The following is a 144,179-nucleotide window of genomic DNA, read 5'->3' on the forward strand; positions in this document are numbered from 1 at the left end:
CTAACAGTATGGGAGTCCCAATCAATGTATGGAAAATTAAAATCCCCTACCACCACAGCTTAATGTTTCCTGCAGTTGCCTGCTATCTCTCTGCAGATTTGCTCTTCCAATTCTCGTTGACTATTGGGTGGTCTGTAATACAATCCCACTAATGTGGCCATACCTTTCCTGTTTCTCAGCTCCACCCACAAGGACTCAGTAGACAAGCCCTCTAATCTGTCCTGCCTGAGCACTGCTGTAATATTTTCCCTAACAAGCAATGCTACTCCCCCCCCTTTCATTCCTCTGCCTCGATCACATCTGAAACATCGGAACCCTGGAATATTAAGCTGCCAGTCCTGCCCCTCCTGTAGCCAAGTTTCACTAATTGCTACAACATCATAATTCCACATGTCAATCCATGCCCTCAACTCATCCACCTTCCCCGCAATACTCCTAGCATTGAAATATATACACCTCAGAAGATTTTTACCACCACTCACAACCTTTCTATCAGCGGATTTGCTTAAACTTTCAATATCATTTATTTTCACCCCAGCCACACTGTCAGCTCTGGCACTCTGGTTCCCATCCCCCTGCAAATCTAGTTTAAAGCCCCCCCAATAGCATTAACAAACCTCCCTGAAAGGATATTGGTCCCCCTGTGGTTCAAGTGTAACCTGTCTCTCTTGTACAGGTCCCACCTGCCCCAAAAGAGGTCCCAATGATCCTGAAATCTGAAACCCTGCCCCCTACACCAGTTCCTCAGCCACTTGTTCCTCCTCCAGAGCATCCTATTCTTACCCTCACTGGCACCTAGCACAGGTAACAATCCTGAGATTACCACCCTTGAGGTCCTGCTTTTCAACTTGAAATGCCAAGATAGTTTGGGAGGATGTTTCCTATAGGACCAAAGGGCACAGCCTTAGAATAGAGGGATGTCCAGTTAGAACAGAGATGAGGAGGAATTTCTTTAGCCAGAGGGTGGTGAATCTGTTGAATTCATTGCCACAGATGGCTGTGGAGTCCAAGACATTGGTTATATTTAAAATAGAGCTTAATAGCTTCTTGTTTAGTAAAGGTGGCAAAGATTACGGAAGGAAGGAATGGAATTGAGAGGGATAATAATTGAGCCATGATGGAATGGCAGAACAATCTCAATGGGCCGAATGGCCTAATTCTGCTCCTATGTCTTATGGTCTTATGCCCTTCAACTGAGAGGCTTACTTGGCTATTTTATTGTTGGCCACATGTGGGATGGGTCTGAAGCCAGATAACAGTCGGATCAGATCGAGCAATGGATTTGTTTCTGTGAAGAGCATTAGTGAAGCAGATGGGTTTTTACACCAATCGCATAGATTTTCTCTTCATCACTCATGATTAATTATTGTCCCTTCAAATTCCAGATTATTAACTGAATGTAAATTTCACAGTGAGATTTCAGTTCATGTCTTTGGACTAGAAGCCAAGTAATTTAACCAGTGCATCTCCACACACCAGGAGAGTTTAAGGCTGGATTGACCGACCGGTGTTTGATTGGTAAGGGGGTTGAGGGCTACAGGGAGAAGGCAGGAGAACAGGGTGAAATGTTCAGCCATGATTAAATATCAGAGTAGGCTCGATGGGCCAAATGGTTTAATTCTGCTCCTATACAGAGCATAAAACATATAACATTACAGCACAATACAGGCCCTTTGGCCCTCAAAGTTGTGCCAACCTATTAACCTACTGTAAGATCAATCTAACCCTTCCTTCCTGCACAGCCCTCTATTTTTCTATCATCCATGTGCCTATTTAGGAGTTTCCTTAATGCCCCAAATGTATCTGCCTCTACCACTACCCTTTGCAGTGCATTCCACGCAGCTACCACTCTCTGCGTAAAAAAAAATCTCCAAAACTGTATCCCCCATTCCTTCCTACAATCACCTTGAAAGGATGTCTCTCATATTAGCGGTTGCTGCCCTGGGTAAAGTCTCTGGCTCTCTACTCTGTCTATGCTTCTATTCATCTTGTACACCTCTGTCAAATCACTCTCATCCTCTTTTGCTCCGAAGAGAAAAGCCCTAGCCAGCTCAACCTATTATTCATAAGACATGCTCTCTAACCCAGGCAACTTCCTGTTAAATTTCTTCTTCAAAGCTTCCACACTCTTCCCATAATGAGGTGACCAGAACTGAACTCAATAAGTGTGGTCTAATCAGGATTTTATAGAGCTGCAACATTACCTCATGGATCATGAACTCAATCCCCCAACTAATGAAGGCCAATACACCATACGCCTTCTTAACAATCCTATCAACTTGTAGTCTAATGAGCTCCAAAAGCTGGCATCAGCACTAATGACAATGAAACAAAGGCATGGCTGTAAAAATGCATCAGATTTACTTAAGTCCTTCACAGATACGCGATGCTATTCCAGCTTGGGGAATAAAATCCAGTGGTGTTCAAATCCAGCACCGTCTGTAAGGAGTCTCTGTACACCCTTCCCATGGAATGTGTGGGTTTTCCCCGGCTGCTTGGGTTTCTTCCTGTTATGCTTTATAACATCAAAACATTAATCTAATTCTAAGGAAGACACAGGAGTCCAAAATGCAGGTCTAACTTTGAGCTTACTTTAAGTGAGGCATGCACATATCACAAACACAAGAAAATCTGCAGATGCTGGAAATTCAAGCAACACACACAAAATGCTGGTAGAACACAGCAGGCCAGCATCTATAGGAAGAGGTACAGTCGATGTTTCGGGCCGAGACCCTTCGTCAAGACTAACTGAAAGAAGAGATAGTAAGAGAGAAACACACACAAAATTCTTCTTTCAGTTAGTCCTGACGAAAGGTCTCGGACCAAAACATCGACTGTACCTCTTCCTATAGATGCTGCCTGGCCTGCTGTGTTCTACCAGCACTTTGTGTGTGTTGAGCACACATATCACATCGTAGCGTGATGATGTATACAATTCATGTATTTATACATATAAGTATAATGAATTACTTAAACAAACAAGAATGCTTAATCAAGCAATCTATATATATACAAGATTACTCAAACATTACTTAAATACACAACATCCCCCACAAACTAAAGACGTACTGAATAGGTTCGTTACTCAGGTTGGAGTTAATCAGAGCAGTCGGGGTTGTGGCTCAAAGGGCTGGAAGGGCCCACTCCACGATGTGTCACTGAATGAATGAATGAATAAATAAATAGATAGATAGATGGAAATCTGTGTGGCCTTCCAAGTGCATCCACACACAAGATTGTAGTTCACTGACGTGTCAATCCAAGGCCTCCTCTACTGTTGTGATGAGGCCACACTCAGGTTGGAGGAGCAACAGCTTATATTCCGTCTGGGTGGCCTCCAACCTGTTGGCATGAACGTCGATTTCTCTAACTTCCGGAAATTGCCCTGCCCCTTTCACCATTCCCCCATTCCTGTTTCCCTCTCTCACCTCATCTCTTTACCTGTCCATTACCTTCCCCTGGTGCCCCTCCTCCTTCCCTTTCTTCCATGGTCTTCTGTCCTCTCCTATCAGACTCCTACTCCTTCAGCCCTTTATCTCATTCACCACTCAACTTCCCACCTCCTTACCTCATCCCCTCCCTCTCACCCGATTTCACCTATCACCTACCATCTTGTATTTCTTTCTCCCCTCCTCCCCACCTTCTGCCTCTGACTTCTCCCTTTTCTTTCCAGTCCTGTTGAAATGTCGACTAGTTACTCTTTTCGATGGATGCTGCTTGGCCTGCTGAGTTCCTCCGATATTGTGTGTGTGTTGCGCAAGAATGTAGCTGTTCTCGTTGTGTTCTGGCATGGTCTGGCAAGGTATGACAGGGTGATTACAGGGGGACAATAAGTTACCCACATCCAATGAATGAATGGATTTTAAAATAATGATGGATGATTCCTTCAGAGAGACATTCCCTTTCATTCAGTGTATATATTGAACTATCCACACATTCATTACAGTGTCCTCAAAAGCCACACAGAGCATAGATCAATTCGACACATCAATACTTTGTGGACTAATCACTGGGCTCTCATGAGCCCAGGAAGGAGTGAGGATGCATTGATTAATCATCAGTTGGATCTGGAAGCCAAATTTATCAACATTTGGCAAATCTTCAGGCAGGGTCAATGCCCTGCAATTGAGAAAATCTAAGATAAAATGCATATCATTGTTTGAAGTGTTGAAGAAGATCCTGTATTCATTTCTGCTGTAATGAGGCCAGCTTCACCAAAATTATTATTAAACCTACTTATCTCACCTTACTTTTAACTAACACCATTTGGTCTTTTATTTTTATGTTTGCATTTTATCCCATCGTAAAACACCTTGAACTACTTTGTGTGAAACTGCTGCAGGATCCTATAACATGTTGTATTGTGTCTGGTTTCTCTTGGCATTTACTGTATTTATCATCTTGAACTTATTGGTCTTTTATCATGTATTTTTGATATATTTTTGTGTTAACTCTCTGGTCCTGTGTTGCTACAAAGAACCCCTCTGTTTCTGGGAAGAGATCTCCAGCTCTGAGTCAGATGTTCAGCATTTCCTTGTCCACATCTAGTCTGTTCAGATTGTGGGGGGTCTTCCATGGAGGGTCATGCTCTTCCATTGGTTAACTTTTCCTTCTGTAGTTAAAATTTATTCATTTGTCTGGGTTGTGCTTTCTTTAAGTTTAGCGGTGTGTACTTATCAGAATTGCACATGCTCACACAGAGTGCAGAATCCTGCTTTTATTGACGAAAATATACCCTTAGAAGTTTTATCTGACAGTTGTGGAAATTTTTAATGTCTTTTATTCCTCTTCCTGCTTCTGTCCTAGGTAGTGTTGATCTAAGTGCATTCGAGTATACGTAGTGTTTTCTAAAATTTGTCATGTCAGTTCTTATTTTTCTTTGTAAATTTTTCCAGATCAGTTTTGGACCAAGATATTATACCAGAAGAATGTATTAATGTGGGTAGAGCGAAAATGTTTACTGCCTGGTTTATATTTTCACTATTGAGCTCCATTTAGAAGATTTTGGTTAAGCTTTGAAGTAAATTCTGTCTGAAGTTTCCTTTTGACAGAATAAAATGCTTTTTGGTAGTCAATATAACAACATGAAAGATCTCTGCTTTTCCGCTGGGCTTGATTTAGAATCACGGAATCTATTATCAGTTTTTCTTTACATCCTTTCATACCCTTATGGCATCCTTTCTGTTCTTCTGTAAGTGTATTGTGGTTACCTAAGTGAGTGGTGACTAGTTGCGAGATGCATAATGTTACAATTATGATTATTATCATCTACAGTTAAGTTCACTCTTTTTTCCTACAACCTGGTGGCCAGCCTGATCAATCCACTAATACTTAGCTTTCAATTTTTTTTTATTGTGCTCCAGTTCCTTTTACCAAGATATTTTCTTCTTTATCTATATATTCTTCTCAATCTGATTCTCTCTATGATTTATGACATTTTCTGAAAATATATCAAATTATTAAAGTTTGCACTGCGCATTTATAAAAGAGTAAAGATAAGATTTGCTTTATTTGTCATATGTACATTGAAATATCAAAACATACAATGAAAAGCGTTATGAAATACAAAGTGTTATGTTAACTGCGTGATGCCCTGCTGTCCTACGTCCGTCATTTCCACCAACAACCAACACAGTCCGAGGATGTAGTGGGGGGGGGGAAGGGCAGCCTGTACGTGACGTCATGCTTCCAGCACCAACATACCTTTCAGAATAGAGTTCAAAACCCTTTCAGCCAATACATCCGTCATCCTTTCTGTGTTTCTCTGCCTTACGTTGAACACCACAGGTGCATTGTTCCTGGATCTGCCACTTCCTCCGTGAGCAGGCTTTCAAAAGGTAATTCTGAAGCACAGTTCTATTCTTGGACTTTTCTGGGCTATGATGACATTCATCATTTAGATCTTCTTAAAGATTTCATTGTAGCTGTTACTGGGAAACCATCAACTAGTCAGAGATTAAAGATGAACTTTATTTGTCACATGTGCATCGAAACATACAGTGAAGTACTTTGCTAATGACCAACACAGTCCGAGGATGTGCTGAGGGCTGCTTGCAAGTGGCATCATACTTCTGGTGGATGCCCACACCGACTAACCTGTACATCCTTGGAATGTGGAGGAAGCAGGAGTGGTCACAGGCAGAATGAACAAATTCCTTTCAGAATTGAACCCTAATCGTAAAGCGTTGCGCTAACCTCTAGGCTAGCACGCCACACGCTGCTATTCCCAGCAAAGAGATGCTACGACAGCTCAGGCCATTCCAGAGTCAGAGTTCAATTCTGGTGCCGTCTGTAAGGAGTTTGTACGTTCTTCCCGTGACAGCGTGGGTTCCCTCCGGATGCTCCGGTTTCCTCCCACAGTCCAAAGACAGACTGGTTGGGAGATTAATTGGTCGTTGTAAATTGTCCCGTGATTAGGCCAGGGTTAAATAGGTGGGTTGCTGGGCAGTGTGGCTTGTTGAGCCGGTAGGTCCTGTTCCACACTGTATCCCTAAATAAATTAAAAATAAATAAATAAAAAATACTAGCACTTACATTATATCAATATGACATCAATTTCTCTGTGACAGGTCCCAAAGTTACATTTTATTTTGAAAAATATTGTTTATTCATAACACATACAGTAAATACTGGTGTTGCAGGACATTAATTAGATCATTAATTCAGTACTTTCTCGTATGCATCAATACCACTAACCTTTCCTCGTTACACAATGCACGGCAAGGTATTTGATAGACTGAAGGAAATTCACTTTAGGCAGAAAATGGTGTTGGGTGGACTGATGGGACTGAAGGCTGATAAATCCCCAGGGCCTGGTGGGTCTCCATCCCTGGGTACTTAAGGAGGTGGCTCTAGAAATCGTGGACGCATTGGTAATAATTTTCCAATGTTCTATAGATTCAGGATCAGTTCCTGAGGATTGGAGGGTAGCTAATGTTATCCCACTTTTTACGAAAGGAGGGAGAGAGAAAACAGGGAATTATAGACCAGTTAGCCTGACATCAGTGGTGGGGAAGATACTGGAGTCAATTATGATGAAATAGCGGCATATTTGGATAGCAGTAACAGGATCGGACCGAGTCAGCATGGATTTACGAAGGGGAAATCCTGCTTGACTAATCTTCTGGAATTTTTTGAGGATGTAACTATGAAAATGGACAAGGGAGAGCCAGTAGATGTAGTGTACCTGGACTTTCAGAAAGCCTTTGATAAGGTCCCACATAGGAGGTTAGTGGACAAAATTAGAGCACATGGTATTGGGTGTAGGGAACTGATATGGATAGAAAATTGGTTGGCAGACAGGAAACAAAGAGTAGGGATTAACGGGTCCCTTTCAGAACGGCAGGCAGTGACTAGTGGGGTACTGCAAGGCTTGGTGCTGGAACCACAGCTATTTACAATATACGTTAATGATTTAGATGAAGGGATTAAAAGTAACATTAGCAAATTTGCAGATGACAGTGTGGCAGTGTGAAATGTGAGGAGGATGTTATGAGAATGCAGGGTGACTTGGACAAACTGGATGAGTGGGCAGATGCAGTTTAATGTGGATAAATGTGAGGTTATCCACTTTGGTGGTGAGAACAGGAAGGCAGATTACTATCTAAATGGTGTCAAGTTAGGAAAAGGGGAAGTACAACGAGATCTAGGTGTCCTTGTTCATCAGTCACTGAAATTAAGCATGCAGGTACAGCAGGCAGTGAAGAAAGCTAATGGCATGCTGGCCTTCATAACAAGGGGAATTGAGTATAAGAGCAAAGAGGTCCTTCTGCAGTTGTACAGAGACCTGGTGAGATCACACCTGGAGTATTGTGTACAGTTTTGGTCTCCAAATTTGAGGAAGGACATTCTTGCTATGGAGGGAGTGCAGCGTATGTTCACGAGGTTAATTCTAGGGATGGCAGGACTGTCATATGTTGAAAGATTGGAGCAACTGGGCTTGTATACACTGGAATTTAGAAGGATGAGAGGGGATCTGATTGAAACATATAAGATTATTAAGGGATTGGACACGCTAGAGGCAGGAAACATGTTCCTGATGTTGGGGGAGTCCAAAACCAGAGGCCACAGTTTAAGAATAAGGGGTAGACAATTTATACTTTATACTTCATTGTCGCCAAACAATTGATACTAGAACGTACAATCATCACAGCGATATTTGATTCTGCGCTTCCAGCTCCCTGGATTACAAATCGATAGGAAATATTAAAAATTTAAATTATAAATCATAAATAGAAAATAGAAAAATGGAAAGTAAGGTAGTGCAAAAAAACCGAGAGGCAGGTCCAGATATTTGGAGGGTACGGCCCAGATCTGGGTCAGGATCCGTTCAGCAGTTTTATCACAGTTGGAAAGAAGCTGTTTCCAAATCTGGCCGATTTAGAACAGAGTTGAGGAAAAACTTTTTCACCCAGAGAGTTGTGGATCTGTGGAATACTCTACCTCAGAAGGCAGTGGAGGCCAATTCTCTGGATGCTTTCAAGGAAGAGTTAGATAGAGCTCTTAAAGATAGTGGAGTCAAGGGATATGGGGATAAGGCAGGAACGGGGTACTGATTGTGGATGATCAGCCATGAACACAGTGAATGGCGGTGCTGGCTTGAAGGGCCGAATGGGCTACTCCTGCACCTATTGTCTATTGTCTATTGTCTGTTATACAGGGACCAGTCGAGCAGTGAGTCTCAGATATGGACAGGAATCATGAGGGCATAAACCCACCCCTCTAGTTCACTGGGGTGGTAAATCCATGTGAGTTCAGAGGTCGGGTGCTAAAGGTCAAACAACATCAGTGTGAGTCCAGTAGTCAAGACCCAAGGGTCAAACCCATGACTGGTGAGTCCTGGGGGTCAAAAAACAGTTGTCGGCAAAGTTCAGGGCACGGAGGTGGAAGCCTGAAGGTCGAAGACATGAGGGCCTGGGTCATCGGGCCAGAGGTCTATGCGAGTCCAGTAGGTCAAACATGTAATCAGTAGGACCTCAGTCGGAGTCTGAAGTTGGAGCCCAGTGTCAGTGAGGCTGAGAGTCCAGGACCAAGGGTTGGAGGATCCCAGAGACAACGTGTGTGTGTGTGCGTGTGTGTGTGTGTGCGTGTGCGTGTGTGCATGTGCGTGTGTGCGTGTGTGTGTGTGTGCGTGTGTGCGTGTGTGTGCGTGTGTGTGTGTGTGTGTGTGTGTGTGTGTGTGTGTGTGTGTGCGCGTGTGTGTGTGTGCGTGTGTGTGTGTGTGCGTGTGTGCGTGTGTGTGTGTGTGTGTGTGTGTGTGTGTGTCAGGGTGGGTTGCTGGGAGAGTAATTAGTTTTGCTGTTTTGTCGTTTTAGTGTTGTGTTGCTGATGATGTCTGTTGCTCTGCTGAACTTGGTGGGCACGGGCACGCTATGTTGGCGCTGGAATGAGTGGCAATACTTGCAGCCTGCCCCCACTGTAGTGTATCTAATAATTCAGTAATATTTTAAATATATTGTTTGATTAAGCATTCTTTGTTTATATAATTCACCATGGCTTATATGTAGGAAGTACATGAATGGCATACATCATACGAGAGCGCCTTATGAAAGAAAATGAATTTAAAATCAAGTCCATGAGTCTCACTAGACTCCCATTTTTTCCCTTTGATTAGTTTTTGGAGTTTCAAAGGTAACAGCCAGCATATCCTGACGAAGGGTCTCGGCCTGAAACGTCGGCTGTTTATTTCTCTCTATAGATAATGCCTGATCTGCTGAGTTCCTCCAGCATTTTGTGTGCATTGCTTTAGATTTCCAGAATCTACAGAATCTCTTGTGTTTATGAAATGCACACTGTTGTACAAATGCAGGGAGAGGGGAAGTCAGGAGTGAGGTTGGCAAACGAAAGAGTGAAGGGCTCTTAGAAGGTTGGGGCTGGATGTTGCGGTTTAATGCCATCTTAGGCTGTTTTTCTATGTGACCTTCCCAACAAGTATCTGCTTCCAGTGAAGCAAGCTGACCATCTCTGCATCACTCACCTCTTGAAAATGAGTGAGTGTGTGGGGTCCATTGGCTCATGCCTTTCTGGATCTGTCCCCACAGAAGGTACTATTAATTTGCCGGTTTGAAACAATGCGCATTTGACAGGCACAAGGGAAAATACTGGTTTAATGTCGCATCTGTTTCCACGCCGGATCAGATGGTAGTTGAGAAGCAGGTGGGTATTATACGTGACAGTCATTCAAACAGGATTGTACTCGGCTCTCTTTCACAGCACAGGCAGAGGGAACTGAACTGGCTACTCTCTGGTGGCCCCTGCTAACATTTGGGCTTTGCTGTCTATTACAGCGTGACGGACTGAGTGTTTGTCTCTGGTGTGCTCAGGGACTTTCAGTGCCTTGAATTGTCACTTGGCTCATTGACGCTGATGTCAGCGGAATTTGGTGTGCCAGGAACGAGGAGCATTCCATACCCTGAGCGCTGCTCATAACTCCGTCTATCCACGTTGGTTGTTTCCTCTTCAATGTCTTTGCTTAACAAAATCGATGTCAAAGTAAATTTATTATCAATGCACGTGTATTGGTTTGTAGGGCTGTTCGCCAAGCCTGGAGGCTAGATCGCAAACATTTTGTCACCAGTCGAGGTGACGTCATCGGTGTGCAATTGAATACTGTTTCTGCCTCGTACTCGCATTTATATCAGCACAACCAACACTCAGTTGCACACTGATGACATCGCCTTGACTGGTGATGTCACGTTTGCGACCTAGCCTTCCGGCTCGGCGAACATCCTCGTGAACAAGCAGCCAAGCCAAGCTGCCAATCCTCTCTTTCATTTCAAATATGTCAGCATACGCTACCCTGAGATTTGGGCATTCACAGGAAAATGAAGAAATACAATAGAATTTATAAAAAGCTACATAAAGAAAGGCTGATAAGCAACCAATGTGAAAAAGAAGACAAACTGTGCAAATAATAATAAAAAAAGAAAATAAATAATACTGAGAACATGAGTTGTAGAGTCCTAGAAAGTGAGTCCATAGGTTGTGGAATCAGTTCAGTGTTGAGGTGAGTAAAGTTATCCATGCTGGTTCAGGAGCCTGATGGTTGAGGAGTAATAACTGTTCCTGAACCTGGTGGTGTGGGACCTGGGGCTCCTGTGCCTCCTACCCATTGTAGAGGCAAGAAGAGAGCATGGCCTGGATGGTGGTGGGTGCGGGGGAGTCATTGGTGATGGATGTTGCTTTCCTGCATAAGCACTCCACATGGATGTACTCAATGGTGGTGGTGGGGTGGGGGGGTCTTTGCCTGTGATGGACTGGGCCGTATCCACCACTTTTTGAAGACTTTTCCGGTCCTGAGCATTGGTGTTTCCATACCAGACTGTGATCCAACCACTCAGATACTCTCCACTGTGCACTGTGCAACAATACTGTCTCTATAGAAGTTTGTCAAAGTTTTAGACGACATACTGAATCTCTGCGAACTTCTAAGAAAGCAGAAGTGCTGTTGTGCCTACTTTGTGACGGCATTTACATGCTGGTCTCAGGACAATTCCTCAGTTGTGGAAAGAGCACATGGCATTAAAGTTACTGACCCTCTCCACCTTTGATCTCCTAATGTGAGGACTGGTTCTGGGCCTTCGGCTTCTTCCTCCTCTAGTCGATAATCAGCCCTTTGGTTTTGCTGACGTCGACAGAGAGGTTATTGTTATGGCTTCTCTCCAACTCGCGTTTCAATTGAACCCAGTTTTCCAGAGGAGAGAGTTCTTGACTTCCATCCCACTTTGAGAGAAGAAATGACTCCTGCTCTACTATTAGACTACTCCCACTTACTCCAGAGTCTGAGGTCCTCATCCAGGGTCCCAACTTGTCGTCATCGAGACCCGGAGGTCGATTGGAAATCCAGGAGCCAAGGATCGAAGGCCAAAGATGTCAGTCCACTAGGGAAGTCAAAAGCTCAATGTCCACGATTCACAAGTCTGCTGGAGGCTGGAGGCCCTCACTTGGGCTGTCCTCGGATTAGAGGGCTGTCTGTGTGTGTGCATGTCTGAATGGGTAGTCAAGAGGGAGGAAAGGGGCTTGGGTAGCACAATAGCATAGCAGTTAGCTTCACGGTACCAGTGACCCAGGTTCAGTTCCCATTGCTGCCTGTAAGGGGTTTGGGTACATTCTCCCTGTGACAGCGTAGATTTCCTCCGGGTGCTCCAGTTTCCTCCCACAGTCCAAAAGTGTACTGCTTGGTAGGTTAATTGGTTATTGTAAATTGTCCTGTGATTAGGCTAGGATTAAATCAGGAGATTTCTGGGTGTAGTGGATGAAGTTCGGAAGGGCTGTTCTATGTTGCATCTCAAGAAATAAATAAATTGGTTTGCTGTTATTGGTTTCATGTTCTGCTGAGCTGAGCATTGAGGGCAGGCTATGTTGGTGCAGGAATGTCTGATGTGGGCTACCCTCAGTGTATGCTTAGGTTGCTTTGGTTGTTTATGCAAATGACACATGCTTCAATGTACCTGTGATAAATAAATTTGAATCTAAATTATTACAACTCTTCCATACCCCAACAGAACAAATAGTCCTTCTTTCTATTTCTTCCAACCTCATGGACCAATACTATTAAGCAAAGGATCTGTGGACCCTAGGTTGGGAGCTCCTGGTCTAAATAAACTAAATAAATTTCAAAGGTTACAGGGAGGAGGCCAGGAACTGGGGTTGAGGAGGAAAAAAAAAAGGATCAGCCATGATTGAATGGTGAAGCAGACTGGATGGGACAGATGGTCTAATTCTGCTCCTATGTCTTATGGTTTTATGGTCTTAAACATCCTTTGGTCTTCAGGAGAATACCAGTCTCATCATTGTGATTAAACACTTCAATTCAATTTATGCAGTTTAAAAAAGACCTATTTATTTTCTAATAAAACACAGTTCACTATGAAGTCAGAGGAGTCTCAATGAACAAAACCGAATTTAATTTTTTGGAAAATAGCTAGTTGATTTTATGACAACAGCTGATTCTTTAATTAGATTCTGCTCTTCACGGACAGGAATTTTCTGTAGGAAGATCTGAATAAAATTGAAGTAATAACTGGTGTCTTAGGGACATCCCCACCACCCAGGACATGTTATCTTCTCGCTGCTGCCATCAGGAAGAAGGTACAGGAGCCTCAGTACTCACATCACCAGGTTCAGGAACAATTATTATCCCTCAACAGGAGATTAGTGTGGAAACTTAAAGCACATAGTATTGGGGGTAAGGTATTGGTGTGGGTGGAGAATTGGTTAGCAGACAGGAAGCAAAGAGTGGGAATAAACGGGACCTTTTCAGAATGGCAGGCGGTGACTAGTGGGGTACCGCAAGGCTCAGTGCTGGGACCCCAGTTGTTTACAATATATATTAATGACTTGGATGAGGGAATTAAATGCAGCATCTCCAAGTTTGCGGATGACACGAAGCTGGGTGGCAGTGTTAGCAGTGAGGAGGATGCTAAGAGGATGCAGGGTGACTTGGATAGGTTGGGTGAGTGGGCAAACTCATGGCAGATGCAATTTAATGTGGATAAATGTGAAGTTATCCACTTTGGTGGCAAAAATAGGAAAACAGATTATTATCTGAATGGTGACCGATTAGGAAAAGGGGAGGTGCAACGAGACCTGGGTGTCATTATACACCAGTCATTGAAAGTGGGCACGTAGGTACAGCAGGCGGTGAAAAAGGTGAATGGTATGCTGGCATTTATAGCGAGAGGATTCGAGTACAGGAGCAGGGAGGTACTACTGCAGTTGTACAAGGCCTTGGTGAGACCACACCTAGAGTATTGTGTGCAGTTTTGGTCCCCTAATCTGAGGAAAGACATCTTTGCCATAGAGGGAGTACAAAGAAGGTTCACCAGATTGATTCCTGGGATGGCAGGACTTTCATATGAAGAAAGACTGGATGAACTGGGCTTGTACTCGTTGGAATTTAGAAGATTGAGGGGGGATCTGATTGAAACGTATAAAATCCTAAAGGGATTGGACAGGCTAGATGCAGGAAGATTGTTCCTGATGTTGGGGAAGTCCAGAACGAGGGGTCACATTTTGAGGATAGAGGGGAAGCCTTTTAGGACCGAGATTAGGAAAAGCTTCTTCACACAGAGAGTGGTGAATCTGTGGAATTCTCTGCCACAGGAAACTGTTGAGGCCAGTTCATTGGCTATGTTTAAGAGGGAGTTAGATATGGCCCTTGTGGCTACAGGGGTCAGGGGGTATGGAAGGAAGGCTGGGGCGGGGTTCTGAGTTGGATGATCAGCCATGATCATAATAAATGGCGGTGCAGGCTCGAAGGGCCGAATGGCCTACTCCTGCACCTATTTTCTATGTTTCTATGTTTCTATGTTAACCATCAGGCTTCTGAACCAATGTGACCAGTGTGAGTGACTTCTCTCCACCTGAGTTCTAGATGTTTCCCTTTCATAGGCTTATGGGTGAAAGGTGAAATGTTTAAGGGGAACCCGAGCGGGGAGCTTCTTTACTCAGAGGCTATTGCGAGTGTCAAATGAGCTACCAGCAGAAAAGGGTATGCAGGTTCAATTTCAACATTTTAGAGAAGTTTGCATAAGTACGCAGAAGGGAGGGGTAAGGAGGGCTATTGTCCGCGTGTTGGTTGATGGGACTAGGCAGAGTAACAGGAGTCCCAGTCTCAGGATGTTGGATGAGACTTCCAGAGCACTATGCACAGAAACAATCCCTTAAGTATGGATTTGATAGGCTGAAGGGTCTCTTTCTGTGCTTTATGACCCTGTCTTATCCCATACACTGAGACCAGAACTCCTGGTCAGTGGGAAACATCTTCCCTGAACCCAAACCTCCATCCCTCACCCAGCACATCCACTAATTCTTACTCTGTCTAGAAAAACTTCAGGATCCTTTGTGAAGACCCTTTCTCTGTGCAGACCTTCTCTCTCTGCCGTTGGATTGATGTCTTGAAGGAAAGAGCCCTTTCTGCACTTAGAGCTCCTGGATTCTAACTTCTGGTAATTGTTCCCCCCCCCCACCTTCTTCACCATTCCCCATTCCTGTTTCCCTCTCACACCTTATCCCCTTACCTGCCCATCACCTCCCTCTGGTGCTCCTCCCCTTCCCCTTTCTTCCACGACCTTCTGTCCTCTCCTATCAGATTCCCTCTTCTCCAGCCCTTTATCTCCTTCACCAATAAACTTCCCAGCTCTTTACATCACTCCAATCTCCCTCTCTCCCAGTTTCACCTATCACCTGCCACCTTGTACTTCCTCCCCTCCCCCCCACCTTCTTACACTGACTTTTCCCCTTCCTTTCCAGTCCTGATGAAGAGTCTTGGCTGGAAACATTGGCTGTTTACTCTTTACCATAGAGGCTGTCTGGCTTGCTGAGATCCTTCAGCATTTGGTGTGTGTTGCTTTCCTCACTGATGTTGGGTGGGACTAGAACTAGAGGTCATGGGTTAAGGGTGAAAGGGGAGATGGGACACATGAGGGAGAACTTCTTCACTCAGAGAGGGGTGAGAGTGTGGAATGAGCTCCCAGCAGAAGTGACAGATGAAGGTTCAATTTCAACATTTAAGAGAAATTTGGATAGCACGTGGAGGGTATGGAGAGCTATGGTCTGAGTGCAGGTTGATGGGACTAGTAGACTAACAGATTGACATGGACAGAATGGCTCATCGGGCCTGTTTCTGTGTTACAGTGCCCTATGACTCCATGAATTTAATGATGGAGTCATACAGCACGGAAGATGGTTCAACTCATCTAATCCAACCACGGTGCCCACTTAAGTTTTCGATTAGATTAGATTTGATTATGAGGACACGCAGCCCTCTTTTATTGTCATTTAGTAATGCATGCATTAAGAAATGATACAATGTTTTTCCAGAATGATATCACAGAAACACATAACAAACGGACTTAAAAACTGACAAAAACCACATAATTATAACATATAGTTACAACAGTGCAAAGCAATACCGTAATTTGATAAGAACAGACCATGGCATGGTAAAAGTCTCAAAGTCTTTCGAAAATCCCATCATCTCACGCAGACGGTGAAACTCCAGCGCCGCCAACTTGCCGATGCAGCATCCTGGAAGCATCCGACCACAGTCCGACTCTGAGTCCGTCCGAAAACTCCGAGCCTCCGACCAGCTCTCCGACACTGAGCACTGAGCACCATCTCTGCCAAGCACTTTGAGCCTGGCCCCGGCCGTCAAGCAACAGGCAAAGCTGAGGATTTGGGGCCTTCGTCTCTGGAGATTCTCGATCGCACAGTAGCAGCGGCTGCGAAGCAGGCATTTCAGAAGTTTCTCCAGATGTTCCTCTGCGCTTCTCACGGCTGTCTCTATCAAATCAGGATTGTGCACAGCACCCTAGTTAACACGTAATCGATATCATTCAGAGCGGCCACGCGTGCTGCGTCGTGCCACCGTCTTCTCCTCCCTGACCTGCCACATTTGCCCACGTTTGCCCCATATTCCCCTAAACACTTCCTATCCACGTGCCTCTCCAGCACTGTTCCCTCTAAGCTCCACGGGTGCGTGGCTACACAGTGACTGGTGCTCCCGCAGACTTGTTGCCACGCAACTGGAACTTTCTTATATATAATGTTCATATCGTTCTGAAATTGTTAATATAATTGTGAAATACCCTGTAATTAATTGTGTTCATGAATATAATCCATAATTTTTCTAAATAATAAACATGCCACAACCTTTACTTTGAAACATTTTTGTGTTTCAATGTATTTACATTCAGTGTTTCAAGTTACAAATTGTAGCTCATTTGTAATAGACTGTCGGCCCGCTGAGTGCTGACACCGTAATATGTATATTACAAACAGAACACTTAAAGTGCCACAAAGTTTTCTGGCCGTGTAAAAATTTCCTGCTCAGAACAGCTGTAAAAAAATTAGAGGGAACTTTGCCCTCCAAGCTTTTAAATGTTATTACTAGACCTGCTTCAACCTGTTCAATCTATATACTGACCACCTCTAAGAGAAAAATTTGCCCCTTAGGTTCTTACTAAGTCTCTCCCCTCTCTTCTTAAACCTGCACCTTTCAGTTCTTGATTGCCCAACCTTGGGCAAAGCTCTGTATGCATTGACCCGACCTATAACCCTCATGATTTTATACTTGTCTAACTTGGGCACTAGCCCACCAGCGAGGGCAACTTCAAATGCTAGTACCTCAAGAAGGCTGCATCCAATCACTAAGGACCCTCACTATCCAGGACATGGCTCCTTCTCATTACTCCCATCATGGAGGAGGTGCAGCAGGCATTCCCAGCCTGGGGTCTACATTTAATGGTTTTGGTCCATGGAACCTGGGGTCCACATTTAAAGGTTTTGGTCCATGGACATCTTGTTTAATGGCATAAACAAAGCTGGGAACTCCTGAGGTATAGGAACCTGAAGACACACACTCAAAATCTAAAGAATAGCTTCTTCCCTTCCACCATCAGATTTCCAAATGGCTCGTTAATCAATAAACACCTCACTATTTTCTCTCTTTTTTTGCATGATTTATTCATTATTGCTGTTTTTTAAAATTTGTCTTCTTGTAACTTATAGTGATTTTGTATGGATTGCACGGTACAGCTGCGGCAAAACAACAAATTTCATGACATGTCGGTGATAGTAAACTTGATTCTGATTCTGATTCAGAATACCACCTGTCAGTATCCTATACACTTTAATAAATAATATCCTGGGTCACTAGGCTGAGGAACCCACTAATTCTAACTGTTCTAATCTTCCCACATACTGAGAAACAGTTTATTGACACCATGGATAAGGAATTATCCAGCTGGCCTCTGAGAAAGAGAGATAAGTTTCCCCCCCCAGTGGAACTAACAAACATTGGTATGTTTATGAGACAGGAGGCTGTCAGAAAGAAAGTTAATCATGACAAATAGTTGTTAGGGGGATAAATGGTCACCTTGGGTGAGGTCTTGTAGTTTTCCCATTACCCAGCATCAATATCAGGTGGTGAAACTCATAATCGCAGGTCGAGCTTATTAATGAAATTGCATCAGAGCCTGTTTAATCCATCGGAGAGCTACACGATTTCTCATACACTGAGCATCCTCAGGCCTGGGGGCATGACACAGAACACAAAGATCTCCAGTTATTGTTCATCTGAACACAGGACAAAGGAGACCGATAGCTGAAATTGAATTTATGTGAGAAATTTGTGTGTTTTAAATGTAAAGTGCCCCCAGATTTCCTCTGGATCGTTGAGGCATCAAGGATTTCTTCACAAAGGCAGCATCCATCATTAAGGACCCCCATCACCCAGGACATGTCCTCTTCTCATTGCTACCATCAGGGAGGAGGTACAGGAGCCTGGAGACATACTGTACGCTCAACTTTTTAGGAACAGTTTTTTCCCCGCTGCCATCAAGATTTCTGTATGGACATTGAATCCTTGTACAGTACCTCACTATTTTTTTATCTTTATTTTTTAAAATCTTTTTCACTACATATTTCATTTATATATATATCCATGTTACTGTGCGAAATGTTTATGGGACTATTGTCAACTGAGTGTGGAAAAGGGCAGGGACGGGGAATCATAGTTGGGAAAAGGAAAAGGGAGAGGGGATGGAGCAGGAAACACCAGAGAGACATTCTGTAATGATCTATAGACCAATCATTTGGAATCAAATGACCTTGCCTGGTGTCTCAGGGCTGGGTGTGTCTGCATGCACAACACCCTCCTCCCCTGGCTCTGCTTCTCTGCCACCTGTCCCACACCCCTAAGACCATAAGACACAGGAGCAGAATTTGGCCATTCAGTCCATCGAGTTTCCATCATGGCTGATCCCAAATCCCACTCAACCCCATACACCTGCCTTCTCGCCATATCCTTCAATGCCCTGACCAATCAGGAAACAATCAACTTCTCTCTTAATAGACTAGGCCTCCACTGCAGTCTGTGGCAGAGCATTCCACAGATTCCCTACTCTCTGGCTAAAAAAATTCCCCTGCTTACCTCTGTTCTATAAGGTCACCCCTCAATATGGAGACTGTGCCCTCTAGTTCTGGATACCCCCACCATAGAAACACCCTCCTGACATCCAACCTATCTAGTCCTTTCAATATTCGGTAGGTTTCAATCAGATCCCACTGCACCCTTCTGAATTCCAGTGAGTACAGACCCAAAGCTGCCAAATGCTCCTCAGATGTTAACCCCTTCATTCCCAGAATCATCCTCGTGGACTCTCTCCAATGACAGCACATCCTTTCTGAGATATGGGGCCCACAACTGTTGACAATACTCCAAATGTGGCCTGACTAGTGTCTTATAAAGGTTAAACATGATCTGCTTGCTTTTATATTCTATCCCCCTTGAAATAAATGCCAACATTGCATTTGCCTTCTTTACCACAGACTCAACCTGTAAATTAACCTTCTGGGGGTTTTGCACAAGGACTCCCAAGTCCCTCAGCACCTCTGAAGTTTGAACCTTCTCCCCATTTAGCTAATAGTCTGCACTATTGTTCCTTCTACCAAAATGCATGATCATACATTTCCCAACACAGTTTTCCATCCCTCTCGTGGCACTCCATCCTCACTACAGGAAGGATGCGGAAACCATAAAAAGGCTGCAGAGGAGACTTACAAGGATGTTGCCTGGATTGGGGAGCATGCCTTATGAGAATAGGTTGAGTGAACTCAGCCTTTTCTCCTTGGAGTGACGGAGGATGAGAGGTGACCTGATAGAGGTGTGTAAGATGATGAGAGGTATTGATCATGTGAATAGTCAGAGGCTTTTTCCCAGGGCTGAACTGGTTGCCATAAGAGGATACAGGTTTAAGGTGCTGGGGAGCAGGTACAGAGGAGATGTCAGGGGTAATTTTTTACACAGAGAGTGGTGAGTGCGTGAAATGGGATGCCGGCGACAGTGGTGGAGGTGGATACGATAGTGTCTTTTAAGAGACTTTCGGATAGGTACATGGAGCTTAGAAAAATGGAGTGCTATGCCTAGTAATTTCTAAGGTAGGGAAATGTTCGGCACAACTTTGTGGGCCGAAGGGCCTGTATTGTGCTGTAGGTTTTCTATGTTTCTATTCCCAACAATCTTTGCTTCCACCACATTTACAAACGTGCTCTCCACTCCATGTTGACAAATACAGTACTGTGTAAGTCTTTAAGCACCCTAGTGCGCTCGCTCGCTCTCTCTCTCTCTCTACTGTACATATTTCTTATTGTGATTCATTGATTTTTTTTCATTATGAATTGCAATATACTGCTGCCATTAAACAACAAATATATATGAAAGCTGACTCTGATTCTAAGGCTATGAACTCCACTCGGTATTCTAGTGATGTGGGTGGGCACAGAGGCTCGATAGGAACCTGAGGGGCAGCTTTTTTACACAGTATATGGAATGAGCTGCCAGAAGGAAGTGGCAGAGGTGGGTGCTATTGCAACGTTTAAAAGACATTTGGACCAGTACAGCGATGGGAAATGTTAGAGAAAGGCCTTTTTTATGCTATGGGCCAGTACCACCAAATAAGGGGCTGTGGACCCTAGGCTGGGAACCCTTAGTTTAGGGGATATGGGCTAAACTAGGACTATCTCAGTTAGATGTCTTTTTCTGCGTGACAGACCCTTCTGGCCTAACAAGCCCGCGCTGCCCAATTATACCCAGGTGACCAATTAACCTATCAACCGGTACGGCTTTGGACTGTGGGATGAAACAGGAGCACCCGGAGGAAACCCACGCGGTCACGGGGAGAACGTGCAAACACCTTACAGGTAGCGGCTGGAATCAAACCCAGTCACTAGTACGGTAATTGTGTTACACTAACCGCTACACTGCCATGCTGCCCCAACATCCGAGAGTTAGCAGCGGAAATATTGGAGGTGAGGTCTACATGTCAATGTCTCAGGTTTGGATTTTACAGTCTGAATTCCCTCTGAAGTCTGGTCAGAATTCTTTCTATTTATTATCAAGATCTAACATGGAACTGGCCCTGCCGGCCAGTCGAGACACGCAACCAAGAAATCCCCCGATTTTAATTCTAGCCTAATTCCGGGACAATTTACAATGACCAATTTACCTACCTATCATTACATCTTTGGACTGTGCGAGGAAACCAGAGCACCCAGAGGAAACAACGGAAGAACATACAAACTGCTTACAGGCAGCAGCCGGAATTGAACCCATGTCACTTCTACTGTAAAATGCTGTGCTAACCATTACACCCCCCCACCCCCCCGGGATTTTCCTCCTTTTGTTGTTCAAAACTCAAAATCTCCTGTGTGGAGATGCCAGGGATTGAACCCGGGACCTCATACATGCAAAGCATGCACTCTTCCACTGAGCTACATCCCCCAAAGGCTCTAATTCCATGCTGGGTTACGTCTGTAGGTGGTGGATGATGTCTGTCCACTGAGGCTGTGAAAGAGTCAAATGTTTTGTTCAATAATAGGGGAAAGAATTTTTTAAAAATTCTGTGGTTGTAATGAAAGCACCATATTTGTCGCCCTTCAGCCTCTTTCGCAGCAATTAATCAGTCGCAGAAGCTGGAAAGAACATCACTTACTCCAGCCAATCTCAGATCTATTGTCTGAGTCACTGAGCAGTGATCTGTCTTATGATTGAAAGGTTTAATTTACTAGAGCCACTGACACGGTAACATAATTAAACAGTTAGCGTCAAGATGTAGTATTTGTCAAATTTAGAATCCTCACCTCAGAAATCTGAAGAGAATTTCTAGAGAAGATTTACAAGAATGTTGCCGGGATTCGAGGACCTGAGTTAAAAGATTGAGCAAGCTATGAATTTATTCCCTGGAATGTAGAAGGTTGAGCGGAGATTTGATAGAGGATATCATAAGCATGAGAAAGTCTGCAGATGTTGGAAACCCAAAGCAACTCACACAAAAGGACGGAGGAACTCAGCAGGTCAGGCAGTATATATGGAAAAGAGCAAACAGTTGATGCTTTGGGCCAACTGAGAAGGACAAGGGAAGGTACCAGAATAAAAATGTTGGGGGAGGCCAGTTGGAAGGTGAGAGGTAAAGGAAGAAGGGTGGGGAAAAGTCAAGGGCTAGAGAAGAAGGAATCGGATAAGAGAGGGGAGTGGACTCTAGGAGAAAGGGAAGGAGGAGGGGACCCAGGGGGAGGTGATAGGCAGGTAAGAAGAGGTAAGAGGTCAGAGTGTAAAGAGCAGAGACTAAAGAGCAAAGTTCCAGAGATCAGGGCAACAAAGAGTTTACTGTGGGAAGCAGAGGAGCAGCTTCAGGATTGTTTCGAGTCTGTGGACTGAGCCGTGTTCAAGGACATGGAACCATGAGGCAGCAAGTGGGAATAAAATGATCCTTTTCTGGATGGCTGCCAGTGACTAGTGGTGTTCCATGGGGATTGGTGTTGGGACCACTTCTTTTTATGCTGTATGTCAACGATTTAAATGATGGAATAGATGGCTTTGTTGCCAAGTTTGCAGATGATACGAAGGTTGGTGGAGGGACAGGTAGTGTTGAGAAAACAGGTAGGACGCAGAAAGATTAGACAGATTAGGAGAATAGGCAAGAAAGTGCCAAACGAAATACAATGTTGGAAAATACACTTTGGTAGTAGAAATAAATGTGCAGACTATTTTAAAAATGGGGAGAAAATCCAAAAATCTGAGATGCAAAGGGACTTGGGAGACCTTGTGTTGAACACCCTAATGATTAACTTGCAGGTTGAGTCGGTGGTGAGGAAGGCAAATGCAATATTAGCGTGATTTTAGGAGGTCTAGAATACAAGAGCAAGGATGTGATGCTGAGTCTTTATAAGGCACTAGTGAGGCCTCACCTTGAGTATTGTGAACAGTTTTGGGCCCCTCATCTTAGAAAAGATGTGCTGGCATTGGAGAGGGTCCAGACGAGTTTCACGAGGATGATTCCAGGAATGAAAGGGTTATCATATGAGGAATGTTTGATGGCTTTGGGACTGTACTCGCTGGAAATCAGAAGAATGAAGGGGATCTTATTGAAACCTTTCAAATGTTGAAAGGCCTAGACAGAGTTGATGTGGAAGTGATGTTTCCCATGGTGAGGGAGTCCAGGACAAAAGGGCACAGCCTCAGCATAGAGGGGTGTCCATTTAAATCAGAGATGCAGAAAAATTTCTTTAGCCAGAGTGGTGAATTTGTGGATTTGATTACCACAGGCAGTTGTGGAGGTCAGGTCATTGGGTGTATTTAAGGCAGAGCTTGATAGATTCTTGATTGACACGGCATCAAAGGTTATGGAGAGAAGGCTTGGGAGTGGGGCTGAGGAGGAGGAGAAAAGATCAGCCATGATTGAATGGTGGAGCAGACTCGATGGACCAAATAGTCTATATTGGTGGATCTGAATGGACACATCATGATTGTCACAGGCTTTATAATAATAGCCATAGATGTGTGTGTCCTCACAAAATCTACATATTCTTCCCAACCAAAAGCCCTAGATGAATCATCCTTGTGAACCTCCAAATCTCTGTCTCGGTGTCTCTTCCTCTCTTTCTCTGTCTCTTTCTCTCACTCACTTGCTCTTCCTCTCTCTTCCAATCTCTCTCTCTCTGTTTCTCTTTCACTCCCTCTCTGACTGTCTCTTTCTCTCTCTGCCTCTCTCCCTCTCCCAGTTTCTCTCTCTCACCCATCTGCTCTCCCTACCCCTCTGGCTCAATCTCTATCTCTCTCTGTCTCACTCACTTGCTCTCTCCCTCTCTCTCACACACACACATACACACTCTTTCTCTCTCACACACACACTCTCACTCTCTCCCCCCTCTCCCACTCTCTCTCTCAACGAGTAATTTGAAAGCTGTGTAAGAACGGAGATCGCACCTTGAGAAAGAAAGCTGGATAATTGCTCGGCTCATCAATCTGGGACAGATTGCTTTTGGAGCTGAGTGCGACGTTGGGGTCAGGACGAAAGCTGCACTCAGAAACGTTTGCCTGGTCTCGCCTTGCAGACTGGAAGGGTAGGCAGCTGCTGTGCCTCCTCCTCCTCCCCTGGGAAGCCGGACAGAATGACTACTGATCTACGTTCATTATCAAATGCAACTGGGAAACTAGCAGTGCATTACCCCTTGTAGAAAGAAACAGAGGGCTGGCAGAACAAAAAGAGTTCACCGTGTCCTCTGGCTGTGAGCACGGACAAAGTAAAATGCTTATGGCTCTGCATAATTTGAGGATGTGGAAATGATCAAGAGGATACTGGAGCTACAAGGATTAATCAATGAGGACAGATCCAATGGAGGTTAGGAGGCTGAAGGGTGATCTTAAAGGTACATAAAATAATTATGTAGATTATGTAGAAGTCCCTACAAAGGACAATGAGAACAGCTGAGAGGATCATAGGGGTCTCTCTACTGTCCTTCGGGAAAAGTCACCAGGAGTGCTACATACGCAGGCCCCTAGTCTCCATCCATCCAGCCTCCTCTTTGACTTTCTACCATCAGGCAGAAGACTCCGATGCATAAAAAGAAGGATGGTCAGAATGAAGAACAGTTTATTCTCCCAGGCTGTTAGGCTTCTGAACTCCATGCTGCATCGTATTCGAAGTGTCACTGGTTAATCTGTTCTGTATCTTACACTATTTAATATTAATGCACTTTATTTGTTATTTATCTGTAGATTTTATCCGTACCTTCATATGCGATCGTGTGCTAGGTGCACTACTGTGTTTGGAGAAACATTGTCTCGTTTCTGCATACATAATATGGTTATATACATTCTATACATGAATATAGTTAAATAACAATGAACTTGACTTGATAAGGGCAGATATTATGGAGTTTACAATTAGTTTTATTTATTTAGAGATTCAACATAGGGTACTGACGAACTTTTACCGCTGTACCATTGAAAGCATACTCACCAACTGCATCTCAGTGTGGTATGGCAATTGTTCCGTATCGGACCGCAAAGCACTCCAGTGTGTGGTGAAAACTGCCCAGCAGATTATCGGCACCTAAATGCCCACCATTGAGCACATCTACCATAAACGCTGCCTGGGCAGAGAGAAAAGCATTATCAAGGATGCATCTCACCCTAACCATGGACTTTTTACTCTCCTCCCATCCAGTAGGCGCTACAGGAGCCTCTGCTCCCACACCAGCAGGCACAGGAAGAGCTTCTTCCCTGAAGCTGTGACCCTGCTGAACCTCACATCACAGTGCTAAGCAGTATTGCATCCGTATTGGACTGTCTCAGTACTTCTATATTTGTATGCTGTCGCACTTACTTTTTATTCGCAGTTATTTTGTAAATAATACTATTCTTTTGCACTTCTGGTTAGATTCTAATTGCATTTCATTGGCTTTGTATCTGTACTTGGCACAGTTGAATCTAATCTAATCTAAACACAGTAACAGGTCCTCCGGCCCAACGAGACCCCACTGCCCAATTAGACCCGTGTGGCCAATTATAATACTAGCCATTACATCTTTGTATATGGTCCGGAAACCAGAGTACACGAACTCTGGTAGAGTAGTGGTTAGCACAACACTTTACAGTACAGGCCGTCTGGGTTCAATTCTACTGCTGCCCATGAGGAGTTTGTACATTCTCTCTGTGACAGCGTGTGTTTCCACTGGGTGCTCTGCTTTTTGTTATACCGCTCCCCCTCCCCTCCCATTATCACTGATATATGTTGTGAAAGTCATTTTGCAACAACAGAGAAAAATGATCATAAATCACACAAGTAAATAAATAATGAGGTACAGCTCATGGACCGTTCAGAAATCAGATGGCAGAGGGAAAGAAGCAGTTCCCAAAATGGTGAGTGTGTGTCTTCAGGCTGCTGTACCTCCTCCCTGATGGTAGCAGTGAGAAGAAGATATATCCCAGATGGTGAGGGTCCTTTAATGATGGATGTTGGCTTCTTGAGACACTGCCTTTTGAAGATATCCTCAGTGCAGGGGAGGGTTGTGCCTGTGTTATAATTGGCTGAGTCTAAAATCCTCTGCAGCCCTTTTTTGATCCTGCACATTATAATCTCCATTCCGTTCCCTGATGTAACCAGTCAGAATGTCTTTGGTAACATCCCAAATCTCTTCAAACTCCTAATAAAGTTTAGCCACTGTCGAGCCTTATTTGTGATTGTTTCAATCTGTTGGGACCTAGATAGATCCTCCAAGGTGCTGACACCCAGGAACTTGAAGCTACTCACCCTTTCCATTGCTGATCCCTCAATAATTTGGATGTGTACGTGGATGGCATGAGTATAGAGGGCTGTGGTCCAATGAAGGTCAACAGGACCAGCCGGAATAATAGTTCGGCATGGACTAGATGGGCCAAAGGGCCTTTTTCTGTGCTGTAGTGTTCTATGGCTCTCTGACACTAATGAGGACTGGTGTGTGTTCGCCCAACTTCCCTTTCCTGAAGTTCAAAATCAATCCTTTGTTCTTGTTGACATTGAGTGTGAGCTTGTTGTTGCAATACCACTCAACCAGCAGATCTACCTCACTCCTGTACGCCTTCCTTGTGATCATCTGAGATTTGGCCAACAACAGAGGTGTCTTTGACAAATTTGTAGATGGGGTTTGAGATGTGCCTAGCAACACAGTTTAGAGTGCAGAGAGCTGTGGGCTAAGAGAGGAGGAGATGTTATTTCTGATCCACTCTGACTGTGGTCTTCTGCTGAGAAAGTTAAGGATTCAGGTGAAGAGGAGATACAGTGGTCCAGATTTTGAAACTTGCTGATTAGTACTGAGGGGTTGCTCGTGTTGAATGCTGAGCTATATTCAATAAACAGCAACCTGACATACTGTAGGCATTCTTACTGCCCAAGTGTTCCAAAGTTGAGCAGAGAGCCAGTGAGATTGTGTCGGCTGCGACGGGAGAGAGCAGAAGGGAGAATGTCTGGAGCTGGTGTGGTCTTTGATTATGCTGACTGCTTTACTGAGGCAGCAAGAAGTGTAGGCAGAGTCCACAGAGGGGAAACTGGAACTAGGGGACATAGCTTCAGGATTCAGGGGGGTAGATTTAGGATGGAGATGAGGAGGAACTGCTTTTCCCAGAGGGTGGTGAATCTGTGGAACTCTCTGCCCAATGAAGCAGTGGAAGCCATCTCAGTAAATATATTTAGGACAAGGTTGGATAGATTTTTCCATAGTAGGGAAATTAAGGGTTATGGGGAACGGGCAGGTAGGTGGAGATGAGTCCATGGCCAGATCAGCCATGATCTTATTGAATGGCGGAGCAGGCTTGACAGGCCGATGGCTTCCTCCTCCTACTTCTTATGTTCTTCTGGTTGCTGCGATGTGCTTTGCTGTGCCTACACTCTCTGTAGTTCCTTGTGGTCACGTACAGAACAGTTATCAGAAGGGATAGAGTTATCCCCTCTGGTTCTGGCTAACTTCATTCACCCTCACTCACCCTAACACTGATCCCACAACCAATGGACTCACCTTCAGAGACTCTTCATCTCATGTTTTTGATATTTATTGCTTGCTTGCTTATTTATTTATTTATTCTTTTTATATTTACACAGTTTGCTGTCTTTTGTACAAGGGGTGATTGACAAGTTCGTGGCCTAAGGTAGAAGGAGTCAATTTTAGAAAACCTAGCACGTTTATTTTTCAACATAGTCCCCTCCTACATTTACTCATTTAGCCCAGCGGTTGTGGAGGATACGGATCTTGGACCTCCAGAAAGTGGTCCACAGCAGGGGTGTTTGATAAGTTTGTGGCCTAAGGTAGGAGGAGATGAGTTATTAACTTCAAACTTTCTGCATAATCACTCAAAGAGTTGAACTGCATGTGCATGTAACGAGAGCTGTATATCTCATCTCCTTCTACCTTAGGCCATGAACTTATCAATCGCCCATCTGTGGGCACTTTCTGGAGGTCTAGGATCCGTATGCTCCACAAACACTGGACTAAGTGTGTACGTGTAGGAGGGGACTATGTTGAAAAATAAATGTGGTAGGTTTTCTAAAACTGACTCCTTCTACCTTAGGCCACAAACTTATCAATCACCCCTCGTACATTGGTTGTTTGTCTGTCCTTGTTGTTTCTGGTGTTTTGTTGATTCTATTGTGTTCGTTTGTATTTACTGTGAATGCCCGCAAGAAAATGAATCTCAGGATAGTACATGGTGACATATATTTCCTTTGAACTTTGAACTTTGAAGTCTTTATGCATCCACGCAGAATGCTTTCTATGGTGAGAATTGGTAAGAGTCAATGGGGACATTGAATTTCTTTAGCCTCCTGAGGAATTAGAGGTGTTGGTGATGTCGACATGGTTGGAGGCTATTGTTGACCTAGGAACTTGAAGCTCTCAACCTCTCCACATCAACATCACTGATGCAGACAGGAGCATGTGCCCCGTCTGCTATTCCCCCTAATCTGCACGGGTGCATGGCCGCGCAGTAACTGAAGTGCTCCCACGCACACGGCCTTTGTTTCCCCACAGCTGCAAATGGATGCAGTGAGAGAACGTGAAAGATTTTCTTTGTTATACTGTGTTTCATTATACCCTTTAATTAGTAAATAGAATCAAAAGTACGTGACTTTTCCCATTTTCATTCTGAATATTCATAGTATGTATATTACAAAAAAGCCATTTAAAGTGCCACGTAGTTTTCAGGCCATGTAAAAATTTCCTGCTCAGATCAATGGTTGGTCCGCACAGCTGTAAAAAGAAATTAGAGGGAATGTTGGCCTCTAAGGGAACACCTCCCCTCCCCACCCCCACCTTTCTGAAGTCAATGACCAGCCCTTTTGTTTAGTTGCCATCGATGGAAATGTTGCCATGTCACCATGACACTAAGCTGCCTATCTTCTTCCTCTGCTCTGATTCGTCATTATCTGTCATGTGCCCTGTTGGCCTCTGCGGCTTGCACTGGGCTTCTAGGTTTCTCAAGCACCTGCACTCTACTAATTGTGTCTTAACTAGAGCCGTCAAGCCCTGGTGCCTTCCTTTTAATCTTGTCAAGTTCATTGTGACTGGCACGGGTTTCCTGCATTCTGTGATTATTTAAAGCGGACTTTTGTTTACTGCTGTAGTGGAGTCCCTGAGTGTTTGTGGAGAATGATTTGTCTCAAGGTGTCACTCAGTTGTGCATCCCATTCTCTGTTGCTATTCCTCCTCCTGTCCTCTGTCTCCTCCTCAAGAGTCTGCCTTTCCTCCGCTCCTGGATCTAATTGTTGCCAGTGCTCACCATGACAGGGTCTGCCATTCCTCAGCTCCTGGGTTCAGTCACGCCAGCAGTCCACTACAGTGGTATCATCTGTAAACTTTCAGCAGGAGTTGGACTCAAATCTGGCCACACAGTCATGAGTGTACAGGGAGTACAGTAGGGGATGAGAATTCATCTTTGTGGAGCATCAGAGTTAATAAAAATCATGGCAGAGGTGTTGCTGTTTACCAGGGTGGTGAATCTGTGGAATTCATGGCTGTGGAGACTAAGTCTTTGGGTATTTAGAGAATCATGGTCTGATCAGGGACAGAGAGCATGGCTTTGTAAAGGGCAGATTGTGTCTAACAGGCCTGATAGAGTTCTTTGAGGAGGTGACCAGGCATATGGATGAGGATAGTGCAGTAGATGTGATTTATATGGATTTTAGTAAGGCATTTGACAAGGTTCCACACGGTAGGCTTATTCAGAAAGTCAGAAGGCATGGGATCCAGGGAAGTTTGGCCAGGTGGATTCAGAATTGGCTTGCCTGCAGAAGGCAGAGGGTGGTGGTGGAGGGAGTACATTCAGATTGGAGGATTGTGACTAGTGGTGTCCCACAAGGATCTGTTCTGGGACCTCTACTTTTCGTGATTTTTATTAACAACCTGGATGTGGGGGTAGAAGGGTGGGTTGGCAAGTTTGCAGACGACACAAAGGTTGGTGGTGTTGTAGATAGTGTAGAGGATTGTCAAAGATTGCAGAGAGACATTGATAGGATACAGAAGTGGGCTGAGAAGTGGCAGATGGAGTTCAACCCAGAGAAGTGTGAGGTGGTACACTTTGGAAGGACAAACTCCAAGGCAGAGTACAAAGTAAATGGCAGGATACTTGGTAGTGTGGAGGAGCAGAGGGATCTCGGGGTACGTGTCCACAGATCCCTGAAAGTTGCCTCACAGGTGGATAGGGTAGTTAAGAAAGCTTATGGGGTATTAGCTTTCATAAGTCAAGGGATAGAATTTAAGAGTTGCGATGTAATGATGCAGCTCTATAAAACTCTGGTTAGGCCACACTTGGAGTACTGTGTCCAGTTCTGGTCACCTCAGTATAGGAAGGATGTGGAAGCACTGGAAAGGGTACAGAGGAGATTTACCAGGATGCTGCCTGGTTTAGAGAGTATGCATTATGATCAGAGATTAAGGGAGCTAGGGCTTTACTCTTTGGAGGGAAGGAGGATGAGAGGAGACGTGATAGAGGTGTACAAGATAATAAGAGGAATAGATAGAGTGGATAGCCAGTGCCTCTTCCCCAGGGCACCACTGCTCAATACAAGAGGACATGGCTTTAAGGTAAGGGGTGGGAAGTTCAAGGGGGATATTAGAGGAAGGTTTTTTACTCAGAGAGTGGTTGGTGCGTGGAATGCACTGCCTGAGTCAGTGGTGGAGGCAGATGCACTAGTGAAGTTTAAGAGACTACTAGATAGGTATATGGAGGAATCTAAGGTGGGGGCTTATATGGGAGGCAGGGTTTGAGGGTCGGCACAACATTGTGGGCCGAAGGGCCTGTACTGTGCTGTACTATTCTATGTTCTATGTTCTATGTATATTTAAAGTAGAGATTGAGGGGTTCTTGATTAGCAAGGATGTCAAAGGTTATGGAGAGAAGGTAGGAGAATGGGTTTGAGAGGGATAATAAATCAGCAGTGATGGAATGGTTCAGCAGGATCAATGGGCCAAATGGCCTAATTCTGCTTCTTTGCATTGTGGTCTTATGGTCTTATCCTTACTGATTGCAGCCTATAGGTCAGGAAGTCAAGGATCCAGCTTTAGAGGGAGGCATTGACTCCCAAGGTTTGGGATTTGGTGATGAGTTTGCTGGGAATAATAGTACTGAAGGCAGAGCTGAAAAGTAATGTAGTGCCATGGTAGCTTAGCAGTTAGCGCGATGCTATTGCAGCTCAGAGTTCAGAGTTCAGAGTTCAGTTCTGGTGTCGTCTGTCAGGAGTCTATACATCCTCCCTGTGGTATGTGGGGGGTTTCCTCTTGGTGCTCCGGTTTCCTCCTACATTCCAACGACGCACCAGTTGGTCAGTGAATCGGATATTGTAAATTGTCCTGTGATTAGGCTAGGGTTAAATCGGGAGATTGCTGGGCAGTGCAGCTCAAAGGGCTGAAAGGTCCTGTTTCACACTGTGTCCCAATAAATAAATTAGAATGCAATGGACAAGTTCAAGTTCAGGTTTATTGACTGTATATCTGACTGTGCATTTATACAACCAAATAAAACAACACTCCCCTGGACAATAGCGCACCCACAATGCATCTATCACACACAGCACATAAAACAAAATACTACCACAGATAAGTTAGTAAAATGCAGGTGAAGTGTGCAGCACAGGTAAACAGTAAGCAATAAACTGCTCACTAACCTAGTGAGGAGACCTCGGTAGTGGCAGTGTATTCATTAGTCTCACAGCCTGAGGGAAGAAGCTGTTATCCAGTCTGACAGACCTAGTCCTGATGCTTCTGTATCTCATTCCTGGCAATAGTGGGTCAAAGAGGTAGTGGGACGGGTGGTGGGAATTCTCAACAATGCTTCGAGCTCTTCGTATACAACGCACTTGGTAAATGTCACAAGGGAGAGGATGGAAACCCCAGTAATTGTCTCGGCGGTTTTTGCTGCACTGAGGGTGTAAATATTCTGTAAACTCCATTGCACCAGATTGCTTCTTTATCTTCGAGATAGAAATGTGCTGAGGATCTTGTTTATGTTGTTGCTCAGCACGTTGACTGTCACTGAACTCCCTACCTGTGGTTGGAAACATCTGCTATTGCTTCCTTTCACCACTTCGCCTCGACTGCACACGCTGTCAGAAGGAGCTCACCGCTCAAAAGAATGAAGCCACTCGTCTCCGAGAGCCCCTCCACTTTAAGCTGCTCTTATCTCAGAAGCTGCAATATGAGATTGGACTGCAGCCAGAACCACTTCCTCAAAAACCAGCAGCAGATCGAGAGTGTTTATGGTTGACTGACTCGATTATATGTCAAATCTCTCAACTTTGACTTTCACCCCTGTTTTTCCTTGAAAGGTCTCTTCCTTGGGTGCAGCACCAAGAAGCAAATCATGGCCATTTAATTATTTTACACCTGCACGGACCAACCATTGCTCTAAGCAGGAAATTTTTACACGGCCTGAAAACTGTGCAGCACCTTAAATGTTTTTTGTATAATATGCATACTCTGAATATTAGAATGAAAATTGAAAAATCACATACTTTCGATTTTATAAATGGAAGTGTGTAATAAAATATAGTACAACAAAGAAAATCCTTCATGTTTCATAAACTTTTAAATTTAGACAGCGTCAGAGTTCAGCAGGCTGGCAGTTTATTAACAATGAGCTACAGACTTCCATTCTGTGTTTATCGTTACAATTTTTAACAGTGTTATAACTTGAAACGCGGACAATGTAAATATGTTGAAGCTCTAAAATGTTAAGTAAAGGTTGTTGTACATTTATTATTTAGAAAATTTATGGATTAGATTCATTAATATAATTAATTGCAGGGTCTTTCACAATTATTTTAATATAGCTTTCAAAATTATATTAACATAATTTTGGGCAAAACAGTGGTGTGGTGGTTAGCACAATGCCTTACAACACAGGTGACCTGGGTTCAATTCCTGCCACTGCCTCCAAGGAGTTTGTACATTCTCCCTGTGATGTTGTGGGTTTCCTCTGGGTGCTCCAGTTTCCTCCTACAGTCCAAAGATTTCCTGGTTAACACACACAAAATGCTGGAGGAACTCTGCAAACCAGGCAGCATTTATGGAGACGTTTCGGGCCGAGACCTTTTGGCAGGCAGGTTAATTGGTCATTGTAAATTGTAAATTGTCTCGTGATTTGGCTAGGATTAAATTGGGGCACGGCTCAAAGGGCCGGAAGGGTCTATTCTGCACTGTAGCTCAAAAAAATTTTTTGATATTATTAACATTATATAAAAGAAAATTCCAGATGCGTGGAAACAAAGTCTATATGCGTGGGAGCATTTATTATGTGCCCTGTGCAACTTAGTGGAAACAGTGGCCATTATTATGTTATCCATTTAGCTGATGCTCCATTTATCTGCCTGTTGAAGGGTCCCAACTGGAAATATTAACTCTTTATTCCTTCCATAGGTGCTGTGTGATCTGAATTTCCAGCATCTGCAGAATTGCTTGTGTTAACCCATTTATCTGATCTGTCCATTGTTCAGTTTAACTGTCTCATAGTTTAGAATGGTATCGCAAAAACAACCTTGCACTCAGTGTTGACAAGACCGAGGAATTGATTGTGGACTTCAGGAACGAGAAGTCAGGAGAACACACAACAGGTCTTACTAAGGAGTTAATGGTGGAAACAGAGAGCAGCTGAAGCTCCTTGGCTTCGACATACTTTGATAGGCAAACTCAAAGGTCTAAAGTTGGATAAGTCACCCGAACCAGATGGACAATATCCCAGAATCCCAAGAGAGGTGGCAGAAGAAATAACAGTTGCATTGGTCATGATCTTTCAACAATCACTTGATTCTGACACAGTCCTGGAGGAATCGAAGATTGCAAATGTCACACCACTCCTTAAGGAGGGAGGAAGGCAAAAGAAAGGAAATCATAGGCCAGTTGGCCTAACCTCAGTGGTTGGGAAAGTGTTGGAGTCTGTTATTAAGGATGAGGTTTCGGGGTACTTGGAGACTGTTGATAAAATAAATTAAATTCAGCATGGTTTCTGTAAAGGGAAATCTTGCCTGACAAATCTGTTAGAGTTCTTCGAGGGAGTAATAAGCAGAGTGGACAAAGGAGAGGCAGTGGATGTCATTTACTTGGATATTCAGAAGGCGTTTGATAAGTTGCCACACATGAGGCTGCTTAACAAGATAAAATCTTGTGGTGTTACAGGAAATACACTGGCATGGATAGAGAAATGGCTGACAGGCTGGAGGCAGTGAGTGGGAAAAAAGGGAGCCTTTTCTGGTTGGCTGCCAGTGACCAGTGGTGTTCCTCAGGGGTCAGTATTGGGAATGTTACTTTTCACACTGTTGGTCAATAATCTGGATAATGGAACTGATGGCTTTGTGGCAAAGTTTGTGGATGATATGAAGGTAGGTGGAGGGGTAGACAGAGCTGAGGAAACAATGTGATTGCAGCAGGACTTTGACAAATTGGAAGAATAGGGCAAGAATGGAGGAAAGGAGGAATTTTTTTAGACAGAGGGTGGTGAATCTGTGGAATGCTCTGCCACAGACTGCACTGGAGGCCAAGTCCATGGGTATATTTAAGGCGGAGATTGATCGTTTCCTGATCAGTCAAGGCGTCAAAGGATATGGCGAGAAGGCAGGCGTATGGGGTTGAGTGGGACCTGAGATCAGCCATGGTGGAATAGCGAAGCAACATTGATGGGCTGAATGGCCAAATTCTGCTCCTATGTCTTATAGTCTTATTGTCTAAGACTCGCTAGTGGCTCTACTTCAGTAGATGTTTGAGGAGATTTGGTATGTCACCAAAGATTCTTACAAATTTCTATGGATTTACTGTGGAGAGCATCCTAACTGATTGCATCCCAGCATGGAATGGAAGCTCTAATGTGTAGGATTTCAAAAGGCTGCAGAGAGTTGTAGTCTTGGCCAGCTCTATCATGGTCACATCTCTCCCTACCATTGAGATCATCTTCAAGGGCCAATGCCTCAAGCAGGTGGCATCCACCATTAAAGACCCTCACCATCTGGGACATGCCCTCTTCTCATTACTACCATCAGGGAGGAGGTACAGGAGCCTGAAGGATCACACTCAGTGAATCAGGAATAGCATCTTCCCCTCTGCCATCTGATTTCTGAATGATCCCTGAACCCTACCACATTATTACTTTTAGTTTTGAATGATTTATTTACTTATGTATTTGAGAATAATTTTAGTCTGCTCTCTACTGCTGCCACAAATCACCATACCATCTAAGGCTGTGATAGAAAACCTAATTCTGACTCAGATTCTGATTTTGTTGTCATGTATCAAGTTCAAGTTTAATTGTCATTCAATCATATAAGAATATCCATGAATGCAGCCAAACAAAATGTGTTCCTCCAAGACCAAGATGCAACACGCAGTACCAACAATCATACACAGCAAAAGGCACTTATAGTGTCATGGTCTGGTCCGTGAAGTCTGCATTCCGGTTCACGGTCCGGTCCATCGACCCTTGCTCCAGGTTTTCCTGTCTACCCTGTTTCTGTTCCTGTTGAGCACTAATTGAGGCAGCTGATGCTCGTTGGGGCTGGCTGCATAAATACCTCCAGAGACCAGGGCGTGGCTGCTGGGTTGTCTTGTCCTTACTCCTTGTATCCCTTCCCCTGTCTTCTGTTTTCTCGCCTTGCATTGCCTGAAGCCTTGCCTTGTCTTGCTGGTAACTCTCGCCTCGTCTCGCCTGAAGTCTTGTCTTGAAGCTACCCTGTACCTAGCTCCCTTCCTGTCCCTTGCCTCTGCCAGGTAAGTCAGGCCATCTTGCCATTACCCTGTGGTTGGTTCTGTCCCTTGCCTCTGCTGGGTAAGTCAGGCTGTCTTGCCGTTACCCTACGGTTGGTTCTGTCCCTTCCTATCCCTTGCCTCCGCCGGGTAAGTCAGGCCGTCTTGCCGTTACCCTGCGGTTGGTTCTTTCCCTTCCTGTCCCTTGCCTCCGTCGGGTAAGCCAGGCCGTCTTGCCGTTACCTGCAGTTGGTTCTGTCCCTTCCTGTCCTTTGCCTCTGTCGGGTAAGCCAGGCTGTATTGCCGTTACCCTGTGGTTGGTCCTGCCCCTTTGTTGGGTGGAGTACCGCGCCCTGCCCAGGAGGAGCTTCAAGACCCCAAGCCTTGAGCCTTGCCCCAAGCCAAGCTTCAAGACCCCAGCCTGCAGCCAAGCTCAAGAACCCAAGCCTCGAGGATCCCGCAGCCAAGCACAAGACTCAAGAACCCAAGCTTTGAGGATCCCGCAGCCAAGCTCAAGACTCAGGAACCCAAGCCTCGAGGATCCCAAGCCAAGCTCAAGACCCAAGACCCCAAGCCTCGAGGATCCCAAGCCAAGCTCAAGACCCAAGACCCCAAGCCTCGAGGATCCCAAGCCAAGCTCAAGACCCAAGACCCCAGCCTCAAGCCTCAAGAGCTAAGACCCCAGCCTGTCTCCAAGCTCAGGCCTCTAGACCCCAGCCACGTCCTGTCCTGAAGCCATGTCATGTCCTTGCCTGGTTCTGGGGTCCGAGCCTGAGCCTGAGGCAAGACCCAGGTTCTGGGTCCTTGTCCAGTCTCGGGCTCGGAGTCCAAGCCTTGTCTCCTAGTCCATGGTTCCTAGTCCTGGTCCCGCTTTCCATAGCCCAAGTCTGCGTTCTTGTCCCTGCTCCTAAACTGAAACCTGTCACGTCCCTACTCTAGTCAAGTCCTGTTCCTTGTACTTCAGTGTCTGTGTCTTGCATTTGGGTCCGTTCCCAGCACCCCCATGTGACATATAGGACCTATAAGATATCATTAAAATACAGTTGCACACAAAAAAATATAGTCCAAGTCCCTGCAGTTTGCAGTCAAACACAATACATTTTGTCTTCTGCTGAGTGAACACTGGAGAGCAGAACCAACTCCAGTATGGATGCCATACCACACCACCTCCAGCTCTCCGGTAGTGTGCACCGGCTCCTACGCCTCTCTCCAGCTCTCCGGTAGTGTGCACCGGCTCCTACGCCTCTCTCCAGCTCTCTGGTAGTGTGCACCGGCTCCTATGCCTCTCTCCAGCTCTCCGGTAGTGTGCACCGGCTCCTACGCCTCTCTCCAGCTCTCCGGTAGTGTGCACCGGCTCCAACGCCTCCCTCCAGCTCTCCGGTAGTGTGCACCGGCTCCTACGCCTCTCTCCAGCTCTCCGGTAGTGTGCACCGGCTCCTACGCCTCTCTCCAGCTCTCCGGTAGTGTGCACCGGCTCCTACGCCTCTCTCCAGCTCTCCGGTAGTGTGCACCGGCTCCTACGCCTCTCTCCAGTTCTCCGGTAGTGTGCACCGGCTCCAACGCCTCCCTCCAGCTCTCCGGTAGTGTGCACCGGCTCCAACGCCTCCCTCCAGCTCTCCGGTAGTGTGCACCGGCTCCTACGCCTCTCTCCAGCTCTCCGGTAGTGTGCACCGGCTCCCACGCCTCTCTCCAGCTCTCCGGTAGTGTGCACCGGCTCCTAAGCCTCTCTCCAGCTCTCTGGTAGTGTGCACCGGCTCCTACGCCTCTCTCCAGCTCTCCGGTAGTGTTCACCGGCTCCTACGCCTCTCTCCAGCTCTCCGGTAGTGTGCACTGGCTCCTACGCCTCCCTCCAGCTCTCCGGTAGTGTGCACCGGCTCCTACGCCTCCCTCCAGCTCTCCGGCAGTGTGCACCGGCTCCTACGCCTCTCTCCAGCACTCCGGTAGTGTGCACCGGCTCCTACACCTCTCTCCAGCTCTCCGGCAGTGTGCACCGGCTCCTACGCCTCCCTCCAGCTCTCCGGTAGTGTGCACCGGCTCCTACGCCTCTCTCCAGCTCTCCGGTAGTGTGCACCGGCTCCTACGCCTCCCTCCAGCTCTCCGGTAGTGTGCACCGGCTCCTACGCCTCCCTCCAGCTCTCCGGTAGTGTGCACCGGCTCCTACGCCTCTCTCCAGCTCTCCGGTAGTGTGCACCGGCTCCTACGCCTCCCTCCAGCTCTCCGGCAGTGTGCACCGGCTCCTACGCCTCTCTCCAGCACTCCGGTAGTGTGCACCGGCTCCTACGCCTCTCTCCAGCTCTCCGGCAGTGTGCACCGGCTCCTACGCCTCCCTCCAGCTCTCCGGTAGTGTGCACCGGCTCCTACGCCTCTCTCCAGCTCTCCAGTAGTGTGCACCGGCTCCTACGCCTCCCTCCAGCTCTCCGGTAGTGTGCACCGGCTTCTACGCCTCCCTCCAGCTCTCCGGTAGTGTGCACCGGCTCCTACGCCTCTCTCCAGCTCTCCGGTAGTGTGCACCGGCTCCTACGCCTCCCTCCAGCTCTCCGGTAGTGTGCACCGGCTCCTAAGCCTCTCTCCAGCTCTCTGGTAGTGTGCACCGGCTCCTACGCCTCTCTCCAGCTCTCCGGTAGTGTGCACCGGCTCCTACGCCTCCCTCCAGCTCTCCGGTAGTGTGCACCGGCTCCTACGCCTCCCTCCAGCTCTCCGGTAGTGTGCACCGGCTCCTACGCCTCCCTCCAGCTCTCCGGTAGTGTGCACCGGCTCCTAAGCCTCTCTCCAGCTCTCTGGTAGTGTGCACCGGCTCCTACGCCTCTCTCCAGCTCTCCGGTAGTGTGCACCGGCTCCTACGCCTCCCTCCAGGAGGGCAGCAAACAGGCACTCACTACGACCGAGGGCACACAACGCTTGCTACGACCGAGGGCACACAGCACACACTACGACCGAGGGCACACAGCACTCGCTACGACCGAGGGCACACAGCGCTCGCTACGACCGAGGGCACATAGCGCTCGCTACGACCGAGGGCACACAGCGCTCGCTACGACCGAGGGCACACAGCTCCCCACCGCTTATGTATGAAGTTGCAAAGACATTCCTTGCTGATGTGAAGCTCAAAGAGCAAACAGTGCTCACAGTAATAACAAATACAAACATAAATATAACGACAACAGTGCAAAAGAACAGAATGGTGCAAAGAATATAGTGCAAATCCAAAGTAGTGCAAGAAGAAATGAGATCATGGCAATAACAGAATTAATTTCAGTTGTAGATCTGGGTTAAATTTTAACTTTTATGAGCAGTTTGTGTAAGTACATGGGATGGGAGGGGTATGGTGGGCTATAGTCCAGGTGTTGGTCGATGGGACGAGGCTGAATAACGGCTCAACATGGATCAGATGGGCCGAATGGCCTATTTCTGTGCTATTGTGCTCTATAGAGGTAGATTTAAGTGTCCAACACTTGCCAAAACAATTGGGAAGGGAATCAGAATCAGAATCACGTTTAATATCACCGGCACGTGTCATGAAATTTATTGTTTTGCAGTAGCAGTACATTGCAATACATAATAATAAAAAAACTGTAAATTACAATAGTAAATATATATATATTTCCTGAAATGTTGAGTGTGTGCCTTCAGGCTCCTGTGCATCCTCCTTGATTGTAGCAATGAGAAGAGGGCATGTCTTGGATGACAGGGGGGTCCTTAATAATGGACGCCACATTTTTGGGGCATTGCTCCTTGAAGATGTCCTCGGTGCTGGGGAGACTAGTGTCTATGATGGAGGTGGCAGCATCCATCATCTTTGTAGTGGCAAGTTTCTTGAGAGTCGTAGTGCACTTATCCAGTCAAACAGAAAGTGTTACATCGCACCCCTGACTTGTGCAGTTGATGGATCCTGTAATGAGGCAGATGGAGACGATTGAAAAGAAAAAGCAATTCACCTCCTTCCCTTTCTCCCAGATTATTAACCTCAATATCTTTCTCTGCTGTGCTGAAGTTTTCACACCAGATGAAGTCATAGGCGTTGATTTGGCAGCAGCTGTTTCACTTTAACACCCTTGCACCCAGAGTGTGGGCAGTTTCATGTAAATTAATGGCACTGGGAAGACTTGTGAAGCTGATTAGCTCCTTCTGGCACCAAAGTACATCAGTTCTAGGAATATACAATCATTAGCCACGATGTTCTCGAGGCAACAGTGAACACAAAGATGTAATGTCTCTATCAGAAAATCATTATATGCTTTTTAATTAAAATATTTAGAAAAATTACATGAAGCCAGACATTAAACTTAATCACATTGATGTGTGTTGTTAACCAGTGTGGAGAATCTGTGTGTACGGCTTAGATATATTACCTCAAAAATCACCTCTGCCATCCTAGAGAATTTGAACCTGATGGTCTTAAGACCATAACATATAGGAGCAGAATTAGGCCATTTGGCCCATTGCGTCCGCTCTGCCATTTCATCGCGGCTGATCCAATTTTCCTCTCAGCCCCAAGCTCCTGCTTTCTCCCTGTATTCCTTCATGCCCTGACCACTCAAGAATCTATCAACCTCTGCCTTAAATATACATAAACACTTGGACTCCACAGTTGCCTGTGGCAAAGAATTCCACAAATTCACCACTGTCTGGCCAAAGAAATTCCTCCTGGTCTCCGTTCTAAAGGGACACCCCTCTATTCTGAATTCTAGTGAATACAGGACCAAAGGCATCAAATGCTCTTCATATAACAATCTGTCCCTACCTGGAATCATTTTCATGAACCTCCTTTGAACACTCTCTCGTCTCAGCACATCCTTTCTAACATAAGGGACCTGAAACTGCTCACAGTAGTCAAACTGAGACCTTACCAGTGCTTTATAAAATCTCATAGGATCAAAATCATTATCATGTTTAGCAGCAGCAGTACAGTGCAACACATGAAATATACTATAAATTACAATAAGAATATACTGTATAGCATACACTCTGGGCACTTCATTAGAAATCTCCTGCACCTAATAAGTGGCCACTGAGTGTATGTTCATGGTCTCCTGCTGTTGTAGCCCATCTACTTCAAGGTTCAACGTGCATTCAGAGATGCTCTTCTGCACACCACTATTATAATGTGTGATTACTTGAATTACTGTCACATTCCTGTCAACTTGAACTAGTTTGGCCATTCTCCTCTGACCTCTCTTATTAACAAGGCATTTTCATTCACAGGATCGCTGGTCACAGGGTGTTTTTTTGTTCCTTGCACCATTCCTGAAAGCTCTAGAGACCATTGTGCGTGAAAATCCCTGGAGACCACCAGTTTCTGAGATACTCAAATCACCCTGCCTGGCACCAATAATCATTCCATGGTCAAAGTCATTTAGATCACATTTCTTCCCCATTTGGATGTTTGGTCTGAATAACTGAACCTCTTGACCATGTCTGCATGCTTTAATATGTTGAGTTGCTGCCACATGATTGGCTGATTAACGAGCAGGTGTACAGGGGTGCCTAGTAAGGTGGCCTCTGAGTGGATATAGCATATATTAATGTAGTATGCAGAGACCCAGTGGGTTGAAAGGGTCCTTCTCTGCGTAAGAAAATTTGAAACAATCAAAGGAAATTCAAATCAGAATGCTTTGTGAATGCAGTGAGGGAGGTAGATTTAAAAAGTACAGTCCCGATGAAGGGTCTCTGCCTGAAACGTTGACTCTCTATTCCTCTCCATAGGTGCTGTCTGACCTGCTGAGTTCTTTCAGAATTTTGTGTGTGTGTGTGTACTGCAGACAGTAAATCCCATTAAGGGAGTCCAAGGAGACTGCAGAAGTTGGAATAAAGAATGATATGTTGCATGTAGAGGCTGATTGGGTGAGAGGATGAAAGATTAGGATGAGAAGTGCTTTATCGCAGTTCTGCCTGACTGGAAAGTGAGTGAGAGCAGATGTACTTATGGAGGTTCATAGGATATCAGCCCAAAATCCTATATAGTGTATATAGGTATAGCAAGAGTTTGACCCAAAACATCAACAATTCCTTTCCTCTCACAGATGCTGCTTGGCACACTGAGTTCTATCAGCAGATTGCTTGTTATTTATCAAAGGACCTCTTCTTCAGAGAGATCTTTTGGACTGAAATATTAAAACGTGCTTTTGCTTAGTTACAATATTACTACCTAATTTCAATACAATTATTTTTATTAACTAAATTAAAGCCTCATCATGGAGTATTACCCACTGAGTTTTCAGGAGTTAATTTAAAATCCCGTTGCCATGGCAATTCAGCATCACACAGAAATTGAATTATTCCTTTTTATCGCACGTTACTGAAAGCAGGATAGGATTAAGTTGAAGATTACTGTGCATATTTATCCCATCTTAAATGACTAATTGCAGAGCAGAAAACAGTTCTTTGGGAAAAAATATTACTCCAGGCAACGTTACAACATGTGTCTTAAATGTTTTTCTTGTGATTGCAAGACCTTGTTGGATTCTGGTAATATAAAATACTGTAAGTGTGGGTCATTGATTCGTTGGTGAGACTACCAGTGGGGGAGCTGATTCTTGCGGTGGCTGGAGAATGATGCCAGAGTCTTAGACCTTAGGCAAGGTTTAATCAATACATTTTGGGGATTGGACTCTAGTTCATGGTATACTGTATGTATTTCTGGTTACTACTTTTTTATTGCTATTTGGTGCAATTGTGATCAGGCGTACTGGCACTGCGGTCTGCAGTCAACAAACAACACAGCGCTAAACTGAATTGAACTGAACCAAATTGGACATTCCTAGACTGTTTTAATGTAGGTTGATGTGATATATTCTGTCTTTCTCACTCGTTTTTTTCCTGTTTGCATGATTTGTCCTTTTTTTGTTTGTGTTGGGTATTTGATGTGAAATACCCGTGGTTTAACTGTATTTTACTAATACAATTATGCTGTTGGGTATTTTATTATCTGCAGATTTTCTCAAGATGCAATGTGTTTCTTTAATTATATTATACAATCGAGTAATTCAGTGGATTGATAGGTTAGGCTTGTTAAATTAGCCAATAGGAATTGTCTTGTTAACTTTTGGTCAATAAGATGCCCTGAAACATTCTGGAGGGATCGGGGGTAGCCATTTTCTAGAGAGTTTTGGAAGAAGGAGAAGGAGAAAGATGATGAATAGAGACAGATGGAAAACAAAAGTGAAAAACATGGTGAAACGTTGACGTGAGCTCACTAGGAAGGGCAGATACTGCTGCTGGAAAATCTTCACGCAGTATTTGTTCTCACGGAGAACATACAGATAACTTTTAATTAACTAGTTATCACACCACCTTGGGGAATGTTCAACACCTTGTCCTTGGATATTGCATGGATATTTATGTTTTGCTTGGATTGTGTTTTCAGGCAGAATTGTTTGGTACTGTGAGGAAACTAAGTGAAGTAAACTGGATTGATGAGATCCAACTAGAATGTGCACACTGTAGACATATATATTTAATGGGTCCTTTTCCTTTATTTGCTTAAAATATTTTGTCAATGTAATTTCCATCCGAGTTTATACTGGTGTGAGTTAACTTATTGTTTCCTGGTGAACAGCACGTTTGCATGGGTGTATCTGTGTTCATACAAGTCATACCCTCATTTTCCATTAAAGGAACGTTCAGCCTGTTCTGTTTGCACTTACACGAATCATGTTTACCCTAAAGGTGTTTAGTTATTGGGAATGGTCTTTTCATTGTTATACCCCATGCATGGTAGAGTTATGTTGCATGTATTTATAGCTAACTCATTTCAAGCCGACAGTGAGAGGGTTATGGAAGTTTTCTTGAAGGGGTTCCAAGGTGTTTCTTTGTTTCGTGGCTGTTTTTGGGAAGACGAACCTCAGAGTTGTATTCTGTATACATACTTTGATAATAAATGTACTTTGAGTCTTTGATTTGTGCCATCGTAATTATACATGCTGTTTGTGACCTTCGGTTCTGCATTTTACACCTTGGCCCCAGAGGAACGCTGGTTCATTGAGCTACATGCATCTGTATGATACATTCAATAGTACAACACCTTCCAATCCAACATTACCAAGGATACTCTGACACACGTCATACTTTTACCTCTACAGATCATGTCTCTGTGTAGCACCACAGAATGTTTCCCAGTTTGAAGTTGGTTTATAGATACAAACAGGCTGAGGTTAAAAAGGTTTTTCTGAAGCAGGAAACAAAAATAATTCATTACCCCCAACCCTGTAACCTAGAAGATCAGAGAGAGCAAATCAACAGTAATATCATATAACACAGAACAACACAGCACAGGAACAGGGCCATCCGCCCACAAGGATGTACGGAAACGCAAATCAAAAACACCCAAATGTTAATGCTTCCTACCTACTCCATGTCTATATCCCTCCCTCTACTTACTCCATGTCCATATCCCTCCCTATACCTACACCATGTCCCTATCTCTCCCTCTACCTACACCGTGTCCATATCCGTCCTACATCATGTCCCTATCCCCCTTTCTACTTACTCCATGTCCATATCCCTCCCTCTACCTACACCGTGTCCAAATCCATCCTACACCATGTCTATATCCCTCCCTCTACCTACTCCATGTCCATATCCCTCCCTCTACCTACTCCATGTCCATATCCCTCCCTCTACTTACTCCATGTCCATATCCCTCCCTATACCTACTCCATGTCCATATCCCTCCCTCTACTTACTCCATGTCCATATCCCTCCCTATACCTACTCCATGTCCATATCCCTCCCTCTACCTACACCATGTCCATATCCCTCCCTCTACCTACACCATGTCTATATCCCTCCCTCTCCCTACATCATGTCCCTATCCCTCCCTCTACCTACTCCATGTCCATATCCCTCCCTCTATTTACTCCATGTCCATCCCTCCCTCTACCTACACCATGTCCCTATCCCTCCCTCTACCTACACCGTGTCCATATCCGTCCTACACAATGTCTATATCCCTCCCTCTACCTACTCCATGTCCATATCCCTCCCTCTACCTACACCATGTCCCTATCCCTCCCTCTACCTACTCCATGTCCATATCCCTCCCTCTACCTACTCCATGTCCATATCCCTCCCTCTACTTACTCCATGTCCCTATCCCTCCCTCTACCTACTCCATGTCCATATCCCTCCCTCTACCTACTCCATGTCCATATCCCTCCCTCTACTTACTCCATGTCCATATCCCTCCCTATACCTACTCCATGTCCATATCCCTCCCTATACCTACTCCATGTCCCTATCCCTCCCTCTACTTACTCCATGTCCATATCCCTCCCTCTACCTACACCATGTCCATATCCCTCCCTCTACCTACATCATGTCCCTATCCCTCCCTCTACCTACTCCATGTCCATATCCCTTCCTCTACTTACTCCATGTCCATATCCCTCCCTCTACCTACACCATGTCCATATCCCTCCCTCTACCTACACCGTGTCCATATCCGTCCTACACCATGTCCCTATCCCCCTTTCTACTTACTCCATGTCCATATCCCTCCCTCTACCTACACCGTGTCCATATCCATCCTACACCATGTCTATATCCCTCCCTCTACCTACTCCATGTCCATATCCCTCCCTCTACCTACACCATGTCCCTATCCCTCCCTCTACCTACTCCATGTCCATATCCCTCCCTCTACCTACTCCATGTCCATATCCCTCCCTCTACTTACTCCATGTCCATATCCCTCCCTATACCTACTCCATGACCATATCCCTCCCTCTACCTACTCCATGTCCATATCCCTCCCTCTACCTACACCATGTCCATATCCATCCTACACCATGTCTATATCCCTCCCTATACTTACTCCATGTCCATATCCCTCCCTCTACTTACTCCATGTCCATATCCCTCCCTATACCTACTCCATGTCCATATCCCTCCCTCTACTTACTCCATGTCCATATCCCTCCCTCTACCTACACCATGTCCATATCCCTCCCTCTACCTACACCGTGTCCATATCCATCCTACACCATGTCTATATCCCTCCCTCTACCTACATCATGTCCCTATCCCTCCCTCTACCTACTCCATATCCATATCCCTCCCTCTACCTACTCCATGTCCATATCCCTCCCTCTACCTACTCCATGTCCATATCCCTCCCTCTACTTACTCCATGTCCATATCCCTCCCTCTACCTACTCCATGTCCATATCCCTCCCTCTACCTACTCCATGTCCATATCCCTCCCTCTACCTACTCCATGTCCATATCCCTCCCTCTACCTACACCATGTCCATATATCCATCCTACACCATGTCTATATCCCTCCCTATACTTACTCCATGTCCATATCCCTCCCTCTACTTACTCCATGTCCATATCCCTCCCTATACCTACTCCATGTCCATATCCCTCCCTCTACTTACTCCATGTCCATATCCCTCCCTCTACCTACACCATGTCCATATCCCTCCCTCTACTTACTCCATGTCCATATCCCTCCCTCTACCTACACCATGTCCATATCCCTCCCTCTACCTACACCGTGTCCATATCCATCCTACACCATGTCTATATCCCTCCCTCTACCTACATCATGTCCCTATCCCTCCCTCTACCTACTCCATATCCATATCCCTCCCTCTACCTACTCCATGTCCATATCCCTCCCTCTACCTACTCCATGTCCATATCCCTCCCTCTACTTACTCCATGTCCATATCCCTCCCTATACCTACTCCATGTCCATATCCCTCCCTCTACTTACTCCATGTCCATATCCCTCCCTCTACCTACACCGTGTCCATATCCATCCTACACCATGTCTATATCCCTCCCTCTACCTACTCCATGTCCATATCCCTCCCTCTACCTACACCATGTCCCTATCCCTCCCTCTACCTACTCCATGTCCATATCCCTCCCTCTACCTACTCCATGTCCATATCCCTCCCTCTACCTACTCCATGTCCATATCCCTCCCTCTACTTACTCCATGTCCATATCCCTCCCTCTACTTACTCCATGTCCATATCCCTCCCTATACCTACTCCATGTCCATATCCCTCCCTCTACTTACTCCATGTCCATATCCCTCCCTCTACCTACACCATGTCCATATCCCTCCCTCTACCTACACCATGTCCATATCCATCCTACACCATGTCTATATCCCTCCCTCTACCTACATCATGTCCCTATCCCTCCCTCTACCTACTCCATATCCATATCCCTCCCTCTACTTACTCCCTGTCCCTATCCCTCCCTCTACCTACACCATGTCCCTATCCCTCCCTCAACCTACTCCATGTCTATATCCCTCCCTCTACTTACTCCATATCCATATCCCTCCCTATACCTACACCATGTCCATATCCCTCCCTCTACCTACACCATGTCCATATCCATCCTACACCATGTCTATATCCCTCCCTCTACCTACATCATGTCCCTATCCCTCCCTCTACCTACTCCATATCCATATCCCTCCCTCTACTTACTCCCTGTCCCTATCCCTCCCTCTACCTACACCATGTCCCTATCCCTCCCTCAACCTACTCCATGTCTATATCCCTCCCTCTACTTACTCCATGTCCATATCCCTCCCTATACCTACTCCATGTCCATATCCCTCCCTAAACCTACTCCATGTCCATATCCCTCCCTCTACTTACTCCATGTCCATATCCATCCTACACCATGTCTATATCCCTCCCTATACTTACTCCATGTCCATATCCCTCCCTATACCTACTCCATGTCCATATCCCTCCCTCTACCTACTCCATGTCCATATCCCTCCCTCTACTTACTCCATGTCCATATCCCTCCCTCCACCTACACTATGTCCATATCCCTCCCTCTACCTACACCGTGTCCATATCCATCCTACACCATGTCTATATCCCTCCCTCTACCTACATCATGTCCCTATCCCTCCCTCTACCTACTCCATATCCATATCCCTCCCTCTACTTACTCCCTGTCCCTATCCCTCCCTCTACCTACACCATGTCCCTATCCCTCCCTCAACCTACTCCATGTCTATATCCCTCCCTCTACTTACTCCATGTCCATATCCCTCCCTATACCTACTCCATGTCCATATCCTTCCCTCTACTTACTCCATGTCCATATCCCTCCCTATACCTACTCCATGTCCATATCTCTCCCTCTACTTACTCCATGTCCATATCCCTCCCTCTACCTACACCATGTCCATATCCCTCCCTCTACCTACACCATGTACATATCCATCCTACACCATAGCTATATCCCTCCCTCTACCTACATCATGTCCCTATCCCTCCATCTACCTACTCCATGTCCATATCCCTCCCTCTACCTACACCATGTCCATATCCCTCCCTCTACCTACACCATGTCCATATCCATCCTACACCATATCTATATCCCTCCCTCTACCTACATCATGTCCCTATCCCTCCCTCTACCTACTCCATGTCCATATCCCTCCCTCTACCTACATCATGTCCCTATCCCTCCCTCTACCTACTCCATGTCCATATCCCTCCCTCTACATACATCATGTCCCTATCCCTCCCTCTACCTACTCCATGTCCATATTCCTCCCTCTACCTACACCATGTCCATTTTCCTCCCTCTACCTACAATGTGTCCATATCCATCCTACTCCATGTCCCTATCCCTCCCTCTACTTACTCCATGTCCATATCCCTACCTATACCTACTCCATGTCCATATCCCTACCCATACCTACTCCATGTCCATATCCCTCCATGCCCATATACCTATTGGATAGGTACATACATTGCCTATCCAAGCGTCTGGTAAAAGCCTCTAATATATTTGCCTCTACCAGCAGACCAGGCAGCGCATTCCAGGCATCTACCACTCTTTGAGTGAAGAACTTACCCCTCACATCCCATTTGAACCTACCCCCTCTCACCTTTAATGCATACCCTTTTGTATTAGACATTTCAACCCTGGGAAATAGATACTCCCTTTCTACTTCATCTATACCTCTCCTAATCTTGTAAACCTCTATCAGATCTCCCCTCAGCCTCCAGTGCTCCAGAGAAAACACAAGTTTATCCAGCTTCTCATGATAGCGCATGCCTTCTAAACCAGGCAGCACCCTGGTAAATCACTTCTGCACCACCTCCAAAGCATTTAAACTCCTTAAAGATTCTCTCCAAGTTACCTACCACCTTGATTTGGAAATCCACCTCAATTCCTTCTTGATAGCTTGATCAAAAGTGTGGAACTCCCTGCACAGCAGCTCTGCAGAATTACAGTACAAGTGGAGGTGTCAACACGTTTGGATATAGCCCGGCTGCTGGGAGAGGAAGAGAGACGAACGTGAATCAACAGTTCACTTATTTTAATGACAACTGTTGCAGAATTTAAAGGCAAAGAAAACAATAAATGCTGTACCAACAGGGCCATAAACTAAAACTCTCAAACTGAAACTTAAATGCCAACGCTCCAACTGGAAACAACAACTAAATCAATACCGCTCCTTTTCAAAGTCAATCAAAATGGTACTGCTCTTTCCTGGACAAGGACAAGAGTGAGCAGGAAGCAGAAAAACTGCTGTGCTTTCGGTCAAGTCTCGACAGGACTGGGACGTAAAGAAGGGAGGTAAGTACCACCATAATGAAACTAGTTAGATGGAATGTGCATACTCACGAGTGCGATTGCCGGACCTATTTCACAGCCCACCCGCGTGTGTGCATAGGGTTGGTTTCAGTATCTCAGAAACTTCGGATTTCCTGTAGTTTTCACACACAAGTCTCCACAGCAGGGGTTCCGAACCTTTTTAATGCTATGAACCAATGCCATTAAGCAGGAGGTCCATGGACCCCAGGTTAGGAACCCCTGCTCTAGAGGTTACAGGGAATGGTGCGAAAGATATAAAAAACATCCAGTGAGCAGCAGCTCTGTGGGCAAAAATACCTTGTTAATGAGAGAAGTCAGAGGAGAATGGCCAGAGTAGTTCAAGGTGACAAGAAGATGTCAATAACTCAAATAACTACGTGCTACAATAGTGGTGTGAATACGCAACATGTCAAACCTTGAAGTGGAGGGGCCACAGCAGCAGAAGACCACGAACATACACTCAGCGGCTGCTTTATTAGGTGCAGGAGGTACCGAATGAAGCGGCCACTGAGTCTGTCAGTGATAATAAATGTGATTCTGCATGGAGTGATCTGTCTTATATGTCACACAAGTAAAAGCTTCTCATTGCATTGCAGTCCGCATGACAAAAATAAAGGATTACCAATACCAGTGCTACATAAATGCAAGTTATTGCTGTTGACTTAGTGGTTGAGTTTTCCAGACTTATATTAGTAGGCTCTGTGTGTGAAAAGGTTCCTTAACGTTGTTATAGCCACGGAGGTGGTAGTGAGGATAAGCTCCCACAAACTATGAAATGCTCCCAATGGTGTGCTTCTTAAATAGCCTCTGGCAATCAATCACAAGCAAGAGAAAATCTGCAGATGCTGGAAATCCGAGCAACACCCACAAAATGCTGGAGGAACTCTGCAGGCCAGTTTCGGGCCGAAATGTCAACTGTACTCTTTTCCATAAATGCTGCCTGGCCTGCTGGGTTCCTCCAGCATTTTATGTGTGTTGCTCTGACAACCAATTCCAGTTCCTGGCCTTCACCTGTACTTTAGCTACTGAGCCTGGAAGAACCATTTCTACTGACAGGAGAAGGGGCAAAGGCGGGTTACTGGCACCTTAAAACCAGTCGCTTTGGGCAGATGGGGGCTCATCAGCCGTGGTTGGCAGCCCTTCTAGGAGAAGGAAAACTCTGATCTCAAACCTCTGCTCCCTTAGCTATACTCACTCATGGGGAAGGCTTCGGGAGTAAACTCCGAGGAAGATTCTGGAGCTGGAGTCCCTAAAGCAGTCCTCTGTTGAGTTCAATGCTGATTGGTAACTCCTGGTACTAAACCGTTTCGGTCTCTGCCATTCCATTGGATTCATCGGCTGTGTGGAGAGGGGAAGTTGGCTACATTGCAACAGCTTGCTCTCCATATTGCATTGCCCTGGCTTGCGTATCACATAATCAGCTGGGATGCAACATCCATGGTTGATCCTGATCACCAGAGGGTGCCACAGTGTGTGAAATCAAAGACAAAGTCAAAGTTGAGTTTATTGTCACATGCACAAGTTTCAGGTGCAATGAAAAACATGTCTTCCACCTTCCTTCCCAGTCCTGATGAAGGATGTCAACCCAAAACATCAACTGGTTACACCCCTCCATAGATGCTGCCTGACTTGCTGAACTCCTCTAGCAACTTGTGTGTGTTGTAACAGCATCACAGACACAAAGCATCAGTAACTGTAAATTCCTCGGCATTGTCACATCAGAAAACCCGTCCTGTGACTTGCACGTGTACATCATCACCAGGAAAACAGGAGAGCACCTCTACTTTCTTTCAGTTTGCATTGACTTGGCATGCCATCTAAAACTTTGACAAACTTCTCAAGGTGCACAGTGGAGAGAATCCCTGACTGGTTGGATCATGGCCTGGTATGGAAACGCCGATGACCAGGAACTGTAAGGTCTACAGGAAGTGGTGGGTACAGCCCAGTCCATCAGAGGCAAAGCCCTCACCACCATTGAGCACATTTACATGGAGTAATACCACAAGGAAGCAGCATCTGTCATCAAAGACCCCCAGTGTCCTGGCCATATTCTCTTCTCGTTTCTACCATTGGGTAGGAGATACAAAAGTCTTTGGTCCCACACCACCAAGTTCAAGAACGGTTGTAAGAACATAAGAATGTAAGAAATAGGAACAGGAATAGACCATCTGGCCAGTCAAGCCTGCTCCGCCGGATCATGGCTGATCTGGCCATGGACTCATCTCCACCTCCTTGCCTTTTCTCCATAATCCTTAATTCCCTTTCTATGCAAAAATCTATCTGACCTCATCTGAAATATATCTGAGGTAGCCTCCACTACTTCACTGGGCAGAGGATTCCACAGATTCACCACCCTCTGGGAAAAGTAGTTCCTCCTCATCTCCTTCCTAAATCTACTCCCCTGAATCTTGAGCCTATGTGCCCGAGAACTAGTCTCCACCTACCAGTGGAATCAACTTTCCTGCCTTTATCTCATCTATCCCTTTCACCATGTCATATGTTTCTATAAGATCTCTTTGCATTCTTCTGAATTCCAGTGAGTATAGTCCCAGACAACTCAATCTCTCCTCATAGTCTACACCCCTGATCTCTGGAATCAGCCTGGTGAACCTCCTCTGCACCACCTCCAAAGCCAGTACATCCTTTCTAAAGTAAGGAGACGAGAACTTCATGCAGTACTCCAAGTGCGGCCTCACCAGTACCCTGTACTGTTGCAGCATAACCTCCCTGCTCTTAAATTCAGTCCCTGTAGTAACGAAGGACAACATCCCATTTGCCTTCTTCATAGCTTGCAGCACCTGCAAACCAACCTTTTGTGATCCATGCACAAGCACTGCCAAATCCCTCTGCACAGCAGCATGCTGCAAATTTTTACTATTTAAATAATAATCTGCTCTTTTATTTTTCCTTCCAAAGTGGATGATCTCGCATTTACCAACATTGTATTCCATCTGCCAGGCCCTTGCTCACTCACTTAACCTGTCTACATCCCTCTGCAGACTCTCCGTATCTTCTGCATAATTTGGTTTTCCATCAGCAAACTTAGATACACTACACTCGGTCCCCTCTTCCAGATTGTTAATGTATACCGTGAACAGTTGTGGGCCCAGCACCGACCCCTCCAGCACACTGCTCACCACTGATTGCCAACCAGAGTAACACCCATGTATACCAACTCTCTGCTTTCTATTGATCTATTAACCAATCCTCCATCCATGCTAGTACATCACCCCCAACTCTATACATCCTTATCTTATGGATTAGTCTTTTATGTGGCACCTTATTGAACGCCTTCTGGAAATCCAAGTAAATAATGTCCATCTGTTCCCACCTATCCATTGCGCTCGTTATATCCTCAAAGAGCTCCAGTAAGTTTGTCAAACAGGACCTGCCTTTGCTGAATCCATGTTGCGTCTGCCTGATGGATCCATTCCTTTCCAGATGGTTATTACCATTAACCATCAGGTGTCTGAACCGGAGTGGATAACTTCACTCAGTCTAACTCTGAACTGATTCCACAACCTATGGACCTACTTTCAAGGACCTTATAACTCACGTTCTCAGTATTGTTTGTTTATTTATTTATTTATTTGTATTTGCAGTTTGTCTTTTGAACATCAGTTGTTTGTTAGTCTTTGTTTTGTATAGATTTTCATGATTTCTATAGTTTTTTTTAGGTTCCTGTATAGGCCTGCAAGAATAGACAGGAAAATAAACATTTACAATTTCTTAGGTGCTGCGGTAGTGTATTGGATAGCGTGACGCTATTACAACTTGGGATTCCGGAGTTCGGACTTCAATTCCGGCACTGGAGTCCTAAATTCCGGTAAGGAGTCTCTGTATGCCCTCCCTGTGAAATGTGTGAGTTTTCTCCGAATGCTCCGGTTTCTTCCCACAGTCCAGAGTCACAACAGGTAGGTTAATTAGTCACTGTAAATTACCCCATGAATAGGTTAGAGTTAAATCAGGGTTTGTCTGGGGTTGCTGGGCACTGTGGCTCAAAGGGCCAGATGGATCTATTCCACATTGTAGATTTAAATAAAATTCTTAAAAGAAAATGAATCTCAAGGTAGTATATGGTGATGTATACGTAATTTGATAATAAATTTACTTTGACTTTAATTAGGCCTGACCACTGTTTTAACAATGAAATTATTTGGCCTAATCTCAAATAATAACAAGGCAGCCTACAGAGAAGAAGTCATCACCCTGACACAGTGGTGTCAAGAGAACAACCCCTCCCTCAATGTCGCAATAACAAAGTAGCTGGTTGTGGTCTAGAGGAGGAATGGAGACAGGCTGACCCCTATTGACATCAATGGATCTGGGGTTGAGAGGGTGAACAGCTTGAAGTTCCTCAGGATAAACATCACCGAGGATCTTACGTGGTCTGTACATATGGGCTGTGTGGTGAGGAAAGCACAAGAGCGCCTCTTTCACCTCAGACGGTTGAAAAAGTTTGATAAGGGCCCCCACATCCTAAGAACTTTCTACAGGGGCACAATTGAGAGCATCCTGATTGGCTGCATCACTGCCTGGTACGGGAACTGTACCTCCCTCAATCGCAGGGCTTCGCAGAGACTGGTGCGGACAGCCTAATGCATCTGTAACATAGGAATATAGAAACATAGAAAACATACAGCACAATACAGACACTTTGGCCCACAAAGCTGTGCCAAACATGTCCCTACCTTAGAACTACCTAGGCTTTACCCATAGCCCTCTATTTTTCTAAGCTCCATGTATCCATCCAGGAATCTCTTAAAAGACCCTATCGTTTCCACCTCCACCACCACCGCCAGCAGCCCATTCCATGCACTCACCACTCTCTGCTTGAAAAACTTACCCCTGACATCTCCTCTGTACCTACTTCCAAGAACTTTAAAATTATGCCCTTTCGTGCTAGCCACTTCAGCCCTGGGGAAAAGCCTCTCACTATCCACATGATCAATGCCTCTCATTATCTTGTACACCTCTATCAGGCACGTCTCATCCTCTGTCGCTCCAAGGAGAAAAGGTTGAGTTCACTCAACCTATTCTCATAAGGCATGCGTCCCAATCCAGGCAACGTCCTTGTAAATCTCCCCTTCACTCTCTCTATGGTTTCCACGTCCTCCCTATAGTGAGGTGCCCAGAATTGAGCACAGTACTCCAAGTGGGGTCTGACCAGGGTCCTATGTAGCTGCAACATTACCTCTTGGCTCTTAAACTCAATCCCACGATTGATGAAGGCCAATGCACCGTATGCCTTCTTAACCACAGAGTCAACCTGCGTAGCAGCTTTGAGTGTCCTATGGACTCGGACCCCAAGATCCCTCTGATCCTACACACTGTCAAGAGTCTTACCATTAATGCTATATTCTGCCATCATATTTGACCTACCAAAATGAACCACCTCACACTTATCTTGGTTGAACTCCATCTGCCACTTCTCAGCCCAGTTTTGCATCGTATCAATGTCCCACTGTAACCTCTGACAGCCCTCCACACTTTCCACAACACCCCCAACCTTTGTGTCATCAGCAAATTTACTAACCCATCCCTCCTCTTCCTCATCCAGGTCATTTATAAAAATCACAAAGAGTAGGGGTCCCAGAACAGATCCCTGAGGCACACCACTGGTCACCGGCCTCCATGCAGAATATGACCCGTCTACAACCACTCTTTGCCTTCTGTGGGCAAGCCAGTTCCGGATCCACAAAGCAATGTACTCTTGGATTCCATGCCTCCTTACTTTCTCAATAAGCCTTGCATGGGGTACCTTATCAAATACCTTGCTAAAATCCATATACGTCACATCTACAGCTCTACCTTTATCAATGTGCTTTAGTCACATCCTCAAAAAATTCATTCAGACTCGTAAGGCATGACCTGCCTTTGACAAAGCCATGCTGACTATTCCTAATCATATTATGCCTCTCCAAATGTTCATAAATCCTGCCTCTCAGTATCTTCTCCAGCAACTTACCAACCACTGAAGTAAGATTCACTGGTCTATAATTTCCTGGGCTATCCCTACTCCCTTTCTCGAATAAGGGAACAACATCCGCAACCCTCCAATCTTCCGGAACCTCTCCTGTCCACATCGATGATGCAAAGATCATCACCAGAGGCTCAGCAATCTCCTCCCTCACTTCTCACAGTAGCCTGGGATACGTCCCATTCAGTCCCGGTGACTTATCCAACTTGATGCTTTCCAAAAGCTCCAGCACATCCTCTTTCTTAATATCAACATTCTCAAGCTTTTCAGTCCACTGCAAGTCATCCCTACAATCGCCAAGATCCTTTTCCGTAGTGAATACTGAAGCAAAGTATTAATTAAGTACCTCTGCTATTTCCTCCGGTTTCATACACACTTTTCCACTGCGACATTTGATTGGTTCTATTCTCTCATGTCTTATCTTCGTGCTCTTCACATACTTACAGAATGTCTTGGGGTTTTCCTTAATCCTGTCCACCAAGGCCTTCTCATGGCCCCTTCTGGCTCGCCTAATTTCCTTTTTAAGCTCCTTCCTGCTAGCCCTATAATCTTCTAGATTCATATCAATACCTAGTTTTTTGAACCTTTCGTAAGCTCTTCTTTTCTTCTTGATTAGATTTACAACTGCCTTTGTGTACCATGGATCTTGTACCCTACCATTCTTTCCATGTCTCATTGGAACGTACCTACTCAGAACCCCACACAAATATCCCCTGAACATTTGCCACATTTCTTCGGTACGTTTCCCTGAGAACATCTGTTTCCAATTTATGCTTCCACGTTCCTGCCTGATAGCTTCATTGTTCCTCTTACTCCAATTAAACGTTTCCCTAACTTGTCTGTTCCTATCCCCCTCCAATGCCATAGTAAAAGAGATAGAATTGTGATCATTATCTTCAAAACGCTCTCCCACTGAGAGACCTGACACCTGACCAGGTTCATTTCCCAATACCAGATCAAGTACAGCCTCTCCTCTGTAGATATGAACTTCCCACTATTTGGGACATTTACAGCAACAGGTGTGTAAAAAGGGCCTGATGATCATTGGGGTCCCGAGTCACCCCAACCACAAACTGCTCCAACCACTATCATCCGGGAAACGGTAGCGCAGCATAAAAGTCAGGACCAACATGCTCCGGGACAGCTTTTTCCACCAGGCCATCAGACTGATTCACACTGACACAATTGTATTTCTATGCTATATTGACTGTCCTGTTGTACATACTATTTATTATAAATTACTATAAATTGCATATTGCACATTTAGACATTTAGACGTAACATAAAGATTTTTACTCCTCATGTACATGAAGGATTGAAGTAACAAAGTCAATTCAATTGAATTCAAACCTGAATCAACCTACAATCAGTTTCAGAATCAGAATGACCTCATAACCAGTATGTGAAACGTTCCCGCTGCTGTCTGTAAGGAGCTTGAACGTCCTCCCCATGACCCCATGGGTTTCCTCTGGGTGCTCTGTTTCCTCCTGCAGACCAAAGATGTACCGGTTCATAGGTAATTAAGCATTGTAAATTGTCTCAAGATTAGGCTAGGGTTACATCAGAGATGTCTGGGAGGCACAACTTGAAGGGCTGGCAGGGCCTAATCTGCATTGCATCTCAATCAATCAATCAATCAAGACAAACATACATACCAAAATTGATTGTGGTTCGATGCCAAGCATAAATCACAGGGCAGTCCATAACAACAACATAATAGCAACCAACAACTTACAAGACAATAGTGCAAGCAGCCAGAACAATCTAGAATTATCAGAATGGTTGTACGTACAAGCAGACTCAGTAATTATCAGCAGAACAAGGAGAGCAAAGGAAATGTGTTCAGCTTAAAAGGACCATTGGTTTGGGTTTGGGGCACGGTAAGGGGGAAAACAGGATGGGAACTAAGACAGAAGACATCGAGATGTTTAGGGCCACCTTTAATCAGACTGGTGGAGGTGTTGTGGTCACTAAGAGAAGGGGTGAAGTCTCATTTCTCCTAAGTCGAGGGCCTCCCTGTGAGCAGCTGGATTTATGACCGAGATAGACTCAGTCAGAAACAAATGAGTGGTAATTTGTGACCCTGTCTGACCTCTGATCGACCAACCTTGTCTGCATAGCTCTAATCTCTCAAAACGTTCATGATTCGTAATGGGTAAGCATCAATTTAGTAAATTGCAATACACTGGAAGTTAATAAATTGTGCTGTTTCTGAGGAATGCTTAAATATTTATATTAACGTGTATTCTTGTGATTTCAATAGAAAGACAGACAGGGAGTGATTTAAAATGTGGCTTGGCTTACTATCAAATATTTTACCCTATGCTTCAAAGTCACAATCTAGAGCACCAAGGGGTTGCTTTGTACAAGACTATCAACATGTTTGGATACCCCCAGCCAGGTCATGCTCTCTTCTTGCTGCTGCCATCGGGAAGATACAGGAGACTCAGGACTCACACCACCAAGTTCAGGAACAGTTATTACCCCTCAGCCATCAAACTCCTGAACCAGCGTGGACTTTGACAATAAATTTACTTTCAACTTTGAACTTTTTAGGTTACTGAAAGGACTGCCACTAAACTGCGATATAGAAGGTAAAAAAAATAGTAGGGTTGTATTACGGTGATGAATGTGTAATAGAGAGAGCAAGTTATTTACCTTTATCAATCCTCTCAAGATCTTTTTACCATAGATTAAATGAACCTTTCAGTTGTCTATGACTATATCATCCTCTGGACCGTAGGAGACTTACACGAGTGAGGGGCTTCAGAGGAAAATGTATTTACACCCAGACACTTACAGTCTAGTACACAATCTTATTGGAGCCTTACAACCTACTGAGTTTCTCCAGCATTTTGTAAGTGTGGCACCAGATTTCCAGCATCTGCAGCGTTAGTGTATGCTCTGGAGTTAAGGTATATAGCAAATATACCTTAAGGTATATAGCCAGTCTGCAGATCTGAACATGGATTGCAGATTGAATTTAAAATGCAGCTCTGAACAATGATCTTCCTGGCGCTGCAGACTGAGGTTATTTGCAAATCAGGAAACACCCATTTACTTGATATGTCTGCATATGCATGAATGCAGCCAAGAGATAGTGGTAATTAACATTCACTCGAGGGTGTCCGGAGTGTTGGTGTGAAGTTTTAGATGTTTGAAAATTATATGAAACTTAGATAAAGCATTGCCAACCCAAAGTGTTGAAGTTAACGATATCGGTGTAACCATTGAAACTGTATTGCGATACCACTCTCTGCCCCTTTATTTGGGGGGGAGAGAGAGAGAGTCTGTGGTATGTAGAATTGTCGGGTGAATGATTAGTTTTTGTTCTACTGCAAGTCATGGTTTTTCTTGAGAGCTTTGGACTTTCAACTTTACTTGCTTGGTGGCTGGAGGATGCTGATACTTTTTGCTGAACTTAGTTGGGGGGGGACAGAGTTGTTGCTCGGCTGCTGCTTGTGTGTGGGAGAGGAGTGTGGAGGGCTTTGGGGTTCTAATGTTTTTACTTTCTCTCTGTCTCCCTTTCCACACGTGCTGCCTGCATGGCTAAGGATTACTCAGTTCAGCCCACTGTCCCTACTGGGGCATAGGCTGCCCGCAGCTCGCCAGACTCCTCTGGCCAGTCTTTCAAGTTATCCCTAGGTGGAGCCCATCTTCAAAAGTCCGTCCTCCCCCAGGGATGAGGTTGTTGAAGCTTCTGCTGGTGTTTGTGTAGGTCTGTTTTTTTTCAGGATGGGGTTGCTTGTCCCGTGCCTAACCCTTGTCCTTTTGAAGCCAGGCTTGGGACCGTCCATGGCGCAGTTACGGGGATTCCCACAATTTTTCTAATTTCACCTCAAATCCTCAAGCACGCTTACCAGACTATGAATGGGGTAACATAGTTTTTTCTAGCACCAGTTAATAAAAAAGGAAATCTCAGTAATAAAAAGCTTTGATCAAGGCATTGGCAACCCTGACCTTAATGAGATTGAGCTCTGCTAATTACGAGGTGCAAAAGCATTTCTTTAATACTTTGAAGGAAAGGCATTCTGTAGAATATGACTCGCTGACCACTGATAAAGAAACTGGAATTCTATGTAATAAAAAGCACAATTTAATTTCCTGAATCACTACTATCCACTGTTCTTTCCAAAGCATTTGCTTCTGGCTCTATTGCTACTTGGTGAATTTTAATATACTTAAAATGCAAAACAGGATGCTACACCCCGGCAATAATTCTCTGTAATTTCATCTAGATGGTTTATAATAGCATTTACAGTCCTGTGCAAGTCTTAGGCACATATACTGTATCTAGGATGCCGGAGACTTCTGCACAGTACTGTAGTAATTTTACGTATTGCACTGTACTGCTGCTGCCAAAAAAAAACAAATTCCATGACATATGTGAGTGATGACAAAACCTAGTTCTGATATGGGTCTCTATTGTGGACTGAGAGTGGGAAGAGGGCAGGGAGGGGGTGGAATCATGGTTGGGAAAAGGGGAAGGGAGAGTGGAGGGAGAGGGAAGCACCAGAGAGACATTCTGTAATGATCAATAACCCAATTGTTTGGGATCAACTGACCTTGCCTGGTGTCTCAAGGATGGCTCCCTTTATTTCCACTCCTACCCTCATGCCAAGCAGCCACTGCTTTATCCATACAACACACAAAAATTACACTCATGTCCTGCCAAAGAGTTTTGGCCCAAAACATTGACCGTACTCTCTTCTTAGATGCTGCCTGGCCTGCTGAGTTCCTCCAGCATTTTGTGTGTGTTCCACTGCTTTATCCATGCTAGAATCTTTCCTGTAATACCATGGACTTGTAGCTTGTTACAGCGTCATGTTTAGTACCTTATAAAAAACCTTCTGAAAATCCACGTACACAACATCAACTGATTCTCCTTTGTCCATCCTGCTTTTTATTTCTTCAAAGCATTCCAACAGCTTTGTTAGGCAAGATTTTCCCTTGTGGAAACTGTGTTCATTATGGCCTATTTTATCATGTTTCTCCAAGTACCCTGAGATTTCATCCTTCATAATCGTCTCCAACTCCAACATCTTCCAACCACTGAGATCACACTAACTGGCCTATAGATCATAAGATGCAGAATTAGACCATTCAGCACATCGATTCTGCTCTGAAATTCCATCACGGCTGATCTCGGATCCCACTCAACCCCATACATCTGCCTTCTCACCATATCCTTTGATGCCCTGACCGATCAGGAAATGATTAACTTCTGCCTTAAGTATACCCATGGACTTGGCCTCCATCACAGTCTATGGCAGAGCATTCCACAGATTCACACCCTCTGACTAAAAAAAACTCCCTGTGGAACACCACTTGTCACCGGCAGCCAGCCAGAAAAGGGTCCCTTCGTCCCACTCTTTGCCTCCTGCCAAGCAGCCACTGCTTTATCCATGCTAGAATCTTCCCTGTAATACCACGGGCTTGTAGATTGTTAAGCAGTCTCATGTGGCACCTTGTCAAAGGCCTTCTGAAAATCCAAATAAACAATTTTATGTGATTCTCCTTTGTCTATCCTGCTTGTTATTTCTTCAAATTCCAGCAGAACTGTCAGACAAGATTTTCCCTTGAGGAAACCATGCTGACTATGGATTATTTTATCATGTGCCTCCAAGTACCCTGAGACCTCACCTTTAATAATTGACTCCGACATCTTCCCAACCACTGAGGTCGGACATTCCAGCCATTGTTGCTCTGCTGCCATCCCTCCCAGTGTTCTTTTCCAATCAAATCTTGCCAAATCCTCTCTCGTGCCTCAGTAATTCCCTTTGTAATACTGATACATCTGACTTTAGCTTCTCCTTCTCAAATTCCAGGTTAAATTTGATCATATTATGATCACTTTCCCTAAGTGTTCTTTTACTTTAAGCTCTCTAATCAATTCTGGTTCACTGAACAACACCCAATCCAAAATTGCTGTTCCTCTAGTGGGCTCAACCATGAGCTGCTCTAAAAAGCCACCTCATAGGCACTCTAGAAATTCCCCCTCCTGGAATCCAGCACTAACATGATTTTCCCAATCTACCTGCATATTTAAGTCCCCCATGACATTGTAACATTGCCCTCTTGGCATGCATTTTCCATCTCCCATTGTAATTTGTAGGCCACATCCTTACTACTGTTTGTGGGTCTGTATACAACTGCCATCAGGGTCTTTTTACCCTTGCAGTTCCTTAGTTCTATCCACAATGATTCAATACCTTCTGATCCTACGTCACTTCTTTCTAATGATTTTATTTCATTTTTTACCAATAGAACAATGTCACTCCCTTTGCCTTCTTTCCTGCCCTTTTGATACAATGTGTATCCTTGGACATTAAGCTCCCAGCTACAATTTTTTTTCAACCATGATTCAGTGATGCCCACATCATACCTGCCAATCTACAACTGTGCTGCAAATTCATCTACCTTATTCCATATACTGCACGCATTCAGATACAACACTTTCAGTCCTGTATTCACCCTTTTTGATTTTGTCGCACCATGCTCAAACTTTTAATCCCTAACTTTGTCTGAGGTCTTACCAACATCTGCCTCCACAATCTCTCCACTGTTCTGGTACGCTGGTTCCCATCTCCCTGCAACTCTAGATAAACCCCACTGTGCAGCATTAACAAACCTTCCCGCTAGGATATTAGTCCCCCTCCAGTTCACTCCCATCTTCCCTGGAAGAGAGCCCAATGATCCAAAAATTGAATGTCCTCCCTCCTACACTAACTCCTTAGCCATGTATTAAATTGTATAATCTTCCTAGTTCTGGCCTCACTAGCACATGACACAGGTAGCAATCCTCAGATCACAACCCTGGAGGTCCTGCTCTTTAACCTAGCACCTAATTCCCTGAACTCCCTTATCACTCATCCTACCCATGACATTGGTACCTTCATGGATCACAACTTCTGGCTGTTTGCCCTCCCACTTAAGAATGCTGAGGACTCAAATGGTGAGATATCAGGGACCCTGGCACCCAGGAGGCAATATACTTCTGGTCGCCTCACTACAGGAAGGATGTGGAAGCCATAGAAAGGGTGCAGAGAAGATTTACAAAGATGTTGCCTGGATTGGGGAGCATGCCTTATGAGAATAGGTTGAGTGAACTTGGCCTTTTCTCCTTGGAGTGACAGAGGATGAGAGGTGACCTGATAGAGGTGTACAAGATGATGAGAGGCATTGATCATGTGGATAGTCAGAAGGTTTTTCCCAGAGCTGAAATGGCTGCCACAAGAGGACACAGATTTAAGGTGCTAGGGAGTAGGTACAGAGGAGATGTTAGGAGATAAGTTTTTTACTCAGAGTGGTGAGAGCGTGGAATGGGCTGCTGGCAACGGTGGTGGAGGCGGATATGATAGGATCTTTTAAGAGACATTTAGATAGGTACATGGAGCTTAGAAAAATAGATGGCTATGGGTAAGCCTAGTAATTTCTAAGGTAGGGACATGTTTGGCACAGCATTGTGGGCCGAAGGGCCTGTATTGTGCTGTAGGTTTTCTGTGTTTCTGTGTTTCTATGAATCTTGTTCTTACCCACAGACCTCCTATCTGTTCCCCTAACTAATGAATCCTCTTTCACCACAGTGTACCTCTGTTCTCCCCTTCCCTTCTGACTCTCAAGGGCAGACTCAGTGACAGAGACTTGACCACTGTGACTTTCCTCTGTTAGGTCATTCATCCCCAACGGTATCCAGAGTGTTGTTGAGGGTGCTGGCCACAGGAGTACTCTGCACTGGCTCCTTACCCTTCCTGACTGTCACCCAGTTTCCTGTGTCCTGCACCTTGGGTGTAACTACCTCTCTATATGCCTTTTCTATCACCCCCTCAGCCGCCCGAATGATCCAGAGTTCATCTGGTTCCAGTTCCAACTCCTTAATGGGGTTTGTTAGAAGCTGTAGCTGGATGCACTGCTCACAGCTGTAGTGGTCAGGATCACTGGAGGTCTCCCTGCCTTCCCACATCCCACAAGAGGAACATTCAGCTATCCTGCCTGGCATCTCGACTATCCTAACTGAGCAGATTTAAAGAAGAGATGGAAAAAAACTTGAGCTTTTCTTTCTTTTGCTTTCTCTGAGTGAAACTTCGAAGAACTAAAGCCTTAAGATCACCACTCTGACTATGTCCACTCAGACAATGGTCACTGCACTTGCCCCTGCCTTCCTTTAATTTTCTCCTGCTAATCAATCCCAAGTGCCAATTGGTCGCTGGTCAAAGCTCTATTAAGCTGCCATGACCTACTGCTGTCTTTTATCGTTGGCCAGTGGACCCTGTACGAAGTTCCCTCCTCTCCAAACATCCAATGTCTGGACTGGCTGCTGGTCACAGCTCTTCAATTGAAGGCAATCTTAATCTCGTAAAGAATCTCTCCAACTGTGCATGCACTCGATAACCAAGCTCTTCCTCATTCCCACTTCTGAACACTGATTGTTACTTCTCTCTGTAGAGAACAACAAAATTCTTGGATTTCTACAGGAACTTGCACAACCTAAAATGTAGCAACAGCCAAATGCAGACTCTAACACTCTTCCTGTGCAAAATGCAACATCCACTTGCACGCACAAGCGAACACAAAAGGCAGTGGCACCTTGTTCAAATAATCTGGTTTATTAATTTTGGTCGAGGATATTGTACAAGATCGTTATAATACTTGTTCAACAAGTAAGAATGTAATGCTGAGGGGCTTTATAAAGCATTGGCCAGACTGCATGTGGAGTATTGTGAGCAGTTTTGGGTCCCTTATCTGAGAAAGGATGTGCTAGCATTGGATTGAATCTCGGGGTTTACAAGAATGATCCTGGGAATGAAAGAGTTAACATATGAGGAGCATTGATGACTCTAGGCCTGTACTCACTGGGGTTTAGAAAAATAGGGGGAGGATCTCATTGAAACCTATCAAATATTGTCAGGCCTGGAGTGGGTGTCAGGGTGGATATGCATCTCTAGCAAAGGAGGGGTAAGGTGCTCCTTCCCTCCACTAGCCTACAGGTCACCCTTGGGCAATGTGTAGCGCCTGCTTAGCCCCCCGATCAGGGTCACATGGAGCCATGGGAGCAGGTGGTAGATGATCATATGAGCAGCTGGTGCATATCACAAGTCCTGGTTACAGATGTTTTTGAAAGTGTTGCTTCTTCAGAACTTTTTTTTGTTTATGACAGACTGCTTGAAGCTGAACACAAATATAATTTCAGACTACTTGTATCATGTAGAAATTTGGAGAAGCAAGAAATTAACTTTTAATGAATATAATGCATTAAATTGCATAAAGTTGTTGATGCTTTGCAATAGTTCAACTAAGCTAAGAATACTTCGTTAATAATTTCCATTTGTACTCAGTGACTGATGTTTCTCACTGAAGTGTCCAACAATAATAAGCCAGCATTGATGGAATCCAGTTGTCCTGATACCATTTCCCCATGACCGCAATGTCCTGGTGAAACCTTTCACCATGCTTGTGCCAAGATTTGCAGGCAAGACGTCTAAATGGGAATGCAGAAAATAAATCTTTAGTGACATGCTGCACTTTATGGTTTTGTATGCTTGAGCATGTTGTCAATCACCTGCATGTAGTTTGGTGCTCTGTAGTTGCCAAGAAAATTGTCAACAACATCCTTGAATGCCTTCCATGCAATTTTCTCCGGACTTGCTAGAAGTTCTTCAAATTTCCTGTTGTTGATTTGTGGACCAACAAAAATGCCTTCCTAATCTTGGCATCAGCTATTCTGACTTGAATTATGAATTGAAATAACAAATGCAGGCAATTTCAAAAATAGGCACGTGGTAAGGAAATGTCATGGTGAATTTTATGATCAGCAGCCCAAAATCCATAAGATACACCCAAATGTATTCATGAAGTAAAATCTTTATTGTCCACTCTGAAGTGTACTGATAATGACCATGATCACCTGTCTTGTAAGGATACTGCCCAGAAGAAAACAATGGTAAAGCTCTTAGGCAGAAAAATTTGCCAAGTACAATAGCAAATGGTATGGTCATGGAAAAACCATGATCGCCCATATCATACAGCATGGCATATAACGATGATAATGAGATAGAGTGGATGTGGAGAATATGTCTCCTATAGTGGGGGTGTCTAAGACCAGAGGGCACAGTTTCAAGATAGAAGGACATGCCTTGAGAACAGAAGTGAGGAAGTTGATGAATCTGTGGAATTCATTGCCCCAGGTGATCATGGAGGCCAAGTCATTGGGTATATTAAAGCAGAGGTTGACAGGTTCTTGATTAGTTAGGATGTCAAAGGTCTTGGGGAGTAGGCAGGAGAATGGGGCTGAGAGGGAAATGATAGAAAGGTGGAGCTGATACGATGGGCTGAATGACCCGATTTTATTCCTGTCTTATGGTCTTATACTCAGAAAGGTCCAATAGCATAAATTGCTTCAGCTGACACAGAAGTACCTTTCAAAGCCAGTCCATGGAGGTAAGTATCCCGTATTCCCCTCCATAGGTGCTGCCTGACCTGCTGAGTTCCTCCAGCATTTTGTGAGTGTTACTCTGGATTTCCAGCATCTGTAGAACCTCTTGTGTTTTTGATTTGCTGCTCCACTGTGAAATCTCGTCAAAGGATGCCTAATCAGAAAAAACAACTGACATCTTCAGGGGCCCTCACCATCCAAGCCATGCTCTCTTCTTGCTGCTGCCATCAGGAAGAAGATGCAGGGGCCTTTGGCCCCAAAGCAGCAGGTTCAGGAACAATTATTACCCCTCAACCATCAGGCTCCTGAAGCAGAGGGGAAAAGGTCACTCAACTGCACTCACTCCAACACTGATCCCACAACCTATGCACTCAGTCTCAAGGACTCTTTGACTCACGTTCTTGATATTGTTATTTACTTATTATTATTACTTTTTTTCTTGTCTTTTGCACATTAGTTGTTCGTCCATCCTCATTTGTGTCTGTTTTTTCATTGATTCTGCTGTGTTTCTTTCTATTTACGATGAACGCCCACAAGAAAATGAATCAGGGTTGTATATGGTGACACACTTATACTTTGATAATAAATTTACTTTTCACTTTGAACCTTAGAGCAATTTCTCATTCTAAACATTTACAGAGAAGTTGATAGGTGACGAGATGATTCATTTAAGAATGTTGAAACAATATTGAAACACTCTCTTTCCTTTTAATTATGCCCATCATGCTGTGAAAGTTCTGGTGATAGGCAAGCATCCATGTCCAGAACATGGCCTTGTAATGAACCTGGTCATGTTCTTCACAAAGTTCATGGAGTTCATAGAAAACAGCACAAAACAGACCCTTCAACCCAACCAGTCCATGCTGACCAAGATGTCCCAGGGGTCAATATTTACCCCTTAACCTTCTCAACCTTTCCAATCTATGTACCTGTCCAACTTTTTTAAAAAGTTCCTATTGTACCTGCCGCAAACCATAAAACTGCCGGAGGAACTCAGCAGGTCAGGCAGCATCTATGGAGAGGAATGAACAGTCGTCGTTTTGGTTCAAGAGCTTTCATCAGGACTGGAAAGGAAGGGGGCAGAAGCTGGAATAAAAAGGTGGGGAAGGCAGGGGAGTACAAGCTGGCAGGTGACAGGTAAGAACAGGTGAGGGTGAAGGTGGGTAGGTGGGCGGGGGGGTGATGAAGAAGCAGGAGGGGGATAGGTGGAAGAGGCAAAGGGCTAAAGCAGAAGGAATGGATAGGAGAGCACAGTAGACCGTGGGAGAAAGGGAAGAAGGAGGTGATGGGAGAAGAGAGGGATAAAAGGGGAGACACAATGGGGAATGGAAAACGAGAGAAGGGGGGAGAGGTAGACATTACCGTAAGTTAGATAAATCAATTTTCATGCCATCAGTTTGGAGGTTACCCAGGTGAAATATGAGGATTTGTTCCTCCAACCTGACAGTGTTCTCATCGGCAGCATAGAGGAGGCCATGCACAGACATGTCGGAATGGGAACGGGAAGTTGAAATGAACCCTGCTTTTTGTTGTGAAGTGTTGCCTCACCTGAATGGACTGTTTGGGTCTCTGAATGGTAGTGAGGGTGGGGGTGTAGGGACAGGTATAGCTCTCATCCCACTTGCAGGGATGGGCCGGGACAGAGATCAGTGGGGAGGGAAGAGTGGACCAGGGAGTGGTGTAGGGAGCAATCCCCACCTGCAGCAGCCACCTCCTCTGGCAGCTCCTCCACCCACAAACCAGCCTTTGAGTTAAAGGAAAGCCTTAAAGACATAAAGGTCAGGCTGAGGGGAAGACAGGATAGAGACGATGATGGAAGTGAGATGATGGCAGCAGGTCGAGCCACTGCCTCACGGCATCAGTCTCAATCCCTGGTATTGCCCCTGTGGAGTTCACACGTTTATTTCATTTAGAGATACAGCACAATAACAGGCCCTTCCGGCCCAACGAGCCCACGCACCCAATTACACCCCTGTGACCAATTAACTGACTAACCGTACATCTTTGGAAGGTGAGAGGAAACAGGAGCACCCAGAGGAAGCCCACATGGTCACATGGAGAACAGTCAAACTCCTGCTTGGATTCAGAACTGGTCTGCGCATAGCAGACAGAGGGTAGTGGTTAAAGGGACGTATTCGAGCCGGAGGTCTGTAATTAGTGGAGTTCCGCAGGGATCTGTTCTGGGACCCCTGCCATTTGTGATGTACATAAATGAAAATACAGATGGGTGGGTTAGCAAATTTGTGGATGATAGCAAGATTGGTGGAGTTGTGGATAGTGTAGAAGACTGGCAAAGAATACAGCACAATATAGACCAGGTGCAGATATGGGCTGAGATATGGCAGGTGGAGTTTAACCCCGGTAAATGTGAGGTATTGCACCTTGGAAGGGCAAATGCAAGATCCTAAACAGTGTTGCTGAGCAGATTTTCCCTGGTGTGTAGGTGAGAGACAGAATCATAGTACACAGAGTAGAACACAGGAACTGGTGCTACCAACATGGCCTCCTCCACATTGTTGAGACACGAGGTAGGTTGGAGGAACACTTCGTTGAACACCTTCATTCCATCTGCAAAAAGCAGGACTTCCCAGTGACCAACCATTTAATTCCACTTCCCATTCCCATTCTGACATGTCAGTCCATGGCCGCCTCTTCTGCCACAATGAGGCCACATTTAGGTTGGAGAGCAACGCCTTACATTGTATCTAGGTAGTCTCCAACCTGATGGATTGGACATTAATTTCTCCAACTTTAAGTAATTTTCCCCTTTCCCCTTTCCCTCTTCTTTAATGTCCTACCCTGGCCTCTCTCTTACCTCTTCTCTTCACCTGCCTATCACCTCCGCTTTGGTGCCCCTCCTCCTTCCCTTTTGCCCATGGTCCACTCTCCTCTCCTATCAGATTCCTCCTTCTTCAGCCCTTTATCTTTCCCACCTATCACCTCCTGGTTTCTTACTTCATACCCCTTCCCCAATCATCTGGCTTCACTTATCACCTTTTAGCTTGACCTCCTTCCCTTCCTACATCTTCTCACTCTGGCTTATTCCCCCTTCCTTTATTGTCTTGGTGAAAGATCTCAGCCTGAAACAGCGGTTGTTTATTCCTCTCCATTGATCCTACCTGACCTGCTGAGTTCCTCCAGCATTCTGTGTGTGCTGCTCCATCCCAACCCTTCTCCTTTCACAGCCTGGCTTGCGACCATCCTTGACAGAGTTGTCATCCATTGAGATAATTTCAAAACATCAGAATATCAAAGTTAAAAAGTTGAAAGTACATCTGCTATCATCGTAGATATGCAGTATACATCCCTGAGATTCGTTTTCTCCACAGACCGCCATGAAACAAAGGAACACCGTGGAACCAACACACAAAAATAAAGAACAAATCGCGCAAATGACAACCAAGACATTACAGAAGGAAAAGCAATAACAAAATGCAGAATAAATTGTAACAGTTACAGAGAAAGTGTAGTGCAGGTGGACAATCAGGTGCAAGGCTATGATGAGGTAGACCGTGTGACTGAGAAACCATTTTACTATACAAGGAATCTGTTCAATAGTTTTATATCAGCCTGCGTTCAACTTTTGTATCTTCTGTTTGATGGGAGGATGGAAATGGAAGAATGTCTGGGGTGGGTGGGGTCTTTGTTTCATTTTATTTTTTATTTTTCATTTAGAGGTACATCACTGTTACAGGCCCTTCTGGCTCAATGAGCCAGCAACGCCCAATCACACCCACGTGGTCATGGGGAGAACGTACAAGCTCCTTACAGGCAGTGATGGGAATTGAACGTGGATCATGGTGCTGTAATTGTGTTACACTAACTGTTACGTTACCATGCAGCAGCTTTCCTGAGGCAGTAAGAAGTGTAGACAGAGTCCATGGAAGAAAAGCTGGTTTCCATTCTGGCTTCTTCCCTCTTCCATTCCAGTCCTGATCAAAGCCCTCATCATTTATTCATTTCCACAGATGCTGCCTGACCTACTGAGTTCCTCCAGCATTTTGTATGTGTTGCTCTGGATTTCCATCATGTGTAGAATCTCTTGTGTTTAGACTGGTTTTCATGATAGACTGGGCTCTGATGACTACACCCTGCAGCTTCTTGTCATTTTAGACAGGGAAGTTGGTGTACCAAGCCCTGATGAATCCCAATCATCATCTTCAATATCACCTTCATCATCATCATCATTACGTGCTGTGTTGCATGATGCAAGTGATCGTGGTCTTTCCATGACCCTGGTTGTTTTGGCAAATTTTTCTACAGAAGTGCTTTGCCATCGCCTTTTTCTGGGCAGTGTCTTTACAAGACGGGTGACCCCAGCCATTATCAATACTCTTCAGAGATTGTCTGCCTGTTGTCAGTGGTCGCATAGCCAGGATTTGTGATATACACCAGCTCCTCCGATGGCTTCAAGTGACCCTGATCTGGAGGAGGGTGGTTTAAGCAAGTGCTATACCTTAGACAAGGGTGACCTGCAGGCTAGCAGAGGGAAGGAGCACCTTACACCTCTTTTGGTAGAGATGTATCTCTACCCTGCATCCATTATGCATCTATTAAAAGAGCACCGGTGAGCAAGTCCCTGAATGAGCGGCGGCTGTCACCCTGACTATGTAGCATGAAGCTGGCACACTGCCTACAAATGAGTCAGGGCTCTCCCCTAGCCCTTTCTCAGGGTCTCTTCTATCCAGCCCCTAGTTTATAAGCCTCACTGGTAAGAGAATCAGAATCAGGTTTAATATCACTGACATGTGTCGTGAAATTTGTTGGCTTTGTGGCAGCTGTACAATGCAATACATGATAGTCGGAAAAAATGTGAATTACAGTAAATATAGATATATTTATTATTTAGATTAAATATGTAGTGCAAAAATAAAAGAAATGTAATGAGGTTGTGTTCATGAGTTCAATGTCCATTTAGGAATCTGATGGCAGAGAGGAAGACGCTATTCCTGAATCACTGAGTGTGTGCCTTTAGGCTTCTGTACCTCCTCCTTGATGGTATCAATGAGAAGAGAGCATGTCCTGTGTGATGGGGTCCTTAATAATGGACATAATCTTTCAGAGGCACCACTCCTTGAAGATGTCTTGGATTCTACAGAGGCTACTACTCAAGATAGAGCTGACTAATTTTACAACTTTCTGTAGCTTCTTTTGGTCCTGTGCAGTAGCCCCCTCCCCCATATCAGACTGTGATGTAGCCAGCTAGAATGATCTCCATAGTACACCTGTAGAAATTTGCAAGTATTTTTGGTTACATACCAGATCTGCTCAAACTCGTAATGAAATATAGCCATTGTCATATCTTCTTTGTAGCTGCATGGATAAGTTGGATCCAGGTTAGATCCTCTGAGGTATTGAAGCTCAGGAACTTGAAGTTGCTCAATCTTCCCACTTCTGATCCTCTATGACGACTGGCGTATGTACCCTCGTCTTACCTTCCTGAAGTCCACAATCAGCTGTCTGGTCTTACTGATGTTGAGTGCAAGGTTGTTGCTGTGACATCACTCAACTAGCTGATATATCTCACTCCTGTCCACCCTCTTGTCACCATCTGAATTTCTGCCAACGATAGTTGTATCATACCGTTTCAGTAAAGCCCATCTTAGGAAAGATGATGTAAAATTGGAAACCCATAAGGTTTATCCAAACTAATCCCAGGTTGCAATAAGCATTCAAGATGTGGTCCCTTTTCATAATATTTGTGAGCACAAATAACCCTTGATACGATGAGCTTAATTCCAAATCAACTGTAGCTTAGGAGGTTCATTAAATTATTAACAAGGGAGAAACACGCTCATATAATTGTGTTTACCTATGACTCAAAATGAGTGTTCTCTATATTGCCTTGGCCCAAGCAACATATTGTGTTGGGAATTGATCACTGAAGCAATCTATTTAATGCATACTCATCAGTCTGTTCACTGCGAACCTGCCTTACATTCTTCAGAACACTTTTCTTTGTCTGGCAGTGCCTTTAGGTTATTTCTGCTTCACTGCTTTGTCCCCGAATCTTCTCCCCCACAACCCATGAATGGGGGCACTAGAACTGAAGTTCATAGGTATAGGGTGAAAGGTGAACTATCTAAGGGGGATCTGAGGGGAAACTTCTTCACTCAGTGTGGTGTGAGTGTGGAACGAGCTGCCAGTGAAGTGGTAGATGCAGGTTCAATTGTCACATTTTAGAGAAGTTCTGATAGGTACATGGAGTGGTATAGAGGGCCGTGGTCCGGGTGAGGCTAGGTGGGTGTAGATTAGAGGGCCAAAGGGCCTGTTTCTGTGCTGTAGGGCTCTGTATCTCTACAACCCTTTGTGATTTCTGGCTTCCTCCAACTCTGGCTCTTCGGCCATTCCCCCTCTATCTTCATCATCTGATCCTCACTCGTTCTCATGAATCAAGATATCTGAAGTTCTCTCCATTGTCATCTTCATCTTTGTCTCTTCTCTCCCTTACACCATTCTATGAAATCAACCTAGAGTCATGCAGTCGACAGCAGAGAAATTGGAACATCCACCCATCGAGTTCACACATTTCTACCAGCCCTGTTCCTCCTACAACTCCATGAATTCCCCCATGCACCCACACACTTGGGGTGGTCTCTACAGAGACCAATTAACCTACTGGTCCCCTTGTTAGACCACACTTGGAATATTGTGTTCATTTCTGCTCACCTCATTATAGGAAGGATGTGGAAGCTTTAGAGCGGGTGCAGAGGAGATTCACTAGAGGGCATGTCTTACGAGGATAGGTTGGGTGAGCTGTAGCTTTTCTCTTTGGAGAGGTAACTTAACCGAGGCATATAAAGCATTCAATGAAATCATCCCCTCAAACTTTGCATCACGGCCTGGTGTGGAATCCTGCTAAAAATAATGGATTCAGCCCAGTCTATCATGTGTAAAGCCCTCCCGTCCATTTAGCACATCTAGATGAAACACCGTTGCAGGAAAGCAGCATCCGTCATCAGGCTCCCCAGCCAGCTAGGACATGCTCTCTTTTTGCTGCTGCCATCAGGAAGAAGGTACAGGGGCTTCAGGACTCACAACACCAGGTTCAGGAACAGTTATTACCCCCCAACCATCAGGCTCTTGAACCAAAGGTGCTAACTTCATTCAGCTTCACTTGTCCCATCATTGAAATGTTCCCACAACCTATGTACTCACTTTCAAGGACTCTTCATCACATGTTCTCAAAATTTATTGCTTATTTATTAATTATTATTAGTTCTTCTTTTTGTATTTTCACAGTTTGTTGTCTTTTGCACTCTGGTTGACCAGTCTAGTTGGTCGGTCTTTCATTGATTCTGTTGTGGTTATGCCCACCAGTAAATGAATCTCAGGGTTGTATATGTACTTTGATATTGAATTTACTTTGAACTTAGAGCTTTGATAAGCTGATAAGAGACCTTGATAGAGGTGAAAGCCAGCGCTTTATTCCCGGAGGAGAAATGACTAAGATGAAAGGGCATAATTTAAGGTGATTGGAGGAAAGTATAAGGGGGATGTCAGTGGTAAGTTTTTTACACAGAGAGGGAAGGGTGATGTCATGGTAGAAGAATATATATTAAGAAACTTAAGAGATTCTTAGATAGGCATGAGAATGGAAGAACATAGAGGTCTATGCAGGTGGAATCTCAGTGTAGTCGGACAACATCGTGGACCCAAGGGGCTGCATTGTGCTGGACTATAAAAGACCAGCCTTGATATTATGAATGGTAGGACAGGCATGAGGGGCTGAATGGCCTTCTCCACTTCTATTTCTTATTTTCTTGCATTCTTATCTCCATTTACTTTGATTGGATTCCTGTCCTTTGGTTTTTTGTGTTGCTTAACTACATCAATATATAAAGAAACAGTTTACAGTCACTGTTCTATAGATTTGCTAAGTACGCCCGCAGAAAATGAATCCCAGGGTTGTATGTGGTGATGTGTAGGTACTCGGATAATAAATTTTACTTTGAAATTTGAACTTTGACGACATTACCCAACATCCCCATCCCTAGCTGAGTCCAACGCCTACCTCTGCCTAGCAATCCATACCCTAATCCAACAAGGCCTTTCCTTAGCAACCTGCTTATTGCAGCCCATAATACACAGCCTCTGCATAGTGACCATCACTCCAAACTATCACACAGGCTGCAGTGTAGCCTCCAGTGTTGGTGAGCTGATATTTGAATTCTTTATGTGGGATGAATACAGGAAAAATGTTATAGAATGTTCTTCCATTAAAAGTCACCACTAAATGCCACTTTGTATACTGTCTGTATATTGGACATCTACTTAATTAGTGCAGTGAACTGGAGCTAAATGTGTTCTTATGTTCTTCAAATTAGCAGTCATGTATTTTTTTAGTTACACATGATCTGCTCTAACCTTATCAGATTGTCTCTTTGCAGAAGGCTGGGCGGGGTGGGGGAGGGGAGTGGTCAAGGATATGATTTTTATACATTCAAATACCAAAAGTTCAAGAAAAGTCAAAGATTGCTGCATACTACAATCTGTAAACAGGTGGGGGAGGGGAGAGAGGGGGGGGAGAAAAAGAGGTGGAGAGAGAAGAGAGAGATATGGGAAGAGAGAGATGGAGAGAGGGTTGGGGAGAAAGAGAGAGAGAGAAATAGGGAGGAAGAGAGAGAGGGAGAGAGAAAGATGAAGAGAAAGAGAGATGAAGAGAAAGAAGTAGGGAGGGAGAGAGAGATGAGGGGAGAAGAGAAACAAAGAGGGACAGAGATAGGAAGAGAGAGAGAGAAAAAGGGGAAAAGGGGGAAGTGACAGAGACAAAGGAAGAAATGAGGAGAGAGAGAATATTTTTATCCTGTTGACACCTTAATGAATACGATATAATCAGTATTTAAAGGGTTTCGATTTGTTTCTCTTCCTTCTTTTAAGGGTATAGCAGCTGGTAAAATAGACGGCGTAGTACAAGTGGCCAGCCGGTGCACTGGTATCAGATGCTTCCCTCACTCTAAACATGCTAACACCTTGGTTAAAGCACGGACTAAACAATTGGATTTAGAAGCGTCTGATACCTGACTGTTAATGTGCATCCGAGTTTCCTTGCTTCAATGAATTCCCATATACAACACAAACAAAAAGGGTGAACATTAAATCAAAAAACATCACGTACCTTATGAAAGGTATTCAGAATAAAAATAATAAATGTAGACTATAATGTAAAGAGGGAAACAGAAGGATTATGTTAGAGGTAGGTGCTCAAATAAATGAATTAAGATTGCCGTTGTGATAAACTTCAGCCATTGCTCACTGCTTGTGTTCCACGTTGTGCCGGGGATTAGAAATTCACATCACATCCCACTGTCTGAAAAGCCAGACAGGGATGATGTTAGGGAAACAGCGGAACACGAGTGATTGTCTGATCAACCTTACATAAGAGCTTGGATTGAATAATAGGACAGAAGACGATGTCTGCCAACCAATCAGCATCCACACAGTACCCAGGGACAGTTCCCCTGTCCGCTCAGACTTCTCCCCGTAGGGCAGGCAAGGAGTAGAGGCGGGAATCAGTCGTCACGGGCCTTTAATAAAATGACGAAGGGCTCGGACCAGTGACAGTGAAACCTAAATACAAAAAGAAATGAAAGGAAAGCGGGAGGTACAGGAGGCTGAAGACCCACACCTCAAGGTTCAACAGCAGCTTCTTCCTTCCATACGGCCATCAGGTTTCCTGAATCAACGGCCTGAACACTCGCCCAGGCTCTGTTTCTCTCAATTTGTGCTGATGTCATTATGCTCACCTTCGTTTATTTTTTCTAACACTACCTTCAACTATATTTTCTCGCTAACACTACCTCAGACCATATTTTATATATGTTTTTAAAAAATTTCTAACACTACCTTGAACTATATTATATATGTATAACTACTTCGAACTGCTGTTTCATACATCTATTTTTAAATACTATCTCAAACTATATTTTTTATTTTTTCTCTGAAACTACCTTGAACTTTATTTTTACATATATTTTCTTTAACATTACCTTGGACTATAATTGTTATATATATATAATTTTTTTCCAGCACTGCCTCAAAATAAGTTTTTTCTTTCTCTTAATCTTGCACCAGTGTCATTGCATAAATTTCTTTATCTTGCATACATGTACATTATGTATAACTTTAATTTTATGTCGAGCTATTTTTACCCTTGCCTTGTAATATATTGAGCTGCTGCTACAAGACACTACTTTTGAAGGCATTAACACTCAGTGTAAGTGGGCCTATGACAACAATAAATTTGAACTTGAAAATTCTGGTGGAAGACTTAATCCTAAAGGCTGATTTATACTTCTGTGTCAACTCGACGCCGCGAGCCTTATGCAGAGCCTACGCGGATCCCTACGCAGCAGCCTGATACGCACCTCTCCCAAAATGTAACTATGCGCCGCGGCAATGCAGAACGCAACAACTGTGATTGGTCCGCCTGGGAGCATCATATTTCCTCCTACGCTGCAATATCTTCCCACTGGGCGATTGAAGGGCAGGGAAGGAACTCTGGCTGCAATGCTTTCCATAAAGCTTTACAGACCTCCGAAATTATGGAGGACACATTTTGCTTTTACGAAAAAAGACGCTTGCCTTAAACTTGTTTACCCCGAGAAAGACTACCATGACTATGAAGCCTTGCATGGGCAGGTGTGTGCGTATGCACGACGTGCCAGAATTGCAGAGCGACGCAGACACACCAACGCACAAGTATAAATGCTCACAACGCGCGTAGGCCACTTGCATAGGTTACGGCGTCCAGTTGACACACAAGTATAAATCAGCCTTAACTCTTAACAATGAACCACAGTCTATTTCCAGTGAGAGGTAAATGAGGTGTAACAACATGGAGAATACATGTTTAGCCTCAACATTTGACGAACTCTGATCAATATTTTCTGTGGTTTGAAATGAACTGAGTCTTTGTTAGCATTCTCACATTAGGGTGCTAAAGACAATGTAGAGAGGAAGGATGTAAGTAAGTCTATCTCCCTTTTATGGATTACAACCTTCACCATTTCATTCAATCATTTCCAGTCTTCCTTTTCTCCAGCAACACATTTCATTTCCCCCCGCACTGAGACATAATGTCTGCTTTAACATGAAGTATCATATGTGCCCTCTGTGGCTGAGGCAAGGTTGATGGGGCAGAATTGGCTGAAGGCAGTACCTTGCTTCTATCCTTGCTCTTATCTAACCTTACAAGCAGGCAGGGGAAAATCATTACAGACACTACAGTTCTCACACTGCAAACTGCCTTTTCCAAAAACTCCCTTCTGGAAAGTCTGTAGGGCTATTAAAAACCAAAACTTCAACCCATCTAGAAACTTTATTGCCCCAGGCAGTTAATGGGATCAACTATTCTAGTTATTTCCCACCCACCTCTCTCTATCTATTACCTCAGGCACTGTAAACACTTTAAACCACTCTTTATAATGCTGTTTACATTGTAAATACAGGCTGGTATTTATCAAAGTTCAAAGTAAATTTATTATCAAAGTACATATATATCACCAACTGCAACCCTGAGATTCAATTTCTAGCAGGCATACTCAATCAATCCATTATAAGCAAACATAATAAGATCACAGCAAGACCACACCAAGTGGGTGTTCAACCATTGTGCAAAAGACAACAAACTGTCTAAGTACAAAATAAAGGCATCTGTTAGTCTTGTGAGACCATGGATCTGCGCCTGGAAAGTCTTCACTCTCCAGGGCACAGGCCTGGGCAAGGTTGTATGGAAGACCAGCAGTTGCTCATGCTGCAAGTCTCCCCTCTCCACGACACCAATGTCGTCCAAGGGAAGGGCATTAGGACCCATACAGCTTGTCACCAGTGTCGTCGCAGAGCAATGTGTGGTTAAGTGCCTTGCTCAAGGACACAACACGTTCCCTCGGCTGGGGCTTGAACTCACGACCTTCAGGTCGCTAGTCCAATGCCTTAACCACTTGGCCACGTGCCCACACCTAAATACAAAAAGAAAGAAATAATAATAATAAATAAGCAATAAATATAATATGAGAACATAACTCTTAATACCTTATAATTGCTGAGTGTTGTTTTCTTGTTGTGTTGCACCCTGAACAACACACCACAGTAAAGTCATAACACACTGTAGGAAGGATGTTGAGGTTTTGCAGGGGGCACAGAAGAGGTTCGCCAAGATGCTGCCTGTTTTATAGGGCATGTGCTGGCAAGAGAGGCTGGACGAACTTGGGTTGATTTCTCTGGAGTGGCAGAGGCTGAGGAGAGATCTGATGGAGATTTATAAGATAGAGCCATAGATAGAGCATCTGCTTCCCAGGGTTGAGATGTCTGACACCAGACAGTGTGCGTCAAAGGTGAGAGGGGTAGGTTTCAGGGGGATGTGTGGGGTCAGTTTTCCACTCAGAGTGGTGGATGCACTGCCTGGGGTGGTGGGAGAGGCAAATACATCAGAGGCTTTTAAGAGATGTTTAGATAGGCACGTGAATGTGAGGAAGATAGAGGGATATGGACTTCGTGATTAAGGATTTTTGATGTGCTTTGTAGCTGGCTCAGCATGACTTTGTGGACCTGTTCCTTTGCTGTACTGTTCTACGTGAATACACTTGGTGAGTAAAGTTAATCCTTGATCTTTGAGAGTTTCACGTGCTCAGAAGGTTGGAGAGCGATGGTCCGACAAAGTGCTGGCCCCCTTCAATCCGACTCTTTGGCTCCTGCCAATGAAACAATATTCTATTCATGCAAATATCCTTCCTGTTTTACCATGGGCTCCTAACTTGTTAAGCAGCCTCATGTGTGGCACCATCTCAAAGGCCTTCTGAAAATCTAAGTAAGCAGCATCCACCAATTCTCCTTTGTCTAAGCTGCCTCTTATTTCCTCAAAGAATTCCAACAGATATGGCAGGCAAACATGTCCCTCAAGGAAACCATGCTGACTTTGGTCTAGTTTATCATGTGCCCCTGAATATCCGAAAGTTCATCATCTTCTCCCTCCTCCTTCACCTGCGCCTCGTAATCCTCTCCTCACTCCTCCACCCTCTTCCCCTCACCCTCTTCTCCTCCCTTCTCCTAATCCTCTCCTCTCTCCTCCACGCTCTTCCCTTCACCATCTTCTCCTCCCTTCTAATCCTCTCCTCTCTCCTCCACCCTCTTCCCCTCACCATCCTCTCCTCCCTTCTCCTAATCTTCTCCTCTCTCCTCCACCCTCTTCCCCTCACCATCCTCTCCTCCTTCTCCTAATCCTCTTCTCCCTTGTCAAACCCCTCTCCATTCTCTCTTCCCTCTTCTTCCTCTTCCTCCTACTCTCTCCCTCTTCTTCTCCCCATCTCCATCCTCTCCTCCCTCCTACTCTTCTCATTCTCCATCCTCCCCTCCCACCTCCATCTGCATCCACACCCTCCCTCCTCCCCCTCTCCATCCTCTCCTCCAACCTGCCCCTCCCCTCTCTATGATCTCCTCCTCCCCCTCCATCCTCTCCTCCTGACTCCTCAGCCACCTCTCCATCATCTCCTCCATCCTCCACCCCCATTCCATCCTCTCCTCCTCCCTCCTCCTGCCCTCTCCTTTCTCTCATCTCCCCTCCCTCCTCACCCTCTCCAATCTTTCCTCTCTGGCCCACCTCCACTTCTCCATTCACTCCTACTTTCTCCTACACTCTCCATCCTCTCCACCCTCCTTCTCCCTGCTGCATCATTTCCTCTCTCTTCTCTCCTTCCTCTTCCCCATCCAACCTCTCCTCCCTCCTTCTCCCCTCCTCCACCTATCCCTCCCCATTCTCTCCTCCCTCCGCCCACTTTCCATCCTTTACTATGTCCCCTCCACTTTCCGTGCTCTCCTTCCTCCACCTACTTCTCCTCCCATTCTCCATCCTCCTCTTCCCTCTCTCCATCCTATCCTCCCTCCTCATCCCTGTCTCCATCCTCTGCTCCCTTCTCCACCCCTTCTCCATCCTCACCTTCCTTCTCCTGCCCTTCTACATCCCATCCTCCCACCTCTCCCTCTCCATCCATAACTTCTTCCATCTTTTCCCCCGCTGCATCCTTTCCTCCTTCCTCCTCCCCCTCTCCAACCACTCCCCCCTCCCCACCCCATCCACTTCTCCGTCCTCCTACACCCTCTCCATCCTCACTTCCTCCCTCCTCCTCCTCTTCCTCTTCATTCTCTCTTCCCTTCCCCTCCCTCTCTGCTTCCTACCTCTCTCCCTCCTCCTCCTCCTCCTCCATCCTCTCCTCCCTGCCCCGCCCCTCTCCACGATCTCCTCCTCCCTTCTCCATTGTCTTCTCCTGATTCCATATCCCCCTCTCTATCATCTCCTCATTCCTCTGCCCCACTCCACCCTCTTCTCCTCCCTCCATCTGCCCTCTCCTTCCTCTCATCCCTCTTCCCTCTTCACCCTCTTCAATCTCTCCTTTCTGGTCCACCTCCACCTCTCCATTTTTTCCTACCTCCTCCTACACTCTGCATCCTCTCCACCTTTCTCTTCCCTGCTCCATAATTTCCTCTCTCCTCCCTCTTCCCTTCTCCCCCTCGCCATCATCTCCTCCTTCCTCTTCCCCTCTCCAAACTCTACTCCCTTCTTCTCCCCCTCTCCATTCCCCTCCTCCACCTACCCCCATTCTCTCCTCCCTCTTTCTTCCACTTTCTCTCCTCCCTCTCTCTTCCACTCTCTACTCCCTCCCCTCCACTCTCCATCCTCTCCTCCCTCTACCTACTCTTCCTCCCATTGTCCATCCTCTAATTCCTCCTCTTACCCCTCTCCATCCTCTTCTCCCCCTCTCCAACCTCACTTCCTTCCTCTTCCCCTCTCTATCCTTCTGGCCTCCTCCTCTCCTATCCATCCTCTCTACCCCCTCTGCACCCTTTCCTCCCTCATCCTACTCCTCTCCAGTCTCTCCTCCCTCCTCTTCCCCCTCTCCAGTCTCTCCTCCCTCCTCTTCCCCCCTCCAGTCTCTTCTCCCTACTCTTCCACCTCGACAGCATCTCCTCCCTCTTCCTTCACTCTTCATCATCTCTTCCTACTTTCTCCCCTCTCAATCCTTTCCTACCTCCTCCTCCAACCCATCTCCACCCTCTACTGCCTCCTCCTCCTCCTGTCCATCCCGTCCCTCTCCTATTCCCCTACTCCATCCTCTCCTCTGCCTTCACCCCCTCACTTCTCCCCTCCCTCCACCTTCTACACCTCTCCATACTCTCCTACCTCCTCCTCCTACCCATCTCCACCCTTTATTGCCTCCTCCTCCCCATCCATCCTCTCCTCCATCATCCACTCAATGTCCTACGTATCCTCCCTCCTCCTCCTCCTGTCCTCCCCTTCCTCCACAACCCCCCACACATCCTCTCCATCCTACTCCCCACTCCATTCTCTCCATCCTCTCCTCTTTCCTACATCTCTCATCCTCTCTTCCCTTCTCCACCCCTTCTCCATCCTCTCCTCCTCTGCTCCTGCCTCTCTCCATCCTATCCTCCCTTGTCCACCCCTCTCCATCCTCTCTGCCTTCCTCCTCTCCCTCTCCATTCTCTTTTCCCTCCCCTCCTCCCTCTCTCTGTCCTGCCTCTCCATCTCATCCTCCCCACTCCATCCACTCCACCCTCCTCCCCTCTCATTGCTCTCCTCCTTCCTCCTCTACCTATCTATGCCCTCCCCCTCCTCCTCCACTCTCCTTCCATTCCTCCCTCCTTCCCATCTCCAACATCTGCATCCACCAACTCCCCTTGTCTATGGATCCTCCCACCCCTTTCCCCGTCCCATTCTCCCTTCCCTCTTCCACACCCTCTCCATCCCATCCTCCCCTCTCTTCCACTCTCTTCCATATCTCCAATATCTCTTCACTCATTGTCCTCCCCATCTCCATGCTCTCCCAATGCTCCACTCAATCCTCTCCTCTGTCCTATTCCATCCCCTCTCCATCTTCTCTATCCTCCTCCTCCTCCCCATCTCCATTAATTCTTCCCTCCTCCTTGTCTCCCTCTCCATCTTTTCCCCCTCCTGCTCCCCCTATCCATCCTCTTCTCCTTCCTCCTCCTCTCCATCCTCTCCTCCCTCCTGCACCCTCTCTCCATCCACAACTTACTCCATCTCCCCTGCCCCATCCTCTCCTCCTTCCTCTTACTCCGGTTCTCCATCTTCTCCTCCCTTCCCCTCTCCCTCTCTAGCCTCTACTCCCTCCTCCTCCCCCTCACATTCCTCTCTTTCCTCTTTTCTTCTCCATCCTCTTCTCCTTCTCCTCCAATCCTCCTCCCATCCTCTCCTCCCCTCTCCATCCTCTCCTCCACCCCTCCATCCCATCCTCCCTCCTATTCCTTCCCCTTTGCCAACCTGTACTCCTTCTTCCTCCTCCTTCCCTACTCGATCTTCTCCATCCTTCTCTCCTCCCCTCTCCATTCACTCCTCCCTCATCTTCTCCATCTCCATCCTTTCCTCCCTCCTCCACCCCATCCACTCTCCTCCAGTCCCTCTAGATTCCTCCTCCTCCTTCTCTCCAACCTCTCCTCTCCTCCACTTCCCCCACCCCATCCTCTTCTTCCTCTTCCTCCCACTTTCCATCCTCTCCTCCCTCCCGTACTCCTGTTCTCCATCTTCTCCTCCCTCCTCCTCCCTTCCACATTCCACTCCTTCCTTCTCTATCTCTTTTTCCTCCTCCAGTCCATCTCCCTCTTGCTCCTCCCACTCTCCATCCTCTCCTCCCTCCTCCTCTTTCCCCCTCCGTCCTCACCTCACTCCTCATCCTCCTCTCTCCATATTCTCCTCCCTCCTCCCCCTCTCCATTCTCTCTTCCTTCCTCTACCCGTCACAATCTTCTCACTTCCCTACTCCCCCTCCTTGCTCTGCTCCCTCTCCTAACCTTCTCCATACTTCCCTCCCTCTTCCTCTTCCCCCTCCATCCTCTCGTCCATCCCATTCTCCCTCCTCCCCTTCCCTTTTCCATCTTGTACTCCCTCCCCCTCCTTCTCTTCTACATATTCGCTACCCTCCTCTCCTCCTTCATTCCTATCTGCATCCTCTCCTCCCTCCTCCACCAACTTTTCATCCTCTCCTCTTGCCCCCCTACATCCTAACCACCCTCTTCCTGCTCTCTAACCACTATTTACTCCATCTCCACTTCTTGCCATCCTCCAGTTCCTCCTCCTCACCATCTCCATCCTCCAGTACCACCTCCTCCACCTCTCCAACCTCTCTCCCTCATCCACCTCCACCACCCCATCCTCTCCTCCCTCCATCTCCCACTTTCCATCCTTTCCTCCCTCCTCCTACTCCCATTCTCCATCTTCACCTCCCTCTCTCCATTCTCTCTTCCCTCCACCCCCCTCACAATCTTCTCACCTCCCTACTCCCTCTTCTTGTTCTCCTCCTTCCTCCTAACCCTCTCCATACTCCCCTCCCTCCCCTCTTCCCCTCTGCTCTTACACCTCTCTCGATCCCATCCTCCCTCCAACCCCTCCCCTTTATCATCCTGTACTCCCTCCTCCTCCCTCCATACTCTCCTTCCTCCTCCTTCTCTCTCCATTCTTTCTTCTCTCCTCCTTGTCCCCCTCGCCATTCACTTCTCCTCCTTCCCCCTCCATCCTCTCTTCCTTTCTCCTCCCCATCTCCATTTATAACTCCCTCCTCTGCCCTCCCTCTCTATCCTCTCTTCTTACCTCCTCCCTCTCTCCATCCCCTCCTCACTCCTCCTCCCCGTCCATTCTCTCCTCTCTCCTCCATCTCCTCCTTCTCCTCCCCATCTCCATTTACAACTTCCTCCTCTGCCCTCCCTCTCTATCCTCTCCTCTCACCTCCTCCATCTCTATCCCCTCACCTCCTCCCTCTCTCCAACCTCTGTTCCCACCAACTCACCCTTCTATGGATCCTTCCACTCTCTCATCCCCATCTCCAACTTCTTTTCTGTCCTCTACCCCCTCTCCATCCTATCCTCCCTCTTCCTCCTTCCCTTCTCCATCATCTCTACTCTCCTCCTCCTCCCCTCCATCCTCTCCTCCTTCCTCCTTCCCCTCTCCATCGTCTCCTCCCTCCTCCTCCTTCCCTTCTCCATCTTCTCTACCCTCTTCTTCCTCTGCCTTCATCCTCTCCTCTCTCCTCATCCCACATCCACTCTCCATTATTTCCTCTCTCCTCCTCCTCCTCCTCCTCCCCTTCCCACCTTCTACAACACTCTTCGCCCACTCCCCACTCCATATCAGTTCATTCTACCACCCATTTTCTATAGAACCTCCCTCACCTTCCACACAGCAGCTGGGGATGGGTGATAAATGTGGTTTTGTTACCACCATCCAGATCCCATCAGTGAATAAACCTCCTCTGTCCCCTCCTTCTCTCTCTCACTTTCTCCCCCACAGAAACCAACCCTGTTCTCCATTCTCACTCCATTCCTTCTGTCTATCTCCCTCCACTCCCCATTCCTAAACCACCCCACTTTAACCAGGCCTCCCTCTCCACTTCAACCAAGTCTCCCTCTCCACTTCAACCAAGCCTCCCTCCCCACTTCAATCAGGCCTCCCTCCCCACTTCAATCAGGCCTCCCTCCCCACTTCAACCAGGCCTCCCTCTCCACTTCAACCAAGTCTCCCTCTCCACTTCAACCAAGCCTCCCTCCCCACTTCAATCAGGCCTCCCTCCCCACTTCAACCAGGCCTCCCTCTCCACTTCAACCAAGCCTCCCTCTCCACTTCAACCAAGCCTCCCTCCCCACTTCAATCAGGCCTCCCTCCCCACTTTAACCAGGCCTCCCTCTCCACTTCAACCAAGCCTCCCTCTCCACTTCAATCAAGCCTCCCTCTCCACTTCAACCAGGCCTCCCTCTCCACTTCAACCAAGCCTCCAATCAGGCCTCCCTCCCCACTTCAATCAGGCCTCCCTCTCCATTTCAATCAGGCCTCCCTCCCCACTTCAACCAGGCCTCCCTCCCCACTTCAACCAGGCCTCCCTCTCCACTTCAACCAAGCCTCCAATCAGGCCTCCCTCCCCACTTCAACCAGGCCTCCCGAAGCCAGATTTATTGCTACAAGCAGTGAAACTCTGCTCCCGAAAATATAACCCCAGCATCCTTCCATTCATCGTGTTCTGCTTCTAAACCTGGAGTTAGGAGTCTTCACGTCTGAGGTAGAACAAGTAATAGACACAACCAGCGCTGGTGGATGGGGATATCCGGATGCCCACGTACTCGATGAAGTGACAGTGAGCCTGTGTTTGCAGGAATGTCAGTCACCCGGAGACTCTCTGAATTCTGACATTCAGGAGCAAGTTGATTTGCAGCACCGGTTGTCTGCTCTGTGTCTGAACTCCTACAGAATTGTGAAGGTCGCACTGAGGTGGAGATGTTTAAACAAAGTCAGTATGTTTCTCTTCACTGTCAATAAACTGACTGTCAACGTTAGCATCTCTAATTGGCATTGACACCCGAAGTTCCTGGTGTGTGTGTGTGTGTGTGTGTGTGTGTGTGTGTGTGTGTGTGTGTGTGTGTGTGTGTATGTGTGTGTGTGTGTGTGTGTGTGTGTGTCTGGTGTCTGCCACTGTATGTATCTGCATTCTGTTCTTGTATGCATGAGTAGGTGTACGTGTGTGCATTTCTGGTTGTGTATGTGTGTGCACACAAGTGCAGGTACATGCATGTGACCAATGTATTTGTGTTGGTTCAGTGTGCATATTTGTGTGCAAGTGTATGGCATGTGAATCAAGTGCATGTAGAGTACATGCGAGGTTGTGTGCATGAGTCTGTGTGAGAGACGGCTGATAGGAATATGGATGTGTTTGTATGTCAGTGTGTGTGGACATGTGGTGAATGAGTCTACTCCTGTGTATGTACGACCTATGTAGGTATATGGGGATCTGTGTAATGGGGATGTGTGTTGGCATGTGCACATATACAGCTAAGTATTTGAGGTGACGGAGAAGTGTATATGTACCTGTGGGTATAATGAAGGGCATGGGTGTGGTAGAGTGTAAAATGTGGATGTGGGTATCTGATGGATGTAGGGCTATGTGTGATGCGTGTGTCTAGTCATGTCTGGATGCATTGTGAGTTTCTTGGGCTGCGTATCCATAGGTGTGTCAGAATGTGTGTTATATCTGTGGGGTGTATGCTTGAGCGTGCATGTGGAAAGTGTGTGTGTGAGAGAGAGAGAGAGTCTATGTGTGTATGTGCGTGTGTGTTTCTGTTTATGTGTGAGTGTGAGTCTATGTGTGTGAGTATGTGAATGTGTGTGTGTGTGTGTGTGTGTGTGTGTGAGAGAGAGAGAGAGAATCTATGTGTGTATGTGCATGTATGTGTTCCTGTATATGTGTGAGTCTGTGTGTGTGTGTGTGTGTGTGTGTGTGAGAGAGAGAGAGAGAATCTATGTGTGTATGTGCATGTATGTGTTCCTGTATATGTGTGAGTCTGTGTGTGTGTGTGTGTGAGAGAGAGAGAATCTATGTGTGTATGTGCATGTATGTGTTTCTGTATATGTGTGATTGTGAGTCTGTGTGAGTATGTGAGTGTGTGTGTGCGAGTGTGTGTGTGTGAGAGAGAGAGAGTGTGTGTGCAGTTTAGAGTTGTGCTTCGATGTGCATAGAAAAGTGAGGTATATGAAGCTAGCAAGTACCAATATTGTAGAGAGAGAGAGAGAGAGAAGGAGAAAGAGAAAGAGAGAGCGAGAAATAAAAAGAGAGAGATGGAGAGAAAGAGAAAGAGGAAGAGAGAATGAAAAAAGGAGAAAGAGAGAGAGAAAGAAAGAAAAAGGGAGAGAGGGATGGTAGGAGAAAGAGGAAAAGACAAAGACAGAGAGAGAGAGAGAGAGAGAGAGAGAGCGAGAGAGAGAGAGAGAGAGAGAACAATGACAGCCTCTGATTTCAGTCCACAAATGATTGCAGGTTGCCGGCTCCATCCCTTGCAGATTCCTCCAACGTGTGGGAGAGCCGGCTGGAGATCATTGCTGGTTGTACCCAGATCCAGGAGAATAAATGGCAGAGCAACCCAGATCTCTTTGTCACAAGCCGCTTCTGTGCTGCAAGGCTGCTGAACCATCTTTTCGCACAGGGTAAATCCTCCTCGACGGTTGTGGCACTAATTCCAATAAGGTTTCACTGCTGTACCTTCACGGGTGGCCGTCGGACAGTTGCTACTTCACTCGTGCCGAGGCTGCCCGGTGTCTGGGTGGGATTACGGCTCCCGAGGTGAGTGGTGATACTGCTCTCCCCTCTCCAGCCCATCCGCCTTGCCTCTGAGCTGATGCTCGTTGCTGCTGTTCTGACGCAGGGTCTCTGCTGCAGGAAGGCAGAACACAGTTCCAGCTCTGGAGGAGACACGAGCTCAGTGCGTGACACGGCCAGTCAGCTGAGAGTCGGCAGCGCTGCCTCTCGTCTGGGTGCAGCCCACCCTCATCCTGAGGCACACATGTTCACACACTCACACGCTCAAATGCGTCATTCTCAGCTTTGCACACATATACATGTACAAACGTATGACTAGATGGAAATAGACAGGTGCACAAATGCAGAAACACACCCACACACACACGTACAAACAAACATGAACACACAAGCACACATACACATAAACACACATACATGCTCAAACACACATGCACACAAGCAGACATATTTTAGGATGGCCCATTAGTGTAGTGGTTAGCACAACACTTTACTGTACAGGAGACCCGCGTTCAATTCCCGCTGCTGCTGTAAGGAGTTTGTACGTTCTCCCCGTGACCGTGTAGGTTTCCTCTGGGTGCTCCGGTTCCCTCCCACAGTCCAAAGGCGTACTGATTGGCAGGTCTTTGCAAATTTTCCCATGATTAGGTTAAGGTTAAATCAGGAGATTGCTGGACTGTGCGACTGGAAGGGACGGAAGGGCTTGTTCCACACTGTCTCAATAACTAAATAAATAAATGTGCACACACTAACACACATGTCCACACATGCACACACTCACACACTCACACACACAAACTCATAATCTCAAACTGTGCAGATGAGGTGGCATGAAGACACGGGCTTGCACAAGAGTACGTGTGTGCATCATTGTGAGTGTGCAAGTGTGTAACCAAGGTGTGAACGTGCATGCGGCAGTGAACGGCGAGTTTAGTTGGCAAGAGACAAACGTCTAATTTATTAGACTTCAAATGGGTTCAAGTGGTCCCACTTACTACCAGAGAATGTATACAATACGCAACCTGAAATACTGGTCTTTGCAGACATCCGTGTAAAACAGAACCCCAAAAGAATGAGTGGCAGAAAATCATTGGAACCCCAAAGCCCCCACTGCAGCAAACCATCAACACATCAACCTCCCCCCTTCCCCAGACACCCGTTCCAGCAAAAAGCATCAGCGCCCAGCACCCAGCATCAGTCACAGAGCACCCACAGAGAGACCATGATCTGCAGTCAACAAGAACTATTGCTAGCCTGACAGTTCAACATGCCACAGGCTCTCTTTCTCTCTAACAAGGGACAGAGAGGTGTCACCAATTTCGCAGCAAAATGGGGAGACTAGCAATCACCGTTACGGTACTAAAAGCGTCGCTTTTTATTCTGAGATTCTCCAACTCAAGAATCGGCAGTGAACTTTCCCCACTGTCGAGAGAAGGAGAGAGAGAGAGAGAAAGAGAGAGAGTGTGATTGCTCAGCTACAAAGACCGTCCACACATCTGCACAATCCTGATGTTCCTTCTCCTGAGACGCCTCAAATGGCCACACCGGCCTGGAGTCAGTCACCCAGAGGGCCGGTCAAGGCCACACCGGCCTGGAGTCAGTCACCCAGAGGGCCGCACAAGGCCACACCGGCCTGGAGTCAGTCACCCAGAGGGCCGCACAAGGCCACACCGGCCTGGAGTCAATCACCCAGAGGGCCGCACAAGGCCACACCGGCCTGGAGTCAGTCACCCAGAGGGCCGCACAAGGCCACACCGGCCTGGAGTCAGTCACCCAGAGGGCCACACAAGGCCACACCGGCCTGGAGTCAGTCACCCAGAGGGCCGCACAAGGCCATACTGGCCTGGAGTCAGTCACCCAGAGGGCCGGTCAAGGCCACACCTAGAGACTGTCACAAAATGGCCGATCAGTGAGCTCCAGGAGCGGGAGCTCATCCGCCTTGCAATAACTCCGTTTTAAGTACCGTTGCAGATCAGAGACCTCGACAGAACCCCAGCCACCTAGAAAAGGGAAAAAAAAAGAGACATTAAAAGGAGAAATTTAAGCTGCTTTTGGCAGATGAGCTTGAAGGGGCAGCCATTTGGCACCATCTTAACTCTGTTTACTTCAGAATAACTCTCCAACCTTCAAAAAATGCAAGGGCTTGTGCATTTGAAAATGAGACTCTGTGCACACATGTGTACTCATGAGAATGTGTGTGCTTGCACGTGTATGAATACAGGTGCATGTGCATAAGCAGGGACATGAAGTCTGTATGTGTGGGCAGGGACACCCACAGATTCACACACATGCCCACACTCATAGCGCATGATCGTGCTCTCTCTCTCTTCCTCTCTTGCTCGCTCTCTCTCTCTCTCTTCCCCTCTATCTCTCTCTCTCTCTCCCCCATCTCTCTCTCCCCTTCTCTCTCTCTCCCCCTCCCCCTCTCTCCCTCTATCTTTCTCTCCCTCTATCTCTCTCTCCCTCTCTCTCTCTCTATCTCTCTCTTTATATATCTCTCTCTTTCCCTCAATCTCCCTCTCTATCTTTCTCTCTCTGTATCTCTCATTTGCTTACACATGGAAATTCACAAACACATACACACTAACCCTGAATCCTGTCTTTCTCTAACCCTTCTGCCACTAATCCCCTGCATATTTTTCTGTAATCGGATTGCCTCAGTCTGATTATAAGCAAAGAATTGGTAACATTCCCAATAAATTATCCAAATTGTTAAGGAGATTCCATGGATCTGCCTGTGCATTGTTGTATCTACGTATATTCAGAATATATCCCAGGGTGAAAATGGTTAATATAAGAGGGATACACTTGAAATATTGTTTTCAGTTCTAGTCACCTCATTATAGGAGGGATGTTAAAGCTTTAGAGAGGGTGTAGAGGAGATTTACCAAGATATTGTCTGGATTAGAGTGCATGTCTTATAATGAAATGTTGAGCGAGCTAGGGCATTTTCTTTGGAATGGAAAAGAATGAGAGATGAGAATCAGAATCAGGTTTATTATCACCGGCATGTGACGTGAAATTTGTTAACTTAGCAACAGCAGTTCAATGCAATACATAATCTGGCAGAGAGAAAAATAATAACAATAAATAACATAAAACATAATAAATAAACAAGTAAATCATTTACATATATTGAATAGAGTTTTAAAAATGTGCAAAAACAGAAATACTGTATATTAAAAAAGTGAGGTAGTGTCCAAAGCTTCAATGTCCGTTTAGGAATCAGATGGCAGAGGGGAAGACGCTGTTCCTGAATCGCTGAGTGTGTGCCTTCAGGCTTCTGTACCTCCTACCTGATGGTAACAGTGAGAAAAGGACATGCCTGGGTGCTGGATGTCCTTAATAATGGATGCTGCCTTTCTGAGACACCGCTTTCTAAAGAGGTCCCGGGTACTTTGTAGGCTAGTGCCCAAGATGAACTAGATTTGCAACCTTCTGCAGCTTCTTTTGGTCCTGTGCCTCCATACCAGACAGTGATGCAGCCTGTCAGAATGCTCCCCATGGTACAATAGAAATTTTTGAGTGTATTCGTTGACATGCCAAATCTCTTCAAACTCCTAATAAAGTATAGCCGCTGTCTTGCCTTCTTTATGACTACATCGAGTTGCCCTGAAACCCCGGCTTATTTTTCTGTAATCAGATTGTCCCAGATTGATTATTAGCAAAGAATTAGTAACATTCCCAATAAAATATCGGAACTGTTAAGGAGATACTGTAGATCTGCCTGTTCACTGTTACATTCTGAACCCAATCTTTGTTTTGAGGAGTTTCTTCTGTTGTCATTTGCCATGACTGAGACAAACTTTGAGCCAGGGTCAATGAGTAACAACATGGGGCTTGGGACTGGAGGAATAGGTTAAGAGTACCATCTTTGGGAACCCTTTTACACTGGAAAGAAAGACAGCAAAGTATGGTCTGGTCCCTGGAAGAATAATCCGCCAAACATTTTAAATTGGCATCTGAGAGGGTGCTGCTGTGTGCCACATTGGCTAGGATGTTGGTCTTAAACAGATAAATTCAAAGATTCAAGATTCAACATAGATTAAATATCAAAGTATGTATGCAGTATACAACTGTGAAATTCTTCTTCCCACGGACAGCCACAAAACAAAGAAAACCATGGAAGCCAATTGAAACCCCAATGCACAAGAACGAACCGCGCAAACAGTACAAAAGAACAAGCGAAAGCCAAAGAATTTAAAACATCAAATCATAAGTCATCGAAACATTCCAGAAATATTCAAAGCGACACACACAAAATGCTGGAGGACATGCAGCTTCTATGGAAAAGAGTAAACAGTCAATGTTTCGGGCCGAGACCCTTCATTGGAACTTCCTCATGTCAGAAATATTCAGTTCAGTTCAATCCAGCGTGGGGTTAATTGCACAGATGAGCTACTGAAGACTGTGAGAGGGTGTCAGTCCAAGAGTACAGAATCTGCATAACGTTGGGATAGTTGTTTGGGAACAAGAGACATGATAGTAAGGGAAGAACCCATTGATTGACAGATGGACTGATAAATATACAGGATATAACAATGGAATACTGGAATTACTTGAATCCTTCCTAGATTTTCTGGTTTCTGTCAGTGATGGTGGTACGCTAGTGAGTAACAGAGTATGATCAAAAAATAAGAGGTTCTGTAGATGCTGGAAAGATTGAACACAGGAGGAGTTCAGTAGCTCAGGGAACATCTATGGAGGGAATAAACAGCTGATGTTTTGGGCAGAGAACATTCTTCAGGGGATCTTGTCCTGAAATATCAACTGTTTATTCCCCTCCATACATGTAACTGACATGAAGTTAGGTGGAGGGGTAGGTGGTGCTGAGGAAGCAATGTGATTGCAGCAGGACTTAGACAAGTTGGAAAAATGGGCCAAAAAGTGGCGGATGGAAAATTGTGTTGGGAAATGTATGATAATGCATTTTGGTAAAAGGAACAATAGTGCAGACTATTAGCTAAATGGGGAGAAGGTTCAAACATCAGAGGTGCAGAGGGACTTAGGAGTCCTCGTGCAAGACTCCCAGAAGGTTAATTTACAGGTTGAGTCTGTGGTAAAGAAGGCAAATGCAATGTTGGCATTTATTTCAAGGGGAAGAGAATATAAAAGCAAGGAGATAATGCTGAGCCTTTATAAGACACTAGTCAGGCCACACTTGGAGTATTGTCAACAGTTTGGGACCCCTTATCTCAGAAAGGATGTGTTGTCATTGGAGGGAGTCCAGAGGAGGTTCACAAGGATGATTCTGGGAATGAAGGGGTTAACCCACAAGGAGCATTTGGCTGCTTTGGGCCTGGACTCACTGGAATTTAGAAAAATGTGGGGGGGATCTCATTGAAACCTGCCGAATGTTGGAAGGACTAGATATGGTGGATGTGGAGAGGATGTATCCTATGGTGGGAGTATCCAGAACTAGAGAGCACAGCCTCAAAATTGAGAGGTGACCTTTCAGTAGAGAGGTAAAGAGAAATTTTTTTAGCCAGAGAGTAGTGAATCTGTCGAATGCTCTGCCATAGACTGTGGTGGAGGTCAATGCCCTGGGTATATTTAAGGCAGAAGTTGATAGTTTCCTGATCAGTCAGGGCATCAAAGGATATGGCGAGAAGGCAGGTGTATGGGGTTGAGTGGGATCTGGGATGAGCCATGATGGAATGGCAGAGCAGACTCAATGGGCTGAATGGCCTAATTCTGCTCCTACATCTTATGGTCTTTTGGTCTAAGGTTGAAACATGAATTCTGATTCAGAATTAATCTATATAAGTGAGACACAAGAGATTGCTGGAATCTGGAGCAACAAATAATCTGCTGGAGGAACTCCAAGGGGTGGGAAGTATCTGTGGGGAGAAAAGGAATCATTGATATTTCTGATCTAAGCTTTGCATTAGGACTGATCTGTAATCTGTGTTAGGCTGTGTAGTATCAGTAGTAGTAGCATTAAAGAGTTAAAGTTGGTGAGTTTTCACATCTACACAAGGATCAAACAAATTAATGTGCTTGGTTTTCATAAAATCATAAGATACTGGAGCAGAATTAGACCATTTGCCCCATCGAGTCTGCTCTGCCAGTTCATCAAGGTTGATCCATTTTCCCTCTCAGCGCCAATCTCCTGCCTTCTCCCTGTACCTTTCAAAGGCCCAGTGCAGATATGATTGGCCAAACAGCTCCTTCAGATCTTGCTCTGTTCTGACATCCCATGTTCACCCAGATTAGAAAGGAATCCGGCAATATCCTTGAACTCTAACCTGGCTGAAGTCTGAGAAATGACCAATCAAGGATCTATCAACCTCTGCCTTAACTATACCCAATGACTTGGCCTCCACAGCTGTCTGTGGTAATGAATTCCACAGATTTACCATTTCTAGCTAAAGAAATTCCTCCTCACCTCCATTCGAAAGGGATGTTGCTCTATTCTGGGCTGTGTTCTCTGGTCTTGGACTCCCCCTCTATAGGAAACAGCCTCTCCATGTCCAGTCTAGACCTTTAAATGTTTAATTATTTACTGCGCACATTTGTTAATGATTATTAATAATTAATAATGGTTGGTTATTCTGATTGAAGGTTTGCATTAAAGGACACAGTTAGATGTGCAGAGTTCTTAGACCTCAGTTAGGTTAGAGTTCAAGGATAGTGCTGGTAGTCATGAGATGTCAGAACTGAGCAAGATCAGAAGGAGCTGTTCAGCCAATTGAATCTGCACTGGGCCTTTGAAAGATAATCGAATTGGATTATCTCTCCTTCTCTTCCCAATTGATTAGTTCATCTAATTACACTCAGTGGCCACTTTATTAGGAACCTCCTGTGCCTAATAAACAGGCCACTGAGTGTGCGTTCAAACTTCAAAGTAATATTTATTATCAGAGTTCATTCATGTTACCCTGAGATTCCATTGCCTGTGGGCATACTTGGCAAATCTATAGTTAGTAACTGTAAACAGGATCAATGAAAGAGCAAGTGTATAGAAGAAAACAAACTGTGCAAATTGCAATGTAAATAAATATCAATAAATAACAAGAGCATTAAATTATAAGATAAAGATTCGTTAGAGTGTGATAATTAGTTGTGGGAACATTTCAATAGATGAGTGTAGTTACCCTCTTTTGTTCAAGAGCCTGATGGTTGAGGTGTAGTAACTGTTCTTGAACCCGGTCGTGTGAGTCCTGAGGCTCCTGTACCTTCTACCGGGGGGCAGCAGTGAGAAAAGAGCATGGCCTGAGTGGTGAGGATCTTTGATGATGGATGCTGATTTCCCGTGACAGCGTTTCATGTAGATGTGCTCAATCTTTGGGAGAATTTTACCCATGATGTACTGAGCCAAATCCACTACCTTTTTTAGGATTTTCCACTCAAGGCTTTGGTGTTCCCCTACCTGGCCATCATGCAGTCAGACAATACCACTTTCCACCACACATCTATAGAAGTTTGCCAAAGTTTTTGATGACATGCTGAATCTCTATAGACTCCTAAGGAAGTAGAGGCACTGCTGTGCTTTCTTTGCAATTATATTTATATGATGGGTCCAGGACAGGTCCTCTGAGATAGTGACACCCAGGAATTTATAGTTACTGACCCTCACCGCCTCTGATACTCTGATGAGGATTGACTCATGGACCTCTGGTTTCCCTCTCGTGAAGTCTACAATCATTTTCTTGGTCTTGCTGACATTGAGTGAGAGGTTGTTGTTACGACACCCCTCAGCCAAATTATCAATTTCCCTCCTGTACACTGATTCATCACCACCTTTGATACTGCCCACAACAGTGGTGTCATCAGCAAACCTGACCATGGTATTGGAGCTATACTTGGCCATACAGCCATAAGTGTAAAGCAAGAAGAGCAGGGGGCTAAGCACACAGGCCTGTGGTGCACCTGTGCGGATGGAGTTTGTGGAGGAGATGTTTTTGCCAATCTGAACTGATGGGGGTCTGCAAGTGAGGAAAACCACAATCCAATTCACAAGGGGGTATTGAGACCCAGGTCTTGGAGTGTACTGATTAGTTTTAAGGGGATGATGCGGTCTTCTGCTGTTGTTGCCCATCCACTTCAAGGTTTGACATGTTATGCTTTCAGAGATGCTGTCCTGCACACCGCTGTTGTAACACATTGCTATTTGAGTTACTGTCACCTTCCTGTCAGCTTGAACCAGTCTGGCCATTCTGCTCTGCCCTCTCTCACTAACAAGGCATTTACCCCCATAGAACTGCTGCTCACTGGATGTTTTTTTTTGTTTTTCACACCATTCTCTGCAACCTCTAGACACTCATGTGTTGAAAATCCCAGGAGATCAGCAATTTCTGAGATACTCAAACCACCCCATCTGACACCATTGTCAAAGTCACTTAGATCACATTTCTTGCCCACTTTGATGATTAGTTTGAACCACAATCGAACCTCTTGACCATGTCTACATGCTTTTATACATTGAGTTACTGCCACATGATTGGCTGATTAGATATTTGCATTAACAAGCAGCTGTACAGGTGTATCTAATAAAGTGGCCACTGGGTATACATCTTGAAGGCTACTGTTGAATCATTCCAAATCCAAACCATTGGTTGGGTAAGAATGATGTTCTGATGACCCCTTTGGCTCCTCTGCTATTGGTAGACCTTGATGCTCATTGGTTAACAATCCTTGATCATTTTTCCTGGGTTGGACTTAGGAATTCCTTTTGGCTCAGATCTGTAAAAATCTTGCCTCTCAGATTCTAAATCTAATCCCTCTGTGGAAGCTGTAGCTACCAAAGGTAACCTGGGGCAATTGTCAAGCAAGACCTTTGAAGTGAGACTGCTGGAAATCTTGCGGAATATGTGCAAGGTGCTACAGGAACTCAGCAGGTGAGGACTGATAAAAGGTCTCATTTGAAATGTCGGCTCTGCATAGATGCTGCCTGATGTGCAGAATTCTTCCAGTACTTTGTGTGTATCCTGAGAAAACTAAAGAAATTTGGCCTGTCCCCTAAAACCCTCACTAATTTTTAGAGATGCACCGTAGAAAGCATTCTTCTAGGGTGCATCACAACCTGGTATGAAAGTTGTCCTATCCAAGACCAAAAGAAGCTGCAGAAGATCGTGAACACGGCGCAGCACATCACACAAACCAATCTTCCATCCATGGACTCACTTTACACCGCATGCTGTCGGAGCAGTGCTGCCAGGATAATCAAGGACATGACCCACCCAGCCAACACACTTTTCGTCCCTCTTCCCTCCGGGAGAAGGCTCAGGAGCTTGAAGACTCGTACAGTCAGATTTGAGAACAGCTTCTTTCCAACTGTGATAAGACTGTTGAATGGATCCTGACCTGGATCTGGGCCAGAACCCCCAAATATCCGGAGCTGCCTCTCGGTTTTTTTGCACTACCTTACTTCCCATTTTTCTATTTTCTATTTATGATTTATAATTTAAATTTTTAGTATTTGCTAATTTTTAGCTATTTTTAATATTTAATATTTGTAATCCAGGGAGTGGGAAGCGCAGAATCAAATATCGCTGTGATGATTGTACGTTCTAGTACCAATTGTTTGGTGACAATGAAGTATAAAGTATTAAAGTATTCCTTCAGCCTGCTATGCACCATATGTTCCAGCCTGTCCTGCCCCTCCTTACAACTCAAGCCCTCTGGTGCTGGTAACATCTCTGTGAATCTTTTCTGCTCTCTTTCTAGCTAAGTCACTTCTTTCTCAGCAACCAGAACTGCACACAATATTCCCATTGTGCTTCCACCATCTTAGTAACATGGTGTCATGACCATAAGACATAGGAGCAGAATTAGGCCATTTGGCCTATTGTCTTCTCTGCCATTTCATCATGGCTGATTTTTTTAAACTCTCTCAATACTATTCTCCTGCCTTCTTCCTGTAACCTTTGACACCCTTACTAATCAAGAACCTATCAACCACTGCTTTAAATATAGCCAATGATTTGGCCTCTACAGCCATCTGTGGTAATAAATTGCACAGATTCACCACCCTCTGGCTAAAGAAATTCCTCCTCATCTCTGTTCTAAAGGGATGTCTTTCTATTCTGAGGCTGTGTCCTCTGGTCCTAGACTCCTCCACCACAGGAAGTATCCTCTCCAAATCCACGCTATCACGTCTTTCAATATTTGATAGGTTTCAATGATACTCCCCTCATTCTTTTAAACTTCAGTGAGTACAGGCCCAGAGCCATCAAACGCACCTTATAGATTAACCCTTTCATTCTTGGGATCATTCTCATGAACCTCCCCTGGACCCTCTCCAATGTCAGCACATCCTTTTTTAGATAAGGGGCCAAACCTCTCACAATATTCTGTGTGGTCTGACCAATGACAATAATCTTAATGGAGCAAAACAAAAGAGCTGGCCATTGATTTCAGGAGGAGGGGTGGTGCTCACACTCCTGCCTACATTGACAGTGTTGATGTTGAAAAGATTAGAGAGCTTTAAGTTCCACATCACCAGCACCCATCTTGGTCCAAGTACATTCTTGTCACAGCCAAAAACACTCACCAACACTTCTACTTCCTCAGGAGGCTAAAGAAATTTGGTAAGTCTCTGTCGACTCTCACCAATTTTTATTAAAGCACCATAGAAAACATCCTATCTTGATGCACCACGGTATGGTATGGCAACTGCTCTGCCTGAGATCACGAGAAACTACAGAGAGTTGTGGACACGGTTCAGTACAGTCTCCCTTCCATTGAGTCTGGTTATTCTATTTTTAATTTTTTAAGTACAGCACAGAAACAGGCCTTTCAGCCCAACTAGCCCATGCCAAACTGCCTATTCCCTTCTACCTGCACTGGGACCATAGCCGTCCATACCCCTACCATCCGTGTTCCTATCCAAACTTCTCGTAAGTATTGAAATCAAGCTCATATGCACTGTTGTGCTGGCAGCTCATTCTATACTCTCGTGGCCCTGTGAGTGAAGAAGTTTCCCCTCATGTTTTCCTTAAACTATTCACCTTTCACCCTTAACCTATGGCCTCTGGTTGTAGTCTCACCAACCTCAGTGGAAAAGGCCTACTTTTTCACTCATTGGATTTTTTTTTGTTTCTTGCACCATTGTTTGTAAATTCTAGAGACTGCTGTGTGTGAAAATCCAAGGAGATGTGTAGTTTCTGAGATACTCAGACCACCCTGTCTGGCACCAACAATTATTCTACAGTCAAAGTCACTTAGATCACATTTCTTGCCCATTCTTAAGTTTGGCCTGAACAGCAACTAAACCTCTTGACCATGTCTGCATGCTTTTATGCATTGAGATGCTACCATATATAAGACCTTAGTTAGACCCCTCTTGGGGTACTGTGTTCAGTTCTGGTCACCTCACTGCAGGAAGGATGCGAATACTATAGAGAAATGCAAAGGAGATTTACAAGGATATTGCCTGGATTGGAGAGCATGCCTTATGAGAATAGATTGAGTGAACTTGGCCTTTTCTCCTTGGAGCAACGGAGGATGAGAGGTGACCTGATAGAGGAGTATAAGATGATGAGAGGCATTGATCGTGTGGATAGCCAGACGCTTTTTCCAAGGACTGAAATGGCTAACACAAGGAGACATAGTTTTAAGGTGTTTGAAAGTAGGTACAAGGGAGATGTCAGGGGTAAGTTTTTCACACAAAGGGTGGTGAGTGCGTGGAATGCATTGCTAGCAACAGTGGTGGAGGTGGATACAATAGGATCTTTTTAGAGACTCTTAGCTTGTTACATGGAGCTTAGAAAAATTGAGGGCTATGCACCAGGGAAACTTTAAGCAGTTTTGAGAGTAGGTACATGGTCGGCACAACATTGTGGGCCAAAAGGCCTGTAATGTGCTGTAGTTTTCTATGTTCTATGTTGTATGTTCATATGATTGGCTGATTAGATATTAGCATCAATGTGGAAGAGTGCGGGTGTACCTAATAAAGTGACTTCAGACGTGTATGTTCCTATTGAGCAGTCTAACCATGCTAGAGTGACACCAATGCCTTCAAAGTTCACAGTACATTACTGTTCAACAGGTCAACTCTGGCTATTGATTGCAGTGATAATATCTGAGAAAAAGTCAGATTAATACGGTAATATTTTATTTTGTTTGCTGCCAGCAAGTCGTCCCTGTGGTTCACGAGCACCATCTTAACCCAGGCAGTTCATATTCTATACCTTCACAGTATGGTCTGGATCAATTTTGACCCGGCCCAAGAATCCCCTCATAGCAAGTGTCTATACCAAATTTTGAACCACAGATCTATTTAGAATGTATAAATAGCCTATCTGACATTAATAAATGGGTGATTAATCCTTAATTAATGTTTCAGAGACCTAAAATCCATTTCAATAGATACGGGTCAAATTTGACCTGGAACAGCCTCAATGTACAAAAATTTGTAGCACCTGTACAAAAGTATAACATTTTTAAATATTTTCATTTTTGCACATTTTGGGTTACTTTAGGAAAAGTCATCAAATTTTGGCTTAAAAAAATGGCATTTGGGGTGTTTTTACTGCTGTCAAATGTCAAAATGGGTCAAATTTGACCCGAACAGTATGTAAAGGTTAAACTGGAGTTCTTCAGGAATATACTCCATGGATTGTATTTATATTCCCAGTGGGATAGAGAATAAAAACTGGAGGGGTATGCTCCAGAAGGACAAGGCTTTAGTGAGATCCAACCGGGAGTATTTCCAACAGAACTGCATCGGGAGGCATATCCTTGCACTGGAGACAGTTCAAAGCCAGTTGGGTAGCATTCATGGAAAAAAGCAGAAGGCTGAGATGCTGCCCGGGACACGGAGCTTGAGATTGGTGTTCTGATATCGGTGAATCTGAAGTCCGGAGCCAAGGACTGGAGGCCTGAAGGTCTGAAGGCCTGCCTTTGCATGTGGGTGGCTGGCCAGCAGGGTGAGAAAGGTTTTGCTGCTATTGGTCTTGTTTTATTCTACTGCTGTTCTGTTGAACATCGTGGGCATGTTATGCTGGTGCTGGAATGTGTGGTGACACTTGCAGGCTGACCCCAGCACCTCCTTACGTTGTACTAGCTGTTAACATAGACGAGGCATTTCACTTTATGTTTTGATGTACAAGTAACAAATAAATGAGTAAGTAGACGGAGAGTATCTGCCTCCCAGGGTTGAAATGTCTCATACCAGAAAGCATGCATTGAAGGTGAGAGGGGCTAGCTTCAAAGGGGATGTGAGGGGCAGGTTTTTTACTCCGAGAGTGGTGGATGCCCAGACTGCTCTGCCTGGTATGGTGGAAGGGGCAAATAGATTAGAGGCTTTTAAGAGACGTTTAGATAGACACGTGATTGTGAGGAAGATGGAGGAATATGGATATTGTGTAGGCAAGAGGGGTTAGTTTTGAGGGTTTTTTGATTTACTTTTTAGCTGGCTCACCACAACATTGTGGGCTGACAGGCCTGTCCCTGTGCAGTACTGTTCTATGCTCTATGTTAAACAAATGGATAACTATATAGATAACCAACCAGCAAACAAATAAATAAATCCCTCAACATTCTACTTTGAGATCTTTCATCTTGAGTCCATTGTTGATGTTTTGGGACAGAACCCTGTATCCAGCCTATTGGTCAATAATTTCCTTCCTCCCACAGATGTTGCCTGGCCCACTGAGCTCTTCCAGCATCTTGTGTTGTATCAGTTTCCAGCTTCTGTGGTCTCTTGTGCCCCCAGTTTGTTACTTGGCTGAGAAAGGTATGCCCATGATGAAGATGTTTTCATCTCCTCTCCAATGGGAGTCCTGTGAGACCCTCCATCACTGCTCTCCTGCTCGTCCACCACATTTTCACCCAGACCCGCTCGTACAGCCACACTCTCTTCCTCAGTACCTCTCCCCACATTCCAGATGAAAGGTCTTGACCCAAAACATCAACGGTCCAATTCCCTTCATCAATACTGACTGACCTGCTGAGTTCCTCCCACTCCAGATTTCAGCATCTGCCATCTCTTGTGCCCTCACATCGCTGAGCTCAAGTTTCTTCTGAAGAATAATTGCCTCAGCTTAGACTAGGTGGAATAACAGCTCAGCACAGACTAGATGGGCCAAAGGGCCTGATTCTGTGCTGTAGTGTTCTATGATTCTATGACTGAAAAAAAAACCAAGGTCAGTTACAATTTATGATCTTGGTTTCCATGGCAATGTAATGCTTTCACACCTTCGCCTTTAGAATACTCACAAGAAAGCTTTTCTGCTGTTCCCCACCCCCCACACCTGCACCCCCCTCCCTCTGCCTCCTCCTACCCATCCCCCCACCTTCCTTCATTGGTAGGAGCCCATCTGTGCTGTCTGATGCGAGTGACACTGTCAGCACACTCGACAAGGTAACGCAAAATGAAATTCCAGTGCCTGCTAAACAAGATTCATGCTTGACTTAGTGTCAGGATCTGAACCTAATTTAAAGGCTAAACGACAGGACCCCTCATTCAGCACAGAATAAACAAGAGGCAGTTTCATTGAATACTTATTCATGAATGGTAACTGAAACCTCCACTGCAAGGAAAACAATCAACATAAAAAAATTACATTTGGCTCCGTAAAAATGAACAAGAGCTTGCCATTTGTTTGAGACATGAGAGGCGGCAGATGCTGGAATTTGGAGCTACAATCTGCTGGAGGAACTCAGCAGATCGAGCAGTGTCTGTGAGCAGAAGAAATTATTAATGATAAACACTAGGAAGTCTGCAGATGCTGGAAATCCAGAGCAACACACACAAAATGCTGGAGGAACTCAGCAGGCCAGGCAGCAGCTATGGAATAGGGTAAACAGTCGACGTTTCAGGCTGAGACCCTTCTTCAGGACTGGAGAGGAAGGGGTTAAGAGAGGAGGGATAGGAAGGTAGCAAGAAGATGATAGGAAAATCCAAGTGGGTGGGAAAAGTAAAGGGCTGGAGAGGAAGAAATCTGATGAGAGGAGAGAGAGGAATAGACCTGGCAGATAGTGATAGGCAGGTGAGAAGAGGCTAGAGTGGGGAATAGAGGAAGAGGGGAGGGGGAGGCAATTTTTATTACTTTAAGGGAAAATCGAAAATTAATTCAAGATCCAAGTTTTAAATTGCGAGATTTTCTGTTGTCATTCTTTGGTACGCAAGTGTAAAGGAGAACAAAATAATTGTTATTCTGGATACGATGTAACATAGAATACACAGTGTAAAAACAATCCCATGAAACACAAGATTAAATGTGGCCGTATATACACAAATTTAGTTTATATTAGATTAGATTAGATTAGATTATGAGGACATGTAGTCCTCTTTTATTGTCATTTAGTAGTGCATGCATTAAGAAGTGATACAATGTTCCTCCAGAATGATATCACAGAAATACACGACAAACCAAGACTGAAAAACTGACAAAAACCACATAATTATAACATATCGTTACAACGGTGCAAAGCAATACCGTAATTTCATAAAGAACAGACCATGGGTATGGTAAAAAAAAGTCTCAAAGTGAAAGTCCCATCATCTCACGCAGACGGTAGAAGGAAGAAAAACTCTCTCTGCCATGAGCTTCCAGCACCGCAAACTTGCCGATGCAGCACCCTGGAAGCACCCAACCACAACCGACTCTTGAGTCCACCTGAAAACTTCGAGCCTCCGACTAGCTCTCCAACACTGAGCACCGAGCACCATCTCTGTCGAGCGCTTCGACCTCGGCCCCGGCAACAGGCAATAGGCAAAGCCGAGGATTTAGGGCCTTCCCCTCCGGAGATTCTCGATCGCACAGTAGCAGCGGCAGCGAAGCGGGCATTTCAGAAGTTTCTCCAGATGTTCCTCCGTGCTTCTCACGTCTGTCTCCATCAAATCAGGATTGTGCACGGTACCTACTTACAAATACGATATACAGTACATAGGCTGAATATATGCACATAAAGTGACTCTTGGTGCAGGCGTATCTGAACATAAGATGGCTTCTACCAATCCTTTTCAAGATATCCCAGAGCATTTTTATTGGTAATCAAGTTCAAGTTTATAGTCATTCAGCAGTATACATGTATACCGCCAAACGAAACAATGCTCCTCCAGTCCAAGTTGCACAACCGGTGGTTGTCCATCATGTCCAATGGTGACAAGAAACCTGCGCAGGAGAGCTTTTAAAGGAGAAATCCCTTTGCACTGGGGCAGTTTCACTCTCTTGACCTCGAAAGTCCAGGTCCATAAGACAATAAGACCAAACATCTGAAATCCAAAACCCTTCCGGCCCCAAACATTTTGGATAATGGGTGCTCAACTTCTAATTATAGAAATAGTGTTGACTACAGAATATCTCAGCATTGTTCCACCTTAAATGAGATCACAGATAATAAGACCATAAGATATAGAACAAGGCTATTTGACCCATCGAGTCTACTCTGCCATTTCATCATGGCTCATCTGTTTTCCCTCACAGCCCAATTTTCTGCCTTCCCTCCATCTCCCTTCATGACCTGACTAATCATAAATCTATCAACCTCTGCCTTAAATATACCCAATGACTTGGTCTCCACAGCTGTCTGTGGCAATGAATTCCACAGATTTACCATTTTCTGGCTAAAGAAATTCCTTCTCATTTCCATTTTAAAATGACTCCCCTCTATTCTGAGGCTGTGTCTTCTGGTCTTAGACTCCCCTACCGTAGGAAAAATCTTCTTCACATCCACTCTATCGAGGCCATTCAACATTATGTTTCAATGAGTTCACCCCTCATTATTCTGAATTCCATTGAGTGCAGGCCCAGAGTCATCAAATGATCTTCATATGACAAGCCTGCCTTTCATTCCCGGAATCATTTTTGTAAACCACCTTTGAACCCTCTCCAATGTCAACACAACCTTTCTTAGATAAGGGACCCAAAACTGCTAAGTGAGGCCTCACCAGTGCTTTATAAAGACTCAACATTACATCCTTGCTTTTATATTCTAGTTATATGCTAACATTGCATTTGCCTTCCTTGCCACCAACTCAACCTGCAAATTAACCTTTAGGGAATCCCACATAAGGATGTCCAAGTCCCATTACACCTCAGATATTTTAATTTTCTCTCCATTTAGAAAATAGTCTATGCTTTTATTTCTTCTACCAAAGTGCATGACCATAGTCTTCTCGGCTGGTCCATCTGTTACTTCTTTGTCCATTCTTCTAATTCATCCTTTTGTAGCCTCTCAGCTTCCTCAAAACTACCTGCCCCTCCACCTATCTTCATATCGTCCGCAAACTTTGCAACAAAGCCATCAGTTGCATCATCCAAAATTCAAGATCAGAATTAGGTTTAATATCACCGGCATGTGTCATGAAATTTGTTAACTTCTTGGCAGCAGTACGATGAACAAACAAGCAAATAAATAAATAAATAAATCATTAAATTACAGTAAGTATATACAGTATATGTGTATTAAATAGTTAAATTAAAAATAGTACAAAATCAGAAATAATAACAGTGAGGTGGCGTTCATGGGTTCAATGTCCATTTAGGAATCTGATGGCAGAGGGAAAGGAGCTGTCCCTGAATCATTGAGTGCGTACCTTTAGACTTCTGTACCTTCTTCCTGATGGTAACAGTGAGAAAAGGGCATGTTCTGAGTGATGGGGGTCCTTAATGATGGATGCCCCCTTTCTGAGGCACCGCTCCTTGAAGATGTCTTATATATGACAGAGGCTAGTACCCAAGATGGAGCTGATTAGTTTTATAATTCTCTGTAGCTTCTTTCAATCCTGTGTAGTAGCCCCTCCGTACCAGACAGTGATGCAGACTGCCAGAATGCTCTCTACAGTACATTGTAGTGTGACAAATCAAATGGACATGTAACGTAAAAAGATTCAGTCCCAACACAGACCCCTATGGAACACCACTAGTCACCAGCAGGCAATCAGAGAAGGTACCCTTTATTCCCACTCTTTGCCTCCTGCCAATCAGCCAATGCTCTATCCAGGCTAGTAACTTTCCTGTAATACAATGGGCTCTTAACTTGTTAAGCAGCCTCATGTGTGGCACCTTGTCAAGTGCCTTCTGAAAATCCAAGTACACAACAACAACCAATTCCTCTTTGTCTATCGTGCTTGCTATTTCTTCAAAGATTTCCAACAGATTTGTCCGGCAAGATTTTCCCTTGAGCAAACCATTCCGACTACAAATAAGAGAAAATCTGCAGATGCTGGAAATCCGAGCAACACACACAAAATGCTGAAGGAACTCAGCAGGCCAGGCAGTATCTATAGAAAAGAGTACAGTCTATGTTTTGGGCCGAGACCCTTCAGCAGGAACCGTCCTGCTGAAGGGTCTCGGCCCGAAATGTCAACTGTACTCTTTTCCATAGATGTTGCCTGCTATGCTGAGTTCCTCTGTCATTTTGTCCATGCTGTACCCAGAAAGCACATCCTTAACAATCAATTCCAACATATTCCCAACCACTGAGGCCAGACTAACTGACTTATAATTTCCTTTCTTCTGCCTCCCTCCCTTCTTGAAGAGTGGAGTGACATTTGCAATTTTCCAGTCCTCTGGAACTAGTCCAGAATCTAATGATTCTTGAAAGATCATTACTAACAGTTCCACAGTTTCTTCAGCCACCTCTTTCAGAACCCTGGGGTGTACACCATCTAGCCCAGGTGATTTACATCTTTCAGTTTCCTAAGAACCTTCTCCTAGTGACGGCAACTTCACAAACTTCTGTCCTTTGATACTCTCGAACTTCTGGCATACTGCTAGTGTCCTCCACAGTGAAGACTGATGCAAAATACTTATTCAAATCGTCCGTCATTTCCTTAACCCCCATTACTATCTCTCCAGCATTGTTTTCCTGTGGTCCAATATCCACTCTCGCCTCTCTTTTACATGTTACGTCTCTGAAGAAACTGAAGATCCAGTGGTAAGAGCAAGCGTCACAAACTGAGGTCTTCCTTGGTTGCAGTAGATGACCAAGATGTCTTCTGTGCCTTGTCATGCCCTTCACTTCCCAGGAAGCGTTGCAGAATGGCCTTCTTGATTGTTGGATATCACTATAGATTTCTCTAGCACAGTCTGCCAGAGCTGACTTCACAGGCAAGGAAGGGAGGTAACATTCATGGGTTCAACGTCCGTTCAGAAATCATATGGCAGATGTTCCTGAATCATTGCCTTCAGACTCCTGTACCTTCTCGCTCATGGTAGCAATGAGAAGAGGGCATGTCCTGGGTGACTGGGGTTCTTAATAATGGACCCCCACCCCATAATCGGAGGGGGTGGGTTCTGATTGTGCTGGCTGCTTTACTGAATCTGACACTGCTTGTACTGGTGTGCAGTCCCTCAACTGAAAATGCTTTCACATGGAGAATGTTTCAGTATTTATACCTGCAGCAATGAGAAGCCAGCAAATTTTTCCAGGTCAGAATCCCAAATCCCTTATTTTTTATTCCTAATCCATCTGCACCCACATTATTTCTTTGTGACTGAACACAGTTTGTGACTAATGAATTCTTTTAAGTATTTTAAACCATTACTTCAATCTGCTAAAACGTTGCTAGTGGAAGTGGTGGATGCATGTTCAATTTCAACAGTGAAGAGAAGTTTGGATAGGTATATGGTTGAGTGGGGTGTGGAGGGCTATGGTCCCAGTGCAGGTCAGTGGAACTAGGCAGATTAATAGTTTGGCACAGACTAGATGGGCTGAAGGGTCTGTTTCTTTGTTGTAGTGTTCCAAGACTCTATGGGTTTCACTTTACAATTGATACTGACCTGTCCTTCGTTAACAATAACTGTTAATGAAACACAAACAAGAGAAAATCTGCAGATGCTGGAAATCCAAGCAACACACACAAAATGCTGGGGGTACTCAGCAGGCCAAGCAACATCTATGGAAAAGAGTTAAGTCGATGTTTCCGGCCGAAACCCTTCGGCAGGACTGGAGCAAAAAGCTGAGGGGTGGATTTAAAAGGGAGGGGAGAGAAACACACGGTGATAGGTAAAACCTGAAATGGGAGGAATGAAGTAAAGAGCTGGGAGGTTGATTGGTGAAAGAGATACAGGTCTGGAGAGAGGGAGTCTGATAGAAGAGGACAGAAGGTCATGGAAGAAAGAAAAGGGGGGAGGAGCACTAGAGGAAGGCGATGGGCAGGCAAGGAGATAAGGTGAGAGAGGAAAAAGGGGATTGAGAATTCTATCCACAGCCTCCTCCACTGTCGTGATGAGGCCACACTCAGGTTGGAGGTACAACAGCTTATATTCCATCTGGGTAGCCTCCAACTTGATGGCATGCACATCGATCTCTCGAACTTCTGGTAAAGGCCCTCCCCTTCACCATTCCCCATCCTGTTCTCCCTCTCTTACCTTATCTCCTTGCCTGCCCATCACCTCCCTCTGGTGCTCCTCCCCCTTTTTCTTTCTTCCATGGTCTTCTGTCCCCACCTATCAGACTCCCCCTTCTCCAGCCCTGTGTCTCTTTCACCAATCGACGTCCCTCACTCCAGGTTTCACCTATCACCTCGTGTTTCTCTCCCCCCGCCACCTTTTAAATCTACTCATCATCTTATTTTTCTCCAGTCCTGCTGAAGGGTCTCGGCCCGAAACTTCTACTGTACTCTTTTCCATGGATGCTGCCTGGGCTGCTGAGTTCCTCCAGCATTTTGCGTGTGTTGCTCTGTTAATAAAATGTTGCCATGGACAATTCCAAAGCTTGCTGTGTTAGATTGCTTCATTCGACAGCATTTCCACTGACTTTCAAATCATTTTAGTAGAGAGTGCATGGAGAGTGTCTGTGTTAGTTGTTATAAACTCCACTCCCCTTTGCCAATAGTCAGTCCCATTGTAGTCGAGAACAAAAGGCCCATGGAATCTGCCTGAGGACTCACTGCTGCCACCTTATGGTGACATTTGGAGGTTCAATAGAGAGTTAACTGGACCAGGAATTCCATGGGAATGGGGAAACAAATAAGAGGGAGGTCAGTGCATGGTCTCGGAGGGCCTTCTGCTGCAAGCTCAAAGCTTGAATATTTTCAAAGCCATCCAGATATCTGTTAAAACTAACACTTGATAGTACTGTGGCCGAGATTGGTGGCTTTCACAGTGCTGTAGCACAGTTAGTGAAAACACCAGAGACCAGGGTTCAATCCTGACCTCAAGTGCTGTCCACAGCGGCTATATTTCATGAGGACTTTGAGGAGACTTGGTATGTCACCAAAGACTCGAGCAAATTTCTACAGATGTATCTGCGGAGAGCATTCTAACTGGCTGCATCACCAGCTGGTACGGCGGGGCCGCTGCACAGGATGGGAAAAAGCTGCAGAGGGTTGCAAACTCAGACAGATTCACCACGGGCACTAGCCCCCCAGCATCCAGGGCACCTTCAAAAGGCAATGCCTCAAAAAGGTGGCATCCATTGCTAAGAACACTCCCCCCACCCCCATCACCCAGCACATGCCCTGTTCGTCGAGCACCTCCGCTCTGTCCGCTACAACAGACAGGATCTCCTGGTTGCCACTCACTTCATCTCAGCTTCCCATTCCCATGTGGATATGTCCATACATGGTCTCCTCTACTGCCATGATGAGGCTAAACTCAGGTTGGAAGAGCAACACCTCATATGCTGTCTAGGTAGTCTCCAGCCCCTTGGTATGAACATAGAATTCTCCAACTTCCGGTAATTCCCTCCCCTCCCTCCCCCTATCCCTATTTCACTCTGCCCCCTCCCCCAGCTGCCTATCACCTCCCTCACTGTTCCGCCTCCTTCTACTACCCATTGTGTTTTCCCTTATTCCTTCTTCACCTTTCCTGCCTATCCCCCCCCCCCGGCCTCCCCTCCCCCACCCCTTTATCTTTCCCCTTACTGGTTTTTCACCTGGAACCTACCAGCCTTCTCCTTCCCACCCTCCCCCCACCTTCTTTATAGGGCCTCTGCCCCTTCCCCCTACAATTCTGACGAAGGGTTCCGGCCGGAAATGTTGACTGATCGTTTCCACGGATGCTGCCCGACCTGCTGAGTTCCTCCAGCGTGTTGTGAGTGTTGCACATGCCCTGTTCTGTAGCTACCATCAGGAAGGAGGTACAAAAGCCTGAAGACACACACTCAGCAGTTCAGGAACAGCTTCTTCCCCTCTGTCATATGATTCCTAAATGGACAATGAACCCATGAACACTACCTCGCTATTTTTTACTCTTTTGTTGCTCTCTTTTTGCACTACTTATTTAATTTAAAATATGTATATTTCTTATTGCAATTTATAGTTTTTATTATGTATAATAAAGCAAAATATTTCTTGACCTACGCCATTGCTGATAAACCTGATTCTGATTCTGAGTTAACCCTTTCTCCCTGTGACTCCGTGGCTGTCCTCTATGTGCTCTCATTTCCCTCACGTACAAGGACAAGCAGGTTGGTAGGTTAGTTGGCTGGCGTGTAGAGAAAACATGTAGGAGTTAAAATGTAGGATTAGTAAAAGAGTTGTGTAAATTGGTGATTCTGGCCAATATGAGTCCAATAGGCCAAAGTACCTCTTTCCATCTCTCCGGATCCACGTTGTTTGGAGGAGGGGGCGATGGGGAATGAATTTGCTTGGCCTTTGAATGGACCAGTGAACTGAGGCCCCATCTTCTCTCAACTGGAGATGGTCTTTTTGGACAAACAACATTACTAGGATACAAACCATGATTATTACTGGTAATTTCTTCCCCTCCCTTCCCCCGCCCCCTTCTCTCCTTTTCCATTTCTTATTGTGCCCCCCCCCCTTACCTCTTCTGTTTTCCTCACCGGCCCATCACCTCCCTTAGGTGCCACTCCTCCTTCCCTTTCTCCCATAGTCCACTCTCCCCTCCTATCAGATTGCTTCTTCTTCAGGCCTTTACCTTTCCCACCTATCACCTCCCAGCTTTCCACCACATCCTCCCCTCCCCCACCCACCTATCAACCACATTACCTGGCTTCACCTATCACCTCCAGCTTGTACTCCTTCCCCTTCCTCCTCACCTTCTTATGCTAGCTTCTTCCCCCTTCCTCTCCAGTTCTGATGAAGGGTCGAGGTCCGAAATGTCGACTCTTTATTCCTTATCTTGGATACTGCCTGACCTGCTGAGTTCCTCCAGGATTTTGCTCCTCTATATTATGGTCTTCTGGTCTTTGTGTGTGTGCTGCTCTGAATTTCCAGCATCTGCACAATCTTTTGGTTTACCATTATTGAGCTGCTATTAATGGGATCTAGCTCTGCACAAGCTGACTGCTCAGGTGCCCTTTATTAAAGTGGTGATTGTCCTTCAAAAACTACTTTGCGGGATGGTCCGTAAAGTTCTTTGTGAATATCAGAAGTAATAAGAAGTATTATGTCATTGCAACCTTTCTCCTTACCCTGGGCCTAACCTATTGATGCAATCACAAAGAAGGCACAACAGTGGCTATATTTCATTAGGAGTTTGAGGAGATTTGGTATGTCACCAAAGACTCCCGCAAATTTCTACAGATGTACCATGGAGAGCATTCTAACTGGCTGCATCACTGTCTGGTATGGGGGCGGAGGTGGGGGCTGCTACTGCACAGGATCGAAACAAGCTGTGGAAAGTTGTGAACTCAGTCAGCTCCATCATGGGCACTGGTCTCCCCAGCACCCAGGACGTCTTCAATCAGCGATGCCTTAAAAAGACGGCGTTCATCATTAAGGATCCCATCAACCAGCCAGCGCACTCAAAACCCCACCCACCCCTGATTATAGGGTGGGGGTCCATTATTAAGGACCGACATCACCCAGTTCATGCCCTCTTCTCATTGCTGCCATCAGGGAGGAGATACAGGAGCCTGAAGGCACACACTTAACGATTCAGGAACAGCTTCTTCCCCTCTGCCATCAGATTTGTGGAAGGACATTGAACCCATGAACACTACCTCACTACATTTTTTTTCTTTTTTGCACTATTTATTTAATTTAACTTTTTAAAAATATATGTGGTAGTGGTGGTGGTGCTGGTTGTCCGTCGTGTCCAATGATGACAGAACCTGTGTGGGAGAGTTTTTAAAGCAGAAAAACCATTGCACTGGGGTAGCTCCATTCTCTCGACCTCAGAAGTCCTGGTCTAGTGGTACGAACAAACTTCACAAACTGGAGTCTTCCTTGGTTGCAGTGGATGACCGTGACTCCTCCTGTGACTTCTCATGCCCTTCACTCTCCAAAAAGTGTTGCAGTACCATCTTCTTGCCCATCTTTATTGTAGATCTCATCCACTCAGTCTGGCAGAGACGACTTCATATACCGGGACAGGTATGCCCCAACTCACCAGAGTATGATGCCACCAGCTATCCTCACCTGGTTGAGCCCACCTGTCCAAGCGGAGTAGTGGGGTGTGGCCGAGATCGTATACAAACAGGTACCTGGAGTCACAGGAGAGTGCTGAGTCTCCACTGGGGAACAAAGGTGAGTGAGCTGCCTCAGAATGGACATGTCCCTTCACCAGAGGTGCTACCCCTCCCTGGGGTATATTACTATATTCATACAGTAAGTCACAATTTTTATTATAATTAATTGCAATGTACTGCTGCCACAAAACAACAAATTTCATGACATACGCCAGTGATGTTAAAACTGATTCAGATTCTGATATCACTGTGCATAAGCTCATTGGAATGTGAAAAAACAGGAGCTGGAGAAGACCACTTGGCCCATCAATCCTGCCCTACCAGGTATCATTTATGTTAATTTTATTTAATTGAAGGTACAGCACTGTAAAAAGCCCCTCCAGCCCAACAAGCCCACGCCGCTCAATTACACTGATGTGACCAATTAACTTACCAACCCGTACGTCGTTGGAATTTGGGAGGAAATTGGAGCATCTGGAGGAAACCCACTCCATCACAGGAAGAACGTACAATCTTCACTCAGCCACCGGCGGGAATTGAACCGGGGTCATTGGCCCTGTAATGCCTTTATGTTTAGTGCTATGCTACCATGCTGCTCTCTTTTTCGGTGAGTGTTCCTCCATTGCCCTCTGTTCCCAATTTTTCATATTCTTTATCTGCTTCTGGATGGCCCATTACGGGAAGGGTGTGCAAGCTATGGACAGGGCACAGAAGAGGTTCACCAGGGTGCTGCGTGGATTAGAGAGAACGAACTACATGGAGAGATTAGACAGACTTGGGTGCTTTCTCTGGAGTGGCAGAGGTCAAGAGAAGACCTGATAGAAGATTGTAAAGTTATGAGTGACAGATAATTTTCACAGGGTAGAAATGTCACACACCAGAAGACTTCTTGTCTCAACCAAGGACGCTACTGCAGGGTCTACGCGCCTGCGCAGGCAGGCTACAGGACAGGTTTGGCAAGATAATTTGTAAGTATGCATGTTCTAGCTAATTAGTTTTTCATTATGGTGGTATTTAACTCCCTTCTTTTTGTTCCAGTCTTGTCAAAACTTGACCAAAAACACAGCAACATTTATGCTTCCTGCTTACCCCTCATCCTTGTCTGGGAAAGAGGACTACCATTTCTACTGATGCTCTCAAGGAGCAATATTCATTTAGCATTTAGTTATTGCTTCCTGCCGCAGTGTTGGCCTTTAACTTCCAGTTTGAGAGTTTAGTTAACGGCCCTGTTAGTCTAATGTTTATTGTTTCTCTTTTCCTTTAAATTTTGCAATCATCCTCATAACCAGCTTCAGTGTCACTCTCTCTGCACTTGGGCCATATCCAAACATTTTGACATATCATCCATCAAGCAGTTAAGGCGTTCATCTAGAGATCTGAAGGTCGCTAGTTTGAGCCTCTGCTGTGGCAGCATGTTTGTGTCCTTGAGCAAGGCACTTAACCACACATTGCTCTAGTGTCTGTGCGAGGAGTGGTGCCCCATAGAGACTTCCAATCTGCACCTTGAAAGGCATGAAAATGCCCGACACAGGCCTCTGAAGGTCTGAGTTGACGTTCCCTCCCTCCCTCCCTCCTCCCATCTATCAAGGAACCCCACCATCCAGCCCATGCCTCCTTCTCGTTACTATCATCGGACAGGAGGTACAGGAGCCTTCAGTCCCACACCGCCAGTTTCATGAATAGTTATTACCCTACAACCATTAGGCACCTGAAGAGGAGCCTGAACCGAGGGCCAAATTGTCCACTGTTTACTTCCCCCCATAGATGCTGCCTGACTTGCCGAAGTTCTCCCGCACTTTGTGTGTGTTGCTCTAGACTTCCAGCATTGTAGGATCTCATGTGTCTATTGTGGGCTAAAGGGTCTGTTCCTGTGCTGTATTCTTCCATGTTCCATAATCTAGTTCTTGCATAAAAGCCCCCCCCCACCACCAATATCATCTCCACAGCCTCCAAGCTAGAGAATTGCTGAGATTCACCATCCTCTATGAGAAAACGTTCCCTGCGCTTCTGTTTGAAAGGACTGTTCAATTTGATCTTGTAGCTGTGTCCCTTTGTTGGAGATTCTCCCCCTGATAGAAACATTTAGCCCACCACACCTCCCCCTGTGCCCTCCCATCCTTACTTACTGTACCTCACCTCAATCCACATAAAAAAGGTCAAACACAACCACACCATGAGAGGCCATTTAGCCCTTTGAATCCAAAGCAGCAAATTCCAATTCCCTTGCCCTGCATTACAAACAATTCTCTTCGCTCTTGATGCTTGGTCAAGTTTTAATTTTTAATGTGCAAACTTCTGCTCAGCCACCCAAGGAAGGATGCCATTAGGTTTGAAAGAAAGTACAGACAAAATTTACAAGGATGTTACTGGGTCTTGAGGACCTACGTTACAGGGAAATGTTCTATTTTATCCCAAAAGGGAATAAAGAGATGGACTTTATTGCCAGGACTGCAGGAAAATGAGGGAATATTATAGAGGGATATAAAATTAAGTGGGGTAGAAATAGGGTAAATGCAAGCAGGCTTTTCCCCTCGGGTTGGGTGAGACTAGAACTAGAGGTCATGGTTTAGGATAAGAAATATTTAAGAGTAACACACACAAAATGCTAAAGGACCTCAGCAGCATCTACAGAAAGGAATCAACAGTTTGGGCTAAGTCCCTTCTTTAGGACCATTTGTCATAGGGACATTGAGACTAAAACTGGAGATCAGAGGTTTTGGTTGAAAGATGAGAAGTAGAATCCGAGGGGAAATTACTTCACTCAGTGGTGCGAGTGTGGAACAAACTGCCAGTGGAAGTGGTAGATGGAGGTTCAATTGTAATATTTAAGAGAAGTTTGGATAGGTTCATGGATGGAGGGAAATGGTCCTTGTGCAGATAGATGGGACTAGGCAGAAGATCAAACTGGCATGGACTAAATGGGCTGAAGGGTTTGTTTCTCCAGGTGTTCTATGACTCTATGAGCATGGAAACAGGTGGTGGATGGTACGACCACTGACACCAGGCAAAAACTCTGATGAGTATTGACAATGGCTGGGGTCACCCGTCTTGTAAAGACATTGCCCAGAAGAAGGCAATGGCAAACCACTTCTGTAGAAAAATTTGCCAAGAACAATCATGGTCATGGACAGACCATGATCGCCCACTTCACACAATATGGCACATAACGAACAAACAAATATCTATTAAAGGTCTTGGTCCAAAATGTTGATTGCTTAGTCATTTCCATAGATGCTGCTGACTTGTTGAGTCTTTACCTTATACTTTATTGTTGCCAAACAATTGGTACTAGAACGTACAATCATCACAGCGATATTTGATTCTGCGCTTCACACTCCCTGGATTACAAATATTAAATATTAAAAATAGTTAAAATTAGTAAATATTAAAAATTTAAATTATAAATCATAAATAGAAAATAGAAAAATGGAAAGTAAGGTAGTGCAAAAAAACCAAGAGGCAGGTCCGGATATTTGGAGGGTACGGCCCAGATCCGGGTCAGGATCCATTCAGCAGCCTTATCACAGTTGGAAAGAAGCTGGCCATACAAGTCTTCAAGCTCCTGAGCCTTCTCCCAGAGGCAAGAGGGACGAAAAGTGTGTTGTCTGGATGGGTCGTGTCCTTGATTATCCTGGCAGCACTGCTCCGACAATGTGCGGTGTAAAGTGAGTCCAAGGACGGAAGATTGGTTTGTGTGATGTGCTACACCATGTTCACGATCTTCTGCAGCTTCTTCTGGTCTTGGACAGGACAACTTCCATACCAGGTTGTGATGCACCCTAGAAGTTTTCTACGGTGCATCTATAAAAATTAGTGAGGGTTTTAGGGGACAGGCCAAATTTCTTTAGTTTTCTCAGGAAGTAAAGGCGCTGGTGGGCCTTCTTGGCAGTGGACTCTGCTTGGTTGGACCAAGTCAGGTCATTTGTGATATTGACCCAAAGGAACTTAAAGCTTTTGACCTGTTCCACTTGCGCACCACCGATGTAAATTGGGTCGTGCGGTCCACTACTCCTTCTGAAGTCAACAACCAATTCCTTCGTCTTGCTGACGTTGAGGGATAGGTTATTATCTTCGCACCATGCCACCAGGTTCTTAATTTCCTCTCGATACTCAAACTCATCATTACCCGAGATACGGCCTACAATTGTTGTGTCATCAACAAACTTATATATTGAGTTCGATGGAAACTTGACTGCACAATCATGGGTTTCAGTGAGTACAGCAGGGGTCTGAGTACACAGCCTTGTGGGGCACTGGTGCTCAGAGTGCTTGTAGAGGGGAGCTTGTCCCCTATTTTTACAGCCTGGGTCCTGTCTGTGAGGAAGTTGAAGATCCAGCTGCAGATCTGAGTGCTAAGGCCCAGGTTCCGGAGCTTAGGAATCAGTTTATTTGGAATGATGGTATTAACGGGAGAGCTTTGGTCAATGAAAAGGAGCCTTATGTATGCATCTTTATTCTCCAGGTATTCTAAGGAGGAATGTAGGGCCAGAGACATGGCATCTGCTGTTGATCTGTTGCTCCGGTAGGCGAATTGCAAAGCGGCGAGGTTGACCGGTAGGCTGTGGTTGATGTGTGCCATAACCAATCGCTCGAAGAACTTCATAGCAATTGATGTCAGAGCCACAGGTCGATAGTCATTCAGGTATGCCACCTTGCTGTTCTTCGGCACTGGGATTATCGTTGCCTTCTTAAAACACGAGGGGATCTTAGACTGAAGCAAGGAGCAGTTGAAGATGTCAGCAAACACTCCAGCTAGCTTGCTTGCACAGGCCCGGAGAACCCACCCCGGACGCCATCTGGGCCCGTCGCCTTCCTTGGATTTATCTTCAGGAAGCCCTTCTAACGTCCTCCTCGATGACGATGAATCTCGATGCCACCAAGTCCAGTTCATCCGGAGGGAGCGGGACGCTCCTCTTCTGTTTGAATCTTGCATAGAATACGTTAAGTTCTTCAGGAAGAGAAGCGCCACAGTTATTGATATTCCCAGCTTTTTCTTTGTGCCCAGTGATCTCATTTAGACCCTGCCATAGTCTACTGGCATCCCTCTGGTTAGCCTGTGCTTCCAACTTGGCTCGATATTGCCTCTTGTCACCTTTAATGGCTATCCAGAGTTCACGCCTGGATTCCATGTAGCGACCAGTATCCCCGGACCTAAAAGCCGCAGCTCTAGCCTTCAAAAGAGACTTGACCTCATAATTCATCCAAGGTTTCCAGTTAGGGAATACCCAGATCGTCTTGCGAGACACACAGTCCTCTGTGCATTTCCAAGTAAAGTCCGTGACAGTTGAGGCATACTCATCGAGGTTAGCTGCCGAGTCCTTGAATACTAACCAGTCCACCGATTCAAAGCAGTCACGGAGAACCTCATCCGTTTCCTCCGTCCTAAGTGACACTACTTTTGACACCGTGATCTCCCGCTTCAGTTTCTGTTTGTAAGCCGGGAGGAGGAGTACGGCCTGATGGTCCAATTTTCCGAAGTGAAGTCATGGGACGGAACGGTAGGCATCCCTGACTGCTGTGTAGCAGTGGTCAAGTATATTCGGGCCTCTAGTGGGGCAGGAGATATGTTGGTATAACTTTGGCAGCGCCTTTCTGAGGTTAGCCTGGTTAAAATCCCCGGCTGTAATGAGCAAAGCCTCCGGATACCTGGTCTCAAGTTCACTGATGTTGGCATAGAGTATGTTCAGAGCACACTCCACGTCCGCCTGGGGGGGAATGTAGACCGCTGTCAGTATGACCGAGGTGAATTCCCGTGGCAGATAGTAGGGACGACACTTAACTGACAGGTGTTCCAGGTCTGGGCTGCAGGAGCTTGTCAGCACCACTGCGTCCGAGCACCATCCAGTGTTGATCAGTAGGCAGACACCACCTCCCCTTGTCTTGCCCGAAGACGCCGTGCGGTCCATCCGATGGATCGAAAATCCCTCCGGTCGGATGGCACAGTTGGGGGTGGCAGCGGAGAGCCAGGTCTCGGTGAAACAGAATACACAGCAGTTCTGCATCTCCCTGCCGTAGGTGAGTCTCCCTTTAAGATCATCCACCTTGTTCTCTATGGCTGGCACATTAGCTGGTAGGATGGTGGGGATAGGGACCCTGAAGCCCCTCTGCTTCAATCTGATGAGCAGCCCAGCTCTTTTCTCATGCTTCCTCAGTAAATAGTGCATCTTTACAGGTTTCCATCGATGCAGTGTGTTGTTGTCAGCTCCTTGAGGTTGATGGACGCGTCCCGCGGGGATCAATCGGCGGGTCGCGTCGTCAGGTGCTCCGGGTCAGGCCGAGTGACGAGGGAGGCTCTGCTGCCACTTCCAGCTGCCGGGGGCCCAGGCTGTTGATTGGGTCGGGCCCCGAAGCCAACACTTAATCCCGGAGGGCCGGGTTCTTGGCTGAAACAAGTCCGTAAGCTGAGTCACGGTGGCGGAGGCCTCCAGCATTTTCTGTGTGTTGCCATGGACTGTTGGGGGATCTGATGGTGGAGGGGAAGAAGCTATTCCTAACGTGTGAGTGTGAGGCTGCAGGCTCCTGTGCTGCCACGTTGACAGTAGTAATGAGAAGACCACATGGTGAGGGTCCTTAATGATGAATGCCACCTTCTTGAGGTGTAACCGTTTGAAGGTGCCCACAACGGTGGGGAGGTTAGTGCTTACAATGGAACTGGCTGAGTCTGTAACGGTTTACAGCTGTTTCTGATCCTGTGCAATCGTCCCCTTCATACCAAACAACGATGCAACCAGTTCGAATACTCACCACTGTACATCTGTGCATATTTGCCGGTCTTTGCTAACATACCAAAGCACCTCAAATGCTTAATATAAATACAAGAAATTCTGCAGATGCCAGAAACCTAAAGATAGATAGATAGATAGATAAATACATACTTTATTGATCCCAAAGGAAATTCCAGTGTCACAGTAGCATTACAAATGCACCGATATACAAATATTATAAGATAAGTAAGAAAGAATAAAAATAAGTTACCTTAAGAATAAGAAGTACAAGAATTACAAGTCAAAGATTGCAAGATAAGTTCCCCAGCTATAGGTTAACTCTTTATAGAGTCTGATGGCCAAGGGAAAGAATGACCTCATAGAGTATCTGTTTGGAGCAGTGCAGTTGGCTTAGTCCATTGCTAAAAGTGCTCCTTTGTTCAGCCAAGGTGGCATGCAGAGGCTGAGAAACATTGTCCAGAATAGCCAGGATTTTCCAGAGGACTCTTGATTCTACCACAACCTCCAGTGTGTCCAGTTTGACTCCTATACCACAGCCAGCAGTTTACTGAGTCTGTTGGCCTTGCCCAGCACATCACCGCATAGAAGACTGTACTGGCAACAACAGACTGGTAGAACATGTGAAGGAGAGGCCTGCATACTCCAAAGGACCTCAGTCTCCTCAGGAAGTAGAGGCAACTCGGGCCCTTCATTCAAGTGTGTCATCCAGGTGCACCCCTAGGTACTTGAAGGCCCTCACCACATCCACATCCTCACTATCAGTAGTAACAGGTTAGTCTTCCTAAAGTCCATCACCATCTCCTTTGTCTGACTGATGTTGAACTGCAGATGATTCAGCTTGCACCATTTGACAAAGTCCTTCACCAAGGCTCTGTATTTATCCTCCCGTCCTACCTTTATGCACCCAACTATTGCTGAGTCATCAGAGGGTTTCAGCAGATGACATGACTCAGTGTTGTATCTAAAGTCCGAGGTATCCAGGGTAAACAGGAATGGAGTCAATACAGTCCCCTGTGGGTCCCAGTGCTGCTTATAGCCATGTCTGACACACAACTCTGAAGCCACACATACTGTGGTCTGCCAGTCAGGTAGTCCATTATCTAGGATACAATGGAAGTGCCAACCTGCACTGAACGGAGCTTTACTCCCAGCAGTGAGGGCTGTCTGGTGTTGAAGGCACTTGAGAAAACAAAAAAACATGATCGTCACAGTGCTGCCCTGCTTATCCAAATGGGAGTAGGCTCTGTTCAGCAGGTAGATGACAGCATTGTCGACTCCAGTATGCTTCTGGTAAGCAAACTGCAGGGGGTCGAGGGCTGATCTGACCAGGGTTTGGAGGTGAGCAACACACACAAAGTTCTGGAGGAACTCAGCAGGCCAGGTGGCATCCATGGAAATGAATAAACAGCCAATGTTTCGAGCTGAGACCCTTCTTCAGGATCGGAAAGGAAGGGGCAAGATGCCAGGATAAAACAGTGGGGGCAGTGGAAGAAGGCTAGCTGAAAGGTGATAGGTGAAGCCAGGTAGGTGAGAAAGGTGAGGGGCTGGAGAAGAAGAAATCTGATAGGAGAGGAGGGTAGAGCATGGGAGAAAGAGAAGGAAGGGCACCAGGGGGAGGTGATAGGCAGCTGAGAAGAGGTAAGAACCCAGAGTGGGGAATAGAAGAAGGAAGGGGGAGGTGAAACATCTTTAACCTGAAGGAGAAATTGATATTCATGCCATCAGGTTGGAAACTACCAAGACAGAATGTAAGGTGTTGCTTCTCCACCCTGATGGTGGGCTCATCATGCAACAAGAGGAGGCCATTGTGCGACATGTCTGAACAGGATTGGGAATCGGAAAAGCCCGATTTTTGCAGATGGAGCAGATGTGCTGCTCTGTGTCTCTCTCCACAGAAACTGCCTGACCTGCTGACTGCTCCAATATTATTTGTTGGTGTTTCCATAATTTAAGAATATCAAGAATATCTAAGAAAGGACGATCTGACATTGGGGAGGTTTCAGAGGAACTTCACATGAATGATTCCAGGAATGGAAGGGTTACTTTATGAGAATTGATATGGCTCTGGGCACGTACTCACTGGAATTCAGAAGAATGAGGGCTGACCTCATTGAAACATGTTGAGTATTGAAAGGCCTCAATAGAGTGGATGTGGAGAGGATGTTTCCTGTGGTGTGGCTGGCTCGGATCAGAGGGCACAATCTCAGAATAGAGGGACACTTTTTTAGAACAGAGATGAAGAGGAATTTCTTTAGCCAGAGAGGGATGAATCTGTGGAATTCATTGTCACAGGCGGCTGTGGAAACTAAGTCTTTGGGTATACTTAAGGCAGAGGTTGATAGATTCTTGATTAGTCAGGGCATGAAGGGATACAGGGAGAAGGTAGGAGATTGAATCTGAGAGGGAAATGGATCAGCCATGATGAAATAGTGGAGCAGACTCGATGGCCCGAATGGCCTAATTCTGATTCTATATCTTATGGTCTTATGGTCTTAACCACTCTGTTACTTGCAATTTTGAAAGAACAATCAGATAAACATGCAAAAGTTGCATAATTAATGCCTATGAAAGATGGCTGGGTAAGTGTATTATATTTTCTAAGGTTTAGCTACAGGGAGAGTTTGGATTATTGTGGTCTGAAGCATCAGAGACTGAGGGGACACCTGGCTGGTTTCTAAAATTATGAGGATCATAGATAGCGTAGATCGAATCCTTTCCTTTGAGTGGAAATGTCAAATATTAGAGGGAGTACATTGAAGGTGGAAGGAGAGCGGGAAAGTTTAAAGGACATTCGTGAGGCAATTTTTCCACACAGGGAATGGTAGATGCCTGCAGTGAGCTACCAGGAAGGTAGTGGCAGCAGATATGGAAGTGAAGATTAACAGGAATTTAGACCAGCACCTGAACAGGCAGGGGATGCAGAGATACAGACCATGTACAGAGAAGGTGCAGTTTAAATTGGCATTGTGGTTGACACAGACATTGCTTCTGTGCCTTTACTGTACAGGATTCAGGATTCAGATTTATTCATCACACGTACATCGTCCTGTCACTGTCTGTAAGGGGTTTGTACGTTCTCCCCGTGACCACGCAGGTTTCCTCTGGGTGCTCCGGTTTCCTCCCTCCGTCCAAAGACGTACCGGTTGGTAGGTTAATTGGTCATTGTAAATTGTCCTGTGATTAGGCTAGGGTCAAATCAGGGGATAGCTGGAAGACGCGGCTCAAGGAGCCAGAAGGGCCAGTTCCACGCTGTATCGCAATAAATAAATAAAAAAGAAACATGTAGCAACACACACAAAAAAGTTGGAGGAACTCAGCAGGTCAGGCAGTATCTATGGAAATGAATAAACATTCGACATTTCAGGCCAACACCCTTCTTCGGGACTGAGAAGGAAGCGGGAAGATACCAAAATAAAAAGGTGAGGAGAGGAGGAAGGAGGCTAGCTTTTTATTCTGGTATCTTCCCGCATCCTTCTCAGTACTGATAATGGGTCTGTACTCGAAACGTCGATTCATTATTCATTTCCATAGCTGCTGCCTGACATGTCGAGTTCCTCCAGCATTCTGTGTGAGTCGGTCTGGATTTTCAGCACCTGCAGAATTTCCGTATTTATAAACATACAGTGAAATGCGTCGTTTGCGCTGACAACCAACACAACCCAAGGATGTGCTGGGGGCAGCCCGCAAGTGTTGTCACTCATTCTGGCACCAACATAGCATTCCCACGATGCTCGGCAAGAATAACAACGCACAGAACACAATCAAGAGAAAGTCTGCAGATGCCGGAAATCTGAGCAACACACGCAAAACGCTGGAGGAACTCAGCAGGCCAGGCAGCAAACAGGTTAAGAGTACAGCCGACATTTCGGCCTGCTGAGTTCCTCCATCATTTTGTGTGTGTTACACCGACCCAATTCTAACTTCCATGTTCTAGGTAAAAGTCAGAACAGACATGATGGGCCAAATGGTATTCTATCAAACTGGTTGTATCATGCAGCAGGGTCAGAAGCATTATCATTCACTTGAATCATGAAAGCAATGCCCCAGCCACCCTTTCAGGTAGACTTCAAAGATCCTACAGCCTTACTTTTCAAAAGAACAGGGGAATCATCTATGGTATCTTGACCAATCTTGGTCATTCAACAGCATCAAAAATCCCCAAGTCTGTGTGTGGAGATTGCTGTGTTTAAACTGATTGTCACTTGAAGTGCAAAACAACAGTGACCTGACTTCAAAAGCATTTCTTTAACTGTAGTGCAGTGCCAGACAACCTGAGGTTGAAAACGGTGCTGTAGAAATGTACATTTTGTTTTATAGAGCATTGTCCCAGACTCCCCCCACATCAGCCTATTAATAAATGCATGAAAAACATTACCGTAGCTGAGGAACACAAAAAAAAACTCTAGACTAGTTGGTCACGGAATTCATGTTTATAGTTGCTAAAGCAAATTTTTTTTTGAAGGGAGGATTGATGACCTTCATATCGAAAGCCACAGTGATTGACAAGTCTTGCTTTCTTGGATCTAAGCCAAGACTACAATTTGGCCTCAGCTGCAGAGAGCAGAAAAGAATTCCTCCCCTCCCCCACGCCCCATCCTCCCATCCCCCATTCACCACCCCATCGCTTCCACAGCCTGACTGTGTTGTCAGGGCAATTTGCGCTACAAGGTAGAAGCTTCCCTTGTCTCTGTTTGCACCTGAACCTCAGGGGCTGCAGGGGGCTAACAAGTATGATAAAATATAATCACAAAGAAATAATTTTTCAAAAACATTGCTCTGCTTTTTAAAGTATATTTTACAGACTAAGAAGAAACTCATATATTAGATCTAAAACAAATCCTGGTTAAGCTGTAATGTGAAGAAAGGAATAATTTCTGTAATTATTCTCCTTACAGATCCCACAGCACCAGGGTCAGTAACAGTTATTACCCCACAACCATCAGGCTCCTGAACCAGCGTGAATAAAAACTTCACTCACCTCAACTCTGAACTGATTTCTCAACCTACAGACTCACTTTCAAGGTCTATACACTTCATGTTTTCAGTATTATTTATTTTTTATTTGCACAGTTTGTCTTCTTTTGCAAGTTGGTAGTTTGCCTGTCTTTGTTCATGTATAGCTTTTCATAAGTTCTATTGTATGTCCTTATTTTCCTGTAAATGCCTTCAAGGAAATGGATCTCAGGATTGTATATGGTAACATATATGTACTCTGCCTGCTTCCATGCTGTGTGACTCTGACCCTAAATCAGAATGCTGTGGGGCTTGAGGGGGAACCTGCAGGAGATTTTTCTCACACCCCTGCCTTCAATGTGATAGATGTTGTGGGGCTGTGGGATGCTGCTAGATGAGTCTTGGTAAGATGCTTTAGTCCTTTTTGTGAGTGCTGCACACTACTGTCGTGGTGTGCTGGCACTGGGGGAGGTGTGAACATTGTAAATTGTGTTTAATTTATGTTTTTTTTGACAATGCTGTTTATAATGCTCGGAGTAAGTGGTCATGGTAGAACTGACAAAGCCTTGGGAAGACAGATTGAGGAGGGGTTTTGAACGTAAGAAAGCCAGATACCAGGAGCTGGTAGAGCTGTGCTGGAGACGAGATGGAGAGCACGATGTGAGCCTACAGAGGTGGAATGTAGAGGTTTTGTTAGTTGCTCACTCTGCAGAAACTACTCTCTCCTTGGCAGTACGGGGGCTGCAAGGAAAAGAACCATCGGGACAGTCACAGAGGCTCCTGAGCGAGCCTCCAGATGGCCATGGATCAAGAGGTGTGACCCATGGATCAATGCTGCTGGGACCTGATCAAGCCTGGCTGGGTCGCCTGGGTGAGGGTGTCTGGTGTTGAAACACTCGATGACCCCAGTTTGCATCTCTGGTGATCTGTCCCAGCGCATCCTAACCTGTATCTCATCATCTATGTGCCTGTGATGCTGCTACAAATAAGTTTTTCATTGCACCTCTGCATACTTATGTGCACATGACAATAAACTTGACTTTGACTTAACTGATAAGAGAGTGGCTGTGGAGAAGGAAATGGAGTTAGCGGTTCATGTTGTTGGCCGTTCACAGAACATTCCTCTACTTCCTCAATGATCCTCCAGAAATTCCAAACATCCTCAACGATCCTTAAGAAATATCTGCCGAAGCACCGTAGAAATCATTCTATCCTGATACATCACAGCTTAAATTCAAAGTAAGTTTATTATCAAAGTACATATATGTCACCACAAACCACCCTAAGATTCATTTTCTTGCGGGGATTCAGAGTAAGTCCAGGAAACACAACAGAATCAATGTAAGACAACACCCAATAGGACGGCCAAACAACTGATGTGCAAAAGCCAACTAACTATCCAAAAGCAAAAGAGAAAATAATAAATAAATAAATAAATAAATAACCAACAACTATTGAGAATATGAGATGAAGAGTCCTTGAAGATGACTCCGTAGTTTGAGGGAACAGTTCAGTGGTTGGGCAAGTGAAGTTATCCCCACTGGTTGCAGAGCCTGATGGTTGAGGGCCAGCTTAGTAATGCAACTCCTCTTCTCAAGCAATGATAGAGAGTTGTGAACACAGCCCAGTCCATCACAAAACCAGTCTCCCCTCTGTCGACTGCATCTACACTTCCCTACTTCACGCTGCCTTAGAAAGTAGCCAGCATAATCAAAGACCCTACCTAACCCGGCCATTCTCTCTTCTCCCCCCTCACATTGGGCAGAAGATATAAAGCACTAAAATCATGAACCACCAGGCTCAGAGCTGCTTCTATCCCACTATTACTGTACTCTACAGCAGACTTCTCATACATTAAAAGATGAACTCTGGGCTCCGAGTCTACCTCAATGTGGCCCTTGCACTTTTTTGTCTACCTGCACTGTACATTCCCTCTAAGTGGAACACTACACTAAAGTAACACACACAAAATGCTGGAGGAATTCAGCAGGTCAGGCAGCATCCATGCAAATAAATGAACAGTCAATGTTTCAGGCCAAGAACCTGCTTCAGGACTGGAAAGGAAGGGGGGAAGTGCTGGAATAAAAAGGTGGGGGGGCGAGGGGAAGGAGGATAGCTAGAAGGTGAAAGGTGAAGCCAGGTGGATAGGAGAGGTCAAGGGCTGGAGGAATCTGACAGGAGAGGAGAGTGGACCATAGGAGAAAGGGGAAGAGGGAAAGTGGAGGGTACCCGGGGGAAGTGATACGCAGGTGTGAAGAGGTAAAAGTTCAGAGCAGGGAATGGGGGGGGAGGATTTTTTTTACCACAAGGAGAAAACAATATTCATATCATCAGGTTGGAGGCTATCCATATAAGGTGTTGCTCCTCCACCCAGAGGGTGGCCTCATCTTGGCACAAGAGGAGGCCATGGACCGACATGTCGGAACGGGAATGGGAGTGGGAATTAAAATGTTTGGCCACCAGGAAGTGCCACTTGTGGTGGATGGAGTAATGTTTAGTTTGTTTATCTAGTGAATGTACCTTATCTGGTGTTACTCACCTATGATGTTGCTCTAGGTAAGTTTTTCATTGCATCTGTGCACGCATGTACCTGAGCATCTGACACCAAACTCAACTTTAACTTTAACTTTATATGTTATTGCTTTTCCTTCTGTGCTAACTTGATGTACTTCTGCAAGGCAGAATCTGTGTGTCCAAATGGCACACAGACAAAAGCTATTTACTGTAAATAATACTAACAATAATAATTCCTTACTTACCACAACTTCATTCACCACAACTCTGAACTGATTCTACGCTCTGCAGACTCACTTTCAACCACTCTTTACAGCTCACGTTCTCAGTTTGTCTTCTTCTTTTCTTCACTGGGTTTTTTGTCAGTCCTTATTAATGATTCAGCGTTGGCACGTGGCCAAGTGGTTAAGGCGTTCGTTTAGTGATCTGAAGGTCGCTATTTCGAGCCTTGGCTGAGGCAGCGTGTGTGTCCTTGAGCAAGGCACTTAACCACCCATTGTTCTGCAATGACACCGGTGCCAAGCTGTATGGGTCCTAATGCCCTTCCCTTGCACAACATCGATGTCGTGGAGAGGGGAGACTTGCAGCATGGGCAACTGCTGGTCTTCCATACAACCTTGCCCAGGCCTGCACCCTGGAAACTTTCCAAGGCGCAAATCAATGGTCTCATGAGACTAACGGATGCCTATTTTATTCTATTAATGATTCATTGGTTCCAGTAATATTAGAAAATGTTTACAGGATACAACCTGAAATTCTTACTCTCTGCAGCCATCCACAAAACAGAAGAAAAACCCCAAAGAACGAATGACAGGAAAACATTAGAACCCCAAAGACCCCCTACCCCCTCCCACGCACAAGCAGCAGCAAAAACATCAACCCTCCCCCTCCCCTACCTACCTCAGCAAAAAAACAGCAACTCTCCCCCCTCCTCTACCTACCACCCAACCCCCACCACCCAGAGGCCAAGCAATAGCAATCATCTGTATAGTTCACCCAATGATCTGTATAGTTTTTTTCATAAATGCTATTGCATTATTTTGTTTTTCCAATGAATGCCTGCAAGAAAATGTATCTCAAGGCAGTATTGGATAACATATATGTACTTTGATAACAATACTTACTTTGAACTTGGAAGTATTTGACCTTCCTAATCCAGAGAGCTCAGACTATTGAACTAGAACAAGTCTTAGCATGGATGCAGTCCGATTAGCTTATTCAGTTATTTTGGCTCAGTAGGGACACATTTCCCGCTGTGCTTAGCTCGCAGAGCAGGGAACACGTTTGAACTTCCTGCGTTTTTCTGTTGTGGAGTTAACCCTCAGGTGAACCTGCTCATCCATCACCAATACAGTTGCCTTTAATGTTATAATAGTTTTTCACAGTTGTCTTTTTGGAACTAAGAGTACGGTTGACCTTATTTAGCTTGAAGGCACAGACTGAACTGCAAGCATGGTTGAACAGTTAACCACAAAGACCTCGTGGTAGAGTTTGGTTAATTAAATCAAATCCAGAACAGAAAGTTAATATAATTTACAGTGACCGTGAAAATATTGGATTGTGGTAGAAACTGATATGGTTCATTAGCTTCTTTTAAGGAAAAAAATCTGCTGTCTTTGCCCCAGCTGGGTCTCCAGAACCATGTTTTGGAGCACGGCGGTACCGTAGCAGTTAGCGCAACATTATCCCAGAGTGCTTAAGGAAGTAGCCCAAGAAATAGTGGATGCATTAGTGATAATTTTTCAAAACTCTTTAGGTTCTGGATTAGTTCCTGAGGATTGGAGGGTGGCTAATGTAACTCCACTTTTTAAAAAAGGAGGGAGAGAGAAACCAGGGAATTATAGACCGGTTAGCCTAACGTCGGTGGTGGGGAAACTGCTGGAGTCAGTTATCAAAGATGTGATAACAGCACATTTGGAAAGCGGTGAAATGATCGGACAAAGTCAGCATGGATTTGTGAAAGGAAAATCATGTCTGATGAATCTCATAGAATTTTTTGAGGATGTAACTAGTAGAGTGGATAGGGGAGAACCAGTGGATGTGGTATATTTGGATTTTCAAAAGGCTTTTGACAAGGTCCCACACAGGAGATTAGTGTGCAAACTTAAAGCACACGGTATTGGGGGTATGGTATTGATGTGGATAGAGAATTGGTTGGCAAACAGGAAGCAAAGAGTGGGAATAAACGGGACCTTTTTAGAATAGCAGGCAGTGACTAGTGGGGTACCGCAAGGCTCAGTACTGGGACCCCAGTTGTTTACAATATATATTTAATAATTTAGACGAGGGAATTAAATGCAGCATCTCCAAGTTTGCAGATGACACGAAGCTGGGCGGCAATGTTAGCTGTGAGGAGGATGCTAAGAGGATGCAGGGTGACTTGGATAGGTTAGGTGAGTGGACAAATTCATGGCAGATGCAATTTAATGTGGATAAATGTGAGGTTATCCACTTTGGTGGCAAGAACAGGAAAACAGATTATTATCTGAATGGTGGCCGATTAGGAAAAGGGGAGGTGCAACGAGACCTGGGTGTCATTGTACACCAGTCATTGAAAGTGGGCATGCAGGTACAGCAGGTGGTGAAAAAGGCGAATGGTATGCTGGCATTTATAGCGAGAGGATTCGAGTACAGGAGCAGGAAGGTTCTACTGTAGTTGTACAAGGCCTTGGTGAGACCACACCTGGAGTATTGTGTGCAGTTTTGGTCCCCTAATCTGAGGAAGAACATTTTTGCCATAGAAGGAGTACAAAGAAGGTTCACCAGCTTGATTCCTGGGATGGCAGGACTTTCATATGAAGAAAGACTGGATTGACTAGGCTTATACTCGCTGGAATTTAGAAGGTTGAGGGGGGATCTTATTGAAACGTATAAAAATCTAAAGGGATTGGACAGGCTAGATTCAGGAAGATTGTTCCCGATGTTGGGGAAGTCCAGAATGAGGGGTCACAGTTTAAGGATAAAGGGGAAGCCTTTTAGGACCGAGATGAGGAAAAACTTCTTCACACAGAGAGTGGTGAATCTGTGGAATTCTCTGCCACAGGAAACAGTTGAGGCAAGTTCATTGGCTATAGTTAAGAGGGAATTAGATATGGCCCTTGTGGCTAAAGAGATCAGGAGGTATGGAGAGAAAGCAGGAACAAGTGCTACACATGCCCTTACACTTCCTCCCTTATCACCATTCAGGACCCCAAACAGTCCTTCCAGGTGAGGCAACACTTCACCTGTGAGTCAGCTGGGGTGATATACTGCGTCCGGTGCTCCCGATGTGGCCTTCTATATATTGGCGAGACCCGACGCAGACTGGGAGACCGCTTTGCTGAACATCTACGCTCTGTCCGCCAGAGAAAGCAGGATCTCCCAGTGGCCACACATTTTAATTCCACATCCCCTTCCCATTCTGACATGTCTATCCACGGCCTCCTCTACTGTAAAGATGAAGCCACACTCAGGTTGGAAGAACAACACCTTATATTCCGTCTGGGTAGCTTCCAACCTGATGGCATGAACATCGACTTCTCTAACTTCCACTAAGGCCCCACCTCCCCCTCGTACCCCATCTGTTACTCATTTTTATGCACACATTCTTTCTCGCACTCTCCTTTTTCTCCCTCGGTCCCTCTGAATATACCCCTTGCCCATCCTCTGGGTCCCCCCCCAACCCCGTCTTTCTTCCCGGACCTCCTGTCCCATGATCCTCTCGTATCCCCTTTTGCCTATCACCTGTCCAGCTCTCAGCTCTATCCCTCCCCCTCCTGTCTTCTCCTATCATTTTGGATCTCCCCCTCCCCCTCCAACTTTCAAATCCCTTACTCACTCTTCCTTCAGTTAGTCCTGACGAAGGGTCTCGGCCTGAAACATCGACTGCACCTCTTCCTAGAGATGCTGCCTGGCCTGCTGCATTCACCAGCAACTTTTATGTGTGTTACAAGGTTCTGAGTTGGATGATCAGCCATGATCATACTGAATGGTGGTGCAGGCTCAAAGGGCCGAATGGCCTACTCCTGCACCTAGTTTCTATGTTTCTATGTTTCTATTAAAGCTCAGGGTGACAGGGTTCAATTCCCATGCTGTCTGAAAGGAGTTTGTACGTCCTTCACGTGAGTGTATGGTTTCCTCCCACAGTCTAAAGACGTACTGGTTGGTAGGTTAGTTGGTCGTTGTAAATTGTCCCATGATTTGGCTAGGGTTAAATAGGTGAGCTGCTGAGCGGTGTGGCTCGTAGATCTAGAAAGGCCTGTTCTATGCTGTCTCTCTAAATAAATAGGCAAATAGGTGACTGACTCCTGATTGTCCTCTGTAATGGCAGCACAGTAGCGTACTAGTTAGCGTGTCACTATTACAGCATCAGCATTCACTGATTGGCCTTCGATTCCCACCGCTGTCTGTAAGGTGCTTTTACGTCCTTCCCCATGATCATGTGTGTTTCCTCCGGGTGCTCTGGTTTTCCCCCACATTTCAAAAACGTACAGGTTAGGGTTTATAAATTGTGGGCATGCAATGCTGGCGACACTTGCGGGCTGCCCAGCAGAATTCCCGCTGTTTCAACTTGTTGAAAATGATGCATTTCACAGTTTCAATGTACATGCGACAAATAAAGCTAATCTTTTAATCCCTTTAGTAGCCTCGAAATCGACTACAGAGTGACAAGTAGGAATGGGTATTAAATGCTGACCTACTGAGTGAGTGAAAAAACTACAAATTTAATGAATACATACGGAATAAATATTTCAAGTTCGAGTTTATTGACATTCCGCTGTATACATGTACACAACTAAATGAAACACTGTTCTTCAGGGACCAAGGCGAAAAACACATCACATGTATCATCTGCAGCACGTAAAATAATATTAACATAATAATACTAGCAGATAAAAAGTATTCTGTAGAAATACAATTTGGCATAAAGTGCAGGTATGACATATCGTTAAAGATACAATATTATTACTGCAGCTGACTCTGTCATAAATAATGCACTGGGTGGTAGTGGGATGTTCAGACGTCTTGCAGCCTGGGGGAAGAAGCTGTTATCCAGCCCAACTGTCCTCGTTCTTGTAAAATGATACAGAAATACTGATATTAATAACAGTATCCTTTGATTAAAAAGTGTAACAGGTCCAGTGTGCATGAATTTGTTCAGTGTCTGACAGGATATTAGGTGGATTCCAGGCTGGATCTCAGCCACACTGTGTGCCAAGCTAGTCAAGCTAGTGAGGTCACAGAAGTCTGCTGATCAGGCAGCCAGATGGAATTTGGAATGTGCCTTTTACCGGACCAGATGCCTGAAATTTGGACCATTCCTCCAGAAACACAAGCTCGAATGCCAGCAGGGTAGCTGGGGAATTTTAATACAAATAATTATGGAGCAATATGCGCTCACTTTATTAGGTATACCGGACACCTACTCATTAATGCAAATATCTAATCAGCCAGTTGTGTGGGAGCAACTCAATGCCCGAAAACATGTGGACATGGTCAAGAGGTTCAGCTGTTCTTCAGACCAAACATCAGGATGAAGAAGAAATATCAACTAAGTGACTGAAATGACTGTTGATGCCAGACAGGGTAGTTTGAGTATCTCAGAGACTGCTGATCTCCTGGGATTTTCACAAACAACTGTCTCTAGAGTTTACGGAGAACAGTGTGAGAAACAAAACCATCCGGTGAGTGACAGTTCTGTGGGTGAGACTGGTCAGAGGAGAATAGCCAGACTGGTTCAAGCTGACAGGAAGGCAACAGTAACTCAAATAACCACATGTTACAACAGTGGTGTGCAGAAGAACATCTCTGAACGTACAACACATCAAACCTTGAAGTGGATGGGCTACAGCAGCAGAAGACCATGAACATACAATCAGTGGCCACTTTATTAGGTACAAGAGGGAGCTAATAATGTGGCCACCAAATGTAATTACAGAGCAACATAAGTCAATCTGTGCAAATGAGACAGTGAAAATGGATCGTTGTAACTATCCTACTAGTGTTCTTCTGGTCAGGAAACTGCCGTCCTCATCTAACTCGGTCAGTATGATCCATCTAAGCCCTTCCCATCCTTGTTCCTCAGAAACAGAATTGGAGCCAGATATATTATCACTGACGTGATGTGAAAATTGTTATTTTCTGGCAGCAGTACAGAGCAAAGACATAAAAATCTATAAATTACAATAAAATAAATAAATAGTGCAAGAAAAGTAGTGTTAATGTCTCAGAAATCTGATGGTGTTCCTAAGTCAGTGAGTATTGGTCTTCAGACTCCCGTCCCTCCTCGCTGATGGTGGTAATGTGAAGAGGGCATGTCCCAGGTGGTGAGTGTGTTTAATGATGGATGCCACTTTCTTGAGGCATCACCTCTTGAAGATATCCTCGATGGTAGGGAGAGTGGTGCCTGTGATGGAACTGGGTGGGTCTACAACCCTCTCTTCTCACCACTGCCATTGGGCAGGAGGCACGGGAGTCTTGGGTCCTACAGTACCAGGTTCAGAAACAGCCGGGCTCTCGGAAAGGCGTGGATAACATCACTCACCTCAGCACTGAATAGACAACACACCTGCGGCCTCACTTCCAGGGATTTTGTTTTTATTATGTGTGGTTTTTCATGGATTGTATTGTATTTCTGTATTTTCCTGTGGGTGCTGCAAGAAAATGAATCTCGAGATTGTATATGGTATACATACTTAGATAATAAATTTACTTTGAACTTCGCAGCATCTTGTGATCCTGTACATTGAAGCCTCCATACCAGACAGGTGAGGCAACTAGTCCAAATGCTCTTCACTGTTCATCTGTAGATATTTAGAGTCTTTGGTGGGATCCCAAATAGAGTCATAGAGTCGTACAAAAACCACCCTTCGGCCATCTAGTCCATGCCGAAACCATTTAATCTGCCTACCCCCATTGCCTTGCACTGGTACCACATCCCTCCAAACCCCTACAATCCATGAACCTATCCAAACTTTGCTTAAATGTTGAAATTGAGCTCGCATGCACCATTTGTGCTGTCAGTTCATTCCACACTCTCATGACCCTTTGAGTGAAGAAGTTTCCCCTCATGATCGCCATAAACTTATCACCTTTCACCCTTAACCCATGACTTCAGGTTGTAGTTCCACCCAACGTCAATGAAAAAGCCTGTTTGCATTTATCCTATCTATACTCCTCATAATTTTGTATACCTCTATCAAATTTCCTATCATTCTTCTAACATTCTAAGGAAAAAAGTCCTAATCTATTCAATCTTTCCTTATAACTCAAGTCCTCCAGTCCCAGAAACACCCTTTCTAAATTTTCTCTGTACTCTTTCCAGCTTTTTTACGTCTTTCCTGTAGGTAGGTAACCAAAACTGCACATAATACCTCAAATTAGGTCTCACCAATGTCTTATACAACTTCAACATAACATCCCAACTCCTGTGCTCAATATATTGATTTATGAAGCCCAATGTGCCAAAAGCTTTCTTTACAACCTTATCTATTTGTGACACCATTGTCAACAAATTATCAACCTGTATTACTAGATCCCTTTGTTCTACCACACTCCTCATTGCCCTGTCATTCACTGTGCAAGACCTACCCTGATTGGTCCTATCGAAGTACAACTTGTCTGCATTAAATTCCATCTGCCATTTTTCATCCCATTTTTCCAGCTGTTTCAGATTCAGATTAGTTTGGGGTTAAATAGGTAGGTTGCTGGCAGCATGGCTGAGAGGGACAGAAAGGCCTTTTCCGAACTGTAGCTCTAAATAAAATAAAATTAATCGTCACTCTCAAGGAATCATGTAGTAGTACCCTAGGTCCCTCTTTTCTACACCAGTTCCCACAGGTCTACCATTGATGTTGGAAAATGCTTGCATATTGTGAACACAAGAGACTTTATTTATTGATTTATTTAGAAATACAGCAACGTAATCGGCCCCTCTGGGCTACCAGCCCACTCACAGAAGCGAAGTGCTGTAGATATTGCAAAATAAGGATTAAAATGAAGAATGTGAAAATACTTAGCAGGTCAGAAGAAGGAGAAAGATTTAAGATTAATATTCAAAGGCCTGACCGGGGTGGGGGGTGGGTGGGCGGTGTCAATTCATCCGCCCATCCCGCCATTTCCCTTGCATTTTTATCCTTTTGTCATGTAACCTGCTGCCTTCAGCCAATCAGACACTTCCCTCTTTGTTCCCTCGGCCCCACCGCCCTTCGCCCTGCACCTTAAACACATTTATTTCTTACACCTCCGAGGACTATTGAGCTCAACTGTTAATTTGGTTTCACATCTCACCACTGTGGCCTAAATCGCTCAGTGCAGCCTGCATTTTCTGTTTTCATTTCAAATGCTCATGTACAGTAGGTACATTCAGTGTCATGGAAATACACTACAGTATTTTACAGACACCTTTACACACAACTCCCGATCTTGATTCACACACACACACACACACACACACACACACACACACACACACACACATACACACAAACACGAGGAAATCTGCATGTGCTGGAATTTCAAGCAACACACACAAAATGCTGGTGGAACGCAGCAGGACAGGCAGCATCTATAGGAAGAGGTATAGTTGATGTTTCGGGCCGAGACCCTTTGTCAGGACTAACTGAATGAAGGGTCTCAGCCCAAAACGTCGACTGTACCTCTTCCTATAGATGCTGCCTGTCCTGCTGCGTTCACCAGCATTTTGTGTGTGTTGCTATACACACACACAAAACATACATACATAGAGACACACAGGCAGGCAGACACACACACACAAACACACATGAACATATACACACACAAACATACACACACTCACACATATAGGCACACATACACAAACACACACATATACACATACACACACACACACACACTCACACCTCACACATATACACACACACAACACACTTACACACAGGCACCGACACGCACACACAGACACACACACGCACACACGCAAACACAGACACACAGGCACACATACACACACAAACACAGAGACAGACACACAGACACAAACATATACACACAAACATCGCACACACACACACACACACACACACACACACACACACACCTCACACATATACACACACACAACACACTTACACACAGGCACCGACACGCACACACAGACACACACATGCACACACGCAAACATAGACACACAGGCACACATACACACACAAACACAAACACATACACAGAGACAGACACACAGACACAAACATATACACACAAACATCGCACACACACACACACACATGCACACACACACAACACACTTACACACACACACACAACAGATAGACAGGTAGGGGATTTGTTAATTAGGAGATCGGATGGGTAGTTCTGTGGGTGAGAATGAGATTCTTGGATGGCTTGTTGCCTCCCAGGTGCCGGGGTCTGCAATATCTCAGATCGAGTCCTCAGCATTCTTAAGTGAGAGGGTGAATAGCCAGAGGTCGTGGTCCATGTGCGAAGACAATAACCTATCCCTCAATATCAGCAAGATGAAGGAATTGGTTGTTGACTTTAGAAGGAGTAGCGGACCGCACGACCCAATTTACATCGGTGGTACGCATGTGGAACAGGTCAAAAGCTTCAAGTTCCTCGGGGTCAATATCACAATTGACCTGACTTGGTCCAACCAAGAAGAGTTCACTGCCAAGAAGGCCCACCAGTGCCTTTACTTCCTGAGAAAACTAAAGAAATTTGGCCTGTCCCCTAAAACCCTCACTAATTTTTATAGATGCACCATAGAAAGCATTGTTCTAGGGTGCATCACAACCTGGTATGGAAGTTGTCCTGTCCAAGACCGAAAGAAGCTGCAGAAGATCATGAACACGGCACAGCACATCACACAAACCAATCTTCCGTCCGTGGACTCACTTTACACCGCACGCTGTCGGAGCAGTGCTGCCAGGATAATCAAGGACACAACCCACCCAGCCAACACACTTTTCATCCCTCTTCCCTCTGGGAAGGCTCAGGAGCTTGAAGACTCATACGGCCAGATTTGGGAACAGCTTCTTTCCAACTGTGATAAGACTGCGGAACGGATCCTGATCCAGATCTGGGCCGTACCCTCCAAGTATCCGGACCTGCCTCTCGGTTTTTTTGCACTACCTTACTTTCCATTTTTCTATTTTCTATTTATAATTTATAATTTAAATTTTTCATATTTACTAATTTTTACTATTTTTAATATTTAATATTTGTAATCCAGGGAGTGGGAAGCACAGAATCAAATATCGCTGTGATGATTGTACGTTCTAGTATCAATTGTTTGGCGACAATAAAGTATAAATTATAAGTATAAGTATAAAGTATAAAGTATAAATTATGTAGGTACCAATGGCATGGGTAGGACAACTGATAATGTTCTGCATAGGAAGTTCAGGGAGTTCAGGAAGTTAAGTACTAAGATGAGGTAAAAAAATGAAATCATTAGAAAAAGGTGGCATAGGGTCAGGGGAATTAGAAACATAGAAAACCTACAGCACAATACAAGCCCTTCGGCCCACAAAGTTGTGCCAAACATGACCCTACCTTAGAAATTACTAGGGTTACTCATGGTCCTCTATTTTTCTAAGCTCCATGTACCTATCCAAAAGTTTCTTAAAAGACCCTATCGTATCTGCCTCCACCACCATTTCTGGCAGCCCATTCCACGCTCTCACCACTCTCTGCACAAAAAAACTTACTCCTGACATCTCCTCTGTACCTACTCCCAAGCACCTTAAACCTGTGCCCTCTCGTGCTAGTCACTTCAGCCCTGGGAAAAAGCCCCTGACTATCCACATGATCAATGCCTCTCATCATCTTATATACCTCTATCAGGTCACCTCTCAGCCTCTGTGGCTCCAAGGGAAAAAGGCCAAGTTCACTCAACCTATTCTCATAAGGCATGCTCCCCAATCCAGGCAACATCCTTGTAAATCTCCTCTGCACCCTTTCTATGGTTTCCACATCCTTCCTGTAGTGAGGCAACCAGAACTGAGCACAGTACTCCAAGTGGGGTCTGACCAGGGTCCTATACAGCTGTAACGTTACCTCTCGGCTCCTAAATTCAATTCCACGATTGATGAAGGCCAATGCACCGTATGCCTTCTTAACCACAGAGTCAACCTGCGCAGCAGCTTTGAGTGTCCTATGGACTCGGAACTCAAGATCCCTCTGATCCTCCACACTGCCAAGAGTCTTACCATTAATACTATATTCTGCCATCACATTTGACCTACCAAAATGAACCACTTCACACTTATCTGGGTTGAACTCCATCTGCCACTTCTCAGCCTAGTTTTGCATCCTATCAATGTCCCGTTGTAACCACTGACTGCCCTCCACACTATCCACAACATCCCCAACATTTGCGTCATCAGCAAATTTACTAACCCATCCCTCCACTTCCTCGTCCAGGTCACTTATAAAAATCATGAAAAGTAGGGGTCCCAGAACAGATCCCTGAGGCACACCACTGGTCATCGACCTCCATGCAGAATATGACCTGTGTAAGGGGTTTCTTCTTTTATGTTATTGCGTAGGCTAATTAAAATGGCTTCTTTGTTATGTTATAATTGAAATGGCTTCTTTGTTATGTTAACTCCTGAGAAATTCCTCCCGCTAGCAGTTTGTTTGGATTAAGTTATTGATAAGAGGATGAACGAACCAATTGGGATAGATGTTATTCTTTCTGTGTGTTCGTAAGTTATTGTGATGCGCGGGTTTTGGGGCAGAAGGCGCGAGAGAAAGAGAGAGAGTGAGGATGGACCAGGTGCTCTGAGTCAGCTAACGGGGTCGGACCCCAAGCAGGAGTCTGAGGTCCAGGGTGTTCGGTGAGGAGAGGAGACGGAGATGGACTCGTGTGGAGCGTCTGATCGACCACCATCGTTGGTCCCAGGTGGCAGGTCGAGGTGGAGGTGGTCCAAGGGGATCGCAGGGTGAAGAGTTAGGGTCCCGGGCTCCAACTGTTCGTGCACGAAGAGATTAAACTTTGATAAGTGTGGCGCCTTTTATTTTCCTTTTATATTTTATCTCTATTAATTATATAGTTCCAGTAATATCTATAAACTGTAATTCATTTAATTGTATCTGGTGTATTGTCTGTTATTTGGGCGGGGTGGGATACATCACACAGCATCCACACAAATTAATTACCGAGTTTGGTGGGGCTGAGGGCTGTTTCCCTAGACGACAGCAAGCTGAGCGACCCTGAGGCTTTCCAAGGGGGCTACACCCATCTACAACCATTCTTTTGCCTTCAGTGGGCAAGTCATTTCTGGATCCACAAAGCAATGTCCCCTTGGATCCCATGCCTCCTTACTTTCTCAATAAGCCTTGCATGGGGTTCCTTATCAAATACCTTGCTAAAATCCATATACATCACATCTACGGCTCTACCTTCATCAATGTGTTTAGTCACATCCTCAAAAACTTCAATCAAGCTCGTAAGGCACAACCTGACCTTGACAAAGCCATGCTGACTATTCCTAATCATATTATGCCTCTCCAAGCATTCATAAATCCTGCCTCTCAGTATCTTCTCCATCAACTTACCAACCACTGGAGTAAGACTCACTGGTCTATAATTTCCTGGGCTATCTCTACTCCCTTTCTTGAATAAGGGAACAACATCTGCAACCCTCCAGTCCTCAAGAATCTCTCCTGTCCCCATTGATGATGCAAAGATCATCGCCAGAGGCTCAGCAATCTCCTCCCTCACCTCCCACAGTAGCCTGGGGTACATCTCATCCGGTCCCAGTGACTTGAATCATTGTGGATAGAGCTAAGGAACTGCAAGAGTTAAAAGGTCCTGATGGAAGTTGTGTACAAACCCCCAATCAGTAGGAAGGATATGGTCTACAAATTACAATGGGAGATAGAAAATGCACGTCAAAGGGGCAATGTTACTCTAGTCCGGGAGACTTCAATATGCAGCTTGATTGGGGAAATCAGGTTGGTGCTGGATAACAGGAGGGGGAATTGCTAGAGTGCCTATGAAATGGCTTTTTAGAGCAGCTCATGATTGAACCCAGTAGAGGATCATCTATTCTGGATTGGGTGTTGAGGAATGAACTGGAATTTATGAGAGAGCTTAAGGTCAAAGAACCCTTAGGGGCAAGTGATCATAATATGATCGAATTCATTCTGAAATTTGAGAAGGAGAAGCTAAAGTCAGATGTATCAGTATTACGGTGGAGTAAAGGGAATTTCAGAGACATGAGAGAGGAGTTGGCCAGAATTGATTGGAAAAGAACACTGGCAGGGATGATGACGGAGCAGCAATGACTGGGATTTCTGGAAGCAATTTGGAAGGCACAGGATATGTACATCCCTAAGAGGAAGAAGTATTCTAAAGGAAAGATGACACAACCATGGCTGATAAGAGAAGGCAAAGCCAACATAAAGTCAAAGAGAGGGCATATAATAGAGCAATGATTAGTGGGAAGTTAGAGGATTGGGAAGCTTTTAAAAACCAACAGAAGACAGCTAAAAAAAGTCATTAAGAAGGTAATAATGGAATACGAAAGTAAGCTAGACAATAATATTAAAGAGGATACCAAAAGTTTATTCAGATACATGAAGTGTAAAAGAGAAGCGAGAGTGAATATTGGACTGCTGGAAAACAATGCTGGAGAGGTAGTAGTGGGTGATAATGAAATGTGGATGAACTGAATAAGTATTTTGCATCAGTCTTCAGTATTGTAGGAAGTTCCATGTGTTGGGACATGATGCCTGTGAAGTTACCATTACTAGAGAGAAGGTTCTTGGGAAACTGAAAGGTCTAAAGGTAGATAAGTTACCAGGACCAGATGGTGTACACCCCAGGGTTCTGAAAGAGGTGACTGAAGAAATCATGGAGGTGTTAGTAATGATCTTTCAAAATTCATTAGATTCTGGAATGGTTCCGGAAGACTGGAAAATTGAAAATGTCACTTCACTCTTCAAGAAGCAAGAGAGACAGAAGAAAGGAAAGTATTTCAGTTTTTTCAGTTATATAAAGAGTAAAAGGGAGGTGAGAGTTTATATTGAATCACTGTAAAATGATGGTGGTGAGGTAGTAATGGGGGACAAAGAAATGGCAGATGAACTTAATGGGTACTTTGCATCTACTTTCACTGTGGAAGATGCTAGCAGTGTGCCAGAGGTCTGTGAGTGTCAGGGAGCAGGAGTGAGAGTCATTGCTATTACAAAGGAAAAAGTGCTAGGCAAACTCAAAGGTCTTAAGGTGAATAAGTCACCTGGGCCAGATGGACTATATCCCAGAGAGAGGTTGCTGAAGAGATAATGAATGCATTGGTCATGACCTTTCCAGAATCATTTGATTCTGGCATGGTCCCAGAGGCCTGGAAGATTGCACATGTCACTCCACTTTTTAAGGAGGGAGGAAGGCAAAAGAAAGGAAATGATAGGCCGGTTAGCCTAACCTCAGTGATTGGGAAAGTGTTGGAGTCTATTAGTAAGGATGAATTTTTAAGGGTACTTGAAGACTGATGATAAAATAAGTCAAAGTCGGCATGGCTTCTGTGAAGGGAAATCTTGCCTGACAAATCTGTTAGAGTTCTTAAAGGAAGTAACAAAAAGGGTGGACAAAGGAGAGGCAGTGGATGTCATTTATTTGAAATTTCAGAAGGTGTTGAGTAAGGTTCCACACATGAGTCTGCTTAACAAGATAAAATTCTATAGTGTTACAGGAAAGAAATTGACATAGATAAAGGAATGGCTGACAGGCAGGCGGCAGCGAGTGGGAATAAAAGGGGCCTTTTCTGGTTGGCTGCCAGTGACTAGTGGTGTTCCTCAGGGGTCAGCGTTGGGACGGTTGCTTTTCACATTGTTTGTTAGTGATTTAGATAATGGAATTGATGGTTTTGTGGCAAAGTTTGTGGATGATATGAAGATAGGTGGAGGAGTAGGTAGTGCTGAGGAAGCAATGTGATTGCAGCAGGACTTAAACAAATTGGAAGAATGGGCAAAAAAGCGGCAGATGGAATACAGTGTTGGGAAATGTATGATAATGCATTTTGGTAAACGGAACAATAGTACGGACTATTATCTAAATGAGGAGGTGGTGCAGAGGGACTTAGGAGTTCTCATGCAAGACTCCCAGAAGGTTAATTTACAGGTCGAGTCTGTGGTAAAGAAGGCAATTGCAATGTTGGCATTTATTTCAATGAGAATAGAATATAAAAGCAAGAAGATAATGCTGAGGCTTTATAAGACACTAGTCAGGTCACACTTGGAGTATTATCAACAGTTTTGGGCCCCATATCTCAGAGAGGATGTGTTGTCATTGGAGAGAGTCCGGAGGAGATTCATGAGAATGATTCTGGGAATGAAGGGGTTAACATATGAGGAGCATTTTGCAGCTTTTTCCTGTACTCATAGGAATTTATAAAAATGTGTGGTGAGGGGGGGGGGTATGTCATTGAAACGTACCGAATGCTGAAAGGACTAGATAGGGTGGATGTGGAGAGGGTGCTTCCTATGGTGGAGCTATCCAGAACTAGAGGGCACAGTCTCAAAATTGAGGGGCGACCCTTTATAACAGAGGTAAGGAGGAATTTTTACATACAGACACAGAGACACACACAGACAGACATACACATGTGGATTCTCTCTCTTACACACACACACACACAGAGTTTATATCCAAATGACAATTATTGCTCTTCACATTGAATAGGGAACAGTAATGAGATATTGAGGGCTTACAGTGTTAAATTATGAAGAGCAAGTGTATGATCTTTGCTTGTATTCCCTGGAGTTTGGAAGATTTAAGAGTAATCTAATTGAGCTGTTTAAATTATGAAAAAGCTTCAGTAGGAAAGAAAGAAACTAGTTGCTTGCTGCAGTTTATATCAATCCAGCAAAAAGGATTGAGAGCGCATTCTGAAGGTTAGAGCTGGTGCACTTAGCAGGGGAATCAAAGAGGCAACATATGCCGAACAGAAGAACCTCAGCAGGTCAGGCAGCATCAGGGAAAAAACACTGGACGTCTCGGAGCAAATTCTCAAATGTTTGTTCCCCTCCACAGATGCTGCCTGACCTGCTGAGTTCCTTCAGCATTCTGTGTATTGCTCTGGATTTCTAGCATCTGCAGAATCTAAAAACGCAAACACGAGGAAATCTGCAGATGCTGGAATTTCAAGCAACACACATAAAAGTTGCTGGTGAACGCAGCAGGCCAAGCGGCATCTATAGGAAGAGGTACAGTCGACATTTTGGGCCGAGACCCTTCGTCAGGACCTTAGTCTGCAGAATCTCTTGTATTTATGAAATCAAAGAGGTTTGTGTTCACACAAAGGCCATGCAGCTCATGAATTCTGCTCTGCTATTCCATCATGGCTAATCCATTATCCCTCTCAACCCCATTCTCCTGCCTTCTCCCCATAACCTTTGACACCCTTACTAATCAAGAACCTATCAAGCTCTGCCTTAAATATACCCACTGACTTGGCCTCCACAGGCATCTGCGGCAATGAATTCCACAGATTCACCAACCTCTGACTGAAGAAATTTCTCCTCATCGCTGTTCTAAAGGGATGTCCAACTTTTCTGAGGCTGTGCACATTGATCATAGACTTTCCCACTATTGGAAACATCCTCTCCATATCCACTCAATCTAAGCCTTTTAATATTTGAATCACAAACAAGAGAACATTGATTTCTCGAGCTTCCGGTAATTGCCACCCCCCCCCCACCTAATCCTTCACCATTCCCCACTACAGATCCTACAAGGTGCTGAGATTACAAAGGGAATGTTAATTCAGTATATACAGAATTCAGCATTTATAACATTCACAATCTTGATTTTCCTTATACAATTACACCCATACATGACACACTCAATTCACAGGGATAAAAGGAGGAGCAAAAGATTAACACAAGAGATTGTGCAGGTGCTGGAAATCCGGAGCAATACACACACACAAAATGCAGGTCAGGCAGCATCTGTGGAAGCACGTAAGCAGTCGACATTTCAAGACGAGACTCTTCATTGGGACTGGAAAGGAAGTGGGGAGGAAGCCAGAATAAGAAGGTGGAGGAATTAAAGATGTACAAGTTGGCAGGCAATAGGTGTAGTCCGGTGAGGGAGAAAGTAGGTGGGTGGGGAAAGAGGGAATGAAGTGAGAACCTCCCAGAGATTTGCCCTCTGTCCTAGGAACATAAAACTAATTGATCTTTTCATTTTCCTGACTTGAATTGGTGGAATTTGATATTGGAATCAGAACAACTTGTCACTCTTTGGTCAGCAAAATCAAAGAGCTGATTATTGACTGCAGGAGGAGGAAACCAGACGTCCATGAGCCCGTCCCCATTAAGGATCGGAGATGGAGAGCGGCAGTAATTTTAAATTCATCAGTGTTTTCATTTGAGGATCTGTCCTGGGCCCAGCACTTAAGTGCCATTACAAAGACAGCACGGCAGCACCTCTACTTATGTAGAAGTTTTTGCACAGGTTTGCATGTCATCAAAAACTTTGCAAACGTCTATAGATGCACAATGGAGAGATTCCTGACTGGTTGCATCGAAGCCTAGTATGGAAACATCAGAAAGACCCAAGAACAGAAAAGCATGAAAAAAAAGTATTGGATACAGCTTACTCCATCCGAGGAAAAGCCCTCCCCACCACTGAACACACCCACAAGGAGTGCCACCACCATCTATCACCTTTTCTTTTGTATTTGTATTTTTTCACCATCAGTTGCTTGTGTCTTTTTTATATGTAGTTTTTCATTGAGTCAGTTGTATATCTTTGTTCTACTGTGAACGTCTGCAAGAAAGTGAACCTCAAGGTAGCATATGGTGACATATTTATTTTGATAATAACTTCACTCAGAACTTTGAATGTGGATAAAAGAAAAAAAAATGGCGGCCTACGTGGGGGAAAAAGGGTTAGCTTGATCTTAGAGCCGGTTAAAAGGTTGGCACAACATCATGGGCTGAAGGGCCCGTACTGTGCTGTACTTCTGTGTTCTGTGCTCTAAAATGTAAATTTATCATCGTTTCAAATATGCTGGTGTAATTTATTGATATTAAAATAATTAAATAAATTTGAAATTAAAAAACTTGTATGTCTTAATTTTAATAGTAATTCTGTATTGTAAAAAGCCATATAGAACATAAAAACAAGGATGTAACCCAAAGGCTTTATAAGGCATTAGTGGGGCCTCACTTGGAATATTGTGTGCAGTTTTGGGCCCCTTATCTTAGAAAGGATGTGCTGAAACTGGAAAAGGTTCAAAGGAGGTTCATGAAAATGATTCCAGGATTGAAATCATTTGATGGCTCAAGGCCTCTAATCACTGGAATTCAGAAGAATGGGGGACAGATGGTGAAAGGCCTCGACAGATTGGATGTGGAGAGAATGCTTCCTATGCTGGGGGAGTCTAAGACCAGAGGACATAGCCTCAGAATAGAGTGGAGTCCATTTACAACAGAGATGAGGAGGAGTATCTTTAGCCAGATGATGATGATGATGACGACATCGACTCAGACCCGAGAGGCCAGCTTTGGGCATTTTCATGCCTTACAAGGAGCAATCCGAAAGGCTGTGTGGGACGCCACTCCTCGCATAGACACTTCGCAGTATTATTTTACGAGGTCGAGTTGCAAGCTCGATGTCAATCCGGCACGGATGGAGAGCACACACGGGGGTGGTCTGTCACTGGATCGAACTCGGGAACCTCCGTTCTCGAGCCCGGCGCTGATCTCACAGCACCACCAGCCGATCTTTAGCCAGAGGGTGGCGAATCTGTGGAATTCGTTACCACAAGCAGCTGTGGAGGCCAAGCCATTGTGTTTATTTAAGGCAGAGGTTGATAGGTTCTCGATTGGTCAGGGCATGAAGGGATACAGGGAGAAGGCAGGAGATTGGGGTTGAGGGGAAAATTGGATCAGCCATGATGAAATGGTGGAGCAGACTCTATGGGCTAATTCTGCACCTATATCATATGGTCTTCACAGTTCCCTACCAGAAAGGAAAGCAGCTGACCCCACCCGTTGCGAGCTATAAGTCGAGTTTATTGCCAGATAGACGTACACACAGGTGCAATGTCAAACTTACCTTCAGCAGCATCA

At 45.2% G+C, this 144,179-nt stretch overlaps 1 long non-coding RNA gene and 1 other non-coding gene across 2 annotated transcripts; both read right to left on the bottom strand.

Annotated features, from left to right (window-relative positions):
* Window positions 1-21,211: 21,211 nt before the first annotated feature.
* trnaa-ugc (transfer RNA alanine (anticodon UGC)) lies at window positions 21,212-21,283 on the bottom strand. The gene has a single exon. It is a non-coding gene; the product is annotated as a tRNA-Ala (tRNA).
* An 18,057-nt stretch (window positions 21,284-39,340) lies between these two features.
* LOC134360057 (uncharacterized) lies at window positions 39,341-86,703 on the bottom strand. Its single transcript, XR_010021241.1, has 3 exons — window positions 86,593-86,703; window positions 48,681-48,811; window positions 39,341-39,427 (listed from the first exon to the last, which is right to left on the bottom strand). It is a non-coding gene; the product is annotated as an uncharacterized LOC134360057 (long non-coding RNA).
* Window positions 86,704-144,179: the final 57,476 nt, after the last annotated feature.

This window comes from Mobula hypostoma, chromosome 2 (genome assembly GCF_963921235.1).
Source record: "Mobula hypostoma chromosome 2, sMobHyp1.1, whole genome shotgun sequence".
Taxonomy (NCBI): domain Eukaryota; kingdom Metazoa; phylum Chordata; class Chondrichthyes; order Myliobatiformes; family Myliobatidae; genus Mobula; species Mobula hypostoma.